At 47.2% G+C, this 135,870-nt stretch overlaps 16 protein-coding genes, 3 long non-coding RNA genes, 3 pseudogenes and 3 gene segments (V, D, J or C); 23 read left to right on the top strand and 2 right to left on the bottom strand.

Annotated features, from left to right (window-relative positions):
* The first annotated feature begins 4,248 nt into the window (after positions 1-4,248).
* Positions 4,249-6,507, top strand: LOC115248599 (amphiphysin-like). The gene is made up of 5 exons (XM_029832354.1): positions 4,249-4,437; positions 4,511-4,555; positions 4,750-4,938; positions 5,207-5,308; positions 5,730-6,507. The coding sequence occupies exons 1-5, from the start codon at positions 4,249-4,251 to the stop codon at positions 5,832-5,834; spliced, it is 630 nt and encodes a 209-aa protein (XP_029688214.1). The 3' UTR covers positions 5,835-6,507.
* A 294-nt stretch (positions 6,508-6,801) lies between these two features.
* On the top strand, positions 6,802-10,976 carry LOC115248592 (uncharacterized). Its single transcript, XM_029832342.1, has 6 exons — positions 6,802-6,807; positions 7,368-7,446; positions 7,522-7,816; positions 8,200-8,243; positions 10,243-10,551; positions 10,633-10,976. Exons 1-6 carry the CDS (start codon positions 6,802-6,804, stop codon positions 10,797-10,799), a joined length of 900 nt encoding a protein of 299 aa, XP_029688202.1. The 3' UTR covers positions 10,800-10,976.
* A 7,913-nt stretch (positions 10,977-18,889) lies between these two features.
* LOC115248595 (amphiphysin-like) lies at positions 18,890-21,121 on the top strand. Of its 2 annotated transcripts, XR_003887410.1 has the most exons (6): positions 18,890-19,098; positions 19,172-19,216; positions 19,408-19,596; positions 19,853-19,954; positions 20,100-20,238; positions 20,392-21,121. XR_003887410.1 is itself a non-coding variant. In XM_029832347.1 (5 exons), the coding sequence occupies exons 1-5, from the start codon at positions 18,895-18,897 to the stop codon at positions 20,494-20,496; spliced, it is 645 nt and encodes a 214-aa protein (XP_029688207.1). In that variant the 5' UTR covers positions 18,890-18,894; the 3' UTR covers positions 20,497-21,121. The 2 variants fall into 2 exon arrangements, 1 of the variants encoding a protein (XP_029688207.1); XM_029832347.1 differs by lacking the exon at positions 20,100-20,238.
* Positions 21,122-21,473: 352 nt separating this feature from the next.
* On the top strand, positions 21,474-24,823 carry LOC101072220 (uncharacterized; the record flags this gene model as incomplete). Its single annotated transcript, XM_029832341.1, is given in 7 exon segments — positions 21,474-21,479; positions 22,040-22,118; positions 22,194-22,603; positions 23,240-23,387; positions 24,245-24,522; positions 24,524-24,554; positions 24,636-24,823. Coding segments are annotated over 7 exon segments (1,140 nt in total), but the record flags the coding sequence as incomplete, so codon positions are not given.
* A 785-nt stretch (positions 24,824-25,608) lies between these two features.
* On the top strand, positions 25,609-29,227 carry LOC115248614 (uncharacterized). Its single transcript, XR_003887415.1, has 4 exons — positions 25,609-26,365; positions 26,919-27,348; positions 27,447-27,476; positions 28,687-29,227. It is a non-coding gene; the product is annotated as an uncharacterized lncRNA (long non-coding RNA).
* Positions 29,228-29,778: 551 nt separating this feature from the next.
* Positions 29,779-32,056, top strand: LOC115248609 (amphiphysin-like). The gene is made up of 5 exons (XM_029832364.1): positions 29,779-29,787; positions 29,861-29,905; positions 30,100-30,288; positions 30,761-30,862; positions 31,278-32,056. The coding sequence occupies exons 3-5, from the start codon at positions 30,106-30,108 to the stop codon at positions 31,380-31,382; spliced, it is 390 nt and encodes a 129-aa protein (XP_029688224.1). The 5' UTR covers positions 29,779-29,787; positions 29,861-29,905; positions 30,100-30,105; the 3' UTR covers positions 31,383-32,056.
* Positions 32,057-32,357: 301 nt separating this feature from the next.
* LOC115248591 (immunoglobulin kappa light chain-like) lies at positions 32,358-36,105 on the top strand (the record flags this gene model as incomplete). The annotated part of the gene is made up of 6 exons (XM_029832340.1): positions 32,358-32,363; positions 32,924-33,002; positions 33,078-33,396; positions 33,777-33,811; positions 35,480-35,788; positions 35,870-36,105. Coding segments are annotated over exons 1-6 (984 nt in total), but the record flags the coding sequence as incomplete, so codon positions are not given.
* A 4,134-nt stretch (positions 36,106-40,239) lies between these two features.
* LOC115248597 (uncharacterized) lies at positions 40,240-43,198 on the top strand. 2 transcript variants are annotated; one of them, XM_029832351.1, is made up of 5 exons: positions 40,240-40,423; positions 40,497-40,541; positions 40,727-40,915; positions 42,226-42,255; positions 42,658-43,198. In XM_029832351.1, exons 1-5 carry the CDS (start codon positions 40,241-40,243, stop codon positions 42,796-42,798), a joined length of 588 nt encoding a protein of 195 aa, XP_029688211.1. In that variant the 5' UTR covers position 40,240; the 3' UTR covers positions 42,799-43,198. The 2 variants fall into 2 exon arrangements, with proteins under 2 accessions (XP_029688211.1, XP_029688210.1); XM_029832350.1 differs by lacking the exon at positions 42,658-43,198 and having other exon boundaries at positions 42,226-42,532.
* A 4,498-nt stretch (positions 43,199-47,696) lies between these two features.
* On the top strand, positions 47,697-50,826 carry LOC115248610 (amphiphysin-like). The gene is made up of 5 exons (XM_029832365.1): positions 47,697-47,840; positions 47,914-47,958; positions 48,150-48,338; positions 49,531-49,632; positions 50,048-50,826. The coding sequence occupies exons 3-5, from the start codon at positions 48,156-48,158 to the stop codon at positions 50,150-50,152; spliced, it is 390 nt and encodes a 129-aa protein (XP_029688225.1). The 5' UTR covers positions 47,697-47,840; positions 47,914-47,958; positions 48,150-48,155; the 3' UTR covers positions 50,153-50,826.
* An 819-nt stretch (positions 50,827-51,645) lies between these two features.
* On the top strand, positions 51,646-52,369 carry LOC115248605 (immunoglobulin lambda variable 3-1-like). The segment is given in 2 exon segments: positions 51,646-51,782; positions 51,858-52,369. Coding segments are annotated over 2 exon segments (459 nt in total).
* A 44-nt stretch (positions 52,370-52,413) lies between these two features.
* On the top strand, positions 52,414-54,851 carry LOC115248600 (protein ALEX-like; the record flags this gene model as incomplete). Its single annotated transcript, XM_029832355.1, has 3 exons — positions 52,414-52,591; positions 54,226-54,534; positions 54,616-54,851. Coding segments are annotated over exons 1-3 (624 nt in total), but the record flags the coding sequence as incomplete, so codon positions are not given.
* An 8,455-nt stretch (positions 54,852-63,306) lies between these two features.
* Positions 63,307-66,129, top strand: LOC115248608 (amphiphysin-like). The gene is made up of 5 exons (XM_029832362.1): positions 63,307-63,475; positions 63,549-63,593; positions 63,785-63,973; positions 64,800-64,901; positions 65,352-66,129. The coding sequence occupies exons 3-5, from the start codon at positions 63,791-63,793 to the stop codon at positions 65,454-65,456; spliced, it is 390 nt and encodes a 129-aa protein (XP_029688222.1). The 5' UTR covers positions 63,307-63,475; positions 63,549-63,593; positions 63,785-63,790; the 3' UTR covers positions 65,457-66,129.
* An 815-nt stretch (positions 66,130-66,944) lies between these two features.
* LOC115248612 (uncharacterized) lies at positions 66,945-70,327 on the top strand (the record flags this gene model as incomplete). Its single annotated transcript, XM_029832366.1, has 5 exons — positions 66,945-67,081; positions 67,157-67,477; positions 68,245-68,289; positions 69,726-70,034; positions 70,116-70,327. Coding segments are annotated over exons 1-5 (930 nt in total), but the record flags the coding sequence as incomplete, so codon positions are not given.
* Positions 70,328-74,485: 4,158 nt separating this feature from the next.
* LOC115248594 (amphiphysin-like) lies at positions 74,486-76,546 on the top strand. 2 transcript variants are annotated; one of them, XR_003887409.1, is made up of 6 exons: positions 74,486-74,697; positions 74,771-74,815; positions 75,008-75,196; positions 75,453-75,554; positions 75,700-75,838; positions 75,992-76,546. XR_003887409.1 is itself a non-coding variant. In XM_029832345.1 (5 exons), exons 1-5 carry the CDS (start codon positions 74,494-74,496, stop codon positions 76,094-76,096), a joined length of 645 nt encoding a protein of 214 aa, XP_029688205.1. In that variant the 5' UTR covers positions 74,486-74,493; the 3' UTR covers positions 76,097-76,546. The 2 variants fall into 2 exon arrangements, 1 of the variants encoding a protein (XP_029688205.1); XM_029832345.1 differs by lacking the exon at positions 75,700-75,838.
* A 1,046-nt stretch (positions 76,547-77,592) lies between these two features.
* Positions 77,593-78,316, top strand: LOC115248606 (immunoglobulin lambda variable 5-45-like). The segment is given in 2 exon segments: positions 77,593-77,729; positions 77,806-78,316. Coding segments are annotated over 2 exon segments (459 nt in total).
* Positions 78,317-78,378: 62 nt separating this feature from the next.
* Positions 78,379-81,389, top strand: LOC105419077 (protein ALEX-like; annotated as a pseudogene).
* Positions 81,390-85,467: 4,078 nt separating this feature from the next.
* On the top strand, positions 85,468-87,793 carry LOC115248596 (amphiphysin-like). Of its 3 annotated transcripts, XR_003887411.1 has the most exons (6): positions 85,468-85,678; positions 85,752-85,796; positions 85,988-86,176; positions 86,493-86,594; positions 86,740-86,867; positions 87,016-87,793. XR_003887411.1 is itself a non-coding variant. In XM_029832349.1 (5 exons), exons 1-5 carry the CDS (start codon positions 85,475-85,477, stop codon positions 87,118-87,120), a joined length of 573 nt encoding a protein of 190 aa, XP_029688209.1. In that variant the 5' UTR covers positions 85,468-85,474; the 3' UTR covers positions 87,121-87,793. The 3 variants fall into 3 exon arrangements, 2 of the variants coding, with proteins under 2 accessions (XP_029688209.1, XP_029688208.1); XM_029832349.1 differs by lacking the exon at positions 86,740-86,867 and having other exon boundaries at positions 85,988-86,104; XM_029832348.1 differs by lacking the exon at positions 86,740-86,867.
* Positions 87,794-88,540: 747 nt separating this feature from the next.
* Positions 88,541-94,485, top strand: LOC115248590 (uncharacterized). The gene is made up of 5 exons (XM_029832339.1): positions 88,541-88,746; positions 88,822-89,231; positions 89,989-90,133; positions 91,389-91,738; positions 94,240-94,485. The coding sequence occupies exons 1-5, from the start codon at positions 88,704-88,706 to the stop codon at positions 94,456-94,458; spliced, it is 1,167 nt and encodes a 388-aa protein (XP_029688199.1). The 5' UTR covers positions 88,541-88,703; the 3' UTR covers positions 94,459-94,485.
* Positions 94,486-96,361: 1,876 nt separating this feature from the next.
* Positions 96,362-102,914, top strand: LOC115248613 (uncharacterized). The gene is made up of 4 exons (XR_003887414.1): positions 96,362-96,463; positions 96,537-96,581; positions 101,584-101,991; positions 102,137-102,914. It is a non-coding gene; the product is annotated as an uncharacterized lncRNA (long non-coding RNA).
* Positions 102,915-103,716: 802 nt separating this feature from the next.
* Positions 103,717-104,415, top strand: LOC101069492 (immunoglobulin kappa variable 3D-20-like). The segment is given in 2 exon segments: positions 103,717-103,853; positions 103,929-104,415. Coding segments are annotated over 2 exon segments (462 nt in total).
* A 13,278-nt stretch (positions 104,416-117,693) lies between these two features.
* Positions 117,694-122,693, top strand: LOC115248602 (amphiphysin-like). 4 transcript variants are annotated; one of them, XM_029832358.1, is made up of 6 exons: positions 117,694-117,920; positions 118,945-118,989; positions 119,063-119,107; positions 119,299-119,487; positions 120,596-120,697; positions 120,888-121,120. In XM_029832358.1, the coding sequence occupies exons 1-6, from the start codon at positions 117,918-117,920 to the stop codon at positions 120,987-120,989; spliced, it is 486 nt and encodes a 161-aa protein (XP_029688218.1). In that variant the 5' UTR covers positions 117,694-117,917; the 3' UTR covers positions 120,990-121,120. The 4 variants fall into 4 exon arrangements, with proteins under 4 accessions (XP_029688218.1, XP_029688219.1, XP_029688220.1 ...); XM_029832359.1 differs by having other exon boundaries at positions 117,700-117,920; positions 120,843-121,120; XM_029832360.1 differs by lacking the exon at positions 120,888-121,120 and adding an exon at positions 122,640-122,693 and having other exon boundaries at positions 117,701-117,920.
* Positions 122,694-122,706: 13 nt separating this feature from the next.
* LOC115248611 (immunoglobulin lambda-1 light chain-like) lies at positions 122,707-126,079 on the top strand (annotated as a pseudogene).
* Positions 123,410-125,371, bottom strand: LOC115248615 (uncharacterized). The gene is made up of 3 exons (XR_003887416.1): positions 125,234-125,371; positions 123,511-123,657; positions 123,410-123,448 (listed from the first exon to the last, which is right to left on the bottom strand). It is a non-coding gene; the product is annotated as an uncharacterized lncRNA (long non-coding RNA).
* Positions 126,080-127,729: 1,650 nt separating the features above from the next.
* On the top strand, positions 127,730-132,527 carry LOC115248618 (deubiquitinating protein VCIP135-like). Its single transcript, XM_029832374.1, is given in 4 exon segments — positions 127,730-130,548; positions 131,392-131,478; positions 131,588-131,978; positions 131,980-132,527. Coding segments are annotated over 4 exon segments (3,375 nt in total). The 5' UTR covers positions 127,730-127,955; the 3' UTR covers positions 132,284-132,527.
* Positions 132,528-134,893: 2,366 nt separating this feature from the next.
* Positions 134,894-135,865, bottom strand: LOC115248619 (vitamin K-dependent protein C-like; annotated as a pseudogene).
* Between the last annotated feature and the right edge of the window lie 5 nt (positions 135,866-135,870).

Raw genomic sequence — 135,870 nt, 5'->3', positions numbered from 1 at the left:
ATTTGCCAGCTTTGATCAATAAAGTAAATGTGTCTGAACAGGAAGCTGAATCCTCGTTGTGAGGTCACCAAACTCTTCGTGGGTTGATGTCATTTTTTCATCTTTGTTGATGAATTTCTGGACCGATGACAGCGTCTCGATCACTTCCTGTTTGACATGTTTGTTATTAGGAAGCGGCAGAATGAGACGGTTGCTGCTCACATGTTGATCTTTAGGGACGATATTGGAAGACACAGAAGAGTTCCTGTTTATTACGGAGAAATCCAGAAATGGTTCGTTGATCATTACATACAAATTAAGTCCGAATAATTCTAAAAGTGTCCAGAAGATAAATGTGGTGAGAAGATGCTGCAAGGAGCCGAAGGTTGCTGTGAAGGTTTCTGCGTCTCTTTCAGCGTCGCTCCCCCAGAACGTGTGGTTTCACTGTTGCTAGGACACCATCACAGGAAGCACACAGCCGCAGCACAGGAAGTGATTTTATCGGTCTCGTCCCCACAGTCACACTCTGGCCTGCTGCACCTGCTCATCGTCTGCAACAGGTTCTCAGGCTGCAGAACCTTCCAGAAGACACCTGTGGACCCATTTAACAGGCCAGGTCTTCTGGCTTCTGCCCGCTCAGCAGCATCCACTCAGCTTCTTCTCAGCACCTTCGTGGGGCACAAATTAGTCAGTAAAATCCCTTCTGGAAGGGGATCAACAGGATTGGCTCAAATCAGCATTTCCCTTCTAACAATAGTTGATATTTAAAACCCGTTTGGAAGCATCTCCACAGGATCTTCAGCAACGTGAGTTGTGATGGAGGCCCCAAGATTCAGGTCAGGATTATGAAGTCAGTGACCAGATAAACCAGAACAACTGCCCTTCATCTTTAGGCCACTTTAGCAAACTAGAGAAAAGCACTGGGCGCTGTGGGGCTTTGATGTTTCAGATCAAAGTCTCTCTGGAATCTATGTTACCAACTGAATCAGCTCTTCCTTGGTCCACCATCAGCGCCTCCTAAAGACATTAAAATCCGGCCGTGCCGTGGACAAGGAGGGGAAGTGTTTCAGGTCTCCAGATGGGTCAGGGTCTGAGTACGAGACTGCTGAAGAGTGGGCTGATGGAGGTCAGGGAGGAGGCTGGGTGAGCCCAGATGATGAACGTTCCTGTACAAATCAAGTTCCACTTAAAGTGTCAGACGGGTGGGAAGCTGGACATGAGGCTGCAGAGCAGGAGTTATGGAAGAGTGACGAAGAAAAGTGTTCAGCTGATGAAGAGTTGGCACGGAACACTGGTACACAATCAGTTTCCAGAGATCAGGCAGGTGAGCAAGGCACGCTCACTTTCACCTGTGAGCCTCAAACAGGAAGTGTGTTTAACGAAAACCCCTCAGATAACAAGGGAGGTGCGTTTGATTCAGACCCCACGACTGAAACACAGGGAGGAGGTGCGTTTGATTCAGACCCTTTTGCTCAAACAAAAAGTGGAGGTGCGTTTGATTCAGACCCTTTTGCTCAAACAGAAAGTGGAGGTGCGTTTGATTCAGACCCTTTTGCTGAAGCACAGGGAGGAGGTGCGTTTGATTCAGACCCTTTTGCTCAAACAAAAAGTGGAGGTGCGTTTGATTCAGACCCTTTTGCTCAAACAGACAGTGGAGGTGCGTTTGATTCAGACCCTTTTGCTCAAACAAAAAGTGGAGGTGCGTTTGATTCAGACCCTTTTGCTCAAACAGACAGTGGAGGTGCGTTTGAGACAGACCAGTGTGTCAACAGTTTCCCAGAAACATGTTCAGGTACTGAAGATGGCGTCTGGACCTCCGAGCCCTGGCGGGACTCTGCATCCGTCTCAGCTGAGGGAGTTAAAGCTGTAAACAGAATTCACAAAGAACCAGAAAATTCAGACATGTCAGAAGATGAAGCTGCAAACCGAAGACTTGGAAAGTTGTATCAAGAGCTAGATACAGAGAAGGAAGAGGTATTGGTCTTTCTCAACTCCGCCCTGTGGTAGAAACCAGCCTCGTGTAGAAATGAATGGAGAATCCTTTATGGTGTCTTCTACCCTTCCACAGAGTCCTCAAACCTGGACCCCAGCCTGAGCTCCTCCTACACCTCCTCTTGCTTGCTTTATCTGTGTGTCCATCCCATCCTCCGGTTCCACATTTGGTTATCTTTAAGGTGTCACCGTTGCAGCGTGCTAACAATGTTTGTGTCTTTGTGCTTTACTCCAGGTCACCAGTGCGTTTAACGGCCTGTCCCAGGTAACCTGTTCTAATCTGTTAAACGGGTCTGAGATTGAACCTTTGCTTGACTGGCTGATGAACCCCTCCACCAGACGGATCCCTCAGAACGGAGGGAGGAATCGATTGGATACCATCATGGGATTGAGTCATGTGTCTTCTCCACCGGGGAGACAACAACAACAACAACAACAACAGCAGCAGCAAATATAGCAACAACAACAACAGTAGCAGCAGCAACAACAACAAATATAGCAACAACAACAAATATGTAAACAACAACAACAAATATAGCAACAACAGCCCACAAAGGTTGAATGTCAGTCAGAACCAAAGAGGTTTTAAATGAAAGATGTGTGTCGGACCAGTAAAGTGTGTTTTGTGAATCATCATGACCAGTGTGGGTCAGTGTTAGTTAGTGTGGGTTATTGATAGTGTGGGTCAGTGTTAGTTAGTGTGGGTTAGTGTTAGTGTGGGTTAGTGTGGGTTATTGAGAGTGTGGGTTATTGTTAGTCAGTGTGGGTCAGCGTTAGTGTGGGTTAGTGTTAGTGTGGGTTAGTGTTAATGTGGGTTAGTGTTAGTGTGGGTTAGTGTTAGTTAGTGTGGGTTAGTGTTAGTGTGGGTCAGTGCTAGTGTGGGTTAGTGTTAGTGTGGGTTAGTGTTAGTGTGGGTTAGTGTTAGTGTGGATTAGTGTTGGCTTAGTATTCATATGGGTTAGTATTAGTGTAGATTAGGGTTAGTGTGGGTTAATGTTAGTCAGTGTGGGTTAGTTAAAGTACTGTAACGGTTAGTCTGGCATGTTGATGTTGAGGGTTTAGTGGAAGTAAATGTTATAATGTGACTCGTTGTGACTCGTTGTGACTCGTTTGTGTTTCACCTGTCTGCTCCCCAGGATGCGGCTCCGCCCTCTTTTTTTGCTGATTTTGATAAAATGGTAAGTTTAACCAGGTCAGGCTTTATAGACAGGTTTAGTTTAACGAGGTTCATCAGTTTCAGAAAAATGGGTTTCAGATTTGAAAATTGTGTAAATTGAAAGCAGAGAAAGTGCTGGAAACCTGCTGCTGTTATCAGGCTGATCAGTATTGATAGAGATCATTAGTGATCTGCTGACGTTTGCATCTGACAGCATCTTCAGATGGTAACCAAGGTCCAACAGTGCAGTTGTGGTTTAGTCTAGTTCTATTAGTGATTCATCTGGATCACATTATCTCCTATTAAGAAACTCAGTTCTAGTTCTGGTTCGAGTTGAAAGGAACATGTCAGGAGCCAGTTTTGGGTTCACACCAAGTTTTCTCTACAAGAACGAGGTTAAAACAGAACCAAGTGAGGTTCCTGAAGTTCCAGACACAGAAGCTCCTGAGGAACAGGAGGCTACAGCTCCCCCTGCTGGTGAGGAGCCCGCAGCACCTGCTGAAGAAGAGGAAGAGAAGAGTGAAGAAGAGGAGGTGAAGCCGACTACAGCTCCTTCCACTGAGGAAGAGCTGGAGCCCACTGTTGCTCCCTCTGATGAAGTGATGGAGGAGACTGAAGCGCCACCTGCTGGTGAGGAGGACACAGAGGGATCAGGCAGTCTGGAGAAGGAGAAGCCAGTCGTAAGCGAACAGCATGATCTTCATCCTTGATGCATCTGGTCAGTCGGCAGGTTCATCTTCATCATCACCACTATGGCCGGGAGTATCTTCATCATCAGCAAACTCATCATCCTCATCAAGATGATCTTCATCATCAAACTCATTATCCTCATCAAGATGATCTTCATCATCATCATTAAGATTGTCTTCATCATCATCAAGATGATCTTCATCACCATCCTCATCAAGATGATCTTCATCATCAGCAAACTCATCATCAAGATGATCTTCATCATCAAACTCATCATCAAACTCATCATCCTCATCAAGATTATCTTCATCATCATCAAGATGATCTTCATCATCATCATTAAGATTATCATCATCATGATCTTCATCACCATCCTCATCAAGATGATCTTCATCATCAGCAAACTCACCATCATGAAGACCTTCATGATGATGATGATGATCAAGATTATCTTCATCATCATTAAGATTGTCTTCATCACCATCAGGATTATCTTCATCATCCTCATCCTCATCATCTTGTATCAATCAATACTTCACTCAGTTTCTAATAAACGTGAATGTTTTCCTTTGAAGGTACCTGAGGAACCTTCATCCATCCAGGAGGCGGAGCTTGATGAGGTTTCTTTTTCATTTGTGTTGAATTTGCTTGTTTTCGATCTTAATACGTCTTAAATAAAAATGTTGTCTGTAGATTCCTGGTGCTGACCAAACATGTGCGGATGAAGCAGCTCCGCTGGTAAATATAAAGAACAACAACAACAACAACAACAACACTAATAATAATAGTTTTGGGGGCCGCTGACACGATTGTCTCATTAATGTGAATGAAGTTCAAACCCTAAATCAGAGCTCCCTCATTGGAGACGAGTGTTTCAGCTCCTCTGACCCGGTTCTGTTTTGATCTGGGATCACGTCTTCCTGTCGTTGCAGGAAAACATGCCGATCCCGTCAGTGATCATCGAATCCGCCTCCAGTAACGAAGGTGACGACGACCGCGATGGTGACATCATCTCGCCCACCGCCGCCAGTGACAACGATGTGACCACGGTGAGCCAGACCATGAAACACATGAGTCCATCTGGAGGCGTGTCCGGGCTCCCGGATGACTTCCTGTACAAGGTGAAACTTTCTTCAAGGCCAATAATCCGACCCGGACCCTGACCCTGACCCTGACCCCGACCCTGACCGTGATCCTGATCCCGACCCTAACCCTGACCCTGACCCTGACCCCGACCCTTTTCCTGACCCCGACCCTGACCGTGATCCTGATCCCGACCCTGACCCTGACCCCGACCCTTTTCCTGACCCCGACCCTGATCCCGACCCTGACCCCGACCCTGACAGGAAGTTCCCAGCAGGACCACAGGTGACACCTCTGTGTCTTCAGGTGGAGACGATGCACGACTTTGAAGCAGCCAACTCAGACGAACTTGAACTGAAGAGAGGTGACGTGGTTCTGGTGGTGCCCACCGAGTCGGCGGAGGATCAGGTGAGAATGGAACCAGACACACCTGCCAGGACCACAAACACATTTGAATATTTCAGCTGTGTGGCTGAAACCTTGATTACATTTATTTGTCAGTCAAAACATTTGAACCTTTTTATTGTTACTAAAACTCAAAAACGTCCGAAAGAAAAACCCCACAAACACGAGTTGACAAAGTTCTGCTGAGACCCAGGAGAACCACAGGAGAACCACAGGAGAACCACAGGAGAACCACAGGAGAGCTTCGCTCAGGTGGAGACGTGCTAAATGGAGCAGGTGCATAAAACAAAGGCGTCACCTGATGTCACTGTTGCTCCGACTACAGAAAACAGCCGCAGGTGTTTAGGGATGAGCTGAGGTCAGATTGTCCTGCGTTAACGTTGCGCTGTTGTTGTTGTTGTTGCTGTTGTTGTTGTTGTGGCAGGACGCTGGTTGGCTCACGGGTATCAAAGAAAGCGAGTGGTTAGCACGCGGTGCTAGCGCCCAGAAAGGACTGTTTCCAGAGAACTTTACGCAGCGTTTGGAATAAGAAGACTCGCGACGCTGTAAAAAACAAGACGTGAGCAGAAGTTTGAGGCAACATCAGAGCAACATCAGCAACTGCCTGGAGGCACCTGGTGCAACCGTGGGCAGGTCACCACCAGGTTCCTCTGCTCAGCAAAACTGGTGCCAACGTCTCGTTTGATCCTGGAAATTACGAAGCATGACGTGATAGTCTGGCCCCCCCACAAACAACCAATATTCTCCTGTTGTTGGAAGACGTGACTTTAACTGGGAAAAACATCTGGACCGGAACAGCGGAAGAAAAGAGAGAAAAGGATCCTCTGTTGCTCCAGACGTGTTTGATTGCTGTGGAATATTCTAGAATCTGTAGTCATGTGACCTATTTAAATGTTCTGGAGTCTGCCAGGGAGTCGGTGAGGACGCGTCCGTTGGCGAGTTCCTACCTGCGAGTGTTTGGTGATCAAGTCTCTGTTCTGTGTTTCTGCCAAAATAATGTTGCTTATTGATTTAATAGTAGAGCTAATTGATCCAGACCATAAGTCACAGCGACGCTGTTTGATGCAATTTATGTTGTGTGTTTATTCCTGGTGTGTTGGACACTTCTGATGTCACTTCCTTTGACCTTGATGGTGTAGATCCGTGACCTTGATGCCACAAATCACTTGTTTATGTCATCAATAAATGAGTCCTGGGAACATTTTGGCTTCTTTATCGTTCATGATCCAACCGCACACATACAGTTGGGGGGGGGGGGGGGGGGGGGGCAGAGCTTCCATGAACTTTGAGCAGAACTGACGTCAGCAGGAACCATCCGAACTGGAGGATGAAGAGTGAAGAACAGCAAAGTCTTGAAAATGTGAAACATTCCAAACGTCACAAACTTTATTTCATCCTCCTCAAACTCATGAACAAATCTCAAGGTCACAATATCTGCAGAGGATCAATGAAGGTCACGTGAAGCCGTCAGAGGCTTCTTCTCCCATCGTTCCTCCATGAAGGTGCTGAGAAGAAGCTGAGTGGATGCTGCTGAGCGGGCAGAAGCCAGAAGACCTGGCCTGTTAAATGGGTCCACAGGTGTCTTCTGGAAGGTTCTGCAGCCTGAGAACCTGTTGCAGACGATGAGCAGGTGCAGCAGGCCAGAGTGTGACTGTGGGGACGAGACCGATAAAATCACTTCCTGTGCTGCGGCTGTGTGCTTCCTGTGATGGTGTCCTAGCAACAGTGAAACCACACGTTCTGGGGGAGCAACGCTGAAAGAGACGCAGAAACCTTCACAGCAACCTTCGGCTCCTTGCAGCATCTTCTCACCACATTTATCTTCTGGACGTTTACAGTCACGTCAATAAAATGTAAACATCAACTCTGAGCAAAAGGGAAACCTTGAAAATCGGTTCATAGGTTCTAATTGTGATGATTTATCTTTGATGTTTTAGAGAAATGAATGAGCAGAACCACATTTCAGAGCTGCTGAGACTGCTGTCGTCATGGAGACCTGTTTCCTGTTTGTGGTGAGGTGGGCGGGGCATCAGCAGCAGGGGCTGATGGGGGCTGAGAGGAGCTGGATCAGTCCTGCCTCCGGCCCACCAAAGCAACAATGCAGCCGTTCACACCTGCGGCTCTCTGCTTCCTCTGCTCAGGTGAGTGTTTCCAGCCAGCCAGGACACGACCACCACACACACGCTGACTTCAGCTGCCTGTCCCCGTCTCTACAGGGCTGGTTGTCATAGAAACGCAGCCGACCCAGGACCAGATCTCAGTGACCAGCAGAGCTGGTAAAAGTGCCTCAATAAGCTGTGGAAGAATCGATGAGTGTGGTTATGTGTTCTGGTACCAGAAGAAGGAATCAGGCACGTTTGAATTGCTCCTGTATGTTGATAAGAGCAACGGTAAAATCACGCGGTACTCTCATGCTGACCAAGATGATTTCTCAGCTAAGATTCAGCAGAACAACTGTGAGTTGATCATCTCCTCAGTTAAACCCTCTCACGCTGCCTCATATTACTGCTCCTGTTGATCCACAGTGAGAGAAGATGTGAGGCACCTGAACAAAAACCAGCTGCTGTGGATCAATATCCTTTCTGATGGAAACCTGATGTCTGGAACCAGAAAGACCTGATGTCTGGAATCAGGAAGACCTGATGTCTGGAACCAGGAAGACCTGATGTCTGGAACCAGGAAGACCTGATGTCTGGAACCAGGAAGATCTGATTTCTGGAACCAGGAAGACCTGATGTTTGGAACCAGGAAGATCTGATATTTGGAACCAGGAAGACCTGATGTCTGGAACCAGGAAGACCTGATGTCAGAGTCACCTGTACTGAAACAGGAATCTTCAGGATCAGAACCTCGACTCAAATGTTCAGCAGCAGATTTTGTCCTTCTCTGTTTCACTGTGTCATGATTGTGGGATCTGGAACCAGACTCGTCGTCTCAGGTGAGAATCAAACTTTGCTCCAAACCTTTTAATAACAATCAAAAGACAAAAAAGAAATATTGACACTCAAGAAGATTATCTATAAAACCATAAACACAAGAGCACAGACGGGAATTTAGCTGGATTTATCTGTGGATTATTGGTGAATAAATGGGTCGATTATCTGTAAATTATTGGTGAATAAATGGGTAGATTATCGGTGGATTATTGGTGAATAAATGGGTCGATTATCTGTAAATTATTGGTGAATAAATGGGTAGATTATCGGTGGATTATTGGTGAATAAATGGGTAGATTATCGGTGGATTATTGGTGGATTATTGGTGAATAAATGGGTAGATTATCGGTGGATTATCGGTGAATAAATGGGTAGATTATCTGTGGATTATTGGTGAATAAATGGGTAGATTACCGGTGGATTATTGGTGAATAAATGGGTCGATTATCTGTGGATTATTGGTGAATAAATGGGTAGATTATCAATGGATTATTGGTGAATAAATGGGTAGATTATCAATGGATTATTGGTGAATAAATGGGTAGATTATCGGTGGATTATTGGTGAATAAATGGGTAGATTATCGGTGGATTATTGGTGAATAAATGGGTAGATTATCGGTGGATTATTGGTGAATAAATGGGTCGATTATCTGTAAATTATTGGTGAATAAATGGGTAGATTATCGGTGGATTATTGGTGAATAAATGGGTAGATTATCGGTGGATTATTGGTGGATTATTGGTGAATAAATGGGTAGATTATCGGTGGATTATCGGTGAATAAATGGGTAGATTATCTGTGGATTATTGGTGAATAAATGGGTAGATTACCGGTGGATTATTGGTGAATAAATGGGTCGATTATCTGTGGATTATTGGTGAATAAATGGGTAGATTATCGGTGGATTATTGGTGAATAAATGGGTAAATTATCGGTGGATTATTGGTGAATAAATGGGTAGATTATCAATGGATTATTGGTGAATAAATGGGTAGATTATCAATGGATTATTGGTGAATAAATGGGTAGATTATCGGTGGATTATTGGTGAATAAATGGGTAGATTATCGGTGGATTATTGGTGAATAAATGGGTAGATTATCGGTGGATTATTGGTGAATAAATGGGTAAATTATCGGTGGATTATTGGTGAATAAATGGGTAGATTATCAGTGGATTATTGGTGAATAAATGGGTAGATTATCGGTGGATTATTGGTGAATAAATGGGTAGATTATCTGTGATTATTGGTGAATAAATGGGTAGATTATCGGTGGATTATTGGTGAATAAATGGGTAAATTATCGGTGGATTATTGGTGAATAAATGGGTAGATTATCGGTGGATTATTGGTGAATAAATGGGTAGATTATCGGTGGATTATTGGTGAATAAATGGGTAGATTATCGGTGGATTATTGGTGAATAAATTGGTAGATTATCTGTGATTATTGGTGAATAAATGGGTAGATTATTAGTGGATTATTGGTGAATAAATGGGTAGATTATCGGTGGATTATTGGTGAATAAATGGGTACATTATCGGTGGATTATTGGTGAAGAAATGGGTAGATTATCAGTGATTATTGGTGAATAAATGGGTAGATTATCGGTGGATTATCGGTGAATAAATGGGTAGATTATCGGTGGATTATTGGTGAATAAATGGGTAGATTATCGGTGGATTATTGGTGAATAAATGGGTAGATTATCGGTGGATTATCGGTGAATAAATGGGTAGATTATCAGTGGATTATTGGTGAATAAATGGGTAGATTATCAGTGGATTATTGGTGAATAAATGGGTAGATTATCGGTAGATTATTGGTGAATAAATGGGTAGATTATCTGTGGATTATTGGTGAATAAATGGGTAGATTATCGATTATGAATGACTTGTGTGAGCGCACGATGTGCATGTGTGGTTGAGCTGACCTCTGACCTCCAGCGTTGACCCCTCAGGGCCAGTGAGAGCAGTAACTCTGGTGTCTCACCACAGATGCGGCGCTGGTCCAGCCTGTGTTGAGCGTGTACCCAGCAGCATCCATAGATCCTCTGGAGGGGAGGACCGCCCTGCTGTGTGTGGCCTCAGACATGGTTCCTCCTCTGGTGAGGTTCTCCTGGAGGAGACAACGGGCCGACAGTGCTGTGGAGGAGTCACCTCCTGCCCATGAAGAAGAGCTGCAGCTCAGAGAGCCGGGCCGCATCACCTCCATCAGACTGCTGGACCGGGACGCCGTCCACACCTATAAATACCGCTGCTCCGTGCAGCACGAGGGGGGGACGGTGAAGGCCCAGTCCCAGCAAGGTGCTGGTGTCCTGTCCCTCAGCCATCTTGAGACACCTTCAGGTGGGCTGATCTTTCTTCTTCACTGTGTTTGTCTTCCAGAGGTTGCACCAGTCCCCCCGTCCGTCCCTCCGTCCATCCCTCCGTCTGTGCTGAGGATGAAGCTGCTCTCTTTTGTCTACACGGCCCTGATGATGAAGAGTCTGCTGAGCTGCTGTGGAATCTCTCTGCTCCTCTTCCTCACCAACAACCAGAAACAGGCTGACTGACTGGTTCCAGTCCACCATCCTGTCTCGTCCTCCCACTGCTTCCTTTTCCACTGGGACTTTTTCTCTCGCAGAATAAAAGCTTCTCTCCAGCAATAATAACTGTAATTTGCCAGCTTTGATCAATAAAGTAAATCTGTCTGAACAGGCAGCTGAATCCTCGTTTGAGGGGTCACCAAACTCTTTGTAGTTTGATGTCATTCCTGTTTATTACGGAGAAATCCAGCAATGGTTTGTTGATCATTACATACAAATTAAGTCCGAATAATTCTAAAAGTGTCCAGAAGATAAATGTGGTGAGAAGATGCTGCAAGGAGCCGAAGGTTGCTGTGAAGGTTTCTGCGTCTCTTTCAGCGTTGCTCCCCCAGAACGTGTGGTTTCACTGTTGCTAGGACACCATCACAGGAAGCACACAGCCGCAGCACAGGAAGTGATTTTATCGGTCTCGTCCCCACAGTCACACTCTGGCCTGCTGCACCTGCTCATCGCCTGCAACAGGTTCTCAGGCTGCAGAACCTTCCAGAAGACACCTGTGGACCCATTTAACAGGCCAGGTCTTCTGGCTTCTGCCCGCTCAGCAGCATCCACTCAGCTTCTTCTCAGCACCTTCATGGGGCACAAATTAGTCAGTAAAATCCCTTCTGGAAGGGGATCAACAGGATCGGCTCAAATCAGCATTTCCCTTCTAACAATAGTTGATATTTAAAACCCGTTTGGAAGCATCTCCACAGGATCTTCAGCAACGTGAGTTGTGATGGAGGCCCCAAGATTCAGGTCAGGATTATGAAGTCAGTGACCAGATAAACCAGAACAACTGCCCTTCATCTTTAGGCCACTTTAGCAAACCAGAGAAAAGCACTGGGCGCTGTGGGGCTTTGATGTTTCAGATCAAAGTCTCTCTGGAATCTATGTTACCAACTGAATCAGCTCTTCCTTGGTCCACCATCAGCGCCTCCTAAAGACATTAAAATCCGGCCGTGCCGTGGACAAGGAGGGGAAGTGTTTCAGGTCTCCAGATGGGTCAGGGTCTGAGTACGAGACTGCTGAAGAGTGGGCTGATGGAGGTCAGGGAGGAGGCTGGGTGAGCCCAGATGATGAACGTTCCTGTACAAATCAAGTTCCACTTAAAGTGTCAGACGGGTGGGAAGCTGGACATGAGGCTGCAGAGCAGGAGTTATGGAAGAGTGACGAAGAAAAGTGTTCAGCTGATGAAGAGTTGGCAGGGAACACTGGTACACAATCAGTTTCCAGAGATCAGGCAGGTGAGCAAGGCACGCTCACTTTCACCTGTGAGCCTCAAACAGGAAGTGTGTTTAACGAAAACCCCTCAGATAACAAGGGAGGTGCGTTTGATTCAGACCCCACGACTGAAACACAGGGAGGAGGTGCGTTTGATTCAGACCCTTTTGCTAAAACAATCAATCAATCAATCTTTATTTATACAGCGTCTTATACAATCAAAATTGCTTCAAGGCGCTTTCCAGAATCCCAGGGCCTGACCCCAGACAAGCAACAGTGGCAAGGAAAAACTCCCCTTTAACAGGAAGAAACCTTGAGCAGGACCAGGCTCATGTAGGGGGACCCTCCTGCTGATGGCCGGCTAGGTAAAGAGAGAGGAGAGGGGGGAGGACAGGTAGAGGATAGGATAGGTAGGAGAGGAGAGGAGAGGGGTAGAGGAGAGGAGAAGTAGAGTGAAGGGGAGGTAGAGGAGAGGAGAAGGCAAAGGAGGAGGAGGGGAAAGAGGAGAGGAGAGGAGAGGAGAGGGAGAGGAAAAGGAGAAGGAGGGGGAGAGGAGAGGAGAGGAGAGGAGAGGAGAGGAGAGGAGAGGAGAGGAGAGGAGAGGAGAGGAGAGGAGAGGAGAGGAGAGGAGAGGGAGAGGAGAGGAGAGGCACAGAGCACAGAAACACACACAAAAAATATGATGCACAATCACTTCAGCAGGGCCGGAGGTCATTATGCAGCTCCGAGGGCGGCGATACCTGTAAATAAATAGAAGGGGGGGGGGGGAGAGAAGCAGAAAAACTACACAAGAATCAGCATAACTAGTCTGCTTGATGAGGAGAGGAAAGGAGAGGAGGGGAGAGGAAACCATGACCCAGTGGAGTGACAGAGGCCTGTCAGGTGATCATGTTTCCGGACCCCGGCAGCCTTGGCCTATAACAGCATAGCTAAGATGTGACCTAACGATTAGACGACCCCCTAAGTATGATAATCTGTCTGTCTATGACAGTAACTGGAACTACGGAATTAGTAACAATAAGCTTTTTCAAAGAGGTAGGTTTTGAGTCTGATCTTAAAAGTAGCGATGGAGTCAGCCTCCCGTACCTGGACAGGGAGCTGGTTCCATAGCAGGGGGGCCTGGACAGGGAGATGGTTCCATAGCAGGGGGGCCTGGTAGCTAAATGCTCGGCCCCCCATTCTACCCCTAGAGACTGTGGGGACCACAAGTAGACCAGCATTCTGAGAGCGGAGCGGTCTATTGGGCTGATAAGGTGTCACTAGCTCCTCCAGGTAGGATGGAGCTAGGCCTCTGAGGACCTTGTAGGTCAAAAGAAGGGTTTTAAAAATTATTCTAAATTTAACGGGCAGCCAATGAAGCAACGCCATTACAGGAGTAATGTGATCTCTTTTGTCAATACCTGTCAGAACTCTGGCTGCAGCATTTTGGATCAACTGGAGGCTTCTTAAAGAGTTGTTTGGACACCCTGATAATAAAGAATCACAATAGTCCAGCCTGAAGGAACAAATGCTGGACTAACTTTTCAGCATCATGGTGGGTCAGTAGCTTCCTGATCTTTGTGATGTTCCTCAGGTGAAAAAAGGCACTTCTAGAAACTAATTTAATGTGTGAGTTGAAGGAGAGATTTTGATCAAAAGTTACTCCAAGATTCCTCACAGAGAGACTAGATGTTAATGAGATACCATCTAGAGTGATCATGTGATCTAATCTATCCCTGAGAGGTTCAGGACCAAACACCATGACCTCAGTTTTTCCTGGGTTAAGGAGGAGGAAATTTGAAGACATCCAGGACTTTATGTCTTTAAGACAGGTCTGAAGCTTCACTAACTTCTCTGTCTCCTCTGGTTTCATGGATAAATAAAGCTGAGTGTCGTCAGCATAACAATGAACATTTATCCCATGCTGCTGAATAATGTTCCCTAAGGGAAGCATGTACAAGGTGAAGAGGATTGGTCCAAGTCCAGAACCTTGAGGAACTCCATGGCTAACCCTACTGTATGAGGAGGGAATGCCATGGACATGGGCAAACTGGTATCTATCAGATAAGTATGATCTAAACCAGTCTAGTGCTGTCCCTTTAATCCCAATCACATGTTCCAGTCTCTGTAACAGGATGCTGTGATCAACTGTATCAAAAGCAGCACTGAGGTCCAGCAGAACCAGCATAGAGACCAGTCCATGATCTGAAGCTATGAGAAGATCATTAGTGACTTTAAGAAGTGCTGTTTCTGTGCTGTGGTGAGCTCTAAAGCCTGACTGAAACATCTCAAACAGGCTGTTCCTCTGCAGGTGCTCCAGTAACTGAGTCACCACCACCTTCTCTAGAACTTTAGAGATAAAAGGAAGGTTGGATAATGGCCTATAATTTGCCAAGACATCGGGATCCAGTGATGGTTTTTTAAGCAACGGCTTAATCACTGCCACCTTGTAGGACCGGGGTCCATAACCTGACACTAAAGAACCATTGATCTGGTCCAGGATAGAACTGCCTATCAATGGTAAAACATCCTTCAACAGGTGTGTTGGGATGGGATCTAAAGGACACGTGGTGGTCTTGGATTTCTGAATTAGGCCTGGTTAGCTTTCTCTCTGATAGCTAGAACTTTATCAGTGAAGAAGCTCATGAAGTCTTCACCACTCAGGGAAGAAGGGATACGTGGATCTAAAACACTGTGACTTTTAGTTAATTTGGCCACAGTGCTGAAAAGAAACCTGGGGTTACTCTTATTTTCCTCAATCAAAGAAGAAAAATAAGCTGTTCTAGCCTTGCGAAGGGCCTTTTTGTAAACTAATAGACAGTCTTTCCAGGCTACATGGTAGCTGTCTATTTTACAAGAATGCCACTTCCTTTCCAGTCTTCGCACTTTCTGCTTGAGGGTCCTGATATGTGAATTATACCAGGGGGCACACCTCCTCTGATTTACTATTTTCTTTTTCAGGGGGGCAACAGAATCAAGCGTGATTCTCAGTGAGGTTGCTGCACCTTCAGCAATAGAGTCAACCTCAGCAGGGCTCAGATTATGACTGATCCCTGGGGAAACACACGGTGGTCCTGGGATCAGCACAGGGATCACTTCCTTAAACTTAGCTACAGCATTATCTGAGAGACATCTGCTACAGTAAGACTTTGTTCTGAGCATAGAAGAATCCTTAATCATAAATGTAAAAGTGATCAAAGAATGGTCTGACAGGACTGGGTTCTGAGGGAACACTGACACATGTTCTACCTCAACACCATAAGCCAGAACTAGATCTAAGGTGTGGTTGAAGCTATGAGTTGGTTGGTTTATCTGCTGGAGGAAACCAACTGACTCAAGTAATGAAATGAAGCCACTTCTAAAGCTGTCATTTATAACGTTCATATGGATATTAAAGTCTCCAATGATAATGACTTTGTCCGTTCTAAGGACCAAGTCAGACAAGAAATCAGAGAACTCAGACAGGAACTCTGAATATGGCCCAGCAGGGGGCCGATATACAACTACAAACAAACAAACAAACAAACAGAAAGTGGAGGTGCGTTTGATTCAGACCCTTTTGCTCAAACAGAAAGTGGAGGTGCGTTTGAGTCAGACCCTTTTGCTCAAACAGAAAGTGGAGGTGCGTTTGATTCAGACCCTTTTGCTCAAACAGAAAGTGGAGGTGCGTTTGAGTCAGACCAGTGTGTCAACAGTTTCCCAGAAACATGTTCAGGTACTGAAGATGGCGTCTGGACCTCCGAGCCCTGGCGGGACTCTGCATCCGTCTCAGCTGAGGGAGTTAAAGCTGTAAACAGAATTCACAAAGAACCAGAAAATTCAGACATGTCAGAAGATGAAGCTGCAAACCGAAGACTTGGAAAGTTGTACCAAGAGCTAGATACAGAGAAGGAAGAGGTATTGGTCTTTCTCAACTCCGCCCTGTGGTAGAAACCAGCCTCGTGTAGAAATGAATGGAGAATCCTTTATGGTGTCTTCTACCCTTCCACAGAGTCCTCAAACCTGGACCCCAGCCTGAGCTCCTCCTACACCTCCTCTTGCTTGCTTTATCTGTGTGTCCATCCCATCCTCCGGTTCCACATTTGGTTATCTTTAAGGTGTCACCGTTGCAGCGTGCTAACAATGTTTGTGTCTTTGTGCTTTACTCCAGGTCACCAGTGCGTTTAATGGCCTGTCCCAGGTAACCTGTTCTAATCTGTTAAACGGGTCTGAGATTGAACCTTTGCTTGACTGGCTGATGAACCCCTCCACCAGACGGATCCCTCAGAACGGAGGGAGGAATCGATTGGATACCATCATGTGATTGAGTCATGTGTCTTCTCCACCGGGGAGACAACAACAACAACAACAACAACAACAACAACAGCAGCAGCAAATATAGCAACAACAACAACAGTAGCAGCAGCAACAACAACAAATATAGCAACAACAACAAATATGTAAACAACAACAACAAATATCGCAACAACAGCCCACAAAGGTTGAATGTCAGTCAGAACCAAAGAGGTTTTAAATGAAAGATGTGTGTCGGACCAGTAAAGTGTGTTTTGTGAATCATCATGACCAGTGTGGGTCAGTGTTAGTTAGTGTGGGTTAGTGTTAGTTAGTGTGGGTTAGTGTGGGTTATTGATAGTGTGGGTCAGTGTTAGTTAGTGTGGGTTAGTGTTAGTGTGGGTTAGTGTGGGTTATTGAGAGTGTGGGTCAGTGTTAGTTAGTGTGGGTTAGTGTGGGTTGGTGTGGGTTATTGATAGTGTGGGTCAGTGTTAGTTAGTGTGGGTTAGTGTTAGTTAGTGTGGGTTAGTGTGGGTTATTAATAGTGTGGGTCAGTGTTAGTTAGTGTGGGTTAGTGTTAGTGTGGGTCAGTGAGGGTTAGTGTTAGTGTGGGTTAGTTTGGGTTAGTGCTAGTTAGTGTGGGTTAATGTTAGTGTGGGTTAGTGTTAGTTAGTGTGGGTTAGTGTGTTAGTGTGGGTCAGTGCTTGTGTGGGTTATTGTTAGTCAGTGTGGGTCAGCGTTAGTGTGGGTTAGTGCTAGTGTGGGTTAGTGTTAGTGTGGGTCAGTGCTAGTGTGGGTTATTGTTAGTCAGTGTGGGTCAGCGTTAGTGTGGGTTAGTGTTAGTGTGGGTTAGTGTTAGTTAGTGTGGGTTAGTGTTAGTATGGGTCAGTGCTAGTGTGCGTTAGGGTTAGTGTGGGTTAGTGTTAGTGTGGGTTAGTGTTAGTTAGTGTGGGTTAGTGTTAGTGTGGGTCAGCGTTAGTGTGGGTTAGTGTTAGTGTGGATTAGTGTTGGCTTAGTATTCATATGGGTTAGTATTAGTGTAGATCAGTGCTAGTGTGGGTTATTGTTAGTCAGTGTGGGTCAGCGTTAGTGTGGGTTAGTGTTAGTGTGGGTTAGTGTTAATGTGGGTTAGTGTTAGTGTGGGTTAGTGTTAGTTAGTGTGGGTTAGTGTTAGTATGGGTCAGTGCTAGTGTGCGTTAGGGTTAGTGTGGGTTAGTGTTAGTGTGGGTTAGTGTTAGTTAGTGTGGGTTAGTGTTAGTGTGGGTCAGCGTTAATGTGGGTTAGTGTTAGTGTGGATTAGTGTTGGCTTAGTATTCATATGGGTTAGTATTAGTGTAGATTAGGGTTAGTGTGGGTTAATGTTAGTCAGTGTGGGTTAGTTAAAGTACTGTAACGGTTAGTCTGGCATGTTGATGTTGAGGGTTTAGTGGAAGTAAATGTTATAATGTGACTCGTTGTGACTCGTTTGTGTTTCACCTGTCTGCTCCTCAGGATGCGGCTCCGCCCTCTTTTTTTGCTGATTTTGATCAAATGGTAAGTTAAACCAGGTCAGGCTTTATAGACAGGTTCAGTTTAACGAGGTTCATCAGTTTCAGAAAAATGGGTTTCAGATTTGAAAACTGTGTAAATTGAAAGCAGAGAAAGTGCTGGAAACCTGCTGCTGTTATCAGGCTGATCAGTATTGATAGAGATCATTAGTGATCTGCTGACGTTTGCATCTGACAGCATCTTCAGATGGTAACCAAGGTCCAACAGTGCAGTTGTGGTTTAGTCTAGTTCTATTAGTGATTCATCTGGATCACATTATCTCCTATTAAGAAACTCAGTTCTAGTTCTGGTTCGAGTTGAAAGGAACATGTCAGGAGCCAGTTTTGGGTTCACACCAAGTTTTCTCTACAAGAACGAGGTTAAAACAGAACCAAGTGAGGTTCCTGAAGTTCCAGACACAGAAGCTCCTGAGGAACAGGAGGCTACAGCTCCCCCTGCTGGTGAGGAGCCCGCAGCACCTGCTGAAGAAGAGGAAGAGAAGAGTGAAGAAGAGGAGGTGAAGCCGACTACAGCTCCTTCCACTGAGGAAGAGCTGGAGCCCACTGTTGCTCCCTCTGATGAAGTGATGGAGGAGACTGAAGCGCCACCTGCTGGTGAGGAGGACACAGAGGGATCAGGCAGTCTGGAGAAGGAGAAGCCAGTCGTAAGCGAACAGCATGATCTTCATCCTTGATACATCTGGTCAGTCGGCAGGTTCATCTTCATCATCACCACCATGGCCGGGAGTATCTTCATCATCAGCAAACTCATCATCAAGATGATCTTCATCAGCAAACTCATCATCCTCATCAAGATGATCTTCATCATCAAACTCATTATCCTCATCAAGATGATCTTCATCATCATCATTAAGATTGTCTTCATCATCATCAAGATGATCTTCATCACCATCCTCATCAAGATGATCTTCATCATCAGCAAACTCATCATCAAGATGATCTTCATCATCAAACTCATCATCAAACTCATCATCCTCATCAAGATTATCTTCATCATCATCAAGATGATCTTCATCACCATCCTCATAAAGATGATCTTCATCATCAGCAAACTCACCATCATGAAGACCTTTATGATGATGATGATCAAGATGATCTTCATCATCATTAAGATTGTCTTCATCACCATCAGGATTATCTTCATCATCCTCATCCTCATCATCTTGTATCAATCAATACTTCACTCAGTTTCTAATAAACGTGAATGTTTTCCTTTGAAGGTACCTGAGGAACCTTCATCCATCCAGGAGGCGGAGCTTGATGAGGTTTCTTTTTCATTTGTGTTGAATTTGCTTGTTTTCGATCTTAATACGTCTTAAATAAAAATGTTGTCTGTAGATTCCTGGTGCTGACCAAACATGTGCGGATGAAGCAGCTCCGCTGGTAAATATAAAGAACAACAACAACAACAACAACACTAATAATAATAGTTTTGGGGGCCGCTGACACGATTGTCTCATTAATGTGAATGAAGTTCGAACCCTAAATCAGAGCTCCCTCATTGGAGACGAGTGTTTCAGCTCCTCTGACCCGGTTCTGTTTTGATCTGGGATCACGTCTTCCTGTCGTTGCAGGAAAACATGCCGATCCCGTCAGTGATCATCGAACCCGCCTCCAGTAACGAAGGTGACGACGACCGCGATGGTGACATCATCTCGCCCACCGCCGCCAGTGACAACGATGTGACCACGGTGAGCCAGACCATGAAACACATGAGTCCATCTGGAGGCGTGTCCGGGCTCCCGGATGACTTCCTGTACAAGGTGAGACTTCCTTCAAGGCCAATAATCCGACCCGGACCCTGACCCTGATCCTGATCCTGATCCTGACCCTGATCCTGATCCTGACCCTGACCCTGACCCTGACCCTGACCCTGATCCTGATCCTGATCCTGACCCTGACCCTGATCCTGATCCTGATCCTGATCCTGATCCTGACCCTGATCCTGATCCTGATCCTGACCCCGACCCTGACAGGAAGTTCCCAGCAGGACCACAGGTGACACCTCTGTGTCTTCAGGTGGAGACGATGCACGACTTTGAAGCAGCCAACTCAGACGAACTTGAACTGAAGAGAGGTGACGTGGTTCTGGTGGTGCCCACCGAGTCGGCGGAGGATCAGGTGAGAATGGAACCAGACACACCTGCCAGGACCACAAACACATTTGAATATTTCAGCTGTGTGGCTGAAACCTTGATTACATTTATTTGTCAGTCAAAACATTTGAACCTTTTTATTGTTACTAAAACTCAAAAACGTCCTAAAGAAAAACCCCACAAACACGAGTTGACAAAGTTCTGCTGAGACCCAGGAGAAGCACAGGAGAAGCACAGGAGAACCACAGGAGAACCACAGGAGAACCACAGGAGAGCTTCGCTCAGGTGGAGACGTGCTAAATGGAGCAGGTGCATAAAACAAAGGCGTCACCTGATGTCACTGTTGCTCCGACTACAGAAAACAGCCGCAGGTGTTTAGGATGAGCTGAGCTCAGATTGTCCTGCGTTAACGTTGCGCTGTTGTTGTTGTTGTTGTTGTTGTTGTTGTTGTTGTTGTGGCAGGACGCTGGTTGGCTCACGGGTATCAAAGAAAGCGAGTGGTTAGCACGCGGTGCTAGCGCCCAGAAAGGACTGTTTCCAGAGAACTTTACGCAGCGTTTGGAATAAGAAGACTCGCGACGCTGTAAAAAACAAGACGTGAGCAGAAGTTTGAGGCAACATCAGAGCAACATCAGCAACTGCCTGGAGGCACCTAGTGCAACCGTGGGCAGGTCACCACCAGGTTCCTCTGCACAGCAAAACTGGTGCCAACGTCTCGTTTGATCCTGGAAATTACGAAGCATGACGTGATAGTCTGGCCCCCCCCACAAACAACCAATATTCTCCTGTTGTTGGAAGACGTGACTTTAACTGGGAAAAACATCTGGACCGGAACAGCGGAAGAAAAGAGAGAAAAGGATCCTCTGTTGCTCCAGACGTGTTTGATTGCTGTGGAATATTCTAGAATCTGTAGTCATGTGACCTATTTAAATGTTCTGGAGTCTGCCAGGGAGTCGGTGAGGACGCGTCCGTTGGCGAGTTCCTACCTGCGAGTGTTTGGTGATCAAGTCTCTGTTCTGTGTTTCTGCCAAAATAATGTTGCTTATTGATTTAATAGTAGAGCTAATTGATCCAGACCATAAGTCACAGCGACGCTGTTTGATGCAATTTATGTTGTGTGTTTATTCCTGGTGTGTTGGACACTTCTGATGTCACTTCCTTTGACCTTGATGGTGTAGATCCCTGACCTTGATGCCACAAATCACTTGTTTATGTCATCAATAAATGAGTCCTGGGAACATTTTGGCTTCTTTATCGTTCATGATCCAACCGCACACATACAGTTGGGGGGGGGGGGGGGGGGGGGGGCAGAGCTTCCATGAACTTTGAGCAGAACTGACGTCAGCAGGAACCATCAGAACTGGAGGATGAAGAGTGAAGAACAGCAAAGTCTTGAAAATGTGAAACATTCCAAACGTCACAAACTTCTTCACTTTATTTCATCCTCCTCAAACTCATGAACAAATCTCAAGGTCACAATATCTGCAGAGGATCAATGAAGGTCACGTGAAGCCGTCAGAGGCTTCTTCTCCCATCGTTCCTCCATGAAGGTGCTGAGAAGAAGCTGAGTGGATGCTGCTGAGCGGGCAGAAGCCAGAAGACCTGGCCTGTTAAATGGGTCCACAGGTGTCTTCTGGAAGGTTCTGCAGCCTGAGAACCTGTTGCAGACGATGAGCAGGTGCAGCAGGCCAGAGTGTGACTGTGGGGACGAGACCGATAAAATCACTTCCTGTGCTGCGGCTGTGTGCTTCCTGTGATGGTGTCCTAGCAACAGTGAAACCACACGTTCTGGGGGAGCGACGCTGAAAGAGACGCAGAAACCTTCACAGCAACCTTCGGCTCCTTGCAGCATCTTCTCACCACATTTATCTTCTGGACGTTTACAGTCACGTCAATAAAATGTAAACATCAACTCTGAGCAAAAGGGAAAACTTGAAAATCTGTTTATAGGTTCTAATCGTGATGATTTATCTTTGATGTTTTAGAGAAATGAATGAGCAGAACCACATTTCAGAGCTGCTGAGACTGCTGTCGTCATGGAGACCTGTTTCCTGTTTGTGGTGAGGTGGGCGGGGCATCAGCAGCAGGGGCTGATGGGGGCTGAGAGGAGCTGGATCAGTCCTGCCTCCGGCCCACCAAAGCAACAATGCAGCCGTTCACACCTGCGGCTCTCTGCTTCCTCTGCTCAGGTGAGTGTTTCCAGCCAGCCAGGACACGACCACCACACACACGCTGACTTCAGCTGCCTGTCCCCGTCTCTACAGGGCTGGTTGTCATAGAAACGCAGCTGACCCAGGACCAGATCTCAGTGACCAGGAGAGCTGGTAAAAGTGCCTCAATAAGCTGTGGAGGAATCAATGAGTGTGGTAGTTATGTGTTGTGGTACCAGAAGAAGGAATCAGGCACGTTTGAAAGGCTCCTGAATATTGCTAAGAGCGGCGGTAAACCCACGCGGTACTCTCATGCTGAGAAAGATGATTTCTCAGCTAGGATTCAGCAGAACAACTGTGAGTTGATCATCTTCTCAGTTAAACCCTCTCACGCTGCCTCATATTACTGCTCCTGTTGGAAGAGTGGAACCACAGTGAGAGAAGATGTGAGGCACCTGAACAAAAACCAGCTGCTGTGGATCAATATCCTTTCTGATGGAAATCTGATGTCTGGAACCAGGAAGACCTGATGTCTGGAACCAGAAAGACCTGATGTCTGGAACCAGAAAGACCTGATGTCTGGAACCAGAAAGACCTGATGTTTGGAACCAGGAAGATCTGATGTCTGGAACCAGGAAGACCTGATGTCTGGAACCAGGAAGATCTGATGTCTGGAACCAGGAAGATCTGATGTCTGGAACCACAAAGATCTGATGTCTGGAACCAAGAAGACCTGATGTCTGGAACCAGGAAGATCTGATGTATGGAACCACAAAGATCTGATGTATGGAACCACAAAGATCTGATGTCTGGAACCAGGAAGATCTGATGTCTGGAACCAGAAAGACCTGATGTCTGGAACCAGAAAGACCTGATGTCTGGAACCAGAAAGACCTGATGTCTGGAACCAGGAAGACCTGATGTCTGGAACCACAGAGACCTGATGTCTGGAACCAGGAAGATCTGATGTCTGGAACCAGGAAGATCTGATGTCTGGAACCAGGAAGATCTGATGTCTTGAACCAGAAAGACCTGATGTCTGGAACCACAGAGACCTGATGTCTGGAATCAGAAAGACCTGATGTCTGGAACCAGGCAGATCTGATGTCTGGAACCAGGAAGATCTGATGTCTGGAACCAGGAAGATCTGATGTCTGGAACCAGAAAGACCTGATGTCAGAGTCACCTGTACTGAAACAGGAATCTTCAGGATCAGAACCTCGACTCAAATGTTCAGCAGCAGATTTTGTCCTTCTCTGTTTCACTGTGTCAGGATTTTTGGATCTGGAACCAGACTCGTCGTCTCAGGTGAGAATCAAACTTTGCTCCAAACCTTTTAATAACAATCAAAAGACAAAAAAGAAATATTGACACTCAAGAAGATTATCTATAAAACCATAAACACAAGAGCACAGACGGGAATTTAGCTGGATTTATCTGTGGATTATTGGAGAATAAATGTGTAGATTATTTTAGGATTATTGGTGAATAAATGGGTAGATTATCGGTAGATTATTTGTGAATAAATGGGTAGATTATCTGTGGATTATTGGTGAATAAATGGGTAGATTATCGGTAGATTATTTGTGAATAAATGGGTAGATTATCTGTGGATTATTGGTTAAAAATGGGTAGATTATCGGTGGATTATTGGTGAATAAATGTGTAGATTATCAATGGATTATTGGTGAATAAATGGGTGGATTATCTGTGGATTATTGGTGAATAAATGGGTAGATTATCAATGGATTATTGGTGAATAAATGGGTAGATTATCGGTAGATTATTGGTGAATAAATGGGTAGATTATCGGTGGATTATTGGTGAATAAATGGGTAGATTATCAATAGATTTTTGGTGAATAAATGGGTAGATTATCAATGGATTATTGGTGAATAAATGGGTAGATTATCGGTAGATTATTGGTGAATTAATGGGTAGATTATCGGTAGATTATTGGTGAAAAAAAGGGTAGATTATCGGTAGATTATTGGTGAATAAATGGGTAGATTATCAATGGATTATTGGTGAATAAATGGGTAGATTATCGATTATGATTGACTTGTGTGAGCGCACGATGTGCATGTGTGGTTGAGCTGACCTCTGACCTCCAGCGTTGACCCCTCAGGGCCAGTGAGAGCAGTAACTCTGGTGTCTCACCACAGATGCGGCGCTGGTCCAGCCTGTGTTGAGCGTGTACCCAGCAGCATCCAGAGATCCTCTGGAGGGGAGGACCGCCCTGCTGTGTGTGGCCTCAGACATGGTTCCTCCTCTGGTGAGGTTCTCCTGGAGGAGACAACGGGCCGACAGTGCTGTGGAGGAGTCACCTCCTGCCCATGAAGAAGAGCTGCAGCTCAGAGAGCCGGGCCGCATCACCTCCATCAGACTGCTGGACCGGGACGCCGTCCACACCTATAAATACCGCTGCTCCGTGCAGCACGAGGGGGGGGGCGGTGAAGGCCCAGTCCCAGCAAGGTGCTGATGTCCTGTCCCTCAGCCATCTTGAGACACCTTCAGGTGGGCTGATCTTTCTTCTTCACTGTGTTTCTCTTCCAGAGGTTGCACCAGTCCCCCCGTCCATCCCCCCGTCTGCCCCCCCGTCCATCCCTCCGTCCATCCCTCCGTCTGTCCCCCCGTCCATCCCTCCGTCCATCCCCCCGTCTGTGCTGAGGATGAAGCTGCTCTCTTTTGTCTACACGGCCCTGATGATGAAGAGTCTGCTGAGCTGCTGTGGAATCTCTCTGCTCCTCTTCCTCACCAACAACCAGAAACAGGCTGACTGACTGGTTCCAGTCCACCATCCTGTCTCGTCCTCTCACTGCTTCCTTTTCCACTGGGACTTTTCCTCTCGCAGAATAAAAGCTTCTCTCCAGCAATAATAACTGTAATTTGCCAGCTTTGATCAATAAAGTAAATCTGTCTGAACAGGAAGCTGAATCCTCGTTGTGAGGTCACCAAACTCTTTGTAGTTTGATGTCATTTTTTCAACTTTGTTGATGAATTTCTGGACCGATGACAGCGTCTCGATCACTTCCTGTTTGACATGTTTGTTATTAGGAAGCGGCAGAATGAGACGGTTGCTGCTCACATGTTGATCTTTAGGGACGATATTGGAAGACACAGAAGATTTCCTGTTTATTACGGAGAAATCCAGAAATGGTTCGTTGATCATTACATACAAATTAAGTCCGAATAATTCTAAAAGTGTCCAGAAGATAAATGTGGTGAGAAGATGCTGCAAGGAGCCGAAGGTTGCTGTGAAGGTTTCTGCGTCTCTTTCAGCGTCGCTCCCCCAGAACGTGTGGTTTCACTGTTGCTAGGACACCATCACAGGAAGCACACAGCCGCAGCACAGGAAGTGATTTTATCGGTCTCGTCCCCACAGTCACACTCTGGCCTGCTGCACCTGCTCATCGTCTGCAACAGGTTCTCAGGCTGCAGAACCTTCCAGAAGACACCTGTGGACCCATTTAACAGGCCAGGTCTTCTGGCTTCTGCCCGCTCAGCAGCAGCCACTCAGCTTCTTCTCAGCACCTTCATGGGGCACAAATTAGTCAGTAAAATCCCTTCTGGAAGGGGATCAACAGGATCGGCTCAAATCAGCATTTCCCTTCTAACAATAGTTGATATTTAAAACCCGTTTGGAAGCATCTCCACAGGATCTTCAGCAACGTGAGTTGTGATGGAGGCCCCAAGATTCAGGTCAGGATTATGAAGTCAGTGACCAGATAAACCAGAACAACTGCTCTTCATCTTTAGGCCCCTTTAGCAAACTAGAGAAAAGCACTGGGCGCTGTGGGGCTTTGATGTTTCAGATCAAAGTCTCTCTGGAATCTATGTTACCAACTGAATCAGCTCTTCCTTGGTCCACCATCAGCGCCTCCTAAAGACATTAAAATCCGGCCGTGCCGTGGACAAGGAGGGGAAGTGTTTCAGGTCTCCAGATGGGTCAGGGTCTGAGTACGAGACTGCTGAAGAGTGGGCTGATGGAGGTCAGGGAGGAGGCTGGGTGAGCCCAGATGATGAACGTTCCTGTACAAATCAAGTTCCACTTAAAGTGTCAGACGGGTGGGAAGCTGGACATGAGGCTGCAGAGCAGGAGTTATGGAAGAGTGACGAAGAAAAGTGTTCAGCTGATGAAGAGTTGGCACGGAACACTGGTACACAATCAGTTTCCAGAGATCAGGCAGGTGAGCCTCAAACAGGAAGTGTGTTTAACGAAAACCCCTCAGATAACAAGGGAGGTGCGTTTGATTCAGATCCCACGACTGAAGCACAGGGAGGAGGTGTGACGGGTGCAGTTAGGACCCAAACGCAGCACTCTGGAAAGCTGGACCCTAGTAATGATTTTTATTAACACACGGGCAAACAGGAACTCAGGCAGACCAGGAAACACAGGAAATAGTCCGTTCTTCAGGTTCTGGGCCCGCACAAAGTCTATGGGTTGCGGGCTCGGGGAGTGGGACGAGCAGCAGCGAAGTCCGAGCCGGGCGGAGAAGTCTAAACCAGGTGAGCAGACAGGTACCAGAGACACTGAGGCAGAAGTCGTAGTCAGGGGCAGAAAGCAGGTAGGTTGTCCTGGGAACAGGCAAGGCACGCAGAACGAAGACAGGCAGGGTCGGTAACGGGTAATCCCGCAGGGAAACAATGCTGGAAAGTCACGCATGAAAGCAGAAGAACAATCTGGCACTGAGTGAGTGTGAGGCTGGAGAATATATACTGGTAGGTGAGCTGATTGATGAGTGAGGGCAGGTGTGTGATCAGAGGGTGTGGTGTGAGCAGGGCAGTGGAAAAGTACTGGGACAGGAGGGAACTGGGGAAAAGGGGCTGTGACAGGAGGTGCGTTTGATTCAGACCCTTTTGCTCAAACAGAAAGTGGAGGTGCGTTTGAGTCAGACCAGTGTGTCAACAGTTTCCCAGAAACATGTTCAGGTACTGAAGATGGCGTCTGGACCTCCGAGCCCTGGCGGGACTCTGCATCCGTCTCAGCTGAGGGAGTTAAAGCTGTAAACAGAATTCACAAAGAACCAGAAAATTCAGACATGTCAGAAGATGAAGCTGCAAACCGGAGACTTGGAAAGTTGTATCAAGAGCTAGATACAGAGAAGGAAGAGGTATTGGTCTTTCTCAACTCCGCCCTGTGGTAGAAACCAGCCTCGTGTAGAAATGAATGGAGAATCCTTTATGGTGTCTTCTACCCTTCCACAGAGTCCTCAAACCTGGACCCCAGCCTGAGCTCCTCCTACACCTCCTCTTGCTTGCTTTATCTGTGTGTCCATCCCATCCTCCGGTTCCACATTTGGTTATCTTTAAGGTGTCACCGTTGCAGCGTGCTAACAATGTTTGTGTCTTTGTGCTTCACTCCAGGTCACCAGTGCGTTTAATGGCCTGTCCCAGGTAACCTGTTCTAATCTGTTAAACGGGTCTGAGATTGAACCTTTGCTTGACTGGCTGATGAACCCCTCCACCAGACGGATCCCTCAGAACGGAGGGAGGAATCGATTGGATACCATCATGTGATTGAGTCATGTGTCTTCTCCACCGGGGAGACAACAACAACAACAACAACAACAACAACAACAGCAGCAGCAAATATAGCAACAACAACAACAGTAGCAGCAACAACAACAACAAATATAGCAACAACAACAACAAATATAGCAACAACAGCCCACAAAGGTTGAATGTCAGTCAGAACCAAAGAGGTTTTGAATGAAAGATGTGTGTCGGACCAGTAAAGTGTGTTTTGTGAATCATCATGACCAATGTGGGTCAGTGTTAGTTAGTGTGGGTTAGTGTTAGTTAGTGTGGGTCAGTGTTAGTTAGTGTGGGTTAGTGTTAGTTAGTGTGGGTCAGTGTTAGTTAGTGTGGGTCAGTGTGGGTTAGTGTTAGTTTGTGTGGGTTAGTGTTAGTTAGTGTGGGTCAGTGTTAGTTAGTGTGGGTCAGTGTGGGTTAGTGTTAGTTTGTGTGGGTTAGTGTTAGTTAGTGTGGGTCAGTGTTAGTTAGTGTGGGTCAGTGTTAGTTAGTGTGGGTTAGTGTTAGTGTGGGTTAGTGTTAGTTTGTGTGGGTTAGTGTGTTAGTGTTGGTCAGTGTTAGTTAGTGTGGGTTAGTGTTAGTTTGTGTGGGTTAGTGTGTTAGTGTTAGTCAGTGTTAGTTAGTGTGGGTTAGTGTGTTAGTGTTGGTCAGTGTTAGTTAGTGTGCGTTAGGGTTAGTGTGAGTTAGTGTTAGTTAGTGTGGGTTAGTATTAGTGTAGGTTAGTGTTGGCTTAGTATTCATATGGGTTAGTATTAGTGTAGGTTAGGGTTAGTGTGGGTTCATTTTAGTCTGTGTGGCTTAGGGTTCGTATGGGTTAGTGCTAGTTAGTGTGGGTTAGTGTTAGTGTGGGTTAGTGCTAGTTAGTGTGGGTTAATGTTAGTGTGGGTTAGTGCTCATTAGTGTGGGTTAGTGTTAGTTAGTGTGGGTTAATGTTAGTCAGTGTGGGTTAGTTAAAGTACTGTAACGGTTAGTCTGGCATGTTAATGTTGAGGGTTTAGTGGAAGTAAATGTTATAATGTGACTCGTTGTGACTCGTTGTGACTCGTTTGTGTTTCACCTGTCTGCTCCTCAGGATGCGGCTCCGCCCTCTTTTTTTGCTGATTTTGATAAAATGGTAAGTTTAACCAGGTCAGGCTTTATAGACAGGTTTAGTTTAACGAGGTTCATCAGCTTCAGAAAAATGGGTTTCAGATTTGAAAACTGTGTAAATTGAAAGCAGAGAAAGTGCTGGAAACCTGCTGCTGTTATCAGGCTGATCAGTATTGATAGAGATCATTAGTGATCTGCTGACGTTTGCATCTGACAGCATCTTCAGATGGTAACCAAGGTCCAACAGTGCAGTTGTGGTTTAGTCTAGTTCTATTAGTGATTCATCTAGATCACATTATCTCCTATTAAGAAACTCAGTTCTAGTTCTGGTTGGAGTTGAAAGGAACATGTCAGGAGCCAGTTTTGGGTTCACACCAAGTTTTCTCTACAAGAACGAGGTTAAAACAGAACCAAGTGAGGTTCCTGAAGCTCCAGACACAGAAGCTCCTGAGGAACAGGAGGCTACAGCTCCCCCTGCTGGTGAGGAGCCCGCAGCACCTGCTGAAGAAGAGGAAGAGAAGAGTGAAGAAGAGGAGGTGAAGCCGACTACAGCTCCTTCCACTGAGGAAGAGCTGGAGCCCACTGTTGCTCCCTCTGATGAAGTGATGGAGGAGACTGAAGCGCCACCTGCTGGAGAGGAGGACACAGAGGGATCAGGCAGTCTGGAGGAGGAGAAGCCAGTCGTAAGTGAACCGCAGGATCTTCATCCTTGATACATCTGGTCAGTCGGCAGGTTCATCTTCATCATCACCACTATGGCCAGGAGTATCTTCATCATCAGCAAACTCATCATCAAGATGATCTTCATCAGCAAACTCATCATCCTCATCAAGATGATCTTCATCATCAAACTCATTATCCTCATCAAGATGATCTTCATCATCAAACTCATTATCCTCATCAAGATGATCTTCATCATCAGCAAACTCATCATCAAGATGATCTTCATCATCATCATTAAGATTATCATCATCATGATCTTCATCACCATCCTCATCAAGATGATCTTCATCATAAACGTGAATGTTTTCCTTTGAAGGTACCTGAGGAACCTTCATCCATCCAGGAGGCGGAGCTTGATGAGGTTTCTTTTTCATTTGTGTTGATTTTGCTTGTTTTTTATTTTAATACGTCTTAAATAAAAATGTTGTCTGTAGATTCCTGGTGCTGACCAAACATGTGCGGATGAAGCAGCTCCGCTGGTAAATATAAAGAACAACAACAACAACAACAACAACACTAATAATAATAGTTTTGGGGGCCGCTGACACGATTGTCTCATTAATGTGAATGAAGTTCAAACCCTAAATCAGAGCTCCCTCATTGGAGACGAGTGTTTCAGCTCCTCTGACCCGGTTCTGTTTTGATCTGGGATCACGTCTTCCTGTCGTTGCAGGAAAACATGCCGATCCCGTCAGTGATCATCGAACCCGCCTCCAGTAATGAAGGTGACGACGACCGCGATGGTGACATCATCTCGCCCACCGCCGCCAGTGACAACGATGTGACCACGGTGAGCCAGACCATGAAACACATGAGTCCATCTGGAGGCGTGTCCGGGCTCCCGGATGACTTCCTGTACAAGGTGAGACTTCCTTCAAGGCCAATAATCCGACCCGGACCCTGACCCGGACCCTGACCCTGAGCCTGAGCCTGAGCCTGAGCCTGAGCCTGAGCCTGAGCCTGATCCTGACTCTGACTCTGAACCCGACCCCGACCCCAACCCTGATCCTGACCCTGATCCCGACCCTGACCCCGACCCTGACCTTAATCCCGATTCCGACCCTGACCTTGATCCCGACCCTGATCCCGACGCTGACCCCGACCCTGACCCTGACCCTGACCCTGAGCCTGAGCCTGAGCCTGAGCCTGAGCCTGAGCCTGATCCTGACCCCAACCCTGATCCCGACCCTGATCCTGAGCCTGATCCCGACCCTGACCCCGACCCCAACCCTGATCCCGACCCTGACCCCGACCCCAACCCTGATCCCGACCCTGACCCCGACCCTGACAGGAAGTTCCCAGCAGGACCACAGGTGACACCTCTGTGTCTTCAGGTGGAGACGATGCACGACTTTGAAGCAGCCAACTCAGACGAACTTGAACTGAAGAGAGGTGACGTGGTTCTGGTGGTGCCCACCGAGTCGGCGGAGGATCAGGTGAGAATGGAACCAGACACACCTGCCAGGACCACAAACACATTTGAATATTTCAGCTGTGTGGCTGAAACCTTGATTACATTTATTTGTCAGTCAAAACATTTGAACCTTTTTATTGTTACTAAAACTCAAAAACGTCCTAAAGAAAAACCCCACAAACACGAGTTGACAAAGTTCTGCTGAGACCCAGGAGAACCACAGGAGAACCACAGGAGAACCACAGGAGAACCACAGGAGAGCTTCGCTCAGGTGGAGACGTGCTAAATGGAGCAGGTGCATAAAACAAAGGCGTCACCTGATGTCACTGTTGCTCCGACTACAGAAAACAGCTGCAGGTGTTTAGGGATGAGCTGAGGTCAGATTGTCCTGCGTTAACGTTGCGCTGTTGTTGTTGTTGTTGTTGTTGTTGTGGCAGGACGCTGGTTGGCTCACGGGTATCAAAGAAAGCGAGTGGTTAGCACGCGGTGCTAGCGCCCAGAAAGGACTGTTTCCAGAGAACTTTACGCAGCGTTTGGAATAAGAAGACTCGCGACGCTGTAAAAAACAAGACGTGAGCAGAAGTTTGAGGCAACATCAGAGCAACATCAGCAACTGCCTGGAGGCACCTGGTGCAACCGTGGGCAGGTCACCACCAGGTTCCTCTGCTCAGCAAAACTGGTGCCAACGTCTCGTTTGATCCTGGAAATTACGAAGCATGACGTGATAGTCTGGCCCCCCCCACAAACAACCAATATTCTCCTGTTGTTGGAAGACGTGACTTTAACTGGGAAAAACATCTGGACCGGAACAGCGGAAGAAAAGAGAGAAAAGGATCCTCTGTTGCTCCAGACGTGTTTGATTGCTGTGGAATATTCTAGAATCTGTAGTCATGTGACCTATTTAAATGTTCTGGAGTCTGCCAGGGAGTCGGTGAGGACGCGTCCGTTGGCGAGTTCCTACCTGCGAGTGTTTGGTGATCAAGTCTCTGTTCTGTGTTTCTGCCAAAATAATGTTGCTTATTGATTTAATAGTAGAGCTAATTGATCCAGACCATAAGTCACAGCGACGCTGTTTGATGCAATTTATGTTGTGTGTTTATTCCTGGTGTGTTGGACACTTCTGATGTCACTTCCTTTGACCTTGATGGTGTAGATCCGTGACCTTGATGCCACAAATCACTTGTTTATGTCATCAATAAATGAGTCCTGGGAACATTTTGGCTTCTTTATCGTTCATGATCCAACCGCACACATACAGTTGGGGGGGGGGGGGGGGGGGGGCAGAGCTTCCATGAACTTTGAGCAGAACTGACGTCAGCAGGAACCATCAGAACTGGAGGATGAAGAGTGAAGAACAGCAAAGTCTTGAAAATGTGAAACATTCCAAACGTCACAAACTTCTTCACTTTATTTCATCCTCCTCAAACTCATGAACAAATCTCAAGGTCACAATATCTGCAGAGGATCAATGAAGGTCACGTGAAGCCGTCAGAGGCTTCTTCTCCCATCGTTCCTCCATGAAGGTGCTGAGAAGAAGCTGAGTGGATGCTGCTGAGCGGGCAGAAGCCAGAAGACCTGGCCTGTTAAATGGGTCCACAGGTGTCTTCTGGAAGGTTCTGCAGCCTGAGAACCTGTTGCAGACGATGAGCAGGTGCAGCAGGCCAGAGTGTGACTGTGGGGACGAGACCGATAAAATCACTTCCTGTGCTGCGGCTGTGTGCTTCCTGTGACGGTGTCCTAGCAACAGTGAAACCACACGTTCTGGGGGAGCGACGCTGAAAGAGACGCAGAAACCTTCACAGCAACCTTCGGCTCCTTGCAGCATCTTCTCACCACATTTATCTTCTGGACGTTTACAGTCACGTCAATAAAATGTAAACATCAACTCTGAGCAAAAGGGAAACCTTGAAAATCTGTTTATAGGTTCTAATCGTGATGATTTATCTTTGATGTTTTAGAGAAATGAATGAGCAGAACCACATTTCAGAGCTGCTGAGACTGCTGTCGTCATGGAGACCTGTTTCCTGTTTGTGGTGAGGTGGGCGGGGCATCAGCAGCAGGGGCTGATGGGGGCTGAGAGGAGCTGGATCAGTCCTGCCTCCGGCCCACCAAAGCAACAATGCAGCCGTTCACACCTGCGGCTCTCTGCTTCCTCTGCTCAGGTGAGTGTTTCCAGCCAGCCAGGACACGACCACCACACACACGCTGACTTCAGCTGCCTGTCCCCGTCTCTACAGGGCTGGTTGTCATAGAAACGCAGCTGACCCAGGACCAGATCTCAGTGACCCGCAGAGCTGGTAAAATTGCCTCAATAAGCTGTGGAGGAATCAATAATTGTGATTATTATGTGTTCTGGTACCAGAAGAAGGAATCAGGCACGTTTGAATTGCTCCTGAATATTTATAAGAGCAGCAGTGAAATCACGCGGTACTCTCATGCTGAGAAAGATGATTTCTCAGCTAGGATTCAGCAGAACAACTGTGAGTTGCTCATCTTCTCAGTTAAACCCTCTCACGCTGCCTCATATTACTGCTCCTGTTGGAAGAGTGGATCCACAGTGAGAGAAGATGTGAGGCACCTGAACAAAAACCAGCTGCTGTGGATCAATATCCTTTCTGATGGAAACCTGATGTCTGGAACCAGAAAGACCTGATGTCTGGAACCAGAAAGACCTGATGTCTGGAACCACGAAGACCTGATGTCTGGAACCAGGAAGATCTGATGTCTGGAACCAGGAAGATCTGATGTCTGGAACCAGGAAGATCTGATGTCTGGAACCACAAAGACCTGATGTCTGGAACCAGGAAGACCTGATGTCTGGAACCAGGAAGACCTGATGTCAGAGTCACCTGTACTGAAACAGGAATCTTCAGGATCAGAACCTCGACTCAAATGTTCAGCAGCAGATTTTGTCCTTCTCTGTTTCACTGTGTCTGGATTTTTGGATCTGGAACCAGACTCGTCGTCTCAGGTGAGAATCAAACTTTGCTCCAAACCTTTTAATAACGATCAAAAGACAAAAAAGAAATATTGACACTCAAGAAGATTATCTATAAAACCATAAACACAAGAGCACAGACGGGAATTTAGCTGGATTCATCCATGGATTATTGGTGAATAAATGGGTGGATTATCAGTGGATTATTGGTGAATAAATGGGTGGATTATCTGTGGATTATTGGTGAATAAATGGGTAGATTATCTGAGGATTATTGGTGAATAAATGGGTAGATTATCAGTGGATTATTGGTGAATTAATGGGTAGATTATCTGTGATTATTGGTGAATAAATGGGTAGAATATCAGTGGATTATTGGTGAATAAATGGGTAGATTATCTGTGATTATTGGTGAATAAATGGGTAGAATATCTGTGGATTATTGGTGAATAAATGGGCAGATTATCTGTGGATTATTGGTGAATAAATGGGTAGATTATCGGTGGATTATTGGTGAATAAATGGGTAGATTATCAGTGGATTATTGGTGAATAAATGGGTAGAATATCAGTGGATTATTGGTGAATAAATGGGTAGATTATCGGTGGATTATTGGTGAATAAATGGGTAGATTATCGGTGGATTATTGGTGAATAAATGGGTAGATTATCTGTGGATTATTGGTGAATAAATGGGTAGATTATCTGTGATTATTGGTGAATAAATGGGTAGAATATCAGTGGATTATTGGTGAATAAATGGGTAGATTATCAGTGGATTATTGGTGAATAAATGGGTCGATTATCGGTGGATTATTGGTGAATAAATGGGTCGATTATCGGTGGATTATTGGTGAATAAATGGGTCGATTATCGGTGGATTATTGGTGAATAAATGGGTCGATTATCGGTGGATTATTAGAGAATAAATGGGTAGATTATCAATAGACTATTGGTGAATAAAACGGTAGATTACCAGTAGATTATCGGTGAATTAATGGGTAGAATTTTTGAGGATTATTGGTGAATTAATGGGTAGATTATGGGTAGATTATTTGTGAATAAATGGGTAGATTATCAGTGGATTATTGGTGAATGAATGGGTAGATTATCGTAGATTATTGGTGAAAAAAGGGTTGATTATCGGAAGATTATTGGTGAATAAATGGGTAGATTATCAATGGATTATTGGTGAATAAATGGGTAGATTATCTGTGGATAATTGGTGAATAAATGGGTGGATTATCTGTGGATAATTGGTTAAAAATGGGTAGATTATCGGTGGATTATTGGTGAATAAATGGGTAAATTATCGGTGGATTATTGGTGAATAAATGGGTAGATTATCAATGGATTATTGGTGAATAAATGGGTCGATTATCAGTGTATTATTGTTGAATAAATGGGTAGATTATCAATAGATGTTTGGTGAATAAATGGGTAGATTATCAGTGGATTATTGGTGAATAAATGGGTAGATTATCGGTAGATTATTGGTGAATAAATGGGTAGATTATCAATGGATTATTGGTGAATAAATGGCTAGATTATCTGTGGATTATTGGTGAATAAATGGGTAGATTATCGATTATGAATGAGTTGTGTGAGCGCACGATGTGCATGTGTGGTTGAGCTGACCTCTGACCTCCAGCGTTGACCCCTCAGGGCCAGTGAGAGCAGTAACTCTGGTGTCTCACCACAGATGCGGCGCTGGTCCAGCCTGTGTTGAGCGTGTACCCAGCAGCATCCAGAGATCCTCTGGAGGGGAGGACCGCCCTGCTGTGTGTGGCCTCAGACATGGTTCCTCCTCTGGTGAGGTTCTCCTGGAGGAGACAACGGGCCGACAGTGCTGTGGAGGAGTCACCTCCTGCCCATGAAGAAGAGCTGCAGCTCAGAGAGCCGGGCCGCATCACCTCCATCAGACTGCTGGACCGGGACGCCGTCCACACCTATAAATACCGCTGCTCCGTGCAGCACGAGTGGGGGAAGGTGAAGGCCCAGTCCCAGCAAGGTGCTGATGTCCTGTCCCTCAGCCATCTTGAGACACCTTCAGGTGGGCTGATCTTTCTTCTTCACTGTGTTTGTCTTCCAGAGGTTGCACCAGTTCGCCCGTCCATCCCTACGTCTGTCCCCCCGTCCATCCCCCCGACTGTCCCCCCGTCCATCCCCCCGTCCATCCCTCCATCCATCCCTCCGTCTGTCCCCCCGTCCATCCCCCCGTCCGTCCCTCCGTCCATCCCCCCGTCTGTGCTGAGGATGAAGCTGCTCTCTTTTGTCTACACGGCCCTGATGATGAAGAGTCTGCTGAGCTGCTGTGGAATCTCTCTGCTCCTCTTCCTCACCAACAACCAGAAACAGGCTGACTGACTGGTTCCAGTCCACCATCCTGTCTCGTCCTCTCACTGCTTCCTTTTCCACTGGGACTTTTCCTCTCGCAGAATAAAAGCTTCTCTCCAGCAATAATAACTGTAATTTGCCAGCTTTGATCAATAAAGTAAATCTGTCTGAACAGGAAGCTGAATCCTCGTTGTGAGGTCACCAAACTCTTTGTAGTTTGATGTCATTTTTTCATCTTTGTTGATGAATTCCTGGACCGATGACAGCGTCTCGATCACTTCCTGTTTGACATGTTTGTTATTAGGAAGCGGCAGAATGAGACGGTTGCTGCTCACATGTTGATCTTTAGGGACGATATTGGAAGACACAGAAGATTTCCTGTTTATTACGGAGAAATCCAGAAATGGTTCGTTGATCATTACATACAAATTAAGTCCGAATAATTCTAAAAGTGTCCAGAAGATAAATGTGGTGAGAAGATGCTGCAAGGAGCCGAAGGTTGCTGTGAAGGTTTCTGCGTCTCTTTCAGCGTTGCTCCCCCAGAACGTGTGGTTTCACTGTTGCTAGGACACCTTCACAGGAAGCACACAGCCGCAGCACAGGAAGTGATTTTATCGGTCTCGTCCCCACAGTCACACTCTGGCCTGCTGCACCTGCTCATCGTCTGCAACAGGTTCTCAGGCTGCAGAACCTTCCAGAAGACACCTGTGGACCCATTTAACAGGCCAGGTCTTCTGGCTTCTGCCCGCTCAGCAGCATCCACTCAGCTTCTTCTCAGCACCTTCGTGGGGCACAAATTAGTCAGTAAAATCCCTTCTGGAAGGGGATCAACAGGATCGGCTCAAATCAGCATTTCCCTTCTAACAATAGTTGATATTTAAAACCCGTTTGGAAGCATCTCCACAGGATCTTCAGCAACGTGAGTTGTGATGGAGGCCCCAAGATTCAGGTCAGGATTATGAAGTCAGTGACCAGATAAACCAGAACAACTGCTCTTCATCTTTAGGCCCCTTTAGCAAACTAGAGAAAAGCACTGGGCGCTGTGGGGCTTTGATGTTTCAGATCAAAGTCTCTCTGGAATCTATGTTACCAACTGAATCAGCTCTTCCTTGGTCCACCATCAGCGCCTCCTAAAGACATTAAAATCCGGCCGTGCCGTGGACAAGGAGGGGAAGTGTTTCAGGTCTCCAGATGGGTCAGGGTCTGAGTACGAGACTGCTGAAGAGGGGGCTGATGGAGGTCAGGGAGGAGGCTGGGTGAGCCCAGATGATGAACGTTCCTGTACAAATCAAGTTCCACTTAAAGTGTCAGACGGGTGGGAAGCTGGACATGAGGCTGCAGAGCAGGAGTTATGGAAGAGTGACGAAGAAAAGTGTTCAGCTGATGAAGAGTTGGCACGGAACACTGGTACACAATCAGTTTCCAGAGATCAGGCAGGTGAGCAAGGCACGCTCACTTTCACCTGTGAGCCTCAAACAGGAAGTGTGTTTAACGAAAACCCCTCAGATAACAAGGGAGGTGCGTTTGATTCAGATCCCACGACTGAAGCACAGGGAGGAGGTGCGTTTGATTCAGACCCTTTTGCTGAAACACAGGGAGGAGGTGCGTTTGATTCAGACCCTTTTGCTCAAACAGACAGTGGAGGTGCGTTTGATTCAGACCAGTGTGTCAACAGTTTCCCAGAAACATGTTCAGGTACTGAAGATGGCGTCTGGACCTCCGAGCCCTGGCGGGACTCTGCATCCGTCTCAGCTGAGGGAGTTAAAGCTGTAAACAGAATTCACAAAGAACCAGAAAATTCAGACATGTCAGAAGATGAAGCTGCAAACCGAAGACTTGGAAAGTTGTATCAAGAGCTAGATACAGAGAAGGAAGAGGTATTGGTCTTTCTCAACTCCGCCCTGTGGTAGAAACCAGCCTCGTGTAGAAATGAATGGAGAATCCTTTATGGTGTCTTCTACCCTTCCACAGAGTCCTCAAACCTGGACCCCAGCCTGAGCTCCTCCTACACCTCCTCTTGCTTGCTTTATCTGTGTGTCCATCCCATCCTCCGGTTCCACATTTGGTTATCTTTAAGGTGTCACCGTTGCAGCGTGCTAACAATGTTTGTGTCTTTGTGCTTTACTCCAGGTCACCAGTGCGTTTAATGGCCTGTCCCAGGTAACCTGTTCTAATCTGTTAAACGGGTCTGAGATTGAACCTTTGCTTGACTGGCTGATGAACCCCTCCACCAGACGGATCCCTCAGAACGGAGGGAGGAATCGATTGGATACCATCATGGGATTGAGTCATGTGTCTTCTCCACCGGGGAGACAACAACAACAACAACAACAGCAGCAGCAGCAAATATAGCAACAACAACAACAAATATAGAAACAACAACAAATATGTAAACAACAACAACAAATATAGCAACAACAGCCCACAAAGGTTGAATGTCAGTCAGAACCAAAGAGGTTTTGAATGAAAGATGTGTGTCGGACCAGTAAAGTGTGTTTTGTGAATCATCATGACCAGTGTGGGTTAGTGTTAGTTAGTGTGGGTTAGTGTTAGTTAGTGTGGGTTAGTGTTAGTTAGTGTGGATTAGTGTTAGTGTTAGTTAGTGTGGGTTAGTGTGGGTTAGTGTGGGTTATTGATAGTGTGGGTCAGTGTTAGTTAGTGTGGGTTAGTGTTAGTTAGTGTGGGTTAGTGTTAGTGTTAGTTAGTGTGGGTTAGTGTGGGTTATTGATAGTGTGGGTCAGTGTTAGTTAGTGTGGGTTAGTGTTAGTGTGGGTTAGTGCTAGTTAGTGTGGGTTAATGTTAGTGTGGGTTAGTGCTCATTAGTGTGGGTTAGTGTTAGTTAGTGTGGGTTAGTGTTGGTCAGTGTGGGTTAGTTAAAGTACTGTAACGGTTAGTCTGGCATGTTAATGTTGAGGGTTTAGTGGAAGTAAATGTTATAATGTGACTCGTGACTGGTTTGTGTTTCACCTATCTGCTCCTCAGGATGCGGCTCCGCCCTCTTTTTTTGCTGATTTTGATCAAATGGTAAGTTTAACCAGGTCAGGCTTTATAGACAGGTTTAGTTTAACGAGGTTCATCAGTTTCAGAAAAGTGGGTTTCAGATTTGAAAATTGTGTAAATTGAAAGCAGAGAAAGTGCTGGAAACCTGCTGCTGTTATCAGGCTGATCAGTATTGATAGAGATCATTCGTGATCTGCTGACGTTTGCATCTGACAGCATCTTCAGATGGTAACCAAGGTCCAACAGTGCAGTTGTGGTTTAGTCTAGTTCTATTAGTGATTCATCTGGATCACATTATCTCCTATTAAGAAACTCAGTTCTAGTTCTGGTTGGAGTTGAAAGGAACATGTCAGGAGCCAGTTTTGGGTTCACACCAAGTTTTCTCTACAAGAACGAGGTTAAAACAGAACCAAGTGAGGTTCCTGAAGCTCCAGACACAGAAGCTCCTGAGGAACAGGAGGCTACAGCTCCCCCTGCTGGTGAGGAGCCCGCAGCACCTGCTGAAGAAGAGGAAGAGAAGAGTGAAGAAGAGGAGGTGAAGCCGACTACAGCTCCTTCCACTGAGGAAGAGCTGGAGCCCACTGTTGCTCCCTCTGATGAAGTGATGGAGGAGACTGAAGCGCCACCTGCTGGTGAGGAGGACACAGAGGGATCAGGCAGTCTGGAGAAGGAGAAGCCAGTCGTAAGTGAACAGCATGATCTTCATCCTTGATACATCTGGTCAGTCGGCAGGTTCATCTTCATCATCACCACCATGGCCAGGAGTATATTCATCATCAGCAAACTCATCATCCTCATCAAGATGATCTTCATCATCAAACTCATTATCCTCATCAAGATGATCTTCATCATCATCATTAAGATTGTCTTCATCATCATCAAGATGATCTTCATCACCATCCTCATCAAGATGATCTTCATCATCAGCAAACTCATCATCAAGATGATCTTCATCATCAAACTCATCATCAAACTCATCATCCTCATCAAGATTATCTTCATCATCATCAAGATGATCTTCATCATCATCATTAAGATTATCATCATCATGATCTTCATCACCATCCTCATAAAGATGATCTTCATCATCAGCAAACTCACCATCATGAAGACCTTCATGATGATGATGATCAAGATGATCTTCATCATCATTAAGATTGTCTTCATCACCATCAGGATTATCTTCATCATCCTCATCCTCATCATCTTGTATCAATCAATACTTCACTCAGTTTCTAATAAACGTGAATGTTTTCCTTTGAAGGTACCTGAGGAACCTTCATCCATCCAGGAGGCGGAGCTTGATGAGGTATCTTTTTCATTTGTGTTGATTTTGCTTGTTTTTTATTTTAATACGTCTTAAATAAAAATGTTGTCTGTAGATTCCTGGTGCTGACCAAACATGTGCGGATGAAGCAGCTCCGCTGGTAAATATAAAGAACAACAACAACAACACTAATAATAATAGTTTTGGGGGCCGCTGACACGATTGTCTCATTAATGTGAATGAAGTTCAAACCCTAAATCAGAGCTCCCTCATTGGAGACGAGAGTTTCAGCTCCTCTGACCCGGTTCTGTTTTGATCTGGGATCACGTCTTCCTGTCGTTGCAGGAAAACATGCCGATCCCGTCAGTGATCATCGAACCCGCCTCCAGTAATGAAGGTGACGACGACCGCGATGGTGACATCATCTCGCCCACCGCCGCCAGTGACAACGATGTGACCACGGTGAGCCAGACCATGAAACACATGAGTCCATCTGGAGGCGTGTCCGGGCTCCCGGATGACTTCCTGTACAAGGTGAGACTTCCTTCAAGGCCAATAATCCGACCCAGACCCGGACCCTGATCCCGACCCTGACCCTGTGTGACGGGTGCAGTTAGGACCCAAATGCAGCACTCTGGAAAGCTGGACCGTAGTAATGATTTTTATTAACACACGGGCAAACAGGAACTCAGGCAGACCAGGAAACACAGGAAATAGTCCGTTCTTCAGGCTCTGGGCCCGCACAAAGTCTATGGGTTGCAGGCTCGGGGAGTGGGACGAGCAGCAGCGAAGTCTGAGCCGGGCGGAGAAGTCTAAACCAGGTGAGCAGACAGGTACCAGAGACACTGAGGCAGAAGTCGTAGTCAGGGGCAGAAAGCAGGTAGGTTGTCCGGGGAACAGGCAAGGCAGGCAGAACGAAGACAGGCAGGGTCGGTAACGGGTAATCCGGCAGGGAAACAACGCTGGAAAGTCACGCATGAAAGCAGAAGAACAATCTGGCACTGAGTGAGTGTGAGGCTGGAGAATATATACTGGTAGGTGAGCTGATTGATGAGTGAGGGCAGGTGTGTGATCAGAGGGTGTGGTGTGAGCAGGGCAGTGGAAAAGTACTGGGACAGGAGGGAACTGGGGAAAAGGGGCTGTGACAGGAGGTGTGTTTGATTCAGACCCTTTTGCTGAAGCACAGGGAGGAGGTGCGTTTGATTCAGACCCTTTTGCTCAAACAGAAAGTGGAGGTGCGTTTGATTCAGACCCTTTTGCTCAACAGAAAGTGGAGGTGCGTTTGATTCAGACCCTTTTGCTCAACAGAAAGTGGAGGTGCGTTTGATTCAGACCCTTTTGCTCAACAGAAAGTGGAGGTGCGTTTGAGTCAGACCAGTGTGTCAACAGTTTCCCAGAAACATGTTCAGGTACTGAAGATGGCGTCTGGACCTCCGAGCCCTGGCGGGACTCTGCATCCGTCTCAGCTGAGGGAGTTAAAGCTGTAAACAGAATTCACAAAGAACCAGAAAATTCAGACATGTCAGAAGATGAAGCTGCAAACCGAAGACTTGGAAAGTTGTATCAAGAGCTAGATACAGAGAAGGAAGAGGTATTGGTCTTTCTCAACTCCGCCCTGTGGTAGAAACCAGCCTCGTGTAGAAATGAATGGAGAATCCTTTATGGTGTCTTCTACCCTTCCACAGAGTCCTCAAACCTGGACCCCAGCCTGAGCTCCTCCTACACCTCCTCTTGCTTGCTTTATCTGTGTGTCCATCCCATCCTCCGGTTCCACATTTGGTTATCTTTAAGGTGTCACCGTTGCAGCGTGCTAACAATGTTTGTGTCTTTGTGCTTTACTCCAGGTCACCAGTGCGTTTAACGGCCTGTCCCAGGTAACCTGTTCTAATCTGTTAAACGGGTCTGAGATTGAACCTTTGCTTGACTGGCTGATGAACCCCTCCACCAGACGGATCCCTCAGAACGGAGGGAGGAATCGATTGGATACCATCATGGGATTGAGTCATGTGTCTTCTCCACCGGGGAGACAACAACAACAACAACAACAACAGCAGCAAATATAGCAACAACAACAGTAGCAGAAACAACAACAACAAATATAGCAACAACAAATATAGCAACAACAACAAATATAGCAACAACAACAAATATAGCAACAACAGCCCACAAAGGTTGAATGTCAGTCAGAACCAAAGAGGTTTTGAATGAAAGATGTGTGTCGGACCAGTAAAGTGACTCGTTGTGACTGGTTTGTGTTTCACCTGTCTGCTCCTCAGGATGCGGCTCCGCCCTCTTTTTTTGCTGATTTTGATCAAATGGTAAGTTTAACCAGGTCAGGCTTTATAGACAGGTTTAGTTTAACGAGGTTCATCAGTTTCAGAAAAGTGGGTTTCAGATTTGAAAATTGTGTAAATTGAAAGCGGAGAAAGTGCTGGAAAACTGCTGCTGTTATCAGGCTGATCAGTATTGATAGAGATCATTCGTGATCTGCTGACGTTTGCATCTGACAGCATCTTCAGATGGTAACCAAGGTCCAACAGTGCAGTTGTGGTTTAGTCTAGTTCTATTAGTGATTCATCTGGATCACATTATCTCCTATTAAGAAACTCAGTTCTAGTTCTGGTTGGAGTTGAAAGGAACATGTCAGGAGCCAGTTTTGGGTTCACACCAAGTTTTCTCTACAAGAACGAGGTTAAAACAGAACCAAGTGAGGTTCCTGAAGCTCCAGACACAGAAGCTCCTGAGGAACAGGAGGCTACAGCTCCCCCTGCTGGTGAGGAGCCCGCAGCACCTGCTGAAGAAGAGGAAGAGAAGAGTGAAGAAGAGGAGGTGAAGCCGACTACAGCTCCTTCCACTGAGGAAGAGCTGGAGCCCACTGTTGCTCCCTCTGATGAAGTGATGGAGGAGACTGAAGCGCCACCTGCTGGTGAGGAGGACACAGAGGGATCAGGCAGTCTGGAGAAGGAGAAGCCAGTCGTAAGTGAACAGCATGATCTTCATCCTTGATACATCTGGTCAGTCGGCAGGTTCATCTTCATCATCACCACCATGGCCAGGAGTATCTTCATCATCAGCAAACTCATCATCCTCATCAAGATGATCTTCATCATCAAACTCATTATCCTCATCAAGATGATCTTCATCATCATCATTAAGATTGTCTTCATCATCATCAAGATGATCTTCATCACCATCCTCATCAAGATGATCTTCATCATCAGCAAACTCATCATCAAGATGATCTTCATCATCAAACTCATCATCAAACTCATCATCCTCATCAAGATTATCTTCATCATCATCAAGATGATCTTCATCATCATCATTAAGATTATCATCATCATGATCTTCATCACCATCCTCATAAAGATGATCTTCATCATCAGCAAACTCACCATCATGAAGACCTTCATGATGATGATGATCAAGATGATCTTCATCATCATTAAGATTGTCTTCATCACCATCAGGATTATCTTCATCATCATTAAGATTGTCTTCATCACCATCAGGATTATCTTCATCATCCTCATCCTCATCATCTTGTATCAATCAATACTTCACTCAGTTTCTAATAAACGTGAATGTTTTCCTTTGAAGGTACCTGAGGAACCTTCATCCATCCAGGAGGCGGAGCTTGATGAGGTATCTTTTTCATTTGTGTTGATTTTGCTTGTTTTTTATTTTAATACGTCTTAAATAAAAATGTTGTCTGTAGATTCCTGGTGCTGACCAAACATGTGCGGATGAAGCAGCTCCGCTGGTAAATATAAAGAACAACAACAACAACAACAACACTAATAATAGTTTTGGGGGCCGCTGACACGATTGTCTCATTAATGTGAATGAAGTTCAAACCCTAAATCAGAGCTCCCTCATTGGAGACGAGTGTTTCAGCTCCTCTGACCCGGTTCTGTTTTGATCTGGGATCACGTCTTCCTGTCGTTGCAGGAAAACATGCCGATCCCGTCAGTGATCATCGAACCCGCCTCCAGTAACGAAGGTGACGACGACCGCGATGGTGACATCATCTCGCCCACCGCCGCCAGTGACAACGATGTGACCATGGTGAGCCAGACCATGAAACACATGAGTCCATCTGGAGGCGTGTCCGGGCTCCCGGATGACTTCCTGTACAAGGTGAGACTTCCTTCAAGGCCAATAATCCGACCCAGACCCGGACCCTGACCCTGATCCCGACCCTGACTCTGACCGTGATCCTGACCCTGATCCCGACCCTGACTCTGACCCTGACCCTGACCCTGTGTGACGGGTGCAGTTAGGACCCAAATGCAGCACTCTGGAAAGCTGGACCGTAGTAATGATTTTTATTAACACACGGGCAAACAGGAACTCAGGCAGACCAGGAAACACAGGAAATAGTCCGTTCTTCAGGCTCTGGGCCCGCACAAAGTCTATGGGTTGCAGGCTCGGGGAGTGGGACGAGCAGCAGCGAAGTCTGAGCCGGGCGGAGAAGTCTAAACCAGGTGAGCAGACAGGTACCAGAGACACTGAGGCAGAAGTCGTAGTCAGGGGCAGAAAGCAGGTAGGTTGTCCGGGGAACAGGCAAGGCAGGCAGGGTCGGTAACGGGTAATCCGGCAGGGAAACAACGCTGGAAAGTCACGCATGAAAGCAGAAGAACAATCTGGCACTGAGTGAGTGTGAGGCTGGAGAATATATACTGGTAGGTGAGCTGATTGATGAGTGAGGGCAGGTGTGTGATCAGTGACTGAGAGCAGGTGTGTGATCAGAGGGTGTGGTGTGAGCAGGGCAGTGGAAAAGTACTGGGACAGGAGGGAACTGGGGAAAAGGGGCTGTGACAGGAGGTGCGTTTGATTCAGACCCTTTTGCTCAAACAGAAAGTGGAGGTGCGTTTGATTCAGACCCTTTTGCTCAAACAGAAAGTGGAGGTGCGTTTGATTCAGACCCTTTTGCTCAAACAGAAAGTGGAGGTGCGTTTGAGTCAGACCAGTGTGTCAACAGTTTCCCAGAAACATGTTCAGGTACTGAAGATGGCGTCTGGACCTCCGAGCCCTGGCGGGACTCTGCATCCGTCTCAGCTGAGGGAGTTAAAGCTGTAAACAGAATTCACAAAGAACCAGAAAATTCAGACATGTCAGAAGATGAAGCTGCAAACCGAAGACTTGGAAAGTTGTATCAAGAGCTAGATACAGAGAAGGAAGAGGTATTGGTCTTTCTCAACTCCGCCCTGTGGTAGAAACCAGCCTCGTGTAGAAATGAATGGAGAATCCTTTATGGTGTCTTCTACCCTTCCACAGAGTCCTCAAACCTGGACCCCAGCCTGAGCTCCTCCTACACCTCCTCTTGCTTGCTTTATCTGTGTGTCCATCCCATCCTCCGGTTCCACATTTGGTTATCTTTAAGGTGTCACCGTTGCAGCGTGCTAACAATGTTTGTGTCTTTGTGCTTTACTCCAGGTCACCAGTGCGTTTAATGGCCTGTCCCAGGTAACCTGTTCTAATCTGTTAAACGGGTCTGAGATTGAACCTTTGCTTGACTGGCTGATGAACCCCTCCACCAGACGGATCCCTCAGAACGGAGGGAGGAATCGATTGGATACCATCATGTGATTGAGTCATGTGTCTTCTCCACCGGGGAGACAACAACAACAACAACAACAACAACAACAACAGCAGCAGCAAATATAGCAACAACAACAACAGTAGCAGCAACAACAACAACAAATATAGCAACAACAACAAATATGTAAACAACAACAACAAATATAGCAACAACAACAGTAGCAGAAACAACAACAACAAATATAGCAACAACAAATATAGCAACAACAACAAATATAGCAATAACAACAAATATAGCAACAACAGCCCACAAAGGTTGAATGTCAGTCAGAACCAAAGAGGTTTTGAATGAAAGATGTGTGTCGGACCAGTAAAGTGTGTTTTGTGAATCATCATGACCAGTGTGGGTCAGTGTTAGTTAGTGTGGGTTAGTGTGGGTTATTGATAGTGTGGGTCAGTGTTAGTTAGTGTGGGTTAGTGTGGGTTATTGATAGTGTGGGTCAGTGTTAGTTAGTGTGGGTTAGTGTGGGTTAGTGATAGTGTGGGTTAGTGTTGGTTAGTGCTCATTAGTGTGGGTTAGTGTTAGTTAGTGTGGGTTAATGTTAGTCAGTGTTGGTTAGTTAAAGTACTGTAACGGTTAGTCTGGCATGTTGATGTTGAGGGTTTAGTGGAAGTAAATGTTAGAATGTGACTCGTTGTGACTCGTTTGTGTTTCACCTGTCTGCTCCTCAGGATGCGGCTCCGCCCTCTTTTTTTGCTGATTTTGATAAAATGGTAAGTTTAACCAGGTCAGGCTTTATAGACAGGTTTAGTTTAACGAGGTTCATCAGCTTCAGAAAAATGGGTTTCAGATTTGAAAATTGTGTAAATTGAAAGCAGAGAAAGTGCTGGAAACCTGCTGCTGTTATCAGGCTGATCAGTATTGATAGAGATCATTAGTGATCTGCTGACGTTTGCATCTGACAGCATCTTCAGATGGTAACCAAGGTCCAACAGTGCAGTTGTGGTTTAGTCTAGTTCTATTAGTGATTCATCTGGATCACATTATCTCCTATTAAGAAACTCAGTTCTAGTTCTGGTTGGAGTTGAAAGGAACATGTCAGGAGCCAGTTTTGGGTTCACACCAAGTTTTCTCTACAAGAACGAGGTTAAAACAGAACCAAGTGAGGTTCCTGAAGCTCCAGACACAGAAGCTCCTGAGGAACAGGAGGCTACAGCTCCCCCTGCTGGTGAGGAGCCCGCAGCACCTGCTGAAGAAGAGGAAGAGAAGAGTGAAGAAGAGGAGGTGAAGCCGACTACAGCTCCTTCCACTGAGGAAGAGCTGGAGCCCACTGTTGCTCCCTCTGATGAAGTGATGGAGGAGACTGAAGCGCCACCTGCTGGTGAGGAGGACACAGAGGGATCAGGCAGTCTGGAGGAGGAGAAGCCAGTCGTAAGTGAACCGCAGGATCTTCATCCTTGATACATCTGGTCAGTCGGCAGGTTCATCTTCATCATCACCACCATGGCCGGGAGTATCTTCATCATCAGCAAACTCATCATCAAGATGATCTTCATCATAAAACTCATTATCCTCATCAAGATGATCTTCATCAGCAAACTCATCATCAAGATGATCTTCATCAGCAAACTCATCATCAAACTCATTATCCTCATCAAGATGATCTTCATCAAACTCATCATCCTCATCATCATGATCTTCATCACCATCCTCATCAAGATGATCTTCATCATCAGCAAACTCACCACCATGAAGACCAAGATTGTCTTCATCACCATCAGGATTATCTTCATCATCCTCATCCTCATCATCTTGTATCAATCAACACTTCACTCAGTTTCTAATAAACGTGAATGTTTTCCTTTGAAGGTACCTGAGGAACCTTCATCCATCCAGGAGGCGGAGCTTGATGAGGTATCTTTTTCATTTGTGTTGATTTTGCTTGTTTTTTATTTTAATACGTCTCAAATAAAAATGTTGTCTGTAGATTCCTGGTGCTGACCAAACATGTGCGGATGAAGCAGCTCCGCTGGTAAATATAAAGAACAACAACAACAACAACAACACTAATAATAATAGTTTTGGGGGCCGCTGACACGATTGTCTCATTAATGTGAATGAAGTTCAAACCCTAAATCAGAGCTCCCTCATTGGAGACGAGTGTTTCAGCTCCTCTGACCCGGTTCTGTTTTGATCTGGGATCACGTCTTCCTGTCGTTGCAGGAAAACATGCCGATCCCGTCAGTGATCATCGAACCCGCCTCCAGTAACGAAGGTGACGACGACCGCGATGGTGACATCATCTCGCCCACCGCCGCCAGTGACAACGATGTGACCACGGTGAGCCAGACCATGAAACACATGAGTCCATCTGGAGGCGTGTCCGGGCTCCCGGATGACTTCCTGTACAAGGTGAGACTTCCTTCCTGATCCTGATCCTGACCCTGATCCTGATCCTGATCCTGATCCTGATCCTGATCCTGATCCTGATCCTGATCCTGACCCTGACCCTGACCCTGATCCTGATCCTGATCCTGATCCTGACCCTGACCCTGATCCTGATCCTGATCCTGATCCTGACCCCGACCCTGATCCCGACCCTGATCCTGACCCTGACCCTGATCCTGCCCCTGACTCTGACCCTGATCCTGATCCTGACCCTGATCCTGCCCCTGACTCTGACCCTGATCCTGATCATGACTTTGATCCCGACCCTTTTCCTGACCCCAACCCTGATCCCGACCCTGACCCTGATCCTGCCCCTGACTCTGACCCTGATCCTGATCATGACCCTGATCCCGACCCTGACCCTGAACCCGACCCCGACCCTGATCCTGACCCTGACCCCGACCCCGACCCTGATCCTGCCCCTGACTCTGATCCTGATCCTGACCCTGACCCTGACCCCGACCCTGATCCCGACCCTGACCCTTTTCCTGACCCCGACCCTGATCCCGACCCTGACTCTGACCCCAACCCTGATCCTGACCCTGATCCCGACCCCGACCCTTTTCCTGACTCTGACCCCGACCCCAACCCTGATCCCGACCCTGACTCTGACCCCAACCCTGATCCTGACCCTGATCCCGACCCCGACCCTTTTCCTGACTCTGACCCCGACCCCGACCCTTTTCCTGACCCCGACCCTGATCCCGACCCTGACTCTGACCCCAACCCTGATCCTGACCCTGATCCCGACCCCGACCCTTTTCCTGACTCTGACCCCGACCCCAACCCTGATCCTGACCCTGATCCCGACCCCGACCCTTTTCCTGATCCTGACCCTGACCCCGACCCTGATCCTGACTCTGACCCCGACCCCAACCCTGATCCTGACCCTGATCCCGACCCCGACCCTTTTCCTGACCCCGACCCTGATCCCGACCCTGATCCTGATCCTGACCCTGACCCTGACCCTGACCCTGACCCTGATCCTGATCCCGACCCCGACCCTTTTCCTGACCCCGACCCTGATCCCGACCCTGATCCTGATCCTGATCCTGATCCTGATCCTGATCCTGATCCTGACCCTGATCCTGACCCTGACCCCGACCCTGACAGGAAGTTCCCAGCAGGACCACAGGTGACACCTCTGTGTCTTCAGGTGGAGACGATGCACGACTTTGAAGCAGCCAACTCAGACGAACTTAAACTGAAGAGAGGTGACGTGGTTCTGGTGGTGCCCACCGAGTCGGCGGAGGATCAGGTGAGAATGGAACCAGACACACCTGCCAGGACCACAAACACATTTGAATATTTCAGCTGTGTGGCTGAAACCTTGATTACATTTATTCGTCAGTCAAAACATTTGAACCTTTTTATTGTTACTAAAACTCAAAAACGTCCGAAAGAAAAACCCCACAAACACGAGTTGACAAAGTTCTGCTGAGACCCAGGAGAACCACAGGAGAACCACAGGAGAACCACAGGAGAACCACAGGAGAGCTTCGCTCAGGTGGAGACGTGCTAAATGGAGCAGGTGCATAAAACAAAGGCGTCACCTGATGTCACTGTTGCTCCGACTACAGAAAACAGCCGCAGGTGTTTAGGGATGAGCTGAGGTCAGATTGTCCTGCGTTAACGTTGCGCTGTTGTTGTTGTTGTTGTTGTTGTTGTGGCAGGACGCTGGTTGGCTCACGGGTATCAAAGAAAGCGAGTGGTTAGCACGCGGTGCTAGCGCCCAGAAAGGACTGTTTCCAGAGAACTTTACGCAGCGTTTGGAATAAGAAGACTCGCGACGCTGTAAAAAACAAGACGTGAGCAGAAGTTTGAGGCAACATCAGAGCAACATCAGCAACTGCCTGGAGGCACCTAGTGCAACCGTGGGCAGGTCACCACCAGGTTCCTCTGCACAGCAAAACTGGTGCCAACGTCTCGTTTGATCCTGGAAATTACGAAGCATGACGTGATAGTCTGGCCCCCCCACAAACAACCAATATTCTCCTGTTGTTGGAAGACGTGACTTTAACTGGGAAAAAACATCTGGACCGGAACAGCGGAAGAAAAGAGAGAAAAGGATCCTCTGTTGCTCCAGACGTGTTTGATTGCTGTGGAATATTCTAGAATCTGTAGTCATGTGACCTATTTAAATGTTCTGGAGTCTGCCAGGGAGTCGGTGAGGACGCGTCCGTTGGCGAGTTCCTACCTGCGAGTGTTTGGTGATCAAGTCTCTGTTCTGTGTTTCTGCCAAAATAATGTTGCTTATTGATTTAATAGTAGAGCTAATTGATCCAGACCATAAGTCACAGCGACGCTGTTTGATGCAATTTATGTTGTGTGTTTATTCCTGGTGTGTTGGACACTTCTGATGTCACTTCCTTTGACCTTGATGGTGTAGATCCGTGACCTTGATGCCACAAATCACTTGTTTATGTCATCAATAAATGAGTCCTGGGAACATTTTGGCTTCTTTATCGTTCATGATCCAACCGCACACATACAGTTGGGGGGGGGGGGGGGGGGGGGGGGGGGGGGGCAGAGCTTCCATGAACTTTGAGCAGAACTGACGTCAGCAGGAACCATCAGAACTGGAGGATGAAGAGTGAAGAACAGCAAAGTCTTGAAAATGGGAAACATTCCAAACGTCACAAACTTCTTCACTTTATTTCATCCTCCTCAAACTCATGAACAAATCTCAAGGTCACAATATCTGCAGAGGATCAATGAAGGTCACGTGAAGCCGTCAGAGGCTTCTTCTCCCATCGTTCCTCCATGAAGGTGCTGAGAAGAAGCTGAGTGGATGCTGCTGAGCGGGCAGAAGCCAGAAGACCTGGCCTGTTAAATGGGTCCACAGGTGTCTTCTGGAAGGTTCTGCAGCCTGAGAACCTGTTGCAGACGATGAGCAGGTGCAGCAGGCCAGAGTGTGACTGTGGGGACGAGACCGATAAAATCACTTCCTGTGCTGCGGCTGTGTGCTTCCTGTGACGGTGTCCTAGCAACAGTGAAACCACACGTTCTGGGGGAGCGACGCTGAAAGAGACGCAGAAACCTTCACAGCAACCTTCGGCTCCTTGCAGCATCTTCTCACCACATTTATCTTCTGGACGTTTACAGTCACGTCAATAAAATGTAAACATCAACTCTGAGCAAAAGGGAAACCTTGAAAATCGGTTCATAGGTTCTAATTGTGATGATTTATCTTTGATGTTTTAGAGAAATGAATGAGCAGAACCACATTTCAGAGCTGCTGAGACTGCTGTCGTCATGGAGACCTGTTTCCTGTTTGTGGTGAGGTGGGCGGGGCATCAGCAGCAGGGGCTGATGGGGGCTGAGAGGAGCTGGATCAGTCCTGCCTCCGGCCCACCAAAGCAACAATGCAGCCGTTCACACCTGCGGCTCTCTGCTTCCTCTGCTCAGGTGAGTGTTTCCAGCCAGCCAGGACACGACCACCACACACACGCTGACTTCAGCTGCCTGTCCCCGTCTCTACAGGGCTGGTTGTCATAGAAACGCAGCTGACCCAGGACCAGATCTCAGTGACCAGCAGAGCTGGTAAAAGTGCCTCAATAAGATGTGGAGGAATCGATCATTGTGATCGTTATGTGTTCTGGTACCAGAAGAAGGAATCAGGCACGTTTGAAAGGCTCCTGAATATTGTTAAGAGCAGCAGTCAAATCACGCGGTACTCTCATGCTGAGAAAGATGATTTCTCAGCTAGGATTCAGCAGAACAACTGTGAGTTGCTCATCTTCTCAGTTAAACCCTCTCACGCTGCCTCATATTACTGCTCCTGTTGGAAGAGTGGATCCACAGTGAGAGAAGATGTGAGGCACCTGAACAAAAACCAGCTGCTGTGGATCAATATCCTTTCTGATGGAAACCTGATGTCTGGAACCAGAAAGACCTGATGTCTGGAACCAGAAAGACCTGATGTCTGGAACCACGAAGACCTGATGTCTGGAACCAGGAAGATCTGATGTCTGGAACCAGGAAGATCTGATGTCTGGAACCAGGAAGATCTGATGTCTGGAACCACAAAGACCTGATGTCTGGAACCAGGAAGACCTGATGTCTGGAACCAGGAAGACCTGATGTCAGAGTCACCTGTACTGAAACAGGAATCTTCAGGATCAGAACCTCGACTCAAATGTTCAGCAGCAGATTTTGTCCTTCTCTGTTTCACTGTGTCTGGATTTTTGGATCTGGAACCAGACTCGTCGTCTCAGGTGAGAATCAAACTTTGCTCCAAACCTTTTAATAACGATCAAAAGACAAAAAAGAAATATTGACACTCAAGAAGATTATCTATAAAACCATAAACACAAGAGCACAGACGGGAATTTAGCTGGATTCATCCATGGATTATTGGTGAATAAATGGGTGGATTATCAGTGGATTATTGGTGAATAAATGGGTAGATTATCTGTGGATTATTGGTGAATAAATGGGTAGATTATCTGAGGATTATTGGTGAATAAATGGGTAGATTATCAGTGGATTATTGGTGAATTAATGGGTAGATTATCTGTGATTATTGGTGAATAAATGGGTAGAATATCAGTGGATTATTGGTGAATAAATGGGTATATTATCTGTGATTATTGGTGAATAAATGGGTAGAATATCTGTGGATTATTGGTGAATAAATGGGCAGATTATCTGTGGATTATTGGTGAATAAATGGGTAGATTATCGGTGGATTATTGGAGAATAAATGGGTAGATTATCAGTGGATTATTGGTGAATAAATGGGTAGAATATCAGTGGATTATTGGTGAATAAATGGGTAGATTATCGGTGGATTATTGGTGAATAAATGGGTAGATTATCGGTGGATTATTGGTGAATAAATGGGTAGATTATCTGTGGATTATTGGTGAATAAATGGGTAGATTATCTGTGATTATTGGTGAATAAATGGGTAGAATATCGGTGGATTATTGGTGAATAAATGGGTAGATTATCAGTGGATTATTGGTGAATAAATGGGTCGATTATCGGTGGATTATTGGTGAATAAATGGGTCGATTATCGGTGGATTATTGGTGAATAAATGGGTCGATTATCGGTGGATTATTGGTGAATAAATGGGTCGATTATCGGTGGATTATTAGAGAATAAATGGGTAGATTATCAATAGACTATTGGTGAATAAAACGGTAGATTACCAGTAGATTATCGGTGAATTAATGGGTAGAATTTTTGAGGATTATTGGTGAATTAATGGGTAGATTATGGGTAGATTATTTGTGAATAAATGGGTAGATTATCAGTGGATTATTGGTGAATGAATGGGTAGATTATCGTAGATTATTGGTGAAAAAAGGGTTGATTATCGGAAGATTATTGGTGAATAAATGGGTAGATTATCAATGGATTATTGGTGAATAAATGGGTAGATTATCTGTGGATAATTGGTGAATAAATGGGTGGATTATCTGTGGATAATTGGTTAAAAATGGGTAGATTATCGGTGGATTATTGGTGAATAAATGGGTAAATTATCGGTGGATTATTGGTGAATAAATGGGTAGATTATCAATGGATTATTGGTGAATAAATGGGTCGATTATCAGTGTATTATTGTTGAATAAATGGGTAGATTATCAATAGATGTTTGGTGAATAAATGGGTAGATTATCAGTGGATTATTGGTGAATAAATGGGTAGATTATCGGTAGATTATTGGTGAATAAATGGGTAGATTATCTGTGGATTATTGGTGAATAAATAGGTAGATTATCGATTATGAATGAGTTGTGTGAGCGCACGATGTGCATGTGTGGTTGAGCTGACCTCTGACCTCCAGCGTTGACCCCTCAGGGCCAGTGAGAGCAGTAACTCTGGTGTCTCACCACAGATGCGGCGCTGGTCCAGCCTGTGTTGAGCGTGTACCCAGCAGCATCCAGAGATCCTCTGGAGGGGAGGACCGCCCTGCTGTGTGTGGCCTCAGACATGGTTCCTCCTCTGGTGAGGTTCTCCTGGAGGAGACAACGGGCCGACAGTGCTGTGGAGGAGTCACCTCCTGCCCATGAAGAAGAGCTGCAGCTCAGAGAGCCGGGCCGCATCACCTCCATCAGACTGCTGGACCGGGACGCCGTCCACACCTATAAATACCGCTGCTCCGTGCAGCACGAGGGGGGGGCGGTGAAGGCCCAGTCCCAGCAAGGTGCTGATGTCCTGTCCCTCAGCCATCTTGAGACACCTTCAGGTGGGCTGATCTTTCTTCTTCACTGTGTTTGTCTTCCAGAGGTTGCACCAGTTCGCCCGTCCATCCCTACGTCTGTCCCCCCGTCCATCCCCCCGACTGTCCCCCCGTCCATCCCCCCGTCCATCCCTCCATCCATCCCTCCGTCTGTCCCCCCGTCCATCCCCCCGTCCGTCCCTCCGTCCATCCCCCCGTCTGTGCTGAGGATGAAGCTGCTCTCTTTTGTCTACACGGCCCTGATGATGAAGAGTCTGCTGAGCTGCTGTGGAATCTCTCTGCTCCTCTTCCTCACCAACAACCAGAAACAGGCTGACTGACTGGTTCCAGTCCACCATCCTGTCTCGTCCTCTCACTGCTTCCTTTTCCACTGGGACTTTTCCTCTCGCAGAATAAAAGCTTCTCTCCAGCAATAATAACTGTAATTTGCCAGCTTTGATCAATAAAGTAAATCTGTCTGAACAGGAAGCTGAATCCTCGTTGTGAGGTCACCAAACTCTTTGTAGTTTGATGTCATTTTTTCATCTTTGTTGATGAATTTCTGGACCGATGACAGCGTCTCGATCACTTCCTGTTTGACATGTTTGTTATTAGGAAGCGGCAGAATGAGACGGTTGCTGCTCACATGTTGATCTTTAGGGACGATATTGGAAGACACAGAAGATTTCCTGTTTATTACGGAGAAATCCAGAAATGGTTCGTTGATCATTACATACAAATTAAGTCCGAATAATTCTAAAAGTGTCCAGAAGATAAATGTGGTGAGAAGATGCTGCAAGGAGCCGAAGGTTGCTGTGAAGGTTTCTGCGTCTCTTTCAGCGTTGCTCCCCCAGAACGTGTGGTTTCACTGTTGCTAGGACACCATCACAGGAAGCACACAGCCGCAGCACAGGAAGTGATTTTATCGGTCTCGTCCCCACAGTCACACTCTGGCCTGCTGCACCTGCTCATCGTCTGCAACAGGTTCTCAGGCTGCAGAACCTTCCAGAAGACACCTGTGGACCCATTTAACAGGCCAGGTCTTCTGGCTTCTGCCCGCTCAGCAGCATCCACTCAGCTTCTTCTCAGCACCTTCATGGGGCACAAATTAGTCAGTAAAATCCCTTCTGGAAGGGGATCAACAGGATCGGCTCAAATCAGCATTTCCCTTCTAACAATAGTTGATATTTAAAACCCGTTTGGAAGCATCTCCACAGGATCTTCAGCAACGTGAGTTGTGATGGAGGCCCCAAGATTCAGGTCAGGATTATGAAGTCAGTGACCAGATAAACCAGAACAACTGCTCTTCATCTTTAGGCCCCTTTAGCAAACCAGAGAAAAGCACTGGGCGCTGTGGGGCTTTGATGTTTCAGATCAAAGTCTCTCTGGAATCTATGTTACCAACTGAATCAGCTCTTCCTTGGTCCACCATCAGCGCCTCCTAAAGACATTAAAATCCGGCCGTGCCGTGGACAAGGAGGGGAAGTGTTTCAGGTCTCCAGATGGGTCAGGGTCTGAGTACGAGACTGCTGAAGAGTGGGCTGATGGAGGTCAGGGAGGAGGCTGGGTGAGCCCAGATGATGAACGTTCCTGTACAAATCAAGTTCCACTTAAAGTGTCAGACGGGTGGGAAGCTGGACATGAGGCTGCAGAGCAGGAGTTATGGAAGAGTGACGAAGAAAAGTGTTCAGCTGATGAAGAGTTGGCACGGAACACTGGTACACAATCAGTTTCCAGAGATCAGGCAGGTGAGCAAGGCACGCTCACTTTCACCTGTGAGCCTCAAACAGGAAGTGTGTTTAACGAAAACCCCTCAGATAACAAGGGAGGTGCGTTTGATTCAGATCCCACGACTGAAGCACAGGGAGGAGGTGCGTTTGATTCAGACCCTTTTGCAGAAACACAGGGAGGAGGTGCGTTTGATTCAGACCCTTTTGCTAAAACAATCAATCAATCAATCTTTATTTATATAGCGTCTTATACAATCAAAATTGCTTCAAGGCGCTTTCCAGAATCCCAGGGCCTGACCCCAGACAAGCAACAGTGGCAAGGAAAAACTCCCCTTTAACAGGAAGAAACCTTGAGCAGGACCAGGCTCATGTCGGGGGACCCTCCTGCTGATGGCCGGCTAGGTAAAGAGAGAGGAGAGGGGGGAGGACAGGTAGAGGATAGGATAGGTAGGAGAGGAGAGGAGAGGAGAGGGGTAGAGGAGAGGAGAGGAGAGGAGAGGGGTAGAGGAGAGGAGAAGTAGAGTGAAGGGGAGGTAGAGGAGAGGAGAAGGCAAAGGAGGAGGAGGGGAAAGAGGAGAGGAGAGGAGAGGAGAGGGAGAGGAAAAGGAGAAGGAGGGGGAGAGGAGAGGAGAGGAGAGGAGAGGAGAGGAGAGGAGAGGAGAGGAGAGGAGAGGCACAGAGCACAGAAACACACACAAAAAATATGATGCACAATCACTTCAGCGGGGCCGGAGGTCATTATGCAGCTCCGAGGGCGGCGATACCTGTAAATAAATAGAAGGGGGGGGAGCAGAAAAACTACACAAGAATCAGCATAACTAGTCTGCTTGATGAGGAGAGGAAAGGAGAGGAGGGGAGAGGAAACCATGACCCAGTGGAGTGACAGAGGCCTGTCAGGTGATCATGTTTCCGGACCCCGGCAGCCTCGGCCTATAACAGCATAACTAAGATGTGACCTAACGATTAGACGACCCCCTAAGTGTGATAATTTGTCTGTCTATGACAGTAACTGGAACTACTGAATTAGTAACAATAAGCTTTTTCAAAGAGGTAGGTTTTGAGTCTGATCTTAAAAGTAGCGATGGAGTCAGCCTCCCGTACCTGGACAGGGAGCTGGTTCCATAGCAGGGGGGCCTGGACAGGGAGATGGTTCCATAGCAGGGGGGCCTGGTAGCTAAATGCTCGGCCCCCCATTCTACCCCTAGAGACTGTGGGGACCACAAGTAGACCAGCATTCTGAGAGCGGAGCGGTCTATTGGGCTGATAAGGTGTCACTAGCTCCTCCAGGTAGGATGGAGCTAGGCCTCTGAGGACCTGGTAGGTCAAAAGAAGGGTTTTAAAAATTATTCTAAATTTAACAGGCAGCCAATGAAGAGACGCCAGTACAGGAGTAATGTGATCTCTTTTGTCAATACCTGTCAGAACTCTGGCTGCAGCATTTTGGATCAACTGGAGGCTTCTTAAAGAGTTGTTTGGACACCCTGATAATAAAGAATCACAATAGTCCAGCCTGAAGGAACAAATGCTGGACTAACTTTTCAGCATCATGGTGGGTCAGTAGCTTCCTGATCTTTGTGATGTTCCTCAAGTGAAAAAAGGCACTTCTAGAGACTAATTTAATGTGTGAGTTGAAGGAGAGATTTTGATCAAAAGTTACTCCAAGATTCCTCACAGAGAGACTAGATGTTAATGAGATACCATCTAGAGTGATCATGTGATCTAATCTATCCCTGAGAGGTTCAGGACCAAACACCATGACCTCAGTTTTTCCTGGGTTAAGGAGGAGGAAATTTGAAGACATCCAGGACTTTATGTCTTTAAGACAGGTCTGGAGCTTCCCTAACTTCTCTGTCTCTTCGGGTTTCATGGATAAATAAAGCTGAGTGTCGTCAGCATAACAATGAAAATTTATCCCATGCTGCTGAATAATGTTCCCTAAGGGAAGCATGTACAATGTGAAGAGGATTGGTCCGAGTACAGAACCTTGAGGAACTCCATGGCTAACCCTACTGTATGAGGAGGGAACACCATGGACATGGGCAAACTGGTATCTATCAGATAAGTATGATCTAAACCAGTCTAGTGCTGTCCCTTTAATCCCAATCACATGTTCCAGTCTATGTAACAGGATGCTGTGATCAACTGTATCAAAAGCAGCACTGAGGTCCAGCAGAACCAGCATAGAGACCAGTCCATGATCGGAAGCTATGAGAAGATCATTAGTGACTTTAAGAAGTGCTGTTTCTGTGCTGTGGTGAGCTCTAAAGCCTGACTGAAACATCTCAAACAGGCTGTTCCTCTGCAGGTGCTCCAGTAACTGAGTCACCACCACCTTCTCTAGAACTTTAGAGATAAAAGGAAGGTTGGATATTGGCCTATAATTTGCTAAGACATCAGGATCCAGTGATGGTTTTTTAAGCAACGGCTTAATCACTCCCACCTTGTAGGACCGGGGTCCATAACCTGACACTAAAGAACCATTGATCTGGTCCAGGATAGAACTGCCTGTCAGTGGTAGAACATCCTTCAACAGGTGTGTTGGGATGGGATCTAAAAGACACGTGGTGGTCTTGGATTTCTGAATTAGGCCTGGTTAGCTTTCTCTCTGATAGCTAGAACTTTATCAGTGAAGAAGCTCATGAAGTCTTCACCACTCAGGGAAGAAGGGATACGTGGATCTAAAACACTGTGACTTTTAGTTAATTTGGCCACAGTGCTGAAAAGAAACCTGGGGTTACTCTTATTTTCCTCAATCAAAGAAGAAACATAAGCTGTTCTAGCCTTGTGAAGGGCCTTTTTGTAAACTAATAGACAGTCTTTCCAGGCTACGTGGTAGCTGTCTATTTTACAAGAATGCCACTTCCTTTCCAGTCTTCGCACTTTCTGCTTGAGGGTCCTGATATGTGAATTATACCAGGGGGCACACCTCCTCTGATTTACTATTTTCTTTTTCAGGGGGGCAACAGAATCAAGCGTGATTCTCAGTGAGGTTGCTGCACCTTCAGCAATAGAGTCGACCTCAGCAGGGCTAAGATTATAATGATTGTAATGACTGATCCCTGGGGAAACACACGGTGGTCCTGGGATCAGCACAGGGATCACTTCCTTAAACTTAGCTACAGCATTATCTGAGAGACATCTGCTATAGTAAGACTTTGTTCTGAGCATAGAAGAATCCTTAATCATAAATGTAAAAGTGATCAAAGAATGGTCTGACAGGACTGGGTTCTGAGGGAACACTGACACATGTTCTACCTCAACACCATAAGCCAGAACTAGATCTAAGGTGTGGTTGAAGCTATGAGTTGGTTGGTTTATCTGCTGGAGGAAACCAACTGACTCAAGTAATGAAATGAAGCCACTTCTAAAGCTGTCATTTATAACGTTCATATGGATATTAAAGTCTCCAATGATAATGACTTTGTCCGTTCTAAGGACCAAGTCAGATAAGAAATCAGAGAACTCAGACAGGAACTCTGAATATGGCCCAGCAGGGGGCCGATATACAACTACAAACAAACAAACAAACAAACAGAAAGTGGAGGTGCGTTTGAGTCAGACCCTTTTGCTCAAACAGAAAGTGGAGGTGCGTTTGATTCAGACCCTTTTGCTGAAACACAGGGAGGAGGTGCGTTTGATTCAGACCCTTTTGCTCAAACAGAAAGTGGAGGTGCGTTTGATTCAGACCCTTTTGCTCAAACAGAAAGTGGAGGTGCGTTTGATTCAGACCCTTTTGCTGAAACACAGGGAGGAGGTGCGTTTGATTCAGACCCTTTTGCTCAAACAGAAAGTGGAGGTGCGTTTGATTCAGACCCTTTTGCTCAAACAGAAAGTGGAGGTGCGTTTGAGTCAGACCAGTGTGTCAACAGTTTCCCAGAAACATGTTCAGGTACTGAAGATGGCGTCTGGACCTCCGAGCCCTGGCGGGACTCTGCATACGTCTCAGCTGAGGGAGTTAAAGCTGTAAACAGAATTCACAAAGAACCAGAAAATTCAGACATGTCAGAAGATGAAGCTGCAAACCGAAGACTTGGAAAGTTGTATCAAGAGCTAGATACAGAGAAGGAAGAGGTATTGGTCTTTCTCAACTCCGCCCTGTGGTAGAAACCAGCCTCGTGTAGAAATGAATGGAGAATCCTTTATGGTGTCTTCTACCCTTCCACAGAGTCCTCAAACCTGGACCCCAGCCTGAGCTCCTCCTACACCTCCTCTTGCTTGCTTTATCTGTGTGTCCATCCCATCCTCCGGTTCCACATTTGGTTATCTTTAAGGTGTCACCGTTGCAGCGTGCTAACAATGTTTGTGTCTTTGTGCTTTACTCCAGGTCACCAGTGCGTTTAACGGCCTGTCCCAGGTAACCTGTTCTAATCTGTTAAACGGGTCTGAGATTGAACCTTTGCTTGACTGGCTGATGAACCCCTCCACCAGACGGATCCCTCAGAACGGAGGGAGGAATCGATTGGATACCATCATGTGATTGAGTCATGTGTCTTCTCCACCGGGGAGACAACAACAACAACAACAACAACAACAACAACAGCAGCAGCAAATATAGCAACAACAACAACAGTAGCAGCAACAACAACAACAAATATAGCAACAACAACAAATATGTAAACAACAACAACAAATATCGCAACAACAGCCCACAAAGGTTGAATGTCAGTCAGAACCAAAGAGGTTTTAAATGAAAGATGTGTGTCGGACCAGTAAAGTGTGTTTTGTGAATCATCATGACCAGTGTGGGTCAGTGTTAGTTAGTGTGGGTTAGTGTTAGTTAGTGTGGGTTAGTGTTAGTTAGTGTGGGTTAGTGTTAGTGTGGGTTAGTGTGGGTTATTGAGAGTGTGGGTCAGTGTTAGTTAGTGTGGGTTAGTGTGGGTTAGTGTGGGTTATTGATAGTGTGGGTCAGTGTTAGTTAGTGTGGGTTAGTGTTAGTTAGTGTGGGTTAGTGTGGGTTATTAATAGTGTGGGTCAGTGTTAGTTAATGTGGGTTAGTGTTAGTGTGGGTCAGTGAGGGTTAGTGTTAGTGTGGGTTAGTGCTAGTTAGTGTGGGTTAATGTTAGTGTGGGTTAGTGTTAGTTAGTGTGGGTTAGTGTGTTAGTGTGGGTCAGTGCTTGTGTGGGTTATTGTTAGTCAGTGTGGGTCAGCGTTAGTGTGGGTTAGTGCTAGTGTGGGTTAGTGTTAGTTAGTGTGGGTTAGTGTTAGTGTGGGTCAGTGCTAGTGTGGGTTATTGTTAGTCAGTGTGGGTCAGCGTTAGTGTGGGTTATTGTTAGTGTGGGTTAGTGTTAATGTGGGTTAGTGTTAGTGTGGGTTAGTGTTAGTTAGTGTGGGTTAGTGTTAGTATGGGTCAGTGCTAGTGTGCGTTAGGGTTAGTGTGGGTTAGTGTTAGTGTGGGTTAGTGTTAGTTAGTGTGGGTTAGTGTTAGTGTGGGTCAGCGTTAGTGTGGGTTAGTGTTAGTGTGGATTAGTGTTGGCTTAGTATTCATATGGGTTAGTATTAGTGTAGATCAGTGCTAGTGTGGGTTATTGTTAGTCAGTGTGGGTCAGCGTTAGTGTGGGTTAGTGTTAGTTAGTGTGGGTTAGTGTTAGTATGGGTCAGTGCTAGTGTGCGTTAGGGTTAGTGTGGGTTAGTGTTAGTGTGGGTCAGCGTTAGTGTGGGTTAGTGTTAATGTGGATTAGTGTTGGCTTAGTATTCATATGGGTTAGTATTAGTGTAGATTAGGGTTAGTGTGGGTTAATGTTAGTCAGTCTGGGTTAGTTAAAGTACTGTAACGGTTAGTCTGGCATGTTGATGTTGAGGGTTTAGTGGAAGTAAATGTTATAATGTGACTCGTTGTGACTCGTTTGTGTTTCACCTGTCTGCTCCCCAGGATGCGGCTCCGCCCTCTTTTTTTGCTGATTTTGATCAAATGGTAAGTTTAACCAGGTCAGGCTTTATAGACAGGTTTAGTTTAACGAGGTTCATCAGTTTCAGAAAAATGGGTTTCAGATTTGAAAATTGTGTAAATTGAAAGCAGAGAAAGTGCTGGAAACCTGCTGCTGTTATCAGGCTGATCAGTATTGATAGAGATCATTAGTGATCTGCTGACGTTTGCATCTGACAGCATCTTCAGATGGTAACCAAGGTCCAACAGTGCAGTTGTGGTTTAGTCTAGTTCTATTAGTGATTCATCTAGATCACATTATCTCCTATTAAGAAACTCAGTTCTAGTTCTGGTTCGAGTTGAAAGGAACATGTCAGGAGCCAGTTTTGGGTTCACACCAAGTTTTCTCTACAAGAACGAGGTTAAAACAGAACCAAGTGAGGTTCCTGAAGCTCCAGACACAGAAGCTCCTGAGGAACAGGAGGCTACAGCTCCCCCTGCTGGTGAGGAGCCCGCAGCACCTGCTGAAGAAGAGGAAGAGAAGAGTGAAGAAGAGGAGGTGAAGCCGACTACAGCTCCTTCCACTGAGGAAGAGCTGGAGCCCACTGTTGCTCCCTCTGATGAAGTGATGGAGGAGACTGAAGCGCCACCTGCTGGTGAGGAGGACACAGAGGGATCAGGCAGTCTGGAGAAGGAGAAGCCAGTCGTAAGTGAACAGCATGATCTTCATCCTTGATACATCTGGTCAGTCGGCAGGTTCATCTTCATCATCACCACCATGGCCAGGAGTATCTTCATCATCAGCAAACTCATCATCCTCATCAAGATGATCTTCATCATCAAACTCATTATCCTCATCAAGATGATCTTCATCATCATCATTAAGATTGTCTTCATCATCATCAAGATGATCTTCATCACCATCCTCATCAAGATGATCTTCATCATCAGCAAACTCATCATCAAGATGATCTTCATCATCAAACTCATCATCAAACTCATCATCCTCATCAAGATTATCTTCATCATCATCAAGATGATCTTCATCATCATCATTAAGATTATCATCATCATGATCTTCATCACCATCCTCATAAAGATGATCTTCATCATCAGCAAACTCACCATCATGAAGACCTTCATGATGATGATGATCAAGATGATCTTCATCATCATTAAGATTGTCTTCATCACCATCAGGATTATCTTCATCATCCTCATCCTCATCATCTTGTATCAATCAATACTTCACTCAGTTTCTAATAAACGTGAATGTTTTCCTTTGAAGGTACCTGAGGAACCTTCATCCATCCAGGAGGCGGAGCTTGATGAGGTTTCTTTTTCATTTGTGTTGATTTTGCTTGTTTTCAATTTTAATACGTCTTAAATAAAAATGTTGTCTGTAGATTCCTGGTGCTGACCAAACATGTGCGGATGAAGCAGCTCCGCTGGTAAATATAAAGAACAACAACAACAACAACAACACTAATAATAATAGTTTTGGGGGCCGCTGACACGATTGTCTCATTAATGTGAATGAAGTTCAAACCCTAAATCAGAGCTCCCTCATTGGAGACGAGTGTTTCAGCTCCTCTGACCCGGTTCTGTTTTGATCTGGGATCACGTCTTCCTGTCGTTGCAGGAAAACATGCCGATCCCGTCAGTGATCATCGAACCCGCCTCCAGTAATGAAGGTGACGACGACCGCGATGGTGACATCATCTCGCCCACCGCCGCCAGTGACAACGATGTGACCACGGTGAGCCAGACCATGAAACACATGAGTCCATCTGGAGGCGTGTCCGGGCTCCCGGATGACTTCCTGTACAAGGTGAGACTTCCTTCAAGGCCAATAATCCGACCCGGACCCTGACCCTGATCCTGATCCTGATCCTGACCCTGATCCTGATCCTGACCCTGATCCCGACCCTGACTCTGACCGTGATCCTGACCCTGATCCCGACCCTGACTCTGACCCTGATCCTGACCCTGACCCTGTGTGACGGGTGCAGTTAGGACCCAAATGCAGCACTCTGGAAAGCTGGACCGTAGTAATGATTTTTATTAACACACGGGCAAACAGGAACTCAGGCAGACCAGGAAACACAGGAAATAGTCCGTTCTTCAGGCTCTGGGCCCGCACAAAGTCTATGGGTTGCAGGCTCGGGGAGTGGGACGAGCAGCAGCGAAGTCTAAACCAGGTGAGCAGACAGGAACCAGAGACGCTGAGGCAGAAGTCGTAGTCAGGGGCAGAAAGCAGGTAGGTTGTCCGGGGAACAGGCAAGGCAGGCAGAACGAAGACAGGCAGGGTCGGTAACGGGTAATCCGGCAGGGAAACAACGCTGGAAAGTCACGCATGAAAGCAGAAGAACAATCTGGCACTGAGTGAGTGTGAGGCTGGAGAATATATACTGGTAGGTGAGCTGATTGATGAGTGAGGGCAGGTGTGTGATCAGAGGGTGTGGTGTGAGCAGGGCAGTGGAAAAGTACTGGGACAGGAGGGAACTGGGGAAAAGGGGCTGTGACACCCTGACCTTGATCCCGACCCTGACCTTGATCCCGACCCTGATCCTGACCCCGACCCTGACCGTGATCCTGACCCCGACCCTGGCAGGAAGTTCCCAGCAGGACCACAGGTGACACCTCTGTGTCTTCAGGTGGAGACGATGCACGACTTTGAAGCAGCCAACTCAGACGAACTTGAACTGAAGAGAGGTGACGTGGTTCTGGTGGTGCCCACCGAGTCGGCGGAGGATCAGGTGAGAATGGAACCAGACACACCTGCCAGGACCACAAACACATTTGAATATTTCAGCTGTGTGGCTGAAACCTTGATTACATTTATTTGTCAGTCAAAACATTTGAACCTTTTTATTGTTACTAAAACTCAAAAACGTCCTAAAGAAAAACCCCACAAACACGAGTTGACAAAGTTCTGCTGAGACCCAGGAGAAGCACAGGAGAAGCACAGGAGAACCACAGGAGAACCACAGGAGAACCACAGGAGAGCTTCGCTCAGGTGGAGACGTGCTAAATGGAGCAGGTGCATAAAACAAAGGCGTCACCTGATGTCACTGTTGCTCCGACTACAGAAAACAGCCGCAGGTGTTTAGGGATGAGCTGAGGTCAGATTGTCCTGCGTTAACGTTGCGCTGTTGTTGTTGTTGTTGTTGTTGTTGTTGTTGTTGTTGTTGTTGTTGTTGTGGCAGGACGCTGGTTGGCTCACGGGTATCAAAGAAAGCGAGTGGTTAGCACGCGGTGCTAGCGCCCAGAAAGGACTGTTTCCAGAGAACTTTACGCAGCGTTTGGAATAAGAAGACTCGCGACGCTGTAAAAAACAAGACGTGAGCAGAAGTTTGAGGCAACATCAGAGCAACATCAGCAACTGCCTGGAGGCACCTGGTGCAACCGTGGGCAGGTCACCACCAGGTTCCTCTGCACAGCAAAACTGGTGCCAACGTCTCGTTTGATCCTGGAAATTACGAAGCATGACATGATAGTCTGGCCCCCCCACAAACAACCAATATTCTCCTGTTGTTGGAAGACGTGACTTTAACTGGGAAAAACATCTGGACCGGAACAGCGGAAGAAAAGAGAGAAAAGGATCCTCTGTTGCTCCAGACGTGTTTGATTGCTGTGGAATATTCTAGAATCTGTAGTCATGTGACCTATTTAAATGTTCTGGAGTCTGCCAGGGAGTCGGTGAGGACGCGTCCGTTGGCGAGTTCCTACCTGCGAGTGTTTGGTGATCAAGTCTCTGTTCTGTGTTTCTGCCAAAATAATGTTGCTTATTGATTTAATAGTAGAGCTAATTGATCCAGACCATAAGTCACAGCGACGCTGTTTGATGCAATTTATGTTGTGTGTTTATTCCTGGTGTGTTGGACACTTCTGATGTCACTTCCTTTGACCTTGATGGTGTAGATCCGTGACCTTGATGCCACAAATCACTTGTTTATGTCATCAATAAATGAGTCCTGGGAACATTTTGGCTTCTTTATCGTTCATGATCCAACCGCACACATACAGTTGGGGGGGGGGGGGGGGGGGGGGGGGGGCAGAGCTTCCATGAACTTTGAGCAGAACTGACGTCAGCAGGAACCATCAGAACTGGAGGATGAAGAGTGAAGAACAGCAAAGTCTTGAAAATGTGAAACATTCCAAACGTCACAAACTTCTTCACTTTATTTCATCCTCCTCAAACTCATGAACAAATCTCAAGGTCACAATATCTGCAGAGGATCAATGAAGGTCACGTGAAGCCGTCAGAGGCTTCTTCTCCCATCGTTCCTCCATGAAGGTGCTGAGAAGAAGCTGAGTGGATGCTGCTGAGCGGGCAGAAGCCAGAAGACCTGGCCTGTTAAATGGGTCCACAGGTGTCTTCTGGAAGGTTCTGCAGCCTGAGAACCTGTTGCAGACGATGAGCAGGTGCAGCAGGCCAGAGTGTGACTGTGGGGACGAGACCGATAAAATCACTTCCTGTGCTGCGGCTGTGTGCTTCCTGTGATGGTGTCCTAGCAACAGTGAAACCACACGTTCTGGGGGAGCGACGCTGAAAGAGACGCAGAAACCTTCACAGCAACCTTCGGCTCCTTGCAGCATCTTCTCACCACATTTATCTTCTGGACGTTTACAGTCACGTCAATAAAATGTAAACATCAACTCTGAGCAAAAGGGAAACCTTGAAAATCGGTTCATAGGTTCTAATCGTGATGATTTATCTTTGATGTTTTAGAGAAATGAATGAGCAGAACCACATTTCAGAGCTGCTGAGACTGCTGTCGTCATGGAGACCTGTTTCCTGTTTGTGGTGAGGTGGGCGGGGCATCAGCAGCAGGGGCTGATGGGGGCTGAGAGGAGCTGGATCAGTCCTGCCTCCGGCCCACCAAAGCAACAATGCAGCCGTTCACACCTGCGGCTCTCTGCTTCCTCTGCTCAGGTGAGTGTTTCCAGCCAGCCAGGACACGACCACCACACACACGCTGACTTCAGCTGCCTGTCCCCGTCTCTACAGGGCTGGTTGTCATAGAAACGCAGCTGACCCAGGACCAGATCTCAGTGACCAGGAGAGCTGGTAAAAGTGCCTCAATAAGATGTGGAGGAATCAATGATTGTGATTATAATTATGTGTTCTGGTACCAGAAGAAGGAATCAGGCATGTTTGAAGTGCTCCTGTATGTTGTTAAGAGCAGCGGTTCAATCACGCGGTACTCTCATGCTGACCAAGATGATTTCTCAGCTAAGATTCAGCAGAACAACTGTGAGTTGCTCATCTTCTCAGTTAAACCCTCTCACGCTGCCTCATATTACTGCTCCTGTTGGAAGAGTGGAACCACAGTGAGAGAAGATGTGAGGCACCTGAACAAAAACCAACTGCTGTGGATCAATATCCTTTCTGATGGAAATCTGATGTCTGGAACCAGAAAGACCTGATGTCTGGAACCAGGAAGATCTGATGTCTGGAACCAGGAAGACCTGATGTCTTGAACCAGGAAGATCTGATGTCTGGAACCAGGAAGACCTGATGTCTGGAACCAGGAACACCTGATGTCTTGAACCAGGAAGATCTGATGTCTGGAACCAGGAAGACCTGATGTTTGGAACCAGGAAGACCTGATGTCTGGAACCAGGAAGACCTGATGTCTGGAACCAGGAAGATCTGATGTCTGGAACCAGGAAGATCTGATGTCTGGAACCAGGAAGATCTGATGTCTGGAACCAGGAAGATCTGATGTCTGGAACCAGGAAGACCTGATGTCTGGAACCAGGAAGATCTGATGTCTGGAACCAGGAAGACCTGATGTCTGGAACCAGGAAGACCTGATGTTTGGAACCAGGAAGACCTGATGTCTGGAACCAGGAAGACCTGATGTCTGGAACCAGGAAGATCTGATGTCTGGAACCAGGAAGACCTGATGTCTGGAACCAGGAAGACCTGATGTCTGGAACCAGGAAGATCTGATGTCTGGAACCAGGAAGATCTGATGTCTGGAACCAGGAAGACCTGATGTCAGAGTCACCTGTACTGAAACAGGAATCTTCAGGATCAGAACCTCGACTCAAATGTTCAGCAGCAGATTTTGTCCTTCTCCGTTTCACTGTGTCTTGTCATGATTTTTGGATCTGGAACCAGACTCGTCGTCTCAGGTGAGAATCAAACTTTGCTCCAAACCTTTTAATAATAATCAAAAGACAAAAAAGAAATATTGACACTCAAGAAGATTATCTATGAAACCATAAACACAAGAGCACAGACGGGAATTTAGCTGGATTTATCTGTGGATTATTGGTGAATAAATGGGTGGATTATCAATGGATTATTGGTGAATAAATGGGTAGATTATCAGTGGATTATTGGTGAATAAATGGGTAGATTATCTGAGGATTATTGGTGAATAAATGGGTAGATTATCAGTGGATTATTGGTGAATAAATGGGTCGATTATCAGTGGATTATTGGTGAATAAATGGGTAGATTATCGGTGGAGTATTGGTGAATAAATGGGTAGAATATCTGTGGATTATTGGTGAATAAATGGGTCAATTATCGGTGGATTATTGGTGAATTAATGGGTAGATTATCTGAGGATTATTGGTGAATAAATGGGTAGATTATCTAAGGATTATTGGTGAATAAATGGGTAGATTATCGGTAGATTATTGGTGAATAAATGCGTAGATTATCAGTGGATTATTGGTGAATAAATGGGTAGATTATCTGAGGATTATTGGTGAATAAATGGGTAGATTATCAATGGATTATTGGTGAATAAATGGGTCGATTATCAGTGGATTATTGGTGAATAAATGGGTAGATTATCGGTGGATTATTGGTGAATTAATGGGTAGATTATTTGAGGATTATTGGTGAATAAATGGGTAGATTATTTGAGGATTATTGGTGAATAAATGGGTAGATTATCAATGGATTATTGGTGAATAAATGGGTCGATTATCAGTGGATTATTGGTGAATAAATGGGTCGATTATCAGTGGATTATTGGTGAATAAATGGGTAGATTATCAGAAGATTATTGGTGAATAATTGGGTAGAATTTTTGAGGATTATTGGTGAATAAATGGGTAGATTATCGGTGGATTATTGGTGAATTAATGGGTAGATTATCAGTAGATTATCGGTGAATTAATGGGTAGAATTTTTGAGGATTATTGGTGAATTAATGGGTAGATTATCGGTAGATTATTGGTGAATAAATGGGTAGATTATCTGTGGATTATTGGTGAATAAATGGGTAGATTGTTTGAGGATTATTGGTGAATAAAACGGTGGATTATCAGAAGATTATTGGTGAATAATTGGGTAGATTATCGGTGGATTATTGGTGAATTAATGGGTAGAATATCGGTGGATCATTGGTGAATTAATGGGTAGAATATCGGTGGATTATTGGTGAATTAATGGGTAGATTATTTGAGGATTATTGGTGAATAAATGGGTAGATTATCGATTATGAATGAGTTGTGTGAGCGCACGATGTGCATGTGTGGTTGAGCTGACCTCTGACCTCCAGCGTTGACCCCTCAGGGCCAGTGAGAGCAGTAACTCTGGTGTCTCACCACAGATGCGGCGCTGGTCCAGCCTGTGTTGAGCGTGTACCCAGCAGCATCCAGAGATCCTCTGGAGGGGAGGACCGCCCTGCTGTGTGTGGCCTCAGACATGGTTCCTCCTCTGGTGAGGTTCTCCTGGAGGAGACAACGGGCCGACAGTGCTGTGGAGGAGTCACCTCCTGCCCATGAAGAAGAGCTGCAGCTCAGAGAGCCGGGCCGCATCACCTCCATCAGACTGCTGGACCGGGACGCCGTCCACACCTATAAATACCGCTGCTCCGTGCAGCACGAGGGGGGGGCGGTGAAGGCCCAGTCCCAGCAAGGTGCTGATGTCCTGTCCCTCAGCCATCTTGAGACACCTTCAGGTGGGCTGATCTTTCTTCTTCACTGTGTTTGTCTTCCAGAGGTTGCACCAGTTCGCCCGTCCATCCCTACGTCTGTCCCCCCGTCCATCCCCCCGACTGTCCCCCCGTCCATCCCCCCGTCCATCCCTCCGTCCATCCCCCCGTCCATCCCTCCATCCATCCCCCCGTCTGTGCTGAGGATGAAGCTGCTCTCTTTTGTCTACACGGCCCTGATGATGAAGAGTCTGCTGAGCTGCTGTGGAATCTCTCTGCTCCTCTTCCTCACCAACAACCAGAAACAGGCTGACTGACTGGTTCCAGTCCACCATCCTGTCTCGTCCTCTCACTGCTTCCTTTTCCACTGGGACTTTTCCTCTCGCAGAATAAAAGCTTCTCTCCAGCAATAATAACTGTAATTTGCCAGCTTTGATCAATAAAGTAAATCTGTCTGAACAGGAAGCTGAATCCTCGTTGTGAGGTCACCAAACTCTTCGTAGTTTGATGTCATTTTTTCATCTTTGTTGATGAATTTCTGGACCGATGACAGCGTCTCGATCACTTCCTGTTTGACATGTTTGTTATTAGGAAGCGGCAGAATGAGACGGTTGCTGCTCACATGTTGATCTTTAGGGACGATATTGGAAGACACAGAAGATTTCCTGTTTATTACGGAGAAATCCAGAAATGGTTCGTTGATCATTACATACAAATTAAGTCCGAATAATTCTAAAAGTGTCCAGAAGATAAATGTGGTGAGAAGATGCTGAAAGGAGCCGAAGGTTGCTGTGAAGGTTTCTGCGTCTCTTTCAGCGTTGCTCCCCCAGAACGTGTGGTTTCACTGTTGCTAGGACACCATCACAGGAAGCACACAGCCGCAGCACAGGAAGTGATTTTATCGGTCTCGTCCCCACAGTCACACTCTGGCCTGCTGCACCTGCTCATCGTCTGCAACAGGTTCTCAGGCTGCAGAACCTTCCAGAAGACACCTGTGGACCCATTTAACAGGCCAGGTCTTCTGGCTTCTGCACGCTCAGCAGCATCCACTCAGCTTCTTCTCAGCACCTTCATGGGGCACAAATTAGTCAGTAAAATCCCTTCTGGAAGGGGATCAACAGGATCGGCTCAAATCAGCATTTCCCTTCTAACAATAGTTGATATTTAAAACCCGTTTGGAAGCATCTCCACAGGATCTTCAGCAACGTGAGTTGTGATGGAGGCCCCAAGATTCAGGTCAGGATTATGAAGTCAGTGACCAGATAAACCAGAACAACTGCTCTTCATCTTTAGGCCCCTTTAGCAAACTAGAGAAAAGCACTGGGCGCTGTGGGGCTTTGATGTTTCAGATCAAAGTCTCTCTGGAATCTATGTTACCAACTGAATCAGCTCTTCCTTGGTCCACCATCAGCGCCTCCTGAAGACATTAAAATCCGGCCGTGCCGTGGACAAGGAGGGGAAGTGTTTCAGGTCTCCAGATGGGTCAGGGTCTGAGTACGAGACTGCTGAAGAGTGGGCTGATGGAGGTCAGGGAGGAGGCTGGGTGAGCCCAGATGATGAACGTTCCTGTACAAATCAAGTTCCACTTAAAGTGTCAGACGGGTGGGAAGCTGGACATGAGGCTGCAGAGCAGGAGTTATGGAAGAGTGACGAAGAAAAGTGTTCAGCTGATGAAGAGTTGGCACGGAACACTGGTACACAATCAGTTTCCAGAGATCAGGCAGGTGAGCCTCAAACAGGAAGTGTGTTTAACGAAAACCCCTCAGATAACAAGGGAGGTGCGTTTGATTCAGATCCCACGACTGAAGCACAGGGAGGAGGTGCGTTTGATTCAGACCCTTTTGCTGAAACACAGGGAGGAGGTGCGTTTGATTCAGACCCTTTTGCTCAAACAGACAGTGGAGGTGCGTTTGAGTCAGACCAGTGTGTCAACAGTTTCCCAGAAACATGTTCAGGTACTGAAGATGGCGTCTGGACCTCCGAGCCCTGGCGGGACTCTGCATCCGTCTCAGCTGAGGGAGTTAAAGCTGTAAACAGAATTCACAAAGAACCAGAAAATTCAGACATGTCAGAAGATGAAGCTGCAAACCGAAGACTTGGAAAGTTGTATCAAGAGCTAGATACAGAGAAGGAAGAGGTATTGGTCTTTCTCAACTCCGCCCTGTGGTAGAAACCAGCCTCGTGTAGAAATGAATGGAGAATCCTTTATGGTGTCTTCTACCCTTCCACAGAGTCCTCAAACCTGGACCCCAGCCTGAGCTCCTCCTACACCTCCTCTTGCTTGCTTTATCTATGTGTCCATCCCATCCTCCGGTTCCACATTTGGTTATCTTTAAGGTGTCACCGTTGCAGCGTGCTAACAATGTTTGTGTCTTTGTGCTTTACTCCAGGTCACCAGTGCGTTTAATGGCCTGTCCCAGGTAACCTGTTCTAATCTGTTAAACGGGTCTGAGATTGAACCTTTGCTTGACTGGCTGATGAACCCCTCCACCAGACGGATCCCTCAAATATAGAAACAACAACCAATATGTAAACAACAACAACAAATATAGCAACAACAACAGTAGCAGCAACAACAACAACAACAAATATAGCAACAACAGCCCACAAAGGTTGAATGTCAGTCAGAACCAAAGAGGTTTTGAATGAAAGATGTGTGTCGGACCAGTAAAGTGTGTTTTGTGAATCATCATGACCAGTGTGGGTCAGTGTTAGTTAGTGTGGGTTAGAGTTAGTTAGTGTGGGTTAGTGTGGGTTAGTGTGGGTTATTGATAGTGTGGGTCAGTGTTAGTTAGTGTGGGTTAGTGATAGTGTGGGTTAGTGTTAGTGTGGGTTAGTGTGGGTTAGTGCTAGTTAGTGTGGGTTAATGTTAGTGTGGGTTAGTGCTCATTAGTGTGGGTTAGTGTTAGTGTTAGTTAGTGTGGGTTAGTGTGGGTTAGTGTGGGTTAGTGATAGTGTGGGTCAGTGTTAGTTAGTGTGGGTTAGTGATAGCGTGGGTTAGTGTTAGTGTGGGTTAGTGCTAGTTAGTGTGGGTTAATGTTAGTGTGGGTTAGTGCTCATTAGTGTGGGTTAGTGTTAGTTAGTGTGGGTTATTGTTAGTCAGTGTGGGTCAGCGTTAGTGTGGGTTAGTGTTAGTGTGGGTTAGTGTTGGCTTAGTATTGATATGGGTTAGTATTAGTGTAGATTAGGGTTAGTGTTGGTCAGTGTGGGTTAGTTAAAGTACTGTAACGGTTAGTCTGGCATGTTGATGTTGAGGGTTTAGTGGAAGTAAATGTTATAATGGGACTCGTTGTGACTCGTTTGTGTTTCACCTGTCTGCTCCCCAGGATGCGGCTCCGCCCTCTTTTTTTTGCTGATTTTGATAAAATGGTAAGTTTAACCAGGTCAGGCTTTATAGACAGGTTTAGTTTAACGAGGTTCATCAGTTTCAGAAAAATGGGTTTCAGATTTGAAAATTGTGTAAATTGAAAGCAGAGAAAGTGCTGGAAACCTGCTGCTGTTATCAGGCTGATCAGTATTGATAGAGATCATTAGTGATCTGCTGACGTTTGCATCTGACAGCATCTTCAGATGGTAACCAAGGTCCAACAGTGCAGTTGTGGTTTAGTCTAGTTCTATTAGTGATTCATCTAGATCACATTATCTCCTCTTAAGAAACTCAGTTCTAGTTCTGGTTGGAGTTGAAAGGAACATGTCAGGAGCCAGTTTTGGGTTCACACCAAGTTTTCTCTACAAGAATGAGGTTAAAACAGAACCAAGTGAGGTTCCTGAAGCTCCAGACACAGAAGCTCCTGAGGAACAGGAGGCTACAGCTCCCCCTGCTGGTGAGGAGCCCGCAGCACCTGCTGAAGAAGAGGAAGAGAAGAGTGAAGAAGAGGAGGTGAAGCCGACTACAGCTCCTTCCACTGAGGAAGAGCTGGAGCCCACTGTTGCTCCCTCTGATGAAGTGATGGAGGAGACTGAAGCGCCACCTGCTGGTGAGGAGGACACAGAGGGATCAGGCAGTCTGGAGAAGGAGAAGCCAGTCGTAAGTGAACAGCATGATCTTCATCCTTGATACATCTGGTCAGTCGGCAGGTTCATCTTCATCATCACCACCATGGCCGGGAGTATCTTCATCATCAGCAAACTCATCATCAAGATGATCTTCATCAGCAAACTCATCATCCTCATCAAGATGATCTTCATCATCAAACTCATTATCCTCATCAAGATGATCTTCATCATCATCATTAAGATTGTCTTCATCATCATCAAGATGATCTTCATCACCATCCTCATCAAGATGATCTTCATCATCAGCAAACTCATCATCAAGATGATCTTCATCATCAAACTCATCATCAAACTCATCATCCTCATCAAGATTATCTTCATCATCATCAAGATGATCTTCATCACCATCCTCATAAAGATGATCTTCATCATCAGCAAACTCACCATCATGAAGACCTTTATGATGATGATGATCAAGATGATCTTCATCATCATTAAGATTGTCTTCATCACCATCAGGATTATCTTCATCATCCTCATCCTCATCATCTTGTATCAATCAATACTTCACTCAGTTTCTAATAAACGTGAATGTTTTCCTTTGAAGGTACCTGAGGAACCTTCATCCATCCAGGAGGCGGAGCTTGATGAGGTTTCTTTTTCATTTGTGTTGAATTTGCTTGTTTTCGATCTTAATACGTCTTAAATAAAAATGTTGTCTGTAGATTCCTGGTGCTGACCAAACATGTGCGGATGAAGCAGCTCCGCTGGTAAATATAAAGAACAACAACAACAACAACAACACTAATAATAATAGTTTTGGGGGCCGCTGACACGATTGTCCTCATTAATGTGAATGAAGTTCGAACCCTAAATCAGAGCTCCCTCATTGGAGACGAGTGTTTCAGCTCCTCTGACCCGGTTCTGTTTTGATCTGGGATCACGTCTTCCTGTCGTTGCAGGAAAACATGCCGATCCCGTCAGTGATCATCGAACCCGCCTCCAGTAACGAAGGTGACGACGACCGCGATGGTGACATCATCTCGCCCACCGCCGCCAGTGACAACGATGTGACCACGGTGAGCCAGACCATGAAACACATGAGTCCATCTGGAGGCGTGTCCGGGCTCCCGGATGACTTCCTGTACAAGGTGAGACTTCCTTCAAGGCCAATAATCCGACCCGGACCCTGACCCTGATCCTGATCCTGATCCTGACCCTGATCCTGATCCTGACCCTGACCCTGACCCTGACCCTGACCCTGATCCTGATCCTGATCCTGACCCTGACCCTGATCCTGATCCTGATCCTGATCCTGATCCTGACCCTGATCCTGATCCTGATCCTGACCCCGACCCTGACAGGAAGTTCCCAGCAGGACCACAGGTGACACCTCTGTGTCTTCAGGTGGAGACGATGCACGACTTTGAAGCAGCCAACTCAGACGAACTTGAACTGAAGAGAGGTGACGTGGTTCTGGTGGTGCCCACCGAGTCGGCGGAGGATCAGGTGAGAATGGAACCAGACACACCTGCCAGGACCACAAACACATTTGAATATTTCAGCTGTGTGGCTGAAACCTTGATTACATTTATTTGTCAGTCAAAACATTTGAACCTTTTTATTGTTACTAAAACTCAAAAACGTCCTAAAGAAAAACCCCACAAACACGAGTTGACAAAGTTCTGCTGAGACCCAGGAGAAGCACAGGAGAAGCACAGGAGAACCACAGGAGAACCACAGGAGAACCACAGGAGAGCTTCGCTCAGGTGGAGACGTGCTAAATGGAGCAGGTGCATAAAACAAAGGCGTCACCTGATGTCACTGTTGCTCCGACTACAGAAAACAGCCGCAGGTGTTTAGGATGAGCTGAGCTCAGATTGTCCTGCGTTAACGTTGCGCTGTTGTTGTTGTTGTTGTTGTTGTTGTTGTTGTTGTTGTGGCAGGACGCTGGTTGGCTCACGGGTATCAAAGAAAGCGAGTGGTTAGCACGCGGTGCTAGCGCCCAGAAAGGACTGTTTCCAGAGAACTTTACGCAGCGTTTGGAATAAGAAGACTCGCGACGCTGTAAAAAACAAGACGTGAGCAGAAGTTTGAGGCAACATCAGAGCAACATCAGCAACTGCCTGGAGGCACCTAGTGCAACCGTGGGCAGGTCACCACCAGGTTCCTCTGCACAGCAAAACTGGTGCCAACGTCTCGTTTGATCCTGGAAATTACGAAGCATGACGTGATAGTCTGGCCCCCCCACAAACAACCAATATTCTCCTGTTGTTGGAAGACGTGACTTTAACTGGGAAAAACATCTGGACCGGAACAGCGGAAGAAAAGAGAGAAAAGGATCCTCTGTTGCTCCAGACGTGTTTGATTGCTGTGGAATATTCTAGAATCTGTAGTCATGTGACCTATTTAAATGTTCTGGAGTCTGCCAGGGAGTCGGTGAGGACGCGTCCGTTGGCGAGTTCCTACCTGCGAGTGTTTGGTGATCAAGTCTCTGTTCTGTGTTTTCTGCCAAAATAATGTTGCTTATTGATTTAATAGTAGAGCTAATTGATCCAGACCATAAGTCACAGCGACGCTGTTTGATGCAATTTATGTTGTTGTGTTTATTCCTGGTGTGTTGGACACTTCTGATGTCACTTCCTTTGACCTTGATGGTGTAGATCCGTGACCTTGATGCCACAAATCACTTGTTTATGTCATCAATAAATGAGTCCTGGGAACATTTTGGCTTCTTTATCGTTCATGATCCAACCGCACACATGCAGTTGGGGGGGGGGGGGGGGGGGGGGGGGGGGGGGGGCAGAGCTTCCATGAACTTTGAGCAGAACTGACGTCAGCAGGAACCATCAGAACTGGAGGATGAAGAGTGAAGAACAGCAAAGTCTTGAAAATGTGAAACATTCCAAACGTCACAAACTTCTTCACTTTATTTCATCCTCCTCAAACTCATGAACAAATCTCAAGGTCACAATATCTGCAGAGGATCAATGAAGGTCACGTGAAGCCGTCAGAGGCTTCTTCTCCCATCGTTCCTCCATGAAGGTGCTGAGAAGAAGCTGAGTGGATGCTGCTGAGCGGGCAGAAGCCAGAAGACCTGGCCTGTTAAATGGGTCCACAGGTGTCTTCTGGAAGGTTCTGCAGCCTGAGAACCTGTTGCAGACGATGAGCAGGTGCAGCAGGCCAGAGTGTGACTGTGGGGACGAGACCGATAAAATCACTTCCTGTGCTGCGGCTGTGTGCTTCCTGTGATGGTGTCCTAGCAACAGTGAAACCACACGTTCTGGGGGAGCAACGCTGAAAGAGACGCAGAAACCTTCACAGCAACCTTCGGCTCCTTTCAGCATCTTCTCACCACATTTATCTTCTGGACGTTTACAGTCACGTCAATAAAATGTAAACATCAACTCTGAGCAAAAGGGAAACCTTGAAAATCTGTTTATAGGTTCTAATTGTGATGATTTATCTTTGATGTTTTAGAGAAATGAATGAGCAGAACCACATTTCAGAGCTGCTGAGACTGCTGTCGTCATGGAGACCTGTTTCCTGTTTGTGGTGAGGTGGGCGGGGCATCAGCAGCAGGGGCTGATGGGGGCTGAGAGGAGCTGGATCAGTCCTGCCTCCGGCCCACCAAAGCAACAATGCAGCCGTTCACACCTGCGGCTCTCTGCTTCCTCTGCTCAGGTGAGTGTTTTCCAGCCAGCCAGGACACGACCACCACACACACGCTGACTTCAGCTGCCTGTCCCCGTCTCTACAGGGCTGGTTGTCATAGAAACGCAGCTGACCCAGGACCAGATCTCAGTGACCCGCAGAGCTGGTAAAATTGCCTCAATAAGATGTGGAGGAATCAATGAGTGTGGTTATTATGTGTTGTGGTACCAGAAGAAGGAATCAGGCACGTTTGAAAGGCTCCTGGATATTGATAAGAGAGACAGTGAAATCACGCGGTACTCTCATGCTGAGAAAGATGATTTCTCAGCTAGGATTCAGCAGAACAACTGTGAGTTGCTCATCTTCTCAGTTAAACCCTCTCACGCTGCCTCATATTACTGCTCCTGTTGGAAGAGTGGATCCACAGTGAGAGAAGATGTGAGGCACCTGAACAAAAACCAGCTGCTGTGGATCAATATCCTTTCTGATGGAAACCTGATGTCTGGAACCAGAAAGACCTGATGTCTGGAACCAGGAAGATCTGATGTCTGGAACCACGAAGACCTGATGTCTGGAACCAGGAAGATCTGATGTCTGGAACCAGGAAGATCTGATGTCTGGAACCAGGAAGACCTGATGTCTGGAACCAGGAAGACCTGATGTCTGGAACCAGGAAGACCTGATGTCTGGAACCAGGAAGACCTGATGTCAGAGTCACCTGTACTGAAACAGGAATCTTCAGGATCAGAACCTCGACTCAAATGTTCAGCAGCAGATTTTGTCCTTCTCTGTTTCACTGTGTCAGGATTTTTGGATCTGGAACCAGACTCGTCGTCTCAGGTGAGAATCAAACTTTGCTCCAAACCTTTTAATAACAATCAAAAGACAAAAAAGAAATATTGACACTCAAGAAGATTATCTATGAAACCATAAACACAAGAGCACAGACGGGAATTTAGCTGGATTCATCTGTGGATTATTGGTGAATAAATGGGTGGATTATCAATGGATTATTGGTGAATAAATGGGTCGATTATCAGTGGATTATTGGTGAATAAATGGGTGGATTATCAATGGATTATTGGTGAATAAATGGGTAGATTATCAGTGGATTATTGGTGAATAAATGGGTGGATTATCAATGGATTATTGGTGAATAAATGGGTAGATTATCAGTGGATTATTGGTGAATAAATGGGTAGATTATCTGAGGATTATTGGTGAATAAATAGGTAGATTATCTGTGGATTATTGGTGAATAAATGGGTCGATTATCAGTGGATTATTGGTGAATAAATGGGTAGATTATCGGTGGAGTATTGGTGAATAAATGGGTAGATTATCAGTGGATTATTGGTGAATAAATGGGTAGATTATCAATGGATTATTGGTGAATAAATGGGTGGATTATCTGTGGATAATTGGTGAATAAATGGGTAGATTATCTGTGGATTATTGGTGAATAAATGGGTGGATTATCTGTGGATAATTGGTTAAAAATGGGTAGATTATCAGTGGATTATTGGTGAATAAATGGGTCGATTATCAGTGGATTATTGGTGAATAAATGGGTAGATTATCTGTGGATTATTGGTGAATAAATGGGTCGATTATCAGTGGATTATTGGTGAATAAATGGGTAGATTATCTGTGGATTATTGGTGAATAAATGGGTAGAATATCAGTGGATTATTGGTGAATAAATGGGTAGATTATCTGTGATTATTGGTGAATAAATGGGTAGAATATCTGTGGATTATTGGTGAATAAATGGGTAGATTATCTGTGGATTATTGGTGAATAAATGGGTAGATTATCGGTGGATTATTGGTGAATAAATGGGTAGATTATCGGTGGATTATTGGTGAATAAATGGGTAGAATATCAGTGGATTATTGGTGAATAAATGGGTAGATTATCTGTGGATTATTGGTGAATAAATGGGTAGATTATCTGTGATTATTGGTGAATAAATGGGTAGAATATCAGTGGATTATTGGTGAATAAATGGGTAGATTATCGGTGGATTATTGGTGAATAAATGGGTCGATTATCGGTGGATTATTGGTGAATAAATGGGTCGATTATCGGTGGATTATTGGTGAATAAATGGGTCAATTATCGGTGGATTATTGGTGAATAAATGGGTCGATTATCGGTGGATTATTGGTGAATAAATGGGTCGATTATCGGTGGATTATTGGTGAATAAAAGGGTAGATTATCGGTGGATTATTGGAGAATAAATGGGTAGATTATCAATAGACTATTGGTGAATAAAACGGTAGATTACCAGTAGATTATCGGTGAATTAATGGGTAGAATTTTTGAGGATTATTGGTGAATTAATGGGTAGATTATGGGTAGATTATTTGTGAATAAATGGGTAGATTATCAGTGGATTATTGGTGAAAAAAGGGTAGATTATCGGAAGATTATTGGTGAATAAATGGGTAGATTATCAATGGATTATTGGTGAATAAATGGGTGGATTATCTGTGGATAATTGGTGAATAAATGGGTAGATTATCTGTGGATTATTGGTGAATAAATGGGTGGATTATCTGTGGATAATTGGTTAAAAATGGGTAGATTATCGGTGGATTATTGGTGAATAAATGGGTAAATTATCGGTGGATTATTGGTGAATAAATGGGTAGATTATCAATGGATTATTGGTGAATAAATGGGTAGATTATCAATAGATGTTTGGTGAATAAATGGGTAGATTATCAGTGGATTATTGGTGAATAAATGGGTAGATTATCGGTAGATTATTGGTGAATAAATGGGTAGATTATCGGTGGATTATTGGTGAATAAATGGGTAGATTATCAATGGATTATTGGTGAATAAATGGGTAGATTATCTGTGGATTATTGGTGAATAAATGGGTAGATTATCAATAGATTATTGGTGAATAAATGGGTGGATTATCTGTGGATTATTGGTGAATAAATGGGTAGATTATCGATTATGAATGAGTTGTGTGAGCGCACGATGTGCATGTGTGGTTGAGCTGACCTCTGACCTCCAGCGTTGACCCCTCAGGGCCAGTGAGAGCAGTAACTCTGGTGTCTCACCACAGATGCGGCGCTGGTCCAGCCTGTGTTGAGCGTTGTACCCAGCAGCATCCAGAGATCCTCTGGAGGGGAGGACCGCCCTGCTGTGTGTGGCCTCAGACATGGTTCCTCCTCTGGTGAGGTTCTCCTGGAGGAGACAACGGGCCGACAGTGCTGTGGAGGAGTCACCTCCTGCCCATGAAGAAGAGCTGCAGCTCAGAGAGCCGGGCCGCATCACCTCCATCAGACTGCTGGACCGGGACGCCGTCCACACCTATAAATACCGCTGCTCCGTGCAGCACGAGGGGGGGGCGGTGAAGGCCCAGTCCCAGCAAGGTGCTGATGTCCTGTCCCTCAGCCATCTTGAGACACCTTCAGGTGGGCTGATCTTTCTTCTTCACTGTGTTTGTCTTCCAGAGGTTGCACCAGTCCCCCCGTCCATCCCCCCGTCTGTCCCCCCGTCCATCCCTACGTCTGTCCCCTCGTCCATCCCTCCGTCTGCCCCCCCGTCCATCCCTCCGTCCATCCCCCCGTCCATCCCTCCGTCTGTGCTGAGGATGAAGCTGCTCTCTTTTGTCTACACGGCCCTGATGATGAAGAGTCTGCTGAGCTGCTGTGGAATCTCTCTGCTCCTCTTCCTCACCAACAACCAGAAACAGGCTGACTGACTGGTTCCAGTCCACCATCCTGTCTCGTCCTCTCACTGCTTCCTTTTCCACTGGGACTTTTCCTCTCGCAGAATAAAAGCTTCTCTCCAGCAATAATAACTGTAATTTGCCAGCTTTGATCAATAAAGTAAATCTGTCTGAACAGGAAGCTGAATCCTCGTTGTGAGGTCACCAAACTCTTCGTAGTTTGATGTCATTTTTTCATCTTTGTTGATGAATTTCTGGACCGATGACAGCGTCTCGATCACTTCCTGTTTGACATGTTTGTTATTAGGAAGCGGCAGAATGAGACGGTTGCTGCTCACATGTTGATCTTTAGGGACGATATTGGAAGACACAGAAGATTTCCTGTTTATTACGGAGAAATCCAGAAATGGTTTGTTCATTACATACAAATTAAGTCCGAATAATTCTAAAAGTGTCCAGAAGATAAATGTGGTGAGAAGATGCTGCAAGGAGCCGAAGGTTGCTGTGAAGGTTTCTGCGTCTCTTTCAGCGTTGCTCCCCCAGAACGTGTGGTTTCACTGTTGCTAGGACACCATCACAGGAAGCACACAGCCGCAGCACAGGAAGTGATTTTATCGGTCTCGTCCCCACAGTCACACTCTGGCCTGCTGCACCTGCTCATCGTCTGCAACAGGTTCTCAGGCTGCAGAACCTTCCAGAAGACACCTGTGGACCCATTTAACAGGCCAGGTCTTCTGGCTTCTGCCCGCTCAGCAGCATCCACTCAGCTTCTTCTCAGCACCTTCGTGGGGCACAAATTAGTCAGTAAAATCCCTTCTGGAAGGGGATCAACAGGATCGGCTCAAATCAGCATTTCCCTTCTAACAATAGTTGATATTTAAAACCCGTTTGGAAGCATCTCCACAGGATCTTCAGCAACGTGAGTTGTGATGGAGGCCCCAAGATTCAGGTCAGGATTATGAAGTCAGTGACCAGATAAACCAGAACAACTGCTCTTCATCTTTAGGCCCCTTTAGCAAACTAGAGAAAAGCACTGGGCGCTGTGGGGCTTTGATGTTTCAGATCAAAGTCTCTCTGGAATCTATGTTACCAACTGAATCAGCTCTTCCTTGGTCCACCATCAGCGCCTCCTGAAGACATTAAAATCCGGCCGTGCCGTGGACAAGGAGGGGAAGTGTTTCAGGTCTCCAGATGGGTCAGGGTCTGAGTACGAGACTGCTGAAGAGTGGGCTGATGGAGGTCAGGGAGGAGGCTGGGTGAGCCCAGATGATGAACGTTCCTGTACAAATCAAGTTCCACTTAAAGTGTCAGACGGGTGGGAAGCTGGACATGAGGCTGCAGAGCAGGAGTTATGGAAGAGTGACGAAGAAAAGTGTTCAGCTGATGAAGAGTTGGCACGGAACACTGGTACACAATCAGTTTCCAGAGATCAGGCAGGTGAGCAAGGCACGCTCACTTTCACCTGTGAGCCTCAAACAGGAAGTGTGTTTAACGAAAACCCCTCAGATAACAAGGGAGGTGCGTTTGATTCAGATCCCACGACTGAAGCACAGGGAGGAGGTGCGTTTGATTCAGACCCTTTTGCTGAAACACAGGGAGGAGGTGCGTTTGATTCAGACCCTTTTGCTCAAACAGAAAGTGGAGGTGCGTTTGATTCAGACCCTTTTGCTCAAACAGACAGTGGAGGTGCGTTTGAGTCAGACCAGTGTGTCAACAGTTTCCCAGAAACATGTTCAGGTACTGAAGATGGCGTCTGGACCTCCGAGCCCTGGCGGGACTCTGCATCCGTCTCAGCTGAGGGAGTTAAAGCTGTAAACAGAATTCACAAAGAACCAGAAAATTCAGACATGTCAGAAGATGAAGCTGCAAACCGGAGACTTGGAAAGTTATATCAAGAGCTAGATACAGAGAAGGAAGAGGTATTGGTCTTTCTCAACTCCGCCCTGTGGTAGAAACCAGCCTCGTGTAGAAATGAATGGAGAATCCTTCATGGTGTCTTCTACCCTTCCACAGAGTCCTCAAACCTGGACCCCAGCCTGAGCTCCTCCTACACCTCCTCTTGCTTGCTTTATCTGTGTGTCCATCCCATCCTCCGGTTCCACATTTGGTTATCTTTAAGGTGTCACCGTTGCAGCGTGCTAACAATGTTTGTGTCTTTGTGCTTTACTCCAGGTCACCAGTGCGTTTAACGGCCTGTCCCAGGTAACCTGTTCTAATCTGTTAAACGGGTCTGAGATTGAACCTTTGCTTGACTGGCTGATGAACCCCTCCACCAGACGGATCCCTCAAATATAGAAACAACAACCAATATGTAAACAACAACAACAAATATAGCAACAACAGCCCACAAAGGTTGAATGTCAGTCAGAACCAAAGAGGTTTTGAATGAAAGATGTGTGTCGGACCAGTAAAGTGTGTTTTGTGAATCATCATGACCAGTGTGGGTCAGTGTTAGTTAGTGTGGGTTAGAGTTAGTTAGTGTGGGTTAGTGTTAGTTAGTGTGGGTTAGTGTTAGTGTTAGTTAGTGTGGGTTAGTGTGGGTTATTGATAGTGTGGGTCAGTGTTAGTTAGTGTGGGTCAGTGTTAGTTAGTGTGGGTTAGTGTTAGTTAGTGTGGGTTAGTGTTAGTGTTTGTTAGTGTGGGTTAGTGTGGGTTAGTGTGGGTTATTGATAGTGTGGGTCAGTGTTAGTTAGTGTGGGTTAGTGATAGTGTGGGTTAGTGTTAGTGTGGGTTAGTGTGGGTTAGTGCTAGTTAGTGTGGGTTAATGTTAGTGTGGGTTAGTGCTCATTAGTGTGGGTTAGTGTTAGTGTTAGTTAGTGTGGGTTAGTGTGGGTTAGTGTGGGTTAGTGTGGGTTAGTGATAGTGTGGGTCAGTGTTAGTTAGTGTGGGTTAGTGATAGCGTGGGTTAGTGTTAGTGTGGGTTAGTGTGGGTTAGTGCTAGTTAGTGTGGGTTAATGTTAGTGTGGGTTAGTGCTCATTAGTGTGGGTTAGTGTTAGTTAGTGTGGGTTATTGTTAGTCAGTGTGGGTTAGTGTTAGTGTGGGTTAGTGTTGGCTTAGTATTGATATGGGTTAGTATTAGTGTAGATTAGGGTTAGTGTTGGTCAGTGTGGGTTAGTTAAAGTACTGTAACGGTTAGTCTGGCATGTTGATGTTGAGGGTTTAGCGGAAGTAAATGTTATAATGTGACTCGTTGTGACTCGTTTGTGTTTCACCTGTCTGCTCCTCAGGATGCGGCTCCGCCCTCTTTTTTTTGCTGATTTTGATAAAATGGTAAGTTTAACCAGGTCAGGCTTTATAGACAGGTTTAGTTTAACGAGGTTCATCAGCTTCAGAAAAATGGGTTTCAGATTTGAAAATTGTGTAAATTGAAAGCAGAGAAAGTGCTGGAAACCTGCTGCTGTTATCAGGCTGATCAGTATTGATAGAGATCATTAGTGATCTGCTGACGTTTGCATCTGACAGCATCTTCAGATGGTAACCAAGGTCCAACAGTGCAGTTGTGGTTTAGTCTAGTTCTATTAGTGATTCATCTAGATCACATTATCTCCTATTAAGAAACTCAGTTCTAGTTCTGGTTCGAGTTGAAAGGAACATGTCAGGAGCCAGTTTTGGGTTCACACCAAGTTTTCTCTACAAGAACGAGGTTAAAACAGAACCAAGTGAGGTTCCTGAAGCTCCAGACACAGAAGCTCCTGAGGAACAGGAGGCTACAGCTCCCCCTGCTGGTGAGGAGCCCGCAGCACCTGCTGAAGAAGAGGAAGAGAAGAGTGAAGAAGAGGAGGTGAAGCCGACTACAGCTCCTTCCACTGAGGAAGAGCTGGAGCCCACTGTTGCTCCCTCTGATGAAGTGATGGAGGAGACTGAAGCGCCACCTGCTGGTGAGGAGGACACAGAGGGATCAGGCAGTCTGGAGAAGGAGAAGCCAGTCGTAAGCGAACAGCATGATCTTCATCCTTGATACATCTGGTCAGTCGGCAGGTTCATCTTCATCATCACCACTATGGCCGGGAGTATCTTCATCATCAGCAAACTCATCATCCTCATAAAGATGATCTTCATCATCAGCAAACTCACCATCATGAAGACCTTTATGATGATGATGATCAAGATGATCTTCATCATCATTAAGATTGTCTTCATCACCATCAGGATTATCTTCATCATCCTCATCCTCATCATCTTGTATCAATCAACACTTCACTCAGTTTCTAATAAACGTGAATGTTTTCCTTTGAAGGTACCTGAGGAACCTTCATCCATCCAGGAGGCGGAGCTTGATGAGGTTTCTTTTTCATTTGTGTTGATTTTGCTTGTTTTCAATCTTAATACGTCTTAAATAAAAATGTTGTCTGTAGATTCCTGGTGCTGACCAAACATGTGCGGATGAAGCAGCTCCGCTGGTAAATATAAAGAACAACAACAACAACAACAACACTAATAATAATAGTTTTGGGGGCCGCTGACACGATTGTCTCATTAATGTGAATGAAGTTCAAACCCTAAATCAGAGCTCCCTCATTGGAGACGAGTGTTTCAGCTCTTCTGACCCGGTTCTGTTTTGATCTGGGATCACGTCTTCCTGTCGTTGCAGGAAAACATGCCGATCCCGTCAGTGATCATCGAACCCGCCTCCAGTAACGAAGGTGACGACGACCGCGATGGTGACATCATCTCGCCCACCGCCGCCAGTGACAACGATGTGACCACGGTGAGCCAGACCATGAAACACATGAGTCCATCTGGAGGCGTATCCGGGCTCCCGGATGACTTCCTGTACAAGGTGAGACTTCCTTCAAGGCCAATAATCCGACCCGAACCCTGATCCTGATCCTGACCCTGACCCTGATCCTGATCCTGACCCTGACCCTGACCCTGACCCTGACCCTGACCCTGATCCTGACCCTGATCCTGACCCTGATCCTGATCCTGATCCTGATCCTGATCCTGATCCCGACCCTGACCCTGACCCTGATCCTGATCCTGATCCTGATCCTGATCCCGACCCTGATCCTGACCCCGACCCTGATCCCGACCCTGACCCCGACCCTGACAGGAAGTTCCCAGCAGGACCACAGGTGACACCTCTGTGTCTTCAGGTGGAGACGATGCACGACTTTGAAGCAGCCAACTCAGACGAACTTGAACTGAAGAGAGGTGACGTGGTTCTGGTGGTGCCCACCGAGTCGGCGGAGGATCAGGTGAGAATGGAACCAGACACACCTGCCAGGACCACAAACACATTTGAATATTTCAGCTGTGTGGCTGAAACCTTGATTACATTTATTCGTCAGTCAAAACATTTGAACCTTTTTATTGTTACTAAAACTCAAAAACGTCCTAAAGAAAAACCCCACAAACACGAGTTGACAAAGTTCTGCTGAGACCCAGGAGAACCACAGGAGAACCACAGGAGAACCACAGGAGAACCACAGGAGAGCTTCGCTCAGGTGGAGACGTGCTAAATGGAGCAGGTGCATAAAACAAAGGCGTCACCTGATGTCACTGTTGCTCCGACTACAGAAAACAGCCGCAGGTGTTTAGGGATGAGCTGAGGTCAGATTGTCCTGCGTTAACGTTGCGCTGTTGTTGTTGTTGTTGTTGTTGTTGTTGTTGTGGCAGGACGCTGGTTGGCTCACGGGTATCAAAGAAAGCGAGTGGTTAGCACGCGGTGCTAGCGCCCAGAAAGGACTGTTTCCAGAGAACTTTACGCAGCGTTTGGAATAAGAAGACTCGCGACGCTGTAAAAAACAAGACGTGAGCAGAAGTTTGAGGCAACATCAGAGCAACATCAGCAACTGCCTGGAGGCACCTAGTGCAACCGTGGGCAGGTCACCACCAGGTTCCTCTGCTCAGCAAAACTGGTGCCAACGTCTAGTTTGATCCTGGAAATTACGAAGCATGACGTGATAGTCTGGCCCCCCCACAAACAACCAATATTCTCCTGTTGTTGGAAGACGTGACTTTAACTGGGAAAAACATCTGGACCGGAACAGCGGAAGAAAAGAGAGAAAAGGATCCTCTGTTGCTCCAGACGTGTTTGATTGCTGTGGAATATTCTAGAATCTGTAGTCATGTGACCTATTTAAATGTTCTGGAGTCTGCCAGGGAGTCGGTGAGGACGCGTCCGTTGGCGAGTTCCTACCTGCGAGTGTTTGGTGATCAAGTCTCTGTTCTGTGTTTCTGCCAAAATAATGTTGCTTATTGATTTAATAGTAGAGCTAATTGATCCAGACCATAAGTCACAGCGACGCTGTTTGATGCAATTTATGTTGTGTGTTTATTCCTGGTGTGTTGGACACTTCTGATGTCACTTCCTTTGACCTTGATGGTGTAGATCCGTGACCTTGATGCCACAAATCACTTGTTTATGTCATCAATAAATGAGTCCTGGGAACATTTTGGCTTCTTTATCGTTCATGATCCAACCGCACACATACAGTTGGGGGGGGGGGGGGGGGGGGGGGGGGGGCAGAGCTTCCATGAACTTTGAGCAGAACTGACGTCAGCAGGAACCATCAGAACTGGAGGATGAAGAGTGAAGAACAGCAAAGTCTTGAAAATGTGAAACATTCCAAACGTCACAAACTTCTTCACTTTATTTCATCCTCCTCAAATTCGTGAACAAATCTCAAGGTCACAATATCTGCAGAGGATCAATGAAGGTCACGTGAAGCCGTCAGAGGCTTCTTCTCCCATCGTTCCTCCATGAAGGTGCTGAGAAGAAGCTGAGTGGATGCTGCTGAGCGGGCAGAAGCCAGAAGACCTGGCCTGTTAAATGGGTCCACAGGTGTCTTCTGGAAGGTTCTGCAGCCTGAGAACCTGTTGCAGACGATGAGCAGGTGCAGCAGGCCAGAGTGTGACTGTGGGGACGAGACCGATAAAATCACTTCCTGTGCTGCGGCTGTGTGCTTCCTGTGATGGTGTCCTAGCAACAGTGAAACCACACGTTCTGGGGGAGCGACGCTGAAAGAGACGCAGAAACCTTCACAGCAACCTTCGGCTCCTTGCAGCATCTTCTCACCACATTTATCTTCTGGACGTTTACAGTCACGTCAATAAAATGTAAACATCAACTCTGAGCAAAAGGGAAACCTTGAAAATCTGTTTATAGGTTCTAATTGTGATGATTTATCTTTGATGTTTTAGAGAAATGAATGAGCAGAAGCACATTTTAGAGCTGCTGAGACTGCTGTCGTCATGGAGACCTGTTTCCTGTTTGTGGTGAGGTGGGCGGGGCATCAGCAGCAGGGGCTGATGGGGGCTGAGAGGAGCTGGATCAGTCCTGCCTCCGGCCCACCAAAGCAACAATGCAGCCGTTCACACCTGCGGCTCTCTGCTTCCTCTGCTCAGGTGAGTGTTTCCAGCCAGCCAGGACACGACCACCACACACACGCTGACTTCAGCTGCCTGTCCCCGTCTCTACAGGGCTGGTTGTCATAGAAACGCAGCTGACCCAGGACCAGATCTCAGTGACCCGCAGAGCTGGTAAAATTGCCTCAATAAGCTGTGGAGGAATCGATGATTGTAATTATAATTATGTGTTGTGGTACCAGAAGAAGGAATCAGGCACGTTTGAAAGGCTCCTGGATATTGTTAAGAGCAGCAGTCAAATCACGCGGTACTCTCATGCTGAGAAAGATGATTTCTCAGCTAGGATTCAGCAGAACAACTGTGAGTTGATCATCTCCTCAGTTAAACCCTCTCACGCTGCCTCATATTACTGCTCCTGTTGGAAGAGTGGAACCACAGTGAGAGAAGGTGTGAGGCACCTGAACAAAAACCAGCTGCTGTGGATCAATATCCTTTCTGATGGAAATCTGATGTCTGGAACCAGAAAGACCTGATGTCTGGAACCAGGAAGATCTGATGTCTGGAACCAGGAAGACCTGATGTCTGGAACCAGGAAGACCTGATGTCTGGAACCAGGAAGATCTGATGTCTGGAACCAGAAAGACTTGATGTCTGGAACCAGGAAGACCTGATGTCAGGAACCAGAAAGACTTGATGTCTGGAACCAGGAAGACCTGATGTCTGGAACAAGAAAGACCCGATGTCTGGAACCAGGAAGACCTGATGTCTGGAACCAGGAAGACCTGATGTCTGGAACCAGAAAGACCCGATGTCTGGAACCAGGAAGACCTGATGTCAGGAACCAGAAAGACTTGATGTCTGGAACCAGGAAGACCTGATGTCTTGAACCAGGAAGATCTGATGTCTGGAACCAGGAAGACCTGATGTCTGGAACCAGGAAGACCTGATGTCTGGAACCAGGAAGACCTGATGTCTGGAACAAGAAAGACCCGATGTCTGGAACCAGGAAGACCTGATGTCTGGAACCAGAAAGATCTGATGTCTGGAACCACAAAGATCTGATGTCTGGAACTAGGAAGATCTGATGTCTGGAACCACAAAGACCTGATGTCTGGAACCAGGAAGACCTGATGTCTGGAACCAGAAAGACCTGATGTCTGGAACCAGGAAGATCTGATGTCTGGAATCAGAAAGACCTGATGTCTGGAACCAGGAAGATCTGATGTCTGGAATCAGAAAGACCTGATGTCTGGAACCAGGAAGATCTGATGTCTGGAACCAGGAAGACCTGATGTCAGAGTCACCTGTACTGAAACAGGAATCTTCAGGATCAGAACCTCGACTCAAATGTTCAGCAGCAGATTTTGTCCTTCTCTGTTTCACTGTGTCAGGATTTTTGGATCTGGAACCAGACTCGTCGTCTCAGGTGAGAATCAAACTTTGCTCCAAACCTTTTAATAACAATCAAAAGACAAAAAAGAAATATTGACACTCAAGAAGATTATCTATAAAACCATAAACACAAGAGCACAGACGGGAATTTAGCTGGATTTATCTGTGGATTATTGGTGAATAAATGGGTGGATTATCAGTGGATTATTGGTGAATAAATGGGTCGATTATCAGTGGATTATTGGTGAATAATTGGGTAGATTATTGGTGGATTATTGGTGAATAAATGGGTCGATTATCTGTGGATTATTGGTGAATAAATGGGTCGATTATCAGTGGATTATTTTTGAATAAATGGGTCGATTATCAGTGGATTATTGGTGAATAAATGGGTCGATTATCGGTGGATTATTGGTGAATAAATGGGTCGATTATCTGTGGATTGTATGTGAATAAATGGGTCGATTAAGGGTGGATTATTGGTGAATAAATGGGTAGATTATCAGTGGATTATTGGAGAATAAATGTGTAGATTATTTTAGGATTATTGGTGAATTAATGGGAAGATCATCGGTAGATTATCGGTGAATTAATGTGTAGATTATTTGATGATTATTGGTGAATAAATGGGTAGATTATCGGTAGATTATTGGTGAAAAAAGGGTAGATTATCAATGGATTATTGGTGAATTAATGGGTAGATTATCGGTAGATTATTGGTGAATAAATGGGTAGATTATCGGTGGATTATTGGTGAATTAATGGGTAGAATATCGGTAGATTATTGGTGAAAAAAAGGGTAGATTATCGGTAGATTATTGGTGAATAAATGGGTAGATTATGGGTGGATTATTGGTGAATAAATGGGTAGATTATGGGTGGATTATTGGTGAATAAATGGGTAGATTATCAATGGATTATTGGTGAATAAATGGGTGGAATATCGATGGATCAATAAGTGGGTGGGGGCTCCCCAGACCCATATGAAGACCCTCTTGAGGGTCCCCTGAACTCCGGTGGTCTTCTGAGCTGTGCGACACCTCGGTCAGGTGAACGGCGCTGGTGTGTGGTCACCCTCCACGTCGCCTCCCTGGACGTTCACTGGTGCAGGTGGGGAACGGGAACTCCGGCTCCCTGGAGGAGCTTCTGATGGCACCAGTCCTCAATGACCACGATTATGAATGAGTTGTGTGAGCGCACGATGTGCATGTGTGGTTGAGCTGACCTCTGACCTCCAGCGTTGACCCCTCAGGGCCAGTGAGAGCAGTAACTCTGGTGTCTCACCACAGATGCGGCGCTGGTCCAGCCTGTGTTGAGCGTGTACCCAGCAGCATCCAGAGATCCTCTGGAGGGGAGGACCGCCCTGCTGTGTGTGGCCTCAGACATGGTTCCTCCTCTGGTGAGGTTCTCCTGGAGGAGACAACGGGCCGACAGTGCTGTGGAGGAGTCACCTCCTGCCCATGAAGAAGAGCTGCAGCTCAGAGAGCCGGGCCGCATCACCTCCATCAGACTGCTGGACCGGGACGCCGTCCACACCTATAAATACCGCTGCTCCGTGCAGCACGAGGGGGGGGCGGTGAAGGCCCAGTCCAGCAAGGTGCTGATGTCCTGTCCCTCAGCCATCTTGAGACACCTTCAGGTGGGCTGATCTTTCTTCTTCACTGTGTTTCTCTTCCAGAGGTTGCACCAGTCCCCCCGTCCATCCCCCCGTCTGTCCCCCCGTCCATCCCTCCGTCCATCCCTCCGTCTGTGCTGAGGATGAAGCTGCTCTCTTTTGTCTACACGGCCCTGATGATGAAGAGTCTGCTGAGCTGCTGTGGAATCTCTCTGCTCCTCTTCCTCACCAACAACCAGAAACAGGCTGACTGACTGGTTCCAGTCCACCATCCTGTCTCGTCCTCTCACTGCTTCCTTTTCCACTGGGACTTTTCCTCTCGCAGAATAAAAGCTTCTCTCCAGCAATAATAACTGTAATTTGCCAGCTTTGATCAATAAAGTAAATCTGTCTGAACAGGAAGCTGAATCCTCGTTGTGAGGTCACCAAACTCTTCGTAGTTTGATGTCATTTTTTCAACTTTGTTGATGAATTTCTGGACCGATGACAGCGTCTCGATCACTTCCTGTTTGACATGTTTGTTATTAGGAAGCGGCAGCAGAATGAGACGGTTGCTGCTCACATGTTGATCTTTAGGGACGATATTGGAAGACACAGAAGATTTCCTGTTTATTACGGAGAAATCCAGAAATGGTTCGTTGATCATTACATACAAATTAAGTCCGAATAATTCTAAAAGTGTCCAGAAGATAAATGTGGTGAGAAGATGCTGCAAGGAGCCGAAGGTTGCTGTGAAGGTTTCTGCGTCTCTTTCAGCGTCGCTCCCCCAGAACGTGTGGTTTCACTGTTGCTAGGACACCATCACAGGAAGCACACAGCCGCAGCACAGGAAGTGATTTTATCGGTCTCGTCCCCACAGTCACACTCTGGCCTGCTGCACCTGCTCATCGTCTGCAACAGGTTCTCAGGCTGCAGAACCTTCCAGAAGACACCTGTGGACCCATTTAACAGGCCAGGTCTTCTGGCTTCTGCCCGCTCAGCAGCATCCACTCAGCTTCTTCTCAGCACCTTCACAGGGCACAAATTAGACAGTAAAATCCCTTCTGGAAGGGGATCAACAGGATCGGCTCAAATCAGCATTTCCCTTCTAACAATAGTTGATATTTAAAACCCGTTTGGAAGCATCTCCACAGGATCTTCAGCAACGTGAGTTGTGATGGAGGCCCCAAGATTCAGGTCAGGATTATGAAGTCAGTGACCAGATAAACCAGAACAACTGCTCTTCATCTTTAGGCCCCTTTAGCAAACTAGAGAAAAGCACTGGGCGCTGTGGGGCTTTGATGTTTCAGATCAAAGTCTCTCTGGAATCTATGTTACCAACTGAATCAGCTCTTCCTTGGTCCACCATCAGCGCCTCCTAAAGACATTAAAATCCGGCCGTGCCGTGGACAAGGAGGGGAAGTGTTTCAGGTCTCCAGATGGGTCAGGGTCTGAGTACGAGACTGCTGAAGAGTGGGTTGATGGAGGTCAGGGAGGAGGCTGGGTGAGCCCAGATGATGAACGTTCCTGTACAAATCAAGTTCCACTTAAAGTATCAGACGGGTGGGAAGCTGGACATGAGGCTGCAGAGCAGGAGTTATGGAAGAGTGACGAAGAAAAGTGTTCAGCTGATGAAGAGTTGGCACGGAACACTGGTACACAATCAGTTTCCAGAGATCAGGCAGGTGAGCAAGGCACGCTCACTTTCACCTGTGAGCCTCAAACAGGAAGTGTGTTTAACGAAAACCCCTCAGATAACAAGGGAGGTGCGTTTGATTCAGACCCTTTTGCTGAAACACAGGGAGGAGGTGCGTTTGATTCAGACCCTTTTGCTCAAACAGAAAGTGGAGGTGCGTTTGATTCAGACCCTTTTGCTGAAGCACAGGGAGGAGGTGCGTTTGATTCAGACCCTTTTGCTCAAGCACAGGGAGGAGGTGCGTTTGATTCAGACCCTTTTGCTCAAACAAAAAGTGGAGGTGCGTTTGATTCAGACCCTTTTGCTCAAACAAAAAGTGGAGGTGCGTTTGAGTCAGACCCTTTTGCTCAAACAGACAGTGGAGGTGCGTTTGATTCAGACCAGTGTGTCAACAGTTTCCCAGAAACATGTTCAGGTACTGAAGATGGCGTCTGGACCTCCGAGCCCTGGCGGGACTCTGCATCCGTCTCAGCTGAGGGAGTTAAAGCTGTAAACAGAATTCACAAAGAACCAGAAAATTCAGACATGTCAGAAGATGAAGCTGCAAACCGAAGACTTGGAAAGTTGTATCAAGAGCTAGATACAGAGAAGGAAGAGGTATTGGTCTTTCTCAACTCCGCCCTGTGGTAGAAACCAGCCTCGTGTAGAAATGAATGGAGAATCCTTTATGGTGTCTTCTACCCTTCCACAGAGTCCTCAAACCTGGACCCCAGCCTGAGCTCCTCCTACACCTCCTCTTGCTTGCTTTATCTGTGTGTCCATCCCATCCTCCGGTTCCACATTTGGTTATCTTTAAGGTGTCACCGTTGCAGCGTGCTAACAATGTTTGTGTCTTTGTGCTTCACTCCAGGTCACCAGTGCGTTTAATGGCCTGTCCCAGGTAACCTGTTCTAATCTGTTAAACGGGTCTGAGATTGAACCTTTGCTTGACTGGCTGATGAACCCCTCCACCAGACGGATCCCTCAGAACGGAGGGAGGAATCGATTGGATACCATCATGGGATTGAGTCATGTGTCTTCTCCACCGGGGAGACAACAACAACAACAACAGCAGCAGCAGCAAATATAGCAACAACAACAACAAATATAGCAACAACAACAAATATGTAAACAACAACAACAAATATAGCAACAACAGCCCACAAAGGTTGAATGTCAGTCAGAACCAAAGAAGTTTTGAATGAAAGATGTGTGTCGGACCAGTAAAGTGTGTTTTGTGAATCATCATGACCAGTGTGGGTCAGTGTTAGTTAGTGTGGGTTAGTGTTAGTTAGTGTGGGTTAGTGTTAGTTAGTGTGGATTAGTGTTAGTGTTAGTTAGTGTGGGTTAGTGTGGGTTATTGATAGTGTGGGTCAGTGTTAGTTAGTATGGGTCAGTGTTAGTTAGTGTGGGTTAGTGTTAGTTAGTGTGGGTTAGTGTTAGTTAGTGTGGGTTAGTGTGGGTTATTGATAGTGTGGGTCAGTGTTAGTTAGTGTGGGTTAGTGTTAGTGTGGGTTAGTGTGGGTTAGTGCTAGTTAGTGTGGGTTAATGTTAGTGTGGGTTAGTGCTCATTAGTGTGGGTTAGTGTTAGTTAGTGTGGGTTAGTGTTGGTCAGTGTGGGTTAGTTAAAGTACTGTAACGGTTAGTCTGGCATGTTGATGTTGAGGGTTTAGTGGAAGTAAATGTTATAATGTGACTCGTTGTGACTGGTTTGTGTTTCACCTGTCTGCTCCCCAGGATGCGGCTCCGCCCTCTTTTTTTGCTGATTTTGATCAAATGGTAAGTTTAACCAGGTCAGGCTTTATAGACAGGTTTAGTTTAACGAGGTTCATCAGTTTCAGAAAAATGGGTTTCAGATTTGAAAACTGTGTAAATTGAAAGCAGAGAAAGTGCTGGAAACCTGCTGCTGTTATCAGGCTGATCAGTATTGATAGAGATCATTAGTGATCTGCTGACGTTTGCATCTGACAGCATCTTCAGATGGTAACCAAGGTCCAACCGTGCAGTTGTGGTTTAGTCTAGTTCTATTAGTGATTCATCTGTGATTCACATTATCTCCTATTAAGAAACTCAGTTCTAGTTCTGGTTGGAGTTGAAAGGAACATGTCAGGAGCCAGTTTTGGGTTCACACCAAGTTTTCTCTACAAGAACGAGGTTAAAACAGAACCAAGTGAGGTTCCTGAAGCTCCAGACACAGAAGCTCCTGAGGAACAGGAGGCTACAGCTCCCCCTGCTGGTGAGGAGCCCGCAGCACCTGCTGAAGAAGAGGAAGAGAAGAGTGAAGAAGAGGAGGTGAAGCCGACTACAGCTCCTTCCACTGAGGAAGAGCTGGAGCCCACTGTTGCTCCCTCTGATGAAGTGATGGAGGAGACTGAAGCGCCACCTGCTGGTGAGGAGGACACAGAGGGATCAGGCAGTCTGGAGAAGGAGAAGCCAGTCGTAAGTGAACAGCATGATCTTCATCCTTGATGCATCTGGTCAGTCGGCAGGTTCATCTTCATCATCACCACTATGGCCAGGAGTATCTTCATCATCAGCAAACTCATCATCAAGATGATCTTCATCAGCAAACTCACCATCCTCATCAAGATGATCTTCATCATCAGCAAACTCATCATCCTCATCAAGATGATCTTCATCATCAGCAAACTCATCATCAAGATGATCTTCATCATCAAACTCACCATCCTCATCAAGATGATCTTCATCATCAGCAAACTCATCATCAAGATGATCTTCATCAGCAAACTCATCATCCTCATCAAGATGATCTTCATCATAAAACTCATTATCCTCATCAAGATGATCTTCATCAGCAAACTCATCATCAAACTCATTATCCTCATCGAGATGATCTTCATCAAACTCATCATCCTCATCATCATGATCTTCATCACCATCCTCATCAAGATGATCTTCATCATCAGCAAACTCACCACCATGAAGACCAAGATTGTCTTCATCACCATCAGGATTATCTTCATCATCCTCATCCTCATCAATCAATACTTCACTCAGTTTCTAATAAACGTGAATGTTTTCCTTTGAAGGTACCTGAGGAACCTTCATCCATCCAGGAGGCGGAGCTTGATGAGGTTTCTTTTTCATTTGTGTTGAATTTGCTTGTTTTCAATCTTAATACGTCTTAAATAAAAATGTTGTCTGTAGATTCCTGGTGCTGACCAAACATGTGCGGATGAAGCAGCTCCGCTGGTAAATATAAAGAACAACAACAACAATGACTTAATTTTAGACAGAAACCTCGATGGTATTCTCCTTACTGAGACGTGGCTCTGATGCACCTGCTGTTCTCACAGAGGCTTGCCCCCCAGGTTTTATCTTTTTATTTTCTACGGGGGGGGGCAGGAAAGGAGGTGGAACCGCTTCAATAACAAGGACCGAAATGTCTTCACGCGAGGTCTCTTTTAATACGTTTCCATCATTTCAGCATCATGCGTTTGTTTTTAGCAGCCCTCCTATTTTAAGCATAACAGTTTACAGACCACCCCAATACTCCACCTCTTTTATCAGTCAATTCTCGGAATTTTTATCAATCATTTACGCTAAATACAACAGGATTTTAATAACTGATGATTTTAATCTACACATCAACAACGCCTCGGACCCAGTGTCCAGAGAATGTTTAAACCTCCTTCACAGTTTGGATTTTAAACAACATGTCACGCAGCCGACCCACAGCAGAGGTCACACCCTGGACCTGGTCATAACCTATGGCCTGTCCGTAGGTGGGTCCCCTGGACCTGGTCATAACCTATGGCCTGTCCGTGGGTGGGTCCCCTGGACCTGGTCATAACCTATGGCCTGTCTGTAGGTGGGTCCCCTGGACCTGGTCATAACCTATGGCCTGTCCATGGGTGGGTCCCCTGGACCTGGTCATAACCTACGGCCTGTCCGTGGGTGGTTCCCCTGGACCTGGTCATAACCTATGGCCTGTCCGTGGGTGGGTCCCCTGGACCTGGTCATAACCTATGGCCTGTCTGTAGGTGGGTCCCCTGGACCTGGTCATAACCTATGGCCTGTCCGTGGGTGGGTCCCCTGGACCTGGTCATAGCCTACGGCCTGTCCGTGGGTGGGTCCCCTGGACCTGGTCATAACCTATGGCCTGTCCGTGGGTGGGTCCCCTGGACCTGGTCATAACCTACGGCCTGTCCGTGGGCGGGTCCCCTGGACCTGGGGGCCCCTGTGGGAACGGTGAGGAGACGCTACCTGACTCCTGAAGTGGCTGCAAATTTTATCCAGATCTTACAGAGCACTCCTGCAGAAATGTTACCAGCACCGTGTGATTTTATTGTTGACACTTTTAACAATAAATTAAAGTCAACGCTGGACTCTGTGGCTCCACTTGTCACAAAAACAGTAAGAACAAAACGTGCACCACCGTGGAAAAATGAAGAAATTAGAAAACTGAAGAGAACCTGCAGGAGTGCTGAGAGGAGGTGGAGGAAATCCAAGCTGACCATTCATAAAGAAATATTTTATCAACACCTCAAAACCTACAATAACACAATCAAGCAAGCAAGAACCTCTCATTTCAAAAAACTAATCTCCGACAATAAAAACAACCCCAAATTTCTATTTTACACAATTGAGCTTTTAACCACTGGTAATTTTAACAGGTGTCCTACAACAACGACTGACACCCTCTGGGAGACCTTTGCAGACCACTTCAGGAGTAAAATCGATGATATTAGATCCAGTCTTTTATCACAGCAAATTTTAATCACCAACACTCCTGGATCGTTGCATCACCTGAGGAGACACTGGAGAGTTTTCTCTTGGTTGATGCGAGGACACTTGGTCGGGTTTTCTCCCCAGTGAGGCCCACAACCGGCCTTTTAGACCCAATTCCCACACCGTCTTTTAAAACATTTTATGGATTCTTTGAGGAACATCTATATATGGTGAAGAGCAATCTAGACCCCAGCGTTTTAAATAACTATCAGCCTGTATCCAACTTACCATTTTTAAGTAATATTTTAGAAAAACTTGTTTTTAACCAAGTGAATGATTTTTTAAACTCAAAAGGACATTTTAGAGAGGCATCAGTCTGGTTTTAGGATGAACCACAGTACAGAGACAGCCCTTTTAAAGATTTTAAATGACATCAGGTGCAACTTAGATAACAAAAAGCTCACGGTGTTGGTTCTGCTGGATCTGACCGCCGCCTTTGATACAGTAGACCACCATATTTTATTAAATAGACTGAAGAACCTGGTCGGCCTCTCTGGTACTGTTCTTAACTGGTTCACCTCCTACCTTACTGATCGAAGCTGCTTTGTAAGTATGGATACATGTGTGGCGGGGTGGAACGGTCAACGACAACGCCACCTGGGGAATTTCACCCCAGGAATTAACCGGAAAACAGGCACGCGCAGATAAGGTTCGGTTCCAGAGGCAGAGACAGGATTGAGGGTTAGGCACTACAATTTTATTAAATCCAACTCAACACAAAAATAACTCGGCTGTACAAAAGTCAAACAAAAGGGGGTGGACAGGGCTGGGGCCCCACCGGCAGGTAAAACGCAATTAGGGAGATAACCAAACTAAAAACACCCGTGCTACTGCAAACAAAACCACACACGAGGGGTGAGGAAAACGCCCTCCACCAGGGGTTGGGTCCCCGCCGTGGCCCGCAGCACCTGTCCACAAAGAAAAGAGAACAATTACATTTCCAGCGGTAACAATTGACGCGACGAGCACACACGCGCACACACCTCACACAGACAAGCAAATAAATTGTGACCAACAAGAAACGAACAGAAACAAAACCTAAAAGAGTAAATGCCAGTTGATACGATTTACACACACTGTTAGGAGTCTAAAAATGAAAGCAACAGCTCCGTGGTCGCCTCGGCGGCACCACTACGTCTCAGCGCCGTCCCACGAGCGAAGGGGGGCGAGAGAGAGCGCGAACAGGAGAGAGAGTCCCGAAAACGGGACGGAGCCAAAGCAGCAGTGGGTCCAGTAAGCGAGGTAGTCCGTGCCGACTGTGTTTGGTGGCGCCCCCACTCCGTGAAGGGTTCCCGCTGGGGCAACGCGACCCACTGACGCCAGCCGGCAGCCACCTGCAGCAAGAACAGCCCCATTAACATGTATCAACCGAGTGGGGGAGTCAGTGACGCGCATTGCTGCGCCTTACCTGCCCAGTACAGACGAGCGCGCGCGCCCTCACGGCAAAGCGCTCTAGGCGGGAGGATGGCGGGAGGAAGCACCGACCTTCTTGGCGCTGCCAGACAGCCTGCTCGCGCTGTGAAACAGTTTGTTGGTCGAACCGCCCAGATAAGCCGCAACCCCGCCGTACCGTCGAAGGGGGAAAACAACTAAAGCCAGCTGGAGGCAGTGCCTTATATAAACCTGTTCTCCCCACCCACCAATTAAGGCACTACCTCCATAGGGCACCTGTTCGGAGGGCAGGCCACGCCCTGCCACATCTGCTCCTCGAGAATCCATGAGACTAAATGTGGGGTTCCCCAAGGGTCAATCTTAGGTCCAACCCTTTTTAATCTTTACATGCTTCCTCTTGGGGATGTCACCAGGAGCCACGGCATCAGCTTCCACAGCTATGCTGACGATACGCGGCTGTACATCGCCGTGGCTCCTGGTGACACAGGGCCAGTTGATGCCCTTTTTAACTGTATTCTAGATATCCAGTCATGGATGGCAGAAAACTTCCTACAGCTCAACCAGGACCAAACAGAGGTCTTAGTCATTGGTCCTGAAGGTCAGAGAGAGAAACTTGTACCAAAATTAAAGGATTTTAAGCCATCTCAATCTGTCAGAAATCTGGGTGTGATCTTTGACTCTGAGCTTAGTTTTATCCCACACATCAAAAACATAACAAAGGTGGGTTTTTACCACCTGAAGAATATAGCCAGAGTCCGCCCGTTTCTCTCAGGCCAGCACGGAGGTGCTGATGCACGCAGGTGCTGATGCACGCTTTTATCTCTTGTGGTCTAGATTATTGTAATGCCCTGCTCTCTGGTCTTCCCAAAAAGAGCATCTCCAACCTACAATTATTACAAAACTCAGCTGCACGGGTGCTGACGAGGACCAGAGGGCGGGAGCACATCACACCGGTTTTAGAATCGCTGCATTGGCTACCCGTGCGTTTCAGGATCGATTTTAAGGTTCTTTTACTAGTTTTTAAATGTCTTAATGGTCTTGGCCCGACTTATTTATCTGACCTGCTTTTATTCTATCATCCCTCGCGGACTCTGAGGTCTTCCGGCACCGGCCTTTTAACCATTCCACATGTAAGCACTAAAACGCACGGGGAAGCGGCCTTCAGTTATTATGGTCCCCGACTGTGGAACAGCCTCCCGGAGAACCTCTGGGCCGCAGAGGCTGCTGAGGTTTTTAAAAAGAGGCTCAAGACACACCTTTTTAATCAGGCCTTTAACTGATTTCCTGATTACTCCCTCAGTTTTTATTCTCAATTTTTAGTCTTTTATCCCATTTACTTTTTCAGTCTGTTTTAGTCTTAGTACTGTTTTACTCCCTCAGTTCTTAGTTTCTCAGTTTTTAGCTTTTATACCTTTTATCCCATTTACTGTTTCAGTCCTTCCGTTTTTAGCTCCAGTGTCTCCTCATGGTGTTTCCTCATGGGGGCCTGCCAGGCTGGGAGATGTTTCCGGTCTACCGCTGGGGGTGCTGTCCCATTGTCGACCCTGGACTGGGTGGTTAGGGGGCTCTGTGCTTTGGTGTGGAGCCTCCGGTCTGTCCGGGTCGGGCTGGTCTTTGTGGCGGTACCACCTGTGGTCACGGACCGTGACCTCCCTCGGCCTGGTGGGCCTCCAAAGGTGGCGTCTCCTTCGCCTCAGGTCTCGGTGCCCAGCCATGTCTCAGCTTGTCTAAGCTTGTTTGTGTGTGTAGGTGTGTGTGTAAGTGTGTTGTATGCATGTGTGTGTGTGTGTGTCCTTTTCTTGATTCTCTTGTTCTCTTTGCTGTTTTTATCCTTTGTGAGGCACTTTGTGCTACCTAGCGTATGAAAAGTGCCATATAAATAAAGATTGAATTGAATTGAATTGAACAACAACACTAATAATAATAGTTTTGGGGGCCGCTGACACGATTGTCTCATTAATGTGAATGAAGTTCAAACCCTAAATCAGAGCTCCCTCATTGGAGACGAGTGTTTCAGCTCCTCTGACCCGGTTCTGTTTTGATCTGGGATCACGTCTTCCTGTCGTTGCAGGAAAACATGCCGATCCCGTCAGTGATCATCGAACCCGCCTCCAGTAACGAAGGTGACGACGACCGCGATGGTGACATCATCTCGCCCACCGCCGCCAGTGACAACGATGTGACCACGGTGAGCCAGACCATGAAACACATGAGTCCATCTGGAGGCATGTCCGGGCTCCCGGATGACTTCCTGTACAAGGTGAGACTTCCTTCAAGGCCAATAATCCGACCTGGACCCGGGGTTTTATTGTCACTAAAACCCTCAAAAACGTCCGAAAGAAAAACCCCACAAACACGAGTTGACAAAGTTCTGCTGAGACCCAGGAGAACCACAGGAGAAGCACAGGAGAACCACAGGAGAACCACAGGAGAACCACAGGAGAGCTTCGCTCAGGTGGAGACGTGCTAAATGGAGCAGGTGCATAAAACAAAGGCGTCACCTGATGTCACTGTTGCTCCGACTACAGAAAACAGCCGCAGGTGTTTAGGGATGAGCTGAGGTCAGATTGTCCTGCGTTAACGTTGCGCTGTTGTTGTTGTTGTTGTTGTTGTTGTTGTGGCAGGACGCTGGTTGGCTCACGGGTATCAAAGAAAGCGAGTGGTTAGCACGCGGTGCTAGCGCCCAGAAAGGACTGTTTCCAGAGAACTTTACGCAGCGTTTGGAATAAGAAGACTCGCGACGCTGTAAAAAACAAGACGTGAGCAGAAGTTTGAGGCAACATCAGAGCAACATCAGCAACTGCCTGGAGGCACCTAGTGCAACCGTGGGCAGGTCACCACCAGGTTCCTCTGCTCAGCAAAACTGGTGCCAACGTCTCGTTTGATCCTGGAAATTACGAAGCATGACGTGATAGTCTGGCCCCCCCACAAACAACCAATATTCTCCTGTTGTTGGAAGACGTGACTTTAACTGGGAAAAACATCTGGACCGGAACAGCGGAAGAAAAGAGAGAAAAGGATCCTCTGTTGCTCCAGACGTGTTTGATTGCTGTGGAATATTCTAGAATCTGTAGTCATGTGACCTATTTAAATGTTCTGGAGTCTGCCAGGGAGTCGGTGAGGACGCGTCCGTTGGCGAGTTCCTACCTGCGAGTGTTTGGTGATCAAGTCTCTGTTCTGTGTTTCTGCCAAAATAATGTTGCTTATTGATTTAATAGTAGAGCTAATTGATCCAGACCATAAGTCACAGCGACGCTGTTTGATGCAATTTATGTTGTGTGTTTATTCCTGGTGTGTTGGACACTTCTGATGTCACTTCCTTTGACCTTGATGGTGTAGATCCGTGACCTTGATGCCACAAATCACTTGTTTATGTCATCAATAAATGAGTCCTGGGAACATTTTGGCTTCTTTATCGTTCATGATCCAACCGCACACATACAGTTGGGGGGGGGGGGGGCAGAGCTTCCATGAACTTTGAGCAGAACTGACGTCAGCAGGAACCATCAGAACTGGAGGATGAAGAGTGAAGAACAGCAAAGTCTTGAAAATGTGAAACATTCCAAACGTCACAAACTTCTTCACTTTATTTCATCCTCCTCAAACTCATGAACAAATCTCAAGGTCACAATATCTGCAGAGGATCAATGAAGGTCACGTGAAGCCGTCAGAGGCTTCTTCTCCCATCGTTCCTCCATGAAGGTGCTGAGAAGAAGCTGAGTGGATGCTGCTGAGCGGGCAGAAGCCAGAAGACCTGGCCTGTTAAATGGGTCCACAGGTGTCTTCTGGAAGGTTCTGCAGCCTGAGAACCTGTTGCAGACGATGAGCAGGTGCAGCAGGCCAGAGTGTGACTGTGGGGACGAGACCGATAAAATCACTTCCTGTGCTGCGGCTGTGTGCTTCCTGTGATGGTGTCCTAGCAACAGTGAAACCACACGTTCTGGGGGAGCGACGCTGAAAGAGACGCAGAAACCTTCACAGCAACCTTCGGCTCCTTGCAGCATCTTCTCACCACATTTATCTTCTGGACGTTTACAGTCACGTCAATAAAATGTAAACATCAACTCTGAGCAAAAGGGAAACCTTGAAAATCTGTTCATAGGTTCTAATTGTGATGATTTATCTTTGATGTTTTAGAGAAATGAATGAGCAGAAGCACATTTCAGAGCTGCTGAGACTGCTGTCGTCATGGAGACCTGTTTCCTGTTTGTGGTGAGGTGGGCGGGGCATCAGCAGCAGGGGCTGATGGGGGCTGAGAGGAGCTGGATCAGTCCTGCCTCCGGCCCACCAAAGCAACAATGCAGCCGTTCACACCTGCGGCTCTCTGCTTCCTCTGCTCAGGTGAGTGTTTCCAGCCAGCCAGGACACGACCACCACACACACGCTGACTTCAGCTGCCTGTCCCCGTCTCTACAGGGCTGGTTGTCATAGAAACGCAGCTGACCCAGGACCAGATCTCAGTGACCCGCAGAGCTGGTAAAATTGCCTCAATAAGCTGTGGAGGAATCGATGATTGTAATTATAATTATGTGTTGTGGTACCAGAAGAAGGAATCAGGCACGTTTGAAAGGCTCCTGAATATTGTTAAGAGAGACAGTCAAATCGAGCGGTACTCTCATGCTGACCAAGATGATTTCTCAGCTAAGATTCAGCAGAACAACTGTGAGTTGATCATCTCCTCAGTTAAACCCTCTCACGCTGCCTCATATTACTGCTCCTGTTGGAAGAGTGGAACCACAGTGAGAGAAGATGTGAGGCACCTGAACAAAAACCAGCTGCTGTGGATCAATATCCTTTCTGATGGAAACCTGATGTCTGGAACCAGAAAGACCTGATGTCTGGAACCAGAAAGACCTGATGTCTGGAACCAGAAAGACCTGATGTCTGGAACCACGAAGACCTGATGTCTGGAACCAGGAAGATCTGATGTCTGGAACCAGGAAGATCTGATGTCTGGAACCAGGAAGATCTGATGTCTGGAACCACAAAGACCTGATGTCTGGAACCAGGAAGATCTGATGTCTGGAACCAGGAAGACCTGATGTCAGAGTCACCTGTACTGAAACAGGAATCTTCAGGATCAGAACCTCGACTCAAATGTTCAGCAGCAGATTTTGTCCTTCTCTGTTTCACTGTGTCTGGATTTTTGGATCTGGAACCAGACTCGTCGTCTCAGGTGAGAATCAAACTTTGCTCCAAACCTTTTAATAACGATCAAAAGACAAAAAAGAAATATTGACACACTCAAGAAGATTATCTATAAAACCATAAACACAAGAGCACAGACGGGAATTTAGCTGGATTTATCTGTGGATTATTGGTGAATGAATGGGTAGATTATCAATGGATTATTGGTGAATAAATGGGTAGATTATCAGTGGATTATTGGTGAATAAATGGGTAGATTATCAGTGGATTATTGGTGAATAAATGGGTAGATTATCAGTGGATTATTGGTGAATAAATGGGTCGATTATCGGTGGATTATTGGTGAATAAAAGGAAGGAATATCGGTGGATTATTGGTGAATAAATGGGTCGATTATCGGTGGATTATTGGTGAATAAATGGGTCGATTATCGGTGGATTATTGGTGAATAAAAGGGTAGATTATTGGTGGATTATTGGTGAATAAATGGGTCGATTATCAGTGGATTATTGGTGAATAAATGGGTAGATTATCGGTGGATTATTGGTGAATAAATGGGTAGATTATCGGTGGATTATTGGTGAATAAATGGGTCGATTATCGGTGGATTATTGGTGAATAAAGGGTAGATTATCGGTGGATTATTGGAGAATAAATGGGTAGATTATCTGTGGATTATTGGTGAATAAATGTGTAGATTATCTGTGGATTATTGGTGAATAAATGGGTAGATTATCAATGGATTATTGGTGAATAAATGGGTAGATTATCGGTGGATTATTGGTGAATAAAGGGGTAGATTATCAGTGTATTATTGGTGAATAAATGGGTTGATTATCGGTGGATTATTGGTGAATAAAAGGGTAGATTATCGGTGGATTATTGGAGAATAAATGGGTAGATTATCTGTGAATTATTGGTGAATAAATGGGTAGATTATCTGTGGATTATTGGTGAAAAAATGGGTAGATTATCAGTGGATTATTGGTGAATAAATGGGTATATTATCGGTGGATTATTGGTGAAAAAATGGGTAGATTATCAGTGGATTATTGGTGAATAAATGGGTAGATTATCTGTGGATTATAGGTGAATAAATGGGTAGATTATCGGTGAATAAATGGGTCGATTATCAATAGATTACTGGTGAATAAATGGGTAGATTATTTTTGGATTATTGGTGAATAAATGGGTAGATTATCTGTGGATTATTGGTGAATAAATGGGTAGATTATCAATAGATTATTGGTGAATAAATGGGTAGATTATCTGTGGATTATTGGTGAATAAATGGGTATATTATCTGTGGATTATAGGTGAATACATGGGTAGATTATCGGTGGATTATCGGTGAATAAACGGGTCAATTATCAATAGATTACTGGTGAATAAATGGGTAGATTATTTGTGGATTATTGGTGAATAAATGGGTAGATTATCGGTGGATTATTGGTGAATAAATGGGAAGATTATCGATTATGAATGACTTGTGTGAGCGCACAATGTGCATGTGTGGTTGAGCTGACCTCTGACCTCCAGCGTTGACCCCTCAGGGCCAGTGAGAGCAGTAACTCTGGTGTCTCACCACAGATGCGGCGCTGGTCCAGCCTGTGTTGAGCGTGTACCCAGCAGCATCCAGAGATCCTCTGGAGGGGAGGACCGCCCTGCTGTGTGTGGCCTCAGACATGGTTCCTCCTCTGGTGAGGTTCTCCTGGAGGAGACAACGGGCCGACAGTGCTGTGGAGGAGTCACCTCCTGCCCATGAAGAAGAGCTGCAGCTCAGAGAGCCGGGCCGCATCACCTCCATCAGACTGCTGGACCGGGACGCCGTCCACACCTATAAATACCGCTGCTCCGTGCAGCACGAGGGGGGGGCGGTGAAGGCCCAGTCCCAGCAAGGTGCTGATGTCCTGTCCCTCAGCCATCTTGAGACACCTTCAGGTGGGCTGATCTTTCTTCTTCACTGTGTTTGTCTTCCAGAGGTTGCACCAGCCCCCCCGTCCATCCCTCCATCCATCCCCCCGTCTGTGCTGAGGATGAAGCTGCTCTCTTTTGTCTACACGGCCCTGATGATGAAGAGTCTGCTGAGCTGCTGTGGAATCTCTCTGCTCCTCTTCCTCACCAACAACCAGAAACAGGCTGACTGACTGGTTCCAGTCCACCATCCTGTCTCGTCCTCTCACTGCTTCCTTTTCCACTGGGACTTTTCCTCTCGCAGAATAAAAGCTTCTCTCCAGCAATAATAACTGTAATTTGCCAGCTTTGATCAATAAAGTAAATCTGTCTGAACAGGAAGCTGAATCCTCGTTGTGAGGTCACCAAACTCTTTGTAGTTTGATGTCATTTTTTCATCTTTGTTGATGAATTCCTGGACCGATGACAGCGTCTCGATCACTTCCTGTTTGACATGTTTGTTATTAGGAAGCGGCAGAATGAGACGGTTGCTGCTCACATGTTGATCTTTAGGGACGATATTGGAAGACACAGAAGAGTTCCTGTTTATTACGGAGAAATCCAGAAATGGTTCGTTGATCATTACATACAAATTAAGTCCGAATAATTCTAAAAGTGTCCAGAAGATAAATGTGGTGAGTAGATGCTGAAAGGAGCCGAAGGTTGCTGTGAAGGTTTCTGCGTCTCTTTCAGCGTCGCTCCCCCAGAACGTGTGGTTTCACTGTTGCTAGGACACCGTCACAGGAAGCACACAGCCGCAGCACAGGAAGTGATTTTATCGGTCTCGTCCCCACAGTCACACTCTGGCCTGCTGCACCTGCTCATCGTCTGCAACAGGTTCTCAGGCTGCAGAACCTTCCAGAAGACACCTGTGGACCCATTTAACAGGCCAGGTCTTCTGGCTTCTGCCCGCTCAGCAGCATCCACTCAGCTTCTTCTCAGCACCTTCACGGGGCACAAATTAGTCAGTAAAATCCCTTCTGGAAGGGGATCAACAGGATCGGCTCAAATCAGCATTTCCCTTCTAACAATAGTTGATATTTAAAACCCGTTTGGAAGCATCTCCACAGGATCTTCAGCAACGTGAGTTGTGATGGAGGCCCCAAGATTCAGGTCAGGATTATGAAGTCAGTGACCAGATAAACCAGAACAACTGCTCTTCATCTTTAGGCCACTTTAGCAAACCAGAGAAAAGCACTGGGCGCTGTGGGGCTTTGATGTTTCAGATCAAAGTCTCTCTGGAATCTATGTTACCAACTGAATCAGCTCTTCCTTGGTCCACCATCAGCGCCTCCTAAAGACATTAAAATCCGGCCGTGCCGTGGACAAGGAGGGGAAGTGTTTCAGGTCTCCAGATGGGTCAGGGTCTGAGTACGAGACTGCTGAAGAGTGGGCTGATGGAGGTCAGGGAGGAGGCTGGGTGAGCCCAGATGATGAACGTTCCTGTACAAATCAAGTTCCACTTAAAGTGTCAGACGGGTGGGAAGCTGGACATGAGGCTGCAGAGCAGGAGTTATGGAAGAGTGACGAAGAAAAGTGTTCAGCTGATGAAGAGTTGGCACGGAACACTGGTACACAATCAGTTTCCAGAGATCAGGCAGGTGAGCAAGGCACGCTCACTTTCACCTGTGAGCCTCAAACAGGAAGTGTGTTTAACGAAAACCCCTCAGATAACAAGGGAGGTGCGTTTGATTCAGATCCCACGACTGAAGCACAGGGAGGAGGTGCGTTTGATTCAGACCCTTTTGCTAAAACAATCAATCAATCAATCTTTATTTATATAGCGTCTTATACAATCAAAATTGCTTCAAGGCGCTTTCCAGAATCCCAGGGCCTGACCCCAGACAAGCAACAGTGGCAAGGAAAAACTCCCCTTTAACAGGAAGAAACCTTGAGCAGGACCAGGCTCATGTAGGGGGACCCTCCTGCTGATGGCCGGCTAGGTAAAGAGAGAGGAGAGGGGGGAGGACAGGTAGAGGATAGGATAGGTAGGAGAGGAGAGGAGAGGGGTAGAGGAGAGGAGAAGTAGAGTGAAGGGGAGGTAGAGGAGAGGAGAAGGCAAAGGAGGAGGAGGGGAAAGAGGAGAGGAGAGGAGAGGAGAGGGAGAGGAAAAGGAGAAGGAGGGGGAGAGGAGAGGAGAGGAGAGGAGAGGAGAGGAGAGGAGAGGAGAGGAGAGGAGAGGAGAGGAGAGGAGAGGCACAGAGCACAGAAACACACACAAAAAAATATGATGCACAATCACTTCAGCAGGGCCGGAGGTCATCATGCAGCTCCGAGGGCGGCGATACCTGTAAATAAATAGAAGGGGGGGGGGGGGGGAAGCAGAAAAACTACACAAGAATCAGCATAACTAGTCTGCTTGATGAGGAGAGGAAAGGAGAGGAGGGGAGAGGAAACCATGACCCAGTGGAGTGACAGAGGCCTGTCAGGTGATCATGTTTCCGGACCCCGGCAGCCTCGGCCTATAACAGCATAACTAAGATGTGACCCTAACGATTAGACGACCCCCTAAGTATGATAATTTGTCTGTCTATGATAGTAACTGGAACTACTGAATTAGTAACAATAAGCTTTTTCAAAGAGGTAGGTTTTGAGTCTGATCTTAAAAGTAGCGATGGAGTCAGCCTCCCGTACCTGGACAGGGAGCTGGTTCCATAGCAGGGGGGCCTGGACAGGGAGATGGTTCCATAGCAGGGGGGCCTGGACAGGGAGATGGTTCCATAGCAGGGGGGCCTGGTAGCTAAATGCTCGGCCCCCCATTCTACCCCTAGAGACTGTGGGGACCACAAGTAGACCAGCATTCTGAGAGCGGAGCGGTCTATTGGGCTGATAAGGTGTCACTAGCTCCTCCAGGTAGGATGGAGCTAGGCCTCTGAGGACCTGGTAGGTCAAAAGAAGGGTTTTAAAAATTATTCTAAATTTAACGGGCAGCCAATGAAGCAACGCCAGTACAGGAGTAATGTGATCTCTTTTGTCAATACCTGTCAGAACTCTGGCTGCAGCATTTTGGATCAACTGGAGGCTTCTTAAAGAGTTGTTTGGACACCCTGATAATAAAGAATCACAATAGTCCAGCCTGAAGGAACAAATGCTGGACTAACTTTTCAGCATCATGGTGGGTCAGTAGCTTCCTGATCTTTGTGATGTTCCTCAAGTGAAAAAAGGCACTTCTAGAGACTAATTTAATGTGTGAGTTGAAGGAGAGATTTTGATCAAAAGTTACTCCAACATTCCTCACAGAGAGACTAGATGTTAATGAGATACCATCTAGAGTGATCATGTGATCTAATCTATCCCTGAGAGGTTCAGGACCAAACACCATGACCTCAGTTTTTCCTGGGTTAAGGAGGAGGAAATTTGAAGACATCCAGGACTTTATGTCTTTAAGACAGGTCTGGAGCTTCCCTAACTTCTCTGTCTCTTCGGGTTTCATGGATAAATAAAGCTGAGTGTCGTCAGCATAACAATGAAAATTTATCCCATGCTGCTGAATAATGTTCCCTAAGGGAAGCATGTACAATGTGAAGAGGATTGGTCCGAGTACAGAACCTTGAGGAACTCCATGGCTAACCCTACTGTATGAGGAGGGAACACCATGGACATGGGCAAACTGGTATCTATCAGATAAGTATGATCTAAACCAGTCTAGTGCTGTCCCTTTAATCCCAATCACATGTTCCAGTCTCTGTAACAGGATGCTGTGATCAACTGTATCAAAAGCAGCACTGAGGTCCAGCAGAACCAGCATAGAGACCAGTCCATGATCGGAAGCTATGAGAAGATCATTAGTGACTTTAAGAAGTGCTGTTTCTGTGCTGTGGTGAGCTCTAAAGCCTGACTGAAACATCTCAAACAGGCTGTTCCTCTGCAGGTGCTCCAGTAACTGAGTCACCACCACCTTCTCTAGAACTTTAGAGATAAAAGGAAGGTTGGATATTGGCCTATAATTTGCTAAGACATCAGGATCCAGTGATGGTTTTTTAAGCAACGGCTTAATCACTCCCACCTTGTACGACCGGGGTCCATAACCTGACACTAAAGAACCATTGATCTGGTCCAGGATAGAACTGCCTGTCAGTGGTAGAACATCCTTCAACAGGTGTGTTGGGATGGGATCTAAAAGACACGTGGTGGTCTTGGATTTCTGAATTAGGCCGGGTTAGCTTTCTCTCTGATAGCTAGAACTTTATCAGTGAAGAAGCTCATGAAGTCTTCACCACTCAGGGAAGAAGGGATACGTGGATCTAAAACACTGTGACTTTTAGTTAATTTGGCCACAGTGCTGAAAAGAAACCTGGGGTTACTCTTATTTTCCTCAATCAAAGAAGAAAAATAAGCTGTTCTAGCCTTGCGAAGGGCCTTTTTGTAAACTAATAGACAGTCTTTCCAGGCTACGTGGTAGCTGTCTATTTTACAAGAATGCCACTTCCTTTCCAGTCTTCGCACTTTCTGCTTGAGGGTCCTGATATGTGAATTATACCAGGGGCCACACCTCCTCTGATTTACTATTTTCTTTTTCAGGGGGGCAACAGAATCAAGCGTGATTCTCAGTGAGGTTGCTGCACCTTCAGCAATAGAGTCAACCTCAGCAGGGCTCAGATTATGACTGATCCCTGGGGAAACACACGGTGGTCCTGGGATCAGCACAGGGATCACTTCCTTAAACTTAGCTACAGCATTATCTGAGAGACATCTGCTATAGTAAGACTTTGTTCTGAGCATAGAAGAATCCTTAATCATAAATGTAAAAGTGATCAAAGAATGGTCTGACAGGACTGGGTTCTGAGGGAACACTGACACATGTTCTACCACCATAAGCCAGAACTAGATCTAGGGTGTGGTTGAAGCTATGAGTTGGTTGGTTTATCTGCTGGAGGAAACCAACTGACTCAAGTAATGAAATGAAGCCACTTCTAAAGCTGTCATTTATAACGTTCATATGGATATTAAAGTCTCCAATGATAATGACTTTGTCCGTTCTAAGGACCAAGTCAGATAAGAAATCAGAGAACTCAGACAGGAACTCTGAATATGGCCCAGCAGGGAGCCGATATACAACTACAAACAAACAAACAAACAAACAGAAAGTGGAGGTGCGTTTGAGTCAGACCCTTTTGCTCAAACAGAAAGTGGAGGTGCGTTTGATTCAGACCCTTTTGCTCAAACAGAAAGTGGAGGTGCGTTTGAGTCAGACCCTTTTGCTCAAACAGAAAGTGGAGGTGCGTTTGATTCAGACCCTTTTGCTCAAACAGAAAGTGGAGGTGCGTTTGAGTCAGACCCTTTTGCTCAAACAGAAAGTGGAGGTGCGTTTGATTCAGGCCCTTTTGCTCAAACAGAAAGTGGAGGTGCGTTTGAGTCAGACCAGTGTGTCAACAGTTTCCCAGAAACATGTTCAGGTACTGAAGATGGCGTCTGGACCTCCGAGCCCTGGCGGGACTCTGCATCCGTCTCAGCTGAGGGAGTTAAAGCTGTAAACAGAATTCACAAAGAACCAGAAAATTCAGACATGTCAGAAGATGAAGCTGCAAACCGAAGACTTGGAAAGTTGTATCAAGAGCTAGATACAGAGAAGGAAGAGGTATTGGTCTTTCTCAACTCCGCCCTGTGGTAGAAACCAGCCTCGTGTAGAAATGAATGGAGAATCCTTTATGGTGTCTTCTACCCTTCCACAGAGTCCTCAAACCTGGACCCCAGCCTGAGCTCCTCCTACACCTCCTCTTGCTTGCTTTATCTGTGTGTCCATCCCATCCTCCGGTTCCACATTTGGTTATCTTTAAGGTGTCACCGTTGCAGCGTGCTAACAATGTTTGTGTCTTTGTGCTTTACTCCAGGTCACCAGTGCGTTTAATGGCCTGTCCCAGGTAACCTGTTCTAATCTGTTTAAACGGGTCTGAGATTGAACCTTTGCTTGACTGGCTGATGAACCCCTCCACCAGACGGATCCCTCAGAACGGAGGGAGGAATCGATTGGATACCATCATGGGATTGAGTCATGTGTCTTCTCCACCGGGGAGACAACAACAACAACAACAACAACAACAACAGCAGCAAATATAGCAACAACAACAACAGTAGCAGCAACAACAACAACAAATATAGCAACAACAACAAATATGTAAACAACAACAACAAATATCGCAACAACAGCCCACAAAGGTTGAATGTCAGTCAGAACCAAAGAGGTTTTGAATGAAAGATGTGTGTCGGACCAGTAAAGTGTGTTTTGTGAATCATCATGACCAATGTGGGTCAGTGTTAGTTAGTGTGGGTTAGTGTTAGTTAGTGTGGGTTAGTGTGGGTTATTGATAGTGTGGGTCAGTGTTAGTTAGTGTGGGTTAGTGTTCGTGTGGGTTAGTGTGGGTTATTGAGAGTGTGGGTCAGTGTTAGTTAGTGTGGGTTAGTGTGGGTTAGTGTGGGTTATTGATAGTGTGGGTCAGTGTTAGTTAGTGTGGGTTAGTGTTAGTTAGTGTGGGTTAGTGTGGGTTATTAATAGTGTGGGTCAGTGTTAGTTAGTGTGGGTTAGTGTTAGTGTGGGTCAGTGAGGGTTAGTGTTAGTGTGGGTTAGTTTGGGTTAGTGCTAGTTAGTGTGGGTTAATGTTAGTGTGGGTTAGTGTTAGTTAGTGTGGGTTAGTGTGTTAGTGTGGGTCAGTGCTTGTGTGGGTTATTGTTAGTCAGTGTGGGTCAGCGTTAGTGTGGGTTAGTGCTAGTGTGGGTTAGTGTTAGTTAGTGTGGGTTAGTGTTAGTGTGGGTCAGTGCTAGTGTGGGTTATTGTTAGTCAGTGTGGGTCAGCGTTAGTGTGGGTTAGTGTTAGTGTGGGTTAGTGTTAATGTGGGTTAGTGTTAGTGTGGGTTAGTGTTAGTTAGTGTGGGTTAGTGTTAGTATGGGTCAGTGCTAGTGTGCGTTAGGGTTAGTGTGGGTTAGTGTTAGTGTGGGTTAGTGTTAGTTAGTGTGGGTTAGTGTTAGTGTGGGTCAGCGTTAGTGTGGGTTAGTGTTAGTGTGGATTAGTGTTGGCTTAGTATTCATATGGGTTAGTATTAGTGTAGATTAGGGTTAGTGTTGGTTAATGTTAGTCAGTGTGGGTTAGTTAAAGTACTGTAACGGTTAGTCTGGCATGTTGATGTTGAGGGTTTAGTGGAAGTAAATATTATAATGTGACTCGTTGTGACTCGTTGTGACTCGTTTGTGTTTCACCTGTCTGCTCCCCAGGATGCGGCTCCGCCCTCTTTTTTTGCTGATTTTGATAAAATGGTAAGTTTAACCAGGTCAGGCTTTATAGACAGGTTTAGTTTAACGAGGTTCATCAGCTTCAGAAAAATGGGTTTCAGATTTGAAAATTGTGTAAATTGAAAGCAGAGAAAGTGCTGGAAACCTGCTGCTGTTATCAGGCTGATCAGTATTGATAGAGATCATTAGTGATCTGCTGACGTTTGCATCTGACAGCATCTTCAGATGGTAACCAAGGTCCAACAGTGCAGTTGTGGTTTAGTCTAGTTCTATTAGTGATTCATCTGGATCACATTATCTCCTATTAAGAAACTCAGTTCTAGTTCTGGTTGGAGTTGAAAGGAACATGTCAGGAGCCAGTTTTGGGTTCACACCAAGTTTTCTCTACAAGAACGAGGTTAAAACAGAACCAAGTGAGGTTCCTGAAGCTCCAGACACAGAAGCTCCTGAGGAACAGGAGGCTACAGCTCCCCCTGCTGGTGAGGAGCCCGCAGCACCTGCTGAAGAAGAGGAAGAGAAGAGTGAAGAAGAGGAGGTGAAGCCGACTACAGCTCCTTCCACTGAGGAAGAGCTGGAGCCCACTGTTGCTCCCTCTGATGAAGTGATGGAGGAGACTGAAGCGCCACCTGCTGGTGAGGAGGACACAGAGGGATCAGGCAGTCTGGAGAAGGAGAAGCCAGTCGTAAGCGAACAGCATGATCTTCATCCTTGATACATCTGGTCAGTCGGCAGGTTCATCTTCATCATCACCACCATGGCCAGGAGTATCTTCATCATCAGCAAACTCATCATCAAGATGATCTTCATCAGCAAACTCATCATCAAGATGATCTTCATCAGCAAACTCATCATCAAACTCATTATCCTCATCAAGATGATCTTCATCAAACTCATCATCCTCATCATCATGATCTTCATCACCATCCTCATAAAGATGATCTTCATCATCAGCAAACTCACCATCATGAAGACCTTCATGATGATGATGATCAAGATGATCTTCATCATCATTAAGATTGTCTTCATCACCATCAGGATTATCTTCATCATCCTCATCCTCATCATCTTGTATCAATCAATACTTCACTCAGTTTCTAATAAACGTGAATGTTTTCCTTTGAAGGTACCTGAGGAACCTTCATCCATCCAGGAGGCGGAGCTTGATGAGGTTTCTTTTTCATTTGTGTTGATTTTGCTTGTTTTCAATTTTAATACGTCTTAAATAAAAATGTTGTCTGTAGATTCCTGGTGCTGACCAAACATGTGCGGATGAAGCAGCTCCGCTGGTAAATATAAAGAACAACAACAACAACAACAACAACACTAATAATAATAGTTTTGGGGGCCGCTGACACGATTGTCTCATTAATGTGAATGAAGTTCAAACCCTAAATCAGAGCTCCCTCATTGGAGACGAGTGTTTCAGCTCCTCTGACCCGGTTCTGTTTTGATCTGGGATCACGTCTTCCTGTCGTTGCAGGAAAACATGCCGATCCCGTCAGTGATCATCGAACCCGCCTCCAGTAATGAAGGTGACGACGACCGCGATGGTGACATCATCTCGCCCACCGCCGCCAGTGACAACGATGTGACCACGGTGAGCCAGACCATGAAACACATGAGTCCATCTGGAGGCGTGTCCGGGCTCCTGGATGACTTCCTGTACAAGGTGAGACTTCCTTCAAGGCCAATAATCCGACCCAGACCCGGACCCTGACCCTGATCCCGACCCTGACTCTGACCGTGATCCTGACCCTGATCCCGACCCTGACTCTGACCCTGATCCTGACCCTGACCCTGTGTGACGGGTGCAGTTAGGACCCAAATGCAGCACTCTGGAAAGCTGGACCGTAGTAATGATTTTTATTAACACACGGGCAAACAGGAACTCAGGCAGACCAGGAAACACAGGAAATAGTCCGTTCTTCAGGCTCTGGGCCCGCACAAAGTCTATGGGTTGCGGGCTCGGGGAGTGGGACGAGCAGCAGCGAAGTCTGAGCCGGGCGGAGAAGTCTAAACCAGGTGAGCAGACAGGAACCAGAGACGCTGAGGCAGAAGTCGTAGTCAGGGGCAGAAAGCAGGTAGGTTGTCCTGGGAACAGGCAAGGCAGGCAGAACGAAGACAGGCAGGGTCGGTAACGGGTAATCCCGCAGGGAAACAACGCTGGAAAGTCACGCATGAAAGCAGAAGAACAATCTGGCACTGAGTGAGTGTGAGGCTGGAGAATATATACTGGTAGGTGAGCTGATTGATGAGTGAGGGCAGGTGTGTGATCAGAGGGTGTGGTGTGAGCAGGGCAGTGGAAAAGTACTGGGACAGGAGGGAACTGGGGAAAAGGGGCTGTGACAGGAGGTGCGTTTGATTCAGACCCTTTTGCTGAAGCACAGGGAGGAGGTGCGTTTGATTCAGACCCTTTTGCTCAAACAGAAAGTGGAGGTGCGTTTGATTCAGACCCTTTTGCTCAAACAGAAAGTGGAGGTGCGTTTGATTCAGACCCTTTTGCTCAACAGAAAGTGGAGGTGCGTTTGATTCAGACCCTTTTGCTCAACAGAAAGTGGAGGTGCGTTTGATTCAGACCCTTTTGCTCAAACAGAAAGTGGAGGTGCGTTTGATTCAGACCCTTTTGCTCAAACAGAAAGTGGAGGTGCGTTTGATTCAGACCCTTTTGCTCAAACAGAAAGTGGAGGTGCGTTTGAGTCAGACCCTTTTGCTCAAACAGACAGTGGAGGTGCGTTTGATTCAGACCCTTTTGCTCAAACAGAAAGTGGAGGTGCGTTTGAGTCAGACCAGTGTGTCAACAGTTTCCCAGAAACATGTTCAGGTACTGAAGATGGCGTCTGGACCTCCGAGCCCTGGCGGGACTCTGCATCCGTCTCAGCTGAGGGAGTTAAAGCTGTAAACAGAATTCACAAAGAACCAGAAAATTCAGACATGTCAGAAGATGAAGCTGCAAACCGAAGACTTGGAAAGTTGTATCAAGAGCTAGATACAGAGAAGGAAGAGGTATTGGTCTTTCTCAACTCCGCCCTGTGGTAGAAACCAGCCTCGTGTAGAAATGAATGGAGAATCCTTTATGGTGTCTTCTACCCTTCCACAGAGTCCTCAAACCTGGACCCCAGCCTGAGCTCCTCCTACACCTCCTCTTGCTTGCTTTATCTGTGTGTCCATCCCATCCTCCGGTTCCACATTTGGTTATCTTTAAGGTGTCACCGTTGCAGCGTGCTAACAATGTTTGTGTCTTTGTGCTTTACTCCAGGTCACCAGTGCGTTTAATGGCCTGTCCCAGGTAACCTGTTCTAATCTGTTAAACGGGTCTGAGATTGAACCTTTGCTTGACTGGCTGATGAACCCCTCCACCAGACGGATCCCTCAGAACGGAGGGAGGAATCGATTGGATACCATCATGGGATTGAGTCATGTGTCTTCTCCACCGGGGAGACAACAACAACAACAACAACAACAGCAGCAAATATAGCAACAACAACAGTAGCAGAAAACAACAACAACAAATATAGCAACAACAAATATAGCAACAACAACAAATATAGCAACAACAACAAATATAGCAACAACAGCCCACAAAGGTTGAATGTCAGTCAGAACCAAAGAGGTTTTGAATGAAAGATGTGTGTCGGACCAGTAAAGTGTGTTTTGTGAATCATCATGACCAGTGTGGGTCAGTGTTAGTTAGTGTGGGTTAGTGTGGGTTATTGATAGTGTGGGTCAGTGTTAGTTAGTGTGGGTTAGTGTTAGTTAGTGTGGGTTAGTGTTAGTTAGTGTGGGTTAGTGTGGGTTATTGATAGTGTGGGTCAGTGTTAGTTAGTGTGGGTTAGTGTGGGTTAGTGATAGTGTGGGTTAGTGTTGGTTAGTGCTCATTAGTGTGGGTTAGTGTTAGTTAGTGTGGGTTAATGTTAGTCAGTGTTGGTTAGTTAAAGTACTGTAACGGTTAGTCTGGCATGTTGATGTTGAGGGTTTAGTGGAAGTAAATGTTATAATGTGACTCGTTGTGACTCGTTTGTGTTTCACCTGTCTGCTCCTCAGGATGCGGCTCCGCCCTCTTTTTTTGCTGATTTTGATAAAATGGTAAGTTTAACCAGGTCAGGCTTTATAGACAGGTTTAGTTTAACGAGGTTCATCAGCTTCAGAAAAATGGGTTTCAGATTTGAAAATTGTGTAAATTGAAAGCAGAGAAAGTGCTGGAAACCTGCTGCTGTTATCAGGCTGATCAGTATTGATAGAGATCATTAGTGATCTGCTGACGTTTGCATCTGACAGCATCTTCAGATGGTAACCAAGGTCCAACAGTGCAGTTGTGGTTTAGTCTAGTTCTATTAGTGATTCATCTAGATCACATTATCTCCTATTAAGAAACTCAGTTCTAGTTCTGGTTCGAGTTGAAAGGAACATGTCAGGAGCCAGTTTTGGGTTCACACCAAGTTTTCTCTACAAGAACGAGGTTAAAACAGAACCAAGTGAGGTTCCTGAAGCTCCAGACACAGAAGCTCCTGAGGAACAGGAGGCTACAGCTCCCCCTGCTGGTGAGGAGCCCGCAGCACCTGCTGAAGAAGAGGAAGAGAAGAGTGAAGAAGAGGAGGTGAAGCCGACTACAGCTCCTTCCACTGAGGAAGAGCTGGAGCCCACTGTTGCTCCCTCTGATGAAGTGATGGAGGAGACTGAAGCGCCACCTGCTGGTGAGGAGGACACAGAGGGATCAGGCAGTCTGGAGAAGGAGAAGCCAGTCGTAAGCGAACAGCATGATCTTCATCCTTGATACATCTGGTCAGTCGGCAGGTTCATCTTCATCATCACCACCATGGCCGGGAGTATCTTCATCATCAGCAAACTCATCATCAAGATGATCTTCATCAGCAAACTCATCATCAAACTCATTATCCTCATCAAGATGATCTTCATCAAACTCATCATCCTCATCATCATGATCTTCATCACCATCCTCATCAAGATGATCTTCATCATCAGCAAACTCACCACCATCAAGACCAAGATTGTCTTCATCACCATCAGGATTATCTTCATCATCCTCATCATCTTGTATCAATCAACACTTCACTCAGTTTCTAATAAACGTGAATGTTTTCCTTTGAAGGTACCTGAGGAACCTTCATCCATCCAGGAGGCGGAGCTTGATGAGGTATCTTTTTCATTTGTGTTGATTTTGCTTGTTTTTTATTTTAATACGTCTCAAATAAAAATGTTGTCTGTAGATTCCTGGTGCTGACCAAACATGTGCGGATGAAGCAGCTCCGCTGGTAAATATAAAGAACAACAACAACAACAACAACACTAATAATAATAGTTTTGGGGGCCGCTGACACGATTGTCTCATTAATGTGAATGAAGTTCAAACCCTAAATCAGAGCTCCCTCATTGGAGACGAGTGTTTCAGCTCCTCTGACCCGGTTCTGTTTTGATCTGGGATCACGTCTTCCTGTCGTTGCAGGAAAACATGCCGATCCCGTCAGTGATCATCGAACCCGCCTCCAGTAATGAAGGTGACGACGACCGCGATGGTGACATCATCTCGCCCACCGCCGCCAGTGACAACGATGTGACCACGGTGAGCCAGACCATGAAACACATGAGTCCATCTGGAGGCGTGTCCGGGCTCCCGGATGACTTCCTGTACAAGGTGAGACTTCCTTCCTGATCCTGATCCTGACCCTGATCCTGATCCTGATCCTGATCCTGATCCTGATCCTGATCCTGACCCTGATCCTGATCCTGATCCTGATCCTGATCCTGATCCTGACCCTGACCCTGACCCTGATCCTGATCCTGATCCTGATCCTGACCCTGACCCTGATCCTGATCCTGACCCCGACCCTGATCCCGACCCTGATCCTGACCCTGACCCTGATCCTGCCCCTGACTCTGACCCTGATCCTGACCCTGATCCTGCCCCTGACTCTGACCCTGATCCTGATCATGACCCTGATCCCGACCCTGACCCTGAACCCGACCCCGACCCTGATCCTGACCCTGACCCCGACCCCGACCCTGATCCTGCCCCTGACTCTGATCCTGATCCTGACCCTGACCCTGACCCCGACCCTGATCCCGACCCTGACTCTGACCCCGACCCCGACCCTTCTCCTGACCCCGACCCTGATCCCGACCCTGACTCTGACCCCAACCCTGATCCTGACCCTGATCCCGACCCCGACCCTTTTCCTGACTCTGACCCCGACCCCAACCCTGATCCTGACCCTGATCCCGACCCCGACCCTTTTCCTGATCCTGACCCTGACCCCGACCCTGATCCTGACTCTGACCCCGACCCCAACCCTGATCCTGACCCTGATCCCGACCCCGACCCTTTTCCTGACCCCGACCCTGATCCCGACCCTGATCCTGACCCTGACCCTGACCCTGACCCTGATCCTGATCCTGATCCTGATCCTGACCCTGACCCTGACCCTGACCCTGACCCTGATCCTGATCCCGACCCCGACCCTTTTCCTGACCCCGACCCTGATCCCGACCCTGATCCTGATCCTGATCCTGACCCTGATCCTGATCCTGATCCTGATCCTGACCCTGATCCTGATCCTGACCCTGACCCTGACCCTGACCCTGACCCTGATCCTGATCCTGATCCTGACCCTGACCCTGACCCTGACCCTGACCCTGATCCTGATCCTGATCCTGATCCTGACCCTGATCCTGATCCTGATCCTGACCCCGACCCTGACAGGAAGTTCCCAGCAGGACCACAGGTGACACCTCTGTGTCTTCAGGTGGAGACGATGCACGACTTTGAAGCAGCCAACTCAGACGAACTTGAACTGAAGAGAGGTGACGTGGTTCTGGTGGTGCCCACCGAGTCGGCGGAGGATCAGGTGAGAATGGAACCAGACACACCTGCCAGGACCACAAACACATTTGAATATTTCAGCTGTGTGGCTGAAACCTTGATTACATTTATTTGTCAGTCAAAACATTTGAACCTTTTTATTGTCACTAAAACTCAAAAACGTCCGAAAGAAAAACCCCACAAACACGAGTTGACAAAGTTCTGCTGAGACCCAGGAGAACCACAGGAGAACCACAGGAGAACCACAGGAGAACCACAGGAGAACCACAGGAGAGCTTCGCTCAGGTGGAGACGTGCTAAATGGAGCAGGTGCATAAAACAAAGGCGTCACCTGATGTCACTGTTGCTCCGACTACAGAAAACAGCCGCAGGTGTTTAGGGATGAGCTGAGGTCAGATTGTCCTGCGTTAACGTTGCGCTGTTGTTGTTGTTGTTGTTGTTGTTGTTGTGGCAGGACGCTGGTGGGCTCACGGGTATCAAAGAAAGCGAGTGGTTAGCACGCGGTGCTAGCGCCCAGAAAGGACTGTTTCCAGAGAACTTTACGCAGCGTTTGGAATAAGAAGACTCGCGACGCTGTAAAAAACAAGACGTGAGCAGAAGTTTGAGGCAACATCAGAGCAACATCAGCAACTGCCTGGAGGCACCTGGTGCAACCGTGGGCAGGTCACCACCAGGTTCCTCTGCACAGCAAAACTGGTGCCAACGTCTCGTTTGATCCTGGAAATTACGAAGCATGACGTGATAGTCTGGCCCCCCCCACAAACAACCAATATTCTCCTGTTGTTGGAAGACGTGACTTTAACTGGGAAAAACATCTGGACCGGAACAGCGGAAGAAAAGAGAGAAAAGGATCCTCTGTTGCTCCAGACGTGTTTGATTGCTGTGGAATATTCTAGAATCTGTAGTCATGTGACCTATTTAAATGTTCTGGAGTCTGCCAGGGAGTCGGTGAGGACGCGTCCGTTGGCGAGTTCCTACCTGCGAGTGTTTGGTGATCAAGTCTCTGTTCTGTGTTTCTGCCAAAATAATGTTGCTTATTGATTTAATAGTAGAGCTAATTGATCCAGACCATAAGTCACAGCGACGCTGTTTGATGCAATTTATGTTGTGTGTTTATTCCTGGTGTGTTGGACACTTCTGATGTCACTTCCTTTGACCTTGATGGTGTAGATCCGTGACCTTGATGCCACAAATCACTTGTTTATGTCATCAATAAATGAGTCCTGGGAACATTTTGGCTTCTTTATCGTTCATGATCCAACCGCACACATACAGTTGGGGGGGGGGGGGCAGAGCTTCCATGAACTTTGAGCAGAACTGACGTCAGCAGGAACCATCAGAACTGGAGGATGAAGAGTGAAGAACAGCAAAGTCTTGAAAATGTGAAACATTCCAAACGTCACAAACTTCTTCACTTTATTTCATCCTCCTCAAACTCATGAACAAATCTCAAGGTCACAATATCTGCAGAGGATCAATGAAGGTCACGTGAAGCCGTCAGAGGCTTCTTCTCCCATCGTTCCTCCATGAAGGTGCTGAGAAGAAGCTGAGTGGATGCTGCTGAGCGGGCAGAAGCCAGAAGACCTGGCCTGTTAAATGGGTCCACAGGTGTCTTCTGGAAGGTTCTGCAGCCTGAGAACCTGTTGCAGACGATGAGCAGGTGCAGCAGGCCAGAGTGTGACTGTGGGGACGAGACCGATAAAATCACTTCCTGTGCTGCGGCTGTGTGCTTCCTGTGACGGTGTCCTAGCAACAGTGAAACCACACGTTCTGGGGGAGCGACGCTGAAAGAGACGCAGAAACCTTCACAGCAACCTTCGGCTCCTTGCAGCATCTTCTCACCACATTTATCTTCTGGACGTTTACAGTCACGTCAATAAAATGTAAACATCAACTCTGAGCAAAAGGGAAACCTTGAAAATCTGTTCATAGGTTCTAATCGTGATGATTTATCTTTGATGTTTTAGAGAAATGAATGAGCAGAACCACATTTCAGAGCTGCTGAGACTGCTGTCGTCATGGAGACCTGTTTCCTGTTTGTGGTGAGGTGGGCGGGGCATCAGCAGCAGGGGCTGATGGGGGCTGAGAGGAGCTGGATCAGTCCTGCCTCCGGCCCACCAAAGCAACAATGCAGCCGTTCACACCTGCGGCTCTCTGCTTCCTCTGCTCAGGTGAGTGTTTCCAGCCAGCCAGGACACGACCACCACACACACGCTGACTTCAGCTGCCTGTCCCCGTCTCTACAGGGCTGGTTGTCATAGAAACGCAGCTGACCCAGGACCAGATCTCAGTGACCCGCAGAGCTGGTAAAATTGCCTCAATAAGCTGTGGAGGAATCGATGATTGTAATTATAATTATGTGTTGTGGTACCAGAAGAAGGAATCAGGCACGTTTGAAAGGCTCCTGGATATTGATAAGAGAGACAGTCAAATCGAGCGGTACTCTCATGCTGACCAAGATGATTTCTCAGCTAAGATTCAGCAGAACAACTGTGAGTTGATCATCTTCTCAGTTAAACCCTCTCACGCTGCCTCATATTACTGCTCCTGTTGGAAGAGTGGAACCACAGTGAGAGAAGATGTGAGGCACCTGAACAAAAACCAGCTGCTGTGGATCAATATCCTTTCTGATGGAAACCTGATGTCTGGAACCAGAAAGACCTGATGTCTGGAACCAGAAAGACCTGATGTCTGGAACCAGAAAGACCTGATGTCTGGAACCACGAAGACCTGATGTCTGGAACCAGGAAGATCTGATGTCTGGAACCAGGAAGATCTGATGTCTGGAACCACAAAGACCTGATGTCTGGAACCAGGAAGACCTGATGTCAGAGTCACCTGTACTGAAACAGGAATCTTCAGGATCAGAACCTCGACTCAAATGTTCAGCAGCAGATTTTGTCCTTCTCCGTTTCACTGTGTCTGGATTTTTGGATCTGGAACCAGACTCGTCGTCTCAGGTGAGAATCAAACTTTGCTCCAAACCTTTTAATAACGATCAAAAGACAAAAAAGAAATATTGACACACTCAAGAAGATTATCTATAAAACCATAAACACAAGAGCACAGACGGGAATTTAGCTGGATTCATCCATGGATTATTGGTGAATAAATGGGTAGATTATCTGTGGATTATTGGTGAATGAATGGGTAGATTATCAATGGATTATTGGTGAATAAATGGGTAGATTATCAGTGGATTATTGGTGAATAAATGGGTAGATTATCAGTGGATTATTGGTGAATAAATGGGTAGATTATCAGTGGATTATTGGTGAATAAATGGGTCGATTATCGGTGGATTATTGGTGAATAAAAGGAAGGAATATCGGTGGATTATTGGTGAATAAATGGGTCGATTATCGGTGGATTATTGGTGAATAAATGGGTAGATTATCGGTGGATTATTGGTGAATAAATGGGTCGATTATCGGTGGATTATTGGTGAATAAATGGGTAGATTATTGGTGGATTATTGGTGAATAAATGGGTCGATTATCAGTGGATTATTGGTGAATAAATGGGTAGATTATCGGTGGATTATTGGTGAATAAATGGGTAGATTATCGGTGGATTATTGGTGAATAAATGGGTCGATTATCGGTGGATTATTGGTGAATAAAAGGGTAGATTATCGGTGGATTATTGGAGAATAAATGGGTAGATTATCTGTGGATTATTGGTGAATAAATGTGTAGATTATCTGTGGATTATTGGTGAATAAATGGGTAGATTATCAATGGATTATTGGTGAATAAATGGGTAGATTATCGGTGGATTATTGATGAATAAAGGGGTAGATTATCAGTGTATTATTGGTGAATAAATGGGTTGATTATCGGTGGATTATTGGTGAATAAAAGGGTAGATTATCGGTGGATTATTGGAGAATAAATGGGTAGATTATCTGTGAATTATTGGTGAATAAATGGGTAGATTATCTGTGGATTATTGGTGAAAAAATGGGTAGATTATCAGTGGATTATTGGTGAATAAATGGGTATATTATCGGTGGATTATTGGTGAAAAAATGGGTAGATTATCAGTGGATTATTGGTGAATAAATGGGTAGATTATCTGTGGATTATAGGTGAATAAATGGGTAGATTATCGGTGAATAAATGGGTCGATTATCAATAGATTACTGGTGAATAAATGGGTAGATTATCTTTGGATTATTGGTGAATAAATGGGTAGATTATCTGTGGATTATTGGTGAATAAATGGGTAGATTATCAATAGATTATTGGTGAATAAATGGGTAGATTATCTGTGGATTATTGGTGAATAAATGGGTAGATTATCTGTGGATTATAGGTGAATACATGGGTAGATTATCGGTGGATTATCGGTGAATAAACGGGTCAATTATCAATAGATTACTGGTGAATAAATGGGTAGATTATTTGTGGATTATTGGTGAATAAATGGGTAGATTATCGGTGGATTATTGGTGAATAAATGGGTAGATTATCTGTGGATTATTGGTGAATAAATGGGAAGATTATCGATTATGAATGACTTGTGTGAGCGCACAATGTGCATGTGTGGTTGAGCTGACCTCTGACCTCCAGCGTTGACCCCTCAGGGCCAGTGAGAGCAGTAACTCTGGTGTCTCACCACAGATGCGGCGCTGGTCCAGCCTGTGTTGAGCGTGTACCCAGCAGCATCCAGAGATCCTCTGGAGGGGAGGACCGCCCTGCTGTGTGTGGCCTCAGACATGGTTCCTCCTCTGGTGAGGTTCTCCTGGAGGAGACAACGGGCCGACAGTGCTGTGGAGGAGTCACCTCCTGCCCATGAAGAAGAGCTGCAGCTCAGAGAGCCGGGCCGCATCACCTCCATCAGACTGCTGGACCGGGACGCCGTCCACACCTATAAATACCGCTGCTCCGTGCAGCACGAGGGGGGGGCGGTGAAGGCCCAGTCCCAGCAAGGTGCTGATGTCCTGTCCCTCAGCCATCTTGAGACACCTTCAGGTGGGCTGATCTTTCTTCTTCACTGTGTTTCTCTTCCAGAGGTTGCACCAGCCCCCCCGTCCATCCCTCCATCCATCCCTCCGTCTGTCCCCCCCGTCCATCCCCCCGTCCATCCCTCCATCCATCCCCCCGTCTGTGCTGAGGATGAAGCTGCTCTCTTTTGTCTACACGGCCCTGATGATGAAGAGTCTGCTGAGCTGCTGTGGAATCTCTCTGCTCCTCTTCCTCACCAACAACCAGAAACAGGCTGACTGACTGGTTCCAGTCCACCATCCTGTCTCGTCCTCCCACTGCTTCCTTTTCCACTGGGACTTTTCCTCTCGCAGAATAAAAGCTTCTCTCCAGCAATAATAACTGTAATTTGCCAGCTTTGATCAATAAAGTAAATCTGTCTGAACAGGAAGCTGAATCCTCGTTGTGAGGTCACCAAATTCTTTGTAGTTTGATGTCATTCCTGTTTATTACGGAGAAATCCAGAAATGGTTTGTTGATCATTACATACAAATTAAGTCCGAATAATTCTAAAAGTGTCCAGAAGATAAATGTGGTGAGAAGATGCTGCAAGGAGCCGAAGGTTGCTGTGAAGGTTTCTGCGTCTCTTTCAGCGTTGCTCCCCCAGAACGTGTGGTTTCACTGTTGCTAGGACACCATCACAGGAAGCACACAGCCGCAGCACAGGAAGTGATTTTATCGGTCTCGTCCCCACAGTCACACTCTGGCCTGCTGCACCTGCTCATCGTCTGCAACAGGTTCTCAGGCTGCAGAACCTTCCAGAAGACACCTGTGGACCCATTTAACAGGCCAGGTCTTCTGGCTTCTGCCCGCTCAGCAGCATCCACTCAGCTTCTTCTCAGCACCTTCATGGGGCACAAATTAGTCAGTAAAATCCCTTCTGGAAGGGGATCAACAGGATCGGCTCAAATCAGCATTTCCCTTCTAACAATAGTTGATATTTAAAACCCGTTTGGAAGCATCTCCACAGGATCTTCAGCAACGTGAGTTGTGATGGAGGCCCCAAGATTCAGGTCAGGATTATGAAGTCAGTGACCAGATAAACCAGAACAACTGCTCTTCATCTTTAGGCCCTTTAGCAAACTAGAGAAAAGCACTGGGCGCTGTGGAGCTTTGATGTTTCAGATCAAAGTCTCTCTGGAATCTATGTTACCAACTGAATCAGCTCTTCCTTGGTCCACCATCAGCGCCTCCTGAAGACATTAAAATCCGGCCGTGCCGTGACCTCCTTGGCGAGGTCAGAAGTGTCTTTTCGACTCTTCCAGTATTTCAGAAACATTTCTAAGAAACGGCGCCACCGTGTGGTCACGTCCGGGAGGGCACGCGGGTCTTGTGACGTCATCCTTGCGGGACCTGCGTGGTTTTCGACATGAAAACAACCCGACATGTGGACACATCTGTGTTCACGGCATGAATCCAGGGTTCCATTGCAACATTTTCACAAGTATAACCTTAGTACTGATTCGGTCGTCATTACCGCCACCAAGCCGGCGTTTGTCTGTGAACAAAGTAACTCTCAAAGTTATCGACGGATTATAATGAAATTAAAATGAATTTTCCGGCTTCTGGAGGGTCCTTGGCTTTGATCTGAATTGCGTTTATCATAACTGTCTTTGAACAAAAGCAACCTTTAATTTTCCTGATGGGCAGCATGTTGAGACATTAGTGTTCTGACGATTAGCATCCCCTCTGCTAAGCTAACAACTTAACTTGATTTTACATTTTGCTGACCATAGTCTTTGACATTTATCTACACGGCGTCGCAAAATTAGAAAACTCGCAACTTAGAGGCAAAATACGACTTTAAAGACACTTCTTAATTCACCATCTACTCGGTCTGACCAAAACAACCGAGACTACAAGACCGTGTTGTCAACTTCCTGTCGCAACAAACGGAAGGTGCATTGCATGCCGGGTCATGTAGTCCACTGGATAAAACGATAGCTTATTTCGGTCATTTAATTGTAGGTGTGAGTTAAGCTAAAGGGGTGCCGTTGTATAATGCAGTACATATATTAATGACCGTGCTACAGCGAGGCCTTCACATTGGGACGTCAATCTATTTTAAGCCGTTATAGCTGAGGACTACAACTCCCAGGAAGTTCCCGTCCAAACGTAGTTACGTCGAGCAAAGATCGGCTGCGAGACGAGCAAACAGTCGCTTCCGTGTTGTTCTTGTGTTATTCTGGCAAATAAATGTCATTAACGAAGTGGAAGCTTGTTTCGCAGCTTCGTCCGAGCTTCACTGCGACGATTCTGTGAAGCTGAAGATCAGTTTCGACCTCTACGCTCGACATGTCGCTGCTGCTCAGCTCTAAGAAAAAAGATAAACGGATTCTGTCGGGTACCTGCCCGGACCCGAAATGTCAGGCGAGGCTCTTCTTCCCAGCTCACGGCTCCGTTAGCATCGAGTGCACCGACTGCGGACAAAGACACGAGCAGAAGAACCTGCTAAATGTGGAAGAAGTCACGGATCCAGATGTCGTGCTTCATAATCTGCTCAGAAACGCCCTGCTCGGCGTCACCGGGGCCCCGAAGAAAGGCACGGAGCTGGTGAAAGTGATGGGTCTGTCCAACTACCACTGCAAGCTGCTGTCCCCGCTGCTCACCAGGTACGGCATGGACAGGCAGACCGGCAAGGCCCAGCTGCTGCGGGACATGAACCAGGGAGAGGTGTTCGACTGCTCGCTGTTGGGGGACAGAGCCTTCCTGATCGAACCGGAACATGTCTCCACCATGGGCTATGGGAAAGACCGGTCCGGGAGCCTTATTTATCTCCACGACACCCTGGAAGAGGTGAAGAAGTCCAACGGTAACGGAGAGTGTCTCATACCGGTCCACGTGGACGGAGATGGGCACTGCCTGGTCCATGCTGTGTCCAGAGCTCTGGTGGGCCGGGAACTGTTCTGGCACGCTCTGAGGGAGAACCTGAAACAGAACTTCAAGCAGAACCTGGACCACTACAAGGCTCTTTTTCAGGATTTCATCGACGCTGCAGAATGGGAGGACATCATCACCGAGTGCGACCCCTTGTTCGTCCCGCCTGAAGGCGTCCCGCTCGGACTGCGCAATATTCATATTTTTGGGCTGGCCAATGTCCTCCACCGGCCCATCATCTTGCTGGACTCGCTGAGCGGGATGAGAAGCTCTGGAGACTATTCCGCGACCTTTCTGCCGGGACTGGTGGCCGAGGACCAGTGCAGAGGAAAAGACGGGAAGCTCAACAAACCCATCTGCATCGCCTGGAGCAGCTCTGGCAGGAACCACTACATCCCCCTGGTGGGCATCAAGAGCAGCGTGCTGCCCAAGCTGCCGGCCCGCCTGCTGCCCAAGGCCTGGGGCGTCCCCCAGGAGCTCATCAGGAGGTACATCAAGCTGGAGCCAGACGGGAGCTGCGTGATCGGCGGCGACCGCAGCCTGCAGGATAAATACCTGATGCGGCTGGTCAATGCCATGGAGGAGGTGTTCATGGAGAAGCACAAAATCCACCCGGCGCTGGTGGCCGACGTGCACCAGTACGTCTTCAGACGGACCGGCGTGATCGGCGTGCAGCCGGAGGAGGTGACCGAGGCCGCCAAGAAGTTGGTGTTGGAGAACAGGCTGCACCGCTGCCTGAACTGCAGCGCCCTGGTGGAGCTCCACGTGCCGCAGGACTGGCTGGGCCCGGGGGGGAAGCTCTACAACCTGGCCAAGTCCACCCACGGCCAGCTGCGGGTGGACAAGAACTACAGCTTCCCCCTCAACAACCTGGTCTGCTCCTACGACCCCCAGCAGGACGTCCTGGTCCCGGACTACACGCTGAGTTCCCTCAACACCTGCACCTGGTGCCACGGCACGTCGGTGCGCCACATCCACGGCAACGGCTCCGTCGTCTACCTGGACGGGGACAGAACCAACACCCGCTCGCAGGGCGGGAAGTGCGGCTGCGGCTTCAAGCACTTTTGGGAGGGCAGAGAATACGACAACCTGCCCGAGGCCTTCCCCATCACGCTGGAGTGGGGGGGGCGGCAGGTGAGGGAGACGGTGTACTGGTTCCAGTACGAGATGGACTCCGCCCTCAACAGCAACGTGTACGACGTGGCCATGAAGCTGGTGACGAAGCATTTCCCCGGTGAGTTCGGCAGTGAGATCCTGGTGCAGAAGGTGGTCAACACCATCCTGCACCACACGGCCAAGAAGAACCCCGACGACTACAACCCGGTGAGCATCGAGCGGGCCCACGCGCAGCACGGCGCCCCCGACGCCCCGCCGGCCGACCCGCAGCCCCCCACTAAGATCATCCTGACGGGTCAGAAGGCGAAGACGCTGCACAAGGAGGAGCTGACGATGAGCCGGGCGGAGCGCAGCATCCAGCAGAGCATCGGCGAGCACGCCGCCGCCACGCAGAAGCGCCACACTGACAAGCTGAAGCAAGAGCAGCGAGGCGCCACGTCACCAGAACCCGGCTCCCCTTCGGCTCCAGCCACGCCCACAAAATCCTCCCCCGCGGCCAATAAGGAGAAGAAGATCCGCGTGAGCACCAGCGACGGCCGGCAGGCCACGCTGACCCTGCAGGCCTCCACCACCTTCGCCGAGCTGCAGAGGGGCGTCGCCAGGCAGTTCGCCATCCCTCCGGAACAGCAGTGCATCCGCTTCGGCTTCCCTCCCAAAGGGCTGGCGTCGCCGAGGGAGGGCGAGGAGAACGAGCCCGTGGCCCTGCAGCATGGCGACAGGGTGACCGTGGAGATCCTGAAGGGCCCCGACAAGAGCCCCGCCCCCTCCGAGGCCCGCGGGCGCCATGAGGCGAAGACTGAGGAGGCGCTGACGTCAGGCAGGACGAGCGGCCGCGAGCTGCAGGAGAGCATCGATCTGGAGATCTCCTCTCTGTGTCTCCTAGCAACCCTGATGGGTGAGTGACCGCCGGCTCCTCCCCCAGTCCCTCCCCAGCTCCTCCCCTAGCCCCTCCCCACTTGTCGATCATCTATTAATTGTTCTTGATTAGCTTTTAGTGACCTCAATCATCAAACATTCTCAGTAATAGAAACTATTCAGGTTAAAAAAGATTTGAAAACAAACTGTGTGTGTGTGTGAGTGTGAGTGTGTGTACGTGTGTGTGTACGAGTGTGTGAGTGTGTGTACGTGTGTGTGTACGAGTGTGTGTACGTGTGTGTGTACGAGTGTGTGTGAGTGTGTGTGAGTGTGTGTACGTGTGTGTGTACGAGTGTGTGTACGAGTGTGTGTGTGTGAGTGTGTGTGTGAGTGTGTGTACGAGTGAGCTGACTCAGCCATCGGGAACAGTCCCTGTCTCACCTGCCAAAGGTCAAAGGTCACCTGTCAGACCCCAGTAAACAGCTGGAGCTGGCGCGGTCCCTGGTCCACCGGTCCCAGCGTCCCCCGGTCCCTGCGTCCCCTGGTCCACCGGTCCCTGCGTCCCCCGGTCCCAGCGTCCCCCGGTCCCTGGTCCACCGGTCCCAGCGTCCCCCGGTCCCTGCGTCCACCGGTCCCTGCGTCCCCCGGTCCCTGGTCCACCGGTCCCTGCGTCCCCTGGTCCACCGGTCCCTGCGTCCACCGTCCCCGGTCCCTGCGTCCCCCGGTCCACCGGTCCCTGCGTCCACCGGTCCCTGCGTCCACCGTCCCCCGGTCCCTGCGTCCCCCGGTCCCCCGGTCCCTGGTCCACCGGTCCCTGCGTCCCCCGGTCCACTTGAGGCTGCTGCTGTGTCCCCCTTGGTTGACCTTGTCCCTCTTCTTCCAGGTGAGGACGTGTGGTCCTACGCCAAGACGCTGCCACACCTGTTCCAGAGGGGCGGAGTCTTCTACAACATCGTGATGAAGGACATGGGTGGGTTCGTGTGTGTGTGTCGGTCACGTGTGTGGGTCACGTGTGTCGGTCACGTGTGTCGGTCAGGAGCTGCAGGGGTGAGACACAGTCCCATTCTGGTGTGTTTCAGGTCTGATGGACGGGAAACACTGCACCTTGCCGCACCTGAGCGGGAAAACCTTCGTCTACAACGCGGCGGACGAGCGCCTGGAGCTGTGCGTGGACGCCGCCGGGCACTTCCAGATCGGCCCTGACGTGGAGGAGCGCGTGAAGGGGGCGCTGGTGCAGGTTGGCGCCAGGGGCAGCAGAGAGGGAAGCCCCGCCCACAGCGTCCTGCGGCTGGGCAGCGGCGGCGTCGTCCGTAAGAAGGAGCAGAATGTGGCGGCGTTCCAAGGTAAAGGCCACTCCCTGGGCAGCGCCGGCGGCTCCTCCCCTCCTGAGCACCGGCCTATTCACGCGCCAGCACTAGCAGCGGCACGGACCTCAGCGCCAGCGTCTCCAGGGGCCCCCCGACCTGTCCCAGATCCCCGAGGACACCACGCGGGAGCTGGTGCGCATGGCGCCGGGATTTGTCACCACCAAGGACGGCCGCGGCGTCGACCCCGGCGTGATGGAGCAGCAGCGGCGGAAGCTGCAGGAGATGGTGTCGTCCATCCAGGCCTCCATGGAGCGCCACCTGAAGGAGCAGATGGGCGGCGGCAAGAGCGGCGGGGAGGCCGCGGCCGGGGAGCCTGGGAAGGCGGAGCTAAAGACGGAAGAACTGGAGGAGATGGAGAGCCAGCCCGCTGAGCAGAGCGGCGCGGCGGAGCCCATGGATCACTCCTGATGGGAGCTGAGGCCCCGCCCCGCCCCTCCCCGCCACGCCACGCCACCGTCCTGCTCCCCGCCTGCTCCCTGGGCTCCTGCTGGTCTCACAGGGACGGGATCCGGCGCCAGAAGGCCCAGAACCGCCCGAGAACAACACTAACGACAGCAACGCCTTTTTTATTCCCGACAGACACTTTTCTTTGGGAGGCGCCGCTGCGGTTCGTCCAGCAGGGGGCAGCGCTGCTCTGGTTTTAGTTGGAACTGTCCCGCTGTGGTTCTCGGCCCCAAGTCGCTCGTGCAAAATCTCTTTTAACATCTAACATCTTGCTTTTAATGAGAATCCAGGTTTTTACCCTGGAATGCGTTTGGAGTTGGATTTTATTTTGTGGATCAGGTCTGACGAGATGATGAAGTTCTGCGTTTATATTTAATTTCAAAAGTTCTGGTATTAAAACCCACAACAAATAGAAGAATCTTCCACTATTGGGCCGGCTTAGCCTAAAGCTATGCTTCTTTATGCTAAGCTAAGCTATCTAAACGACTCCACATCTCAATGCTGCCAGTTAAAAATGTAGATTTGCTGCCACTTTATAGGTTTTATTCCCATTAAACTTTATCGCTTTTTCACCAGTCTTTACAAATGCCACCGCAGCCATTCAACAGGCCATCCAGGGAAGAAGATGCATGCTAATGTTAGCTTGGCATACGTCTTTGTTGCATCAGAACGAGGCCGCTGCTGTGACGGACTGAAGGGTGACCACTAACGATGCCACTAATCAGCTGTAAATTCTTGTAGCATATTTGAAACGTGTACATAAACGTGTCCGGATTGTTTTCTGCTTTGACATCCTGTTCTTTTGTTACCTTCTCGTCAGTTTGCTAAAACAGTGATGCAGCTGTGACGTTGCTGTTCGCATGTGTGGATTTTCAACCCAGAATAAAATCACTTCTGTCACCTTCCTCTCTCCTCTCAATGTCTCTGAAATACCATCGCTGCTGTTAGCAGTGTAGCTGTTAGCAGTGTAGCGGCTAGCAGTGTAGCGGCTAGCTGGCTGCTACCTGTTTAGAATATGAATATAAACCTTTAGATGTGCAAAGGTTTCTGAAACATGAACAGAAATCATCACAACACCTGAAACCACAGAAAAGGTTCTTCTGCTGGAGAACCTTTGATTATATTTCCTGAACTGGATCAGCACTGAGACCTGGGAGACGCCCGCTGTCACCGTCCTGACAGACGCAGCGTGTGTGAGGGGCACGTGCACGTGCACGTGCACGCAGGACGTCGACGGCAGGAACCAGCACGCAGATCTGATGCTGCACGTGAGTCACTGAAGAACACGTGATTTAGTCTTCAAATGTTCCCAAATCCAGTTCATGAACTGGTGGCTCGGGTGTGTGTGTGTGTGTGTGTGTGTGTGTGGGGGGGGGTGGGGGTCTGGGTAAATTTAGCCAACACAGGTCAGCTGTTCAGTCGGCTGTTAACGTTTGTTATTCTGGTTAAGCCCGGATCAACGTCCCGTAGGAAACGACCAACAATTAAAAACTAGCTTAGCTAGCTTCTCTGTTCTATATCCATATGTTCTATGACAGTGGTGCTACGCTGGCTACGTTGCTACGCTGGCTACGTTGCTACGCTGGCTACGGTGCTACGCTGGCTACGGTGCTAGCGCTGGCTACGGTGCTACGCTAACGTCTGGTTCTCCAGGATGCTGCAGCTGTGTAATCAGCACGGGTCCCTGCTCATCGGGAACGCTCCGCTCAGCCTGCAGCGACCAGCTGGTGAGCAGGAGGGGGTGACGCTCTGCATCAACGTGTCCCGGCAACAGCCGTTCCCCGCCAAACCACGCCGTCCAGAGGCTGCAGATCCCGGTCTACGATGACCCCAACGAAGACCTTTTACCAGCCACTTTGACGGGCCATGGCCGACGCCAATCAGGAGGAGGCGGAGCGTGGACGGTCACGCCCTCGTTTACTGCAAGAACGGGCGCAGCCGCCTCGGCGACCATCTGCATCGCCTACCTGCTGAAACATCACAGGCTGACCCTGACCCAAGCCCTCCAGGTGGGGCCACAGCACGCCCTTTACGTACCCTGACTCTGTGGTTCTGGGGGGCGGGGTTACAGTTGTATGGCCCCGCCCACTTTAGGCTGAACACACGTGGTTCTGTTTGGGTTCCAGACAGTGGAAGGCGGGCTCGTCATGTGATCGACCCAAACCCGGGTTTCCTGGCCCAGCTGAAGCGGTATGAACAGGAGCTGAACCAGTGCTGAGGGGGACCTGGACCAGCGGGGACCAGTGGGGCGGACCTCCAGGCTCTTGACCCTGAAGGTCCTCCATGGAACTGGAACTGTGGGCAGAACTCATCCCAGGTCCGGGTTTGTGAATCACCTTTGTAGAAACAACAGTCGTGACCAACAAAAAGCCCTTTTCCCTGAGGTCACCGGTACCTACCTGGTGTCCCCAGGTAGGGTACCGGTGCTGCTGGGACAGTAATCCACCACCAGATCCTGCCAGATCTTTCATCATGGGTGTTTAAGCAATAAAGGTGACGGTAGCCGTAGAAACAGAACCAGTTTATGTTTTGAACACGTTAATCAGTGTTTTACTGACTCTGGATCAGCCGGTTTCAGGGGCGCTGGCGTTCTACTGACTGGTGTCCCAGTCTTCCCTGGACTTTGTTGATCCAGTCTATGTAGTTGGACACTTTGGTGTAGATGCCCAACTTCTCCACGTTTGCCACAGCCCTCGCCCCAGGACACCAGGCCAACCAGGAACCAGGTGTCTCTGTAGAGCGTGACCATGGGTCCGCCGCTGTCCCCCTCGCAGGCGTCCATTTTCTGGCCAACGATCCCAGCACAAAGCATGTTGCTGGTGATGTTGTAGTACATCTGCCCCCTGCAGGTGTCGGTGTCACCAGCGGGACTTTAATGACGTTGAGGGCGGAGCTGAACCTGGAGCTCTCCAGGTTCTCTTTGCCCCAGCCGCTCACCCACGGTCATGGTGCCGTTCTTGTTCAGCACCCCGCTGGGCCAGGTGGCGCCCGGGCAGACAGACGGGGACGATGTAGTCCGAGAGGGGGGCGGGGGGTCTCCAGACGCAGCAGGCTGATGTCATTGTCAACTGACCTGCGGTTGTATTTTGGGTGTTTAAAGGTCTTGGTGACCTTCAAGGTGACCTCGGTTCCTTCAGCTCGGAGGCGCTCATAGTCCCCTGGCAGCAGAGATCACAGGGTTCCATCAGGACACAGGTGAGCGACACTGGCAGCTACAGGAGCACGACAAGCATCGGCCAACAGAAGCCGTGTGGACGCTCACCGAGCCGCACTCTGAAGGTCAGGCTGTCCTCCAGGCAGTGGGCGGCGGTCAGGACCCAGCTCTCGTCGATGAGGACGCCTCCGCAGTGGAACTTCCCGACGGCGTTCAGCACCAGCACCTGCACACACGAGCACACGGCGAGGAGCGCGGTCAGCCCGGACACCCGTCTGTAACTCAGCGCCACCGCCAGGGGCCGCGCTGGGGGGGCCACCTTCTCCAGGTGGAGGTGTTGCTACCTGCCAGGGGCTCTCTCCTTTCTTCCCCACCTCTCCACCCACCATCCAGGGCA

The sequence above is a fragment of the Takifugu rubripes genome, unplaced genomic scaffold (assembly GCF_901000725.2).
Source record: "Takifugu rubripes unplaced genomic scaffold, fTakRub1.2, whole genome shotgun sequence".
NCBI classification, from domain to species: Eukaryota; Metazoa; Chordata; class Actinopteri; order Tetraodontiformes; family Tetraodontidae; genus Takifugu; species Takifugu rubripes.
Note: the sequence above shows the minus strand (reverse complement) of the source record. Positions and strands in the feature narration are given on the sequence as shown.

Bases quoted from the DNA above. Each gene is read 5' to 3' on its own strand.
- LOC115248599 (XM_029832354.1), top strand. From the start codon at position 4,249: ATGATGATGATCAAGATTATCTTCATCATCATTAAGATTGTCTTCATC. The intron at 4,438-4,510 runs GTTTCTTTTTCA...TGTTGTCTGTAG, and splicing joins AGGAGGCGGAGCTTGATGAG to ATTCCTGGTGCTGACCAAAC. The intron at 4,939-5,206 runs GTGAAACTTTCT...CTGTGTCTTCAG, and splicing joins CGGATGACTTCCTGTACAAG to GTGGAGACGATGCACGACTT.
- LOC115248592 (XM_029832342.1), top strand. The intron at 8,244-10,242 runs GTGAGAATCAAA...GTCTCACCACAG, and splicing joins AACCAGACTCGTCGTCTCAG to ATGCGGCGCTGGTCCAGCCT. The intron at 10,552-10,632 runs GTGCTGGTGTCC...TTTGTCTTCCAG, and splicing joins GAAGGCCCAGTCCCAGCAAG to AGGTTGCACCAGTCCCCCCG.
- LOC115248595 (XM_029832347.1), top strand. From the start codon at position 18,895: ATGAAGACCTTTATGATGATGATGATCAAGATGATCTTCATCATCATT. The intron at 19,099-19,171 runs GTTTCTTTTTCA...TGTTGTCTGTAG, and splicing joins AGGAGGCGGAGCTTGATGAG to ATTCCTGGTGCTGACCAAAC. The intron at 19,597-19,852 runs GTGAGACTTCCT...CTGTGTCTTCAG, and splicing joins CGGATGACTTCCTGTACAAG to GTGGAGACGATGCACGACTT.
- LOC115248609 (XM_029832364.1), top strand. From the start codon at position 30,106: ATGCCGATCCCGTCAGTGATCATCGAACCCGCCTCCAGTAATGAAGGT. The intron at 30,289-30,760 runs GTGAGACTTCCT...CTGTGTCTTCAG, and splicing joins CGGATGACTTCCTGTACAAG to GTGGAGACGATGCACGACTT. The intron at 30,863-31,277 runs GTGAGAATGGAA...TTGTTGTGGCAG, and splicing joins CCGAGTCGGCGGAGGATCAG to GACGCTGGTTGGCTCACGGG.
- LOC115248597 (XM_029832350.1), top strand. From the start codon at position 40,241: ATGATCAAGATGATCTTCATCATCATTAAGATTGTCTTCATCACCATC. The intron at 40,424-40,496 runs GTATCTTTTTCA...TGTTGTCTGTAG, and splicing joins AGGAGGCGGAGCTTGATGAG to ATTCCTGGTGCTGACCAAAC. The intron at 40,542-40,726 runs GTAAATATAAAG...CTGTCGTTGCAG, and splicing joins CGGATGAAGCAGCTCCGCTG to GAAAACATGCCGATCCCGTC.
- LOC115248610 (XM_029832365.1), top strand. From the start codon at position 48,156: ATGCCGATCCCGTCAGTGATCATCGAACCCGCCTCCAGTAACGAAGGT. The intron at 48,339-49,530 runs GTGAGACTTCCT...CTGTGTCTTCAG, and splicing joins CGGATGACTTCCTGTACAAG to GTGGAGACGATGCACGACTT. The intron at 49,633-50,047 runs GTGAGAATGGAA...TTGTTGTGGCAG, and splicing joins CCGAGTCGGCGGAGGATCAG to GACGCTGGTTGGCTCACGGG.
- LOC115248608 (XM_029832362.1), top strand. From the start codon at position 63,791: ATGCCGATCCCGTCAGTGATCATCGAACCCGCCTCCAGTAATGAAGGT. The intron at 63,974-64,799 runs GTGAGACTTCCT...CTGTGTCTTCAG, and splicing joins CGGATGACTTCCTGTACAAG to GTGGAGACGATGCACGACTT. The intron at 64,902-65,351 runs GTGAGAATGGAA...TTGTTGTGGCAG, and splicing joins CCGAGTCGGCGGAGGATCAG to GACGCTGGTTGGCTCACGGG.
- LOC115248594 (XM_029832345.1), top strand. From the start codon at position 74,494: ATGAAGACCTTTATGATGATGATGATCAAGATGATCTTCATCATCATT. The intron at 74,816-75,007 runs GTAAATATAAAG...CTGTCGTTGCAG, and splicing joins CGGATGAAGCAGCTCCGCTG to GAAAACATGCCGATCCCGTC. The intron at 75,555-75,991 runs GTGAGAATGGAA...TTGTTGTGGCAG, and splicing joins CCGAGTCGGCGGAGGATCAG to GACGCTGGTTGGCTCACGGG.
- LOC115248596 (XM_029832348.1), top strand. From the start codon at position 85,475: ATGAAGACCTTTATGATGATGATGATCAAGATGATCTTCATCATCATT. The intron at 85,679-85,751 runs GTTTCTTTTTCA...TGTTGTCTGTAG, and splicing joins AGGAGGCGGAGCTTGATGAG to ATTCCTGGTGCTGACCAAAC. The intron at 86,177-86,492 runs GTGAGACTTCCT...CTGTGTCTTCAG, and splicing joins CGGATGACTTCCTGTACAAG to GTGGAGACGATGCACGACTT.
- LOC115248590 (XM_029832339.1), top strand. From the start codon at position 88,704: ATGCAGCCGTTCACACCTGCGGCTCTCTGCTTCCTCTGCTCAG. The intron at 88,747-88,821 runs GTGAGTGTTTCC...CCGTCTCTACAG, and splicing joins TCTCTGCTTCCTCTGCTCAG to GGCTGGTTGTCATAGAAACG. The intron at 91,739-94,239 runs GTGGGCTGATCT...GCTTCACTCCAG, and splicing joins CCATCTTGAGACACCTTCAG to GTCACCAGTGCGTTTAATGG.
- LOC115248602 (XM_029832357.1), top strand. The intron at 118,990-119,062 runs GTATCTTTTTCA...TGTTGTCTGTAG, and splicing joins AGGAGGCGGAGCTTGATGAG to ATTCCTGGTGCTGACCAAAC. The intron at 119,108-119,298 runs GTAAATATAAAG...CTGTCGTTGCAG, and splicing joins CGGATGAAGCAGCTCCGCTG to GAAAACATGCCGATCCCGTC.